The sequence below is a fragment of the Miscanthus floridulus genome, chromosome 8, assembly GCF_019320115.1.
Source record: "Miscanthus floridulus cultivar M001 chromosome 8, ASM1932011v1, whole genome shotgun sequence".
Taxonomy (NCBI): domain Eukaryota; kingdom Viridiplantae; phylum Streptophyta; class Magnoliopsida; order Poales; family Poaceae; genus Miscanthus; species Miscanthus floridulus.
The window spans coordinates 214206171-214350349 of record NC_089587.1 but is presented as its reverse complement, the minus strand read 5'-3'; the positions used below and the strand labels follow the sequence as shown (position 1 = coordinate 214350349).

The 144179-nt window shown below is 42.7% G+C and overlaps 6 protein-coding genes and 1 long non-coding RNA gene across 8 annotated transcripts; 3 read left to right on the top strand and 4 right to left on the bottom strand.

The window, feature by feature from the left end:
• Positions 1 to 8344: 8344 nt before the first annotated feature.
• LOC136478117 (mitogen-activated protein kinase kinase kinase 1-like) lies at positions 8345 to 17687 on the top strand. Its single transcript, XM_066476449.1, has 9 exons — positions 8345 to 9477; positions 10191 to 10275; positions 10404 to 10466; positions 10691 to 10848; positions 10938 to 11013; positions 11104 to 11163; positions 11531 to 11635; positions 16755 to 16976; positions 17101 to 17687. Exons 1-8 carry the CDS (start codon positions 8633 to 8635, stop codon positions 16932 to 16934), a joined length of 1572 nt encoding a protein of 523 aa, XP_066332546.1. The 5' UTR covers positions 8345 to 8632; the 3' UTR covers positions 16935 to 16976; positions 17101 to 17687.
• LOC136478118 (uncharacterized) lies at positions 11829 to 16735 on the bottom strand. The gene is made up of 2 exons (XR_010764180.1): positions 13674 to 16735; positions 11829 to 13640 (listed from the first exon to the last, which is right to left on the bottom strand). It is a non-coding gene; the product is annotated as an uncharacterized lncRNA (long non-coding RNA).
• A 61165-nt stretch (positions 17688 to 78852) lies between the features above and the next one.
• LOC136474902 (pentatricopeptide repeat-containing protein At1g05750, chloroplastic-like) lies at positions 78853 to 80624 on the bottom strand. The gene has a single exon (XM_066472475.1). It carries the CDS (start codon positions 80610 to 80612, stop codon positions 79122 to 79124), a length of 1491 nt encoding a protein of 496 aa, XP_066328572.1. The 5' UTR covers positions 80613 to 80624; the 3' UTR covers positions 78853 to 79121.
• Positions 80625 to 81804: 1180 nt separating this feature from the next.
• On the bottom strand, positions 81805 to 86179 carry LOC136474901 (protein CPR-5-like). The gene is made up of 5 exons (XM_066472474.1): positions 85776 to 86179; positions 84767 to 84823; positions 84647 to 84682; positions 83861 to 84565; positions 81805 to 83774 (listed from the first exon to the last, which is right to left on the bottom strand). The coding sequence occupies exons 1-5, from the start codon at positions 86013 to 86015 to the stop codon at positions 83520 to 83522; spliced, it is 1293 nt and encodes a 430-aa protein (XP_066328571.1). The 5' UTR covers positions 86016 to 86179; the 3' UTR covers positions 81805 to 83519.
• Positions 86180 to 94778: 8599 nt separating this feature from the next.
• On the top strand, positions 94779 to 97221 carry LOC136474900 (probable WRKY transcription factor 9). Its single transcript, XM_066472473.1, has 5 exons — positions 94779 to 95223; positions 95428 to 95574; positions 95795 to 96184; positions 96288 to 96401; positions 96562 to 97221. Exons 1-5 carry the CDS (start codon positions 94807 to 94809, stop codon positions 97219 to 97221), a joined length of 1728 nt encoding a protein of 575 aa, XP_066328570.1. The 5' UTR covers positions 94779 to 94806.
• Positions 97222 to 111567: 14346 nt separating this feature from the next.
• LOC136474899 (uncharacterized) lies at positions 111568 to 114654 on the top strand. Of its 2 annotated transcripts, none has more exons than XM_066472471.1 (2): positions 111568 to 111713; positions 113381 to 114654. In XM_066472471.1, the coding sequence occupies exon 2, from the start codon at positions 113393 to 113395 to the stop codon at positions 114425 to 114427; it is 1035 nt and encodes a 344-aa protein (XP_066328568.1). In that variant the 5' UTR covers positions 111568 to 111713; positions 113381 to 113392; the 3' UTR covers positions 114428 to 114654. The 2 variants fall into 2 exon arrangements, with proteins under 2 accessions (XP_066328568.1, XP_066328569.1); XM_066472472.1 differs by lacking the exon at positions 111568 to 111713 and adding an exon at positions 111735 to 112950.
• Positions 114655 to 115653: 999 nt separating this feature from the next.
• Positions 115654 to 132253, bottom strand: LOC136474898 (separase-like). Its single transcript, XM_066472470.1, has 27 exons — positions 131477 to 132253; positions 131214 to 131391; positions 131012 to 131116; positions 129857 to 129991; positions 129407 to 129759; positions 129139 to 129253; positions 128754 to 128879; positions 128382 to 128663; positions 128186 to 128302; positions 127872 to 128093; positions 127683 to 127793; positions 127400 to 127546; positions 126944 to 127303; positions 126772 to 126861; positions 126359 to 126601; positions 126084 to 126207; positions 125116 to 125958; positions 122620 to 122863; positions 122409 to 122511; positions 121562 to 121756; positions 121425 to 121480; positions 121111 to 121337; positions 120769 to 121009; positions 120263 to 120656; positions 119619 to 119852; positions 117878 to 117965; positions 115654 to 116705 (listed from the first exon to the last, which is right to left on the bottom strand). The coding sequence occupies exons 1-27, from the start codon at positions 132196 to 132198 to the stop codon at positions 116149 to 116151; spliced, it is 6612 nt and encodes a 2203-aa protein (XP_066328567.1). The 5' UTR covers positions 132199 to 132253; the 3' UTR covers positions 115654 to 116148.
• Positions 132254 to 144179: the final 11926 nt, after the last annotated feature.

The following is a 144179-nucleotide window of genomic DNA, read 5'->3' as shown; positions in this document are numbered from 1 at the left end:
CCTCGTCTATCCCACGGCCAAAACGCAGGTCAAAGGCCCGGCCCGATTCTCACAGGGCAACGGTGCCCCTGTGTCAGGCTGGGGCAGGGGTTCGAGGGTTTTCTCGGTCTGTGTGAAAATGTCTTCTCTCTTACAGCAATGCTTGGGGGTGGCTTACCCCCGCAGGTCGAGTTTTTTTTAGTTTCTCAAGAGAAACTACAGAATCACTACCATACGGTTTCACGTGTAGGGATTCACAGGAGAAACATTTCTCTATTTGTACATAGAAGTGCGAAACCGTGAAAAGTTTGTTTCACTGGATTTGATTCTTGCCTCCTTCTCCGCGCTAGCAAATGATTTTTTTCAATAAATTATTTTTTGAGTGCAAAAGTTAAAATGAATTGTATTTAAGTTGTTCTTTGTCCACAAAAAGTTCCTAATTTGTTAAATCATATTTTTATTTATATGATTTTTATATAAAAAACTTTTATTTGAGAATCAGAATCCAGCCTAACAGCCAAATGATTTTATAAAGTGATTTGATTCATCAATCCGAAACGTTTCTTAAGAGAATCCGGGTTCGAAACGTTAACGTTCCCTTAGTCAACATGGTTAGTCTTGTTTGCATCCTGCTGTTAGCGTAGCCCACTCTTCAGTACACCTGCTCTGCGGTTAAGTATATTTTGCACTATTATAATAATGGTAAAATACCTTCCCAATGCAGAGATATTAAATGTGCAAACATTTTACTTGACCTAAATGGAACAGTGAAGATCGGAGATTTTGGACTTGGAAAGCAGGTTATTTTTTCCTCTTTTTGTTCATTCAAATAGCCTTTTTTTACTTGATTAGTTGAGAATGTGAGAGTTTAACCAATTTAATCTAATCTAATGCTAGATCAAAATGTGGAAGCAAAAAATATCCTGCGCAGGAAGTGTGTATTGGATGGCTCCTGAGGTATATGAAGTTATGAACTCATTCCACTCTCCAGCAGTTTTGAATGCTAGTTTTTTTTTTGAACGAATGCATGCTAGTATCTTGACTGCAAGAATGAAACTATTCAAAGGCAGGCTGTGTTTTCCTTCGTGCAGATTAGCAAAACATCGAATCTGTACTTGGACCATGGCTGGCCATCTGTTGCTGAACTTATATGGGTCGATGCTGACCACTTGACAAAATTCAGGTCATACGCGGGGCTCCGTACGGGCGTTCTGCTGATATCTGGACTTCTGGAGCCTTGGGTGCACAGTGCACTGTCCTGGAGATGCTCATCCGAAAACCTCCCTATCCTGATGAGAACTAGGTTAGTGACCTCACAAACTGCGTTCACATGATTCAGTCAGGGCGCGTTTGCGACCCTGGCCTGGAGGCCCGGCTGCACCCGTGGTTTGCAACTTGCCATGTTTGTGGTCGTGGCCCGCGAGCGAGCCTGGCTTCCCAGAGGCCAGAGCCAAAAACGCCCTCTCCGCCTGGCCCTCTGAAAACGACCAAAACCCTCGTTTCTTTGGAGCCGAGCTCGTGGCGGCGCACGCAGGCGATTTTGGGCGGCGGCGGGGTGGCTCGCGCGGGCTCTGGCGGGAAGGGGAAACTTCTTCGCGCGCGTCCCCGCTCCCCGCTCCCGCTTTGGCCGCCGCGCGCGAAGCGAAATGGCGGCGATTTCGCCGGCCTTTATATACGGGTTCCCACTCTCCACTCTCTCCTTCCACTCCGTGCTTGCTCTTCCACCTCCCTCGTGAGAGACCGGCGGTGAGTGGTGGTGCGTGGCGGCGGCGGCGACCTCCGGCTGGTTGTGGGTTCAGTCACCGGCGCCGAGGTTCTTCGCCGCGTCCCCGCTCCGGCTGCTGCTGGGACTCCGTAGCCGCGGTGTTCCTCTTCTTCTCCGTCCGCATCTGCTTCGTCTTCTTCCCAATCTGCATCCTCTACTTCCAGATCTGTCTCCTCTCCGTTGTTTGGACCCCAAGCCAAGGTGAAATCGACCCCCAATCTTCTTTTTTGTGGTGCTTCTTGAAGTTCTTAGGGTTTCTTGTTCGTTGCTGTTCATGATCTGTTAGGGTTTCATACTTGTTATAACTGCTTCATGCTCCTATTAGGGTTACTTGTACCTTGCTGTTCTTGATCTGTTGGGATCATGATCTGTTAGGGTTGTTGATCTGTTTCAGATTAGTATTGTACCTTGCTGTTCATAACTATTTGATGCAGTTGTTAGTGTTACTTATACCTTGCTATTCTTGATCTGTTAGGGATGTTGATCTGTTTCTGATTACTATTGCTCTGAGTTTTTTGTTCCATCATTGGTCGATGATGTTGTCCAAATTTAGCACTGGGAGGCATCACATACAAGATGCAGCTGTGCTTTTGTTCATATGCATTCATTTCACATTCATGTTGATGCCTAGCAGGGTACATTAAGCTGAAATCATGTTACATTTTTACATGCTTGTAGATGGATCTGTCTTTGAGCCATGACATGCTATGTAGGAAGGCAGCTGCCTTGACTGTTGTTATGGTTTCCTTTGTATCCACTAGGCTGAAAAGGAAAACCCCTGAACCTGAAGCCCCACTGCCTGATCCTATAGCACTGGTCCTGATTAGGGATAAAAATGAACAGCACAGACAGAGAACACTGAGAATGATATACAACTCCACTGATTCAGAGTGTATTTCTATGATTAGGATGAAGAGAGCTGCTTTTTTTAAGTTAGTGAGAACTTTTAGAAAGAGGAGTCTTGTCACTGATAGGGAGGGGGTGTCAGTAGAAGAGCAGGTTGCCATGTTTTTACATGTTGTAGGGCACAATCAAAGATTTAGGGTTATCCACCAGTCCTTTAGGAGGTCCCTCCAAACTGTCCACAAGCACTTCCATCAGGTGTTGTATGCTGTGGGTGAGCTTAGGAATGAAATGATAAAGCCAGCTAGCACTACCACTCACCCAAAGATTCTTGGAAGCCATACATGGAATCCATATTTTAAGGTAATTGTATACCCTGGGTTCATTAGTTACATTAGACCTGTTGCAATGACTGACCCATGCTTTTTAGGATGTCATTGACTTTATAGATGGCACTCATTTCCTAGCAAGGGTTCCTAGGCGCATGCAACAAGCTTTCAGGGGTAGGAAAAAGGATCCCACCCAAAATATGATGGTAGCTGTGAATTGTGATCTAAAATTCACTTATGTCCTGGCTGGCTGGGAAGGCTCTGCCTATGATGCAACTGTTTTGGCAGATGCTATAGCCAGAGAAGATGGCCTGAGTGTGCCAGAAGGTAATTGCACACCAAAACTAATTACATATTCCATGGCAGAACCAGGCTGACAGTGTTGGTGCCAAGGTTGATGGTCCTTCTTTGACCCACACCACAGTTCTAGTGAATAGGGAGGGGATAGCAAGGCCACTGAACTGCTTCCTACCTCCTTAGCTGCTGGCCCAAAGAGGAAAAGAGGGAACTTTTCTAAGGAGGAGATGCTCATGTTGACTAACATGTTAGATGTTGTGAACAATATGGCCAATGCTCTTAGGGAGACTGGACCTGCCCATGTTGATGCTAATCTATATCTTGCTGTGATGGAGATGTCTGGCTTCAGTGAGGAGGCACTTATTGTTGCCTACACCTTCCTCCTGGACAACAAGGTCCAAGGTAGGGGCTTTGTGAACATGAGTGATGCCCATAGAGCCCTTTGGCTTAGGACCTTTCTGGCCAAAAACTACTATGTGTAGTTCCACTACACATGAAGGGCTAGAAGGCCAGGAAGGGGTTGACTGTAGAGATGTATAGTTCCTCCACCCCCCTCACCCACTCTCTCTTCTTTTGACAACAGGAACTTTTGTGCAGTCTGCTTGTTCTTTTGACACCTGACCTTAATGGTGTAGTTTGCCTAGGAGGGTGGCTAACAATAGGCAAGGATTTGGGAACATTTGAGCCCTTGGCTGTTGGGCTGAACTTGGTATTGTAAGAAACTTATTTGTAGCCTCTGTTGGCTACTTTTTATTTAATAACTAGTTGCCTATTTGTGTTGTTTATGTCCTGTGGTAACTGTGGGATTTAAAGGCCTATGATGCATAAAACAAACATGAGGTGGCTACCTTATTCTTATTTTGATGGTTTTGTTGTTGTGCTTTGTTCTTTATTTGGCTATCCTTCTATTCTACACTTATGCTCAGTTGTACTCCATAGCAATAACATCCTCTTTTGATGGCTGATGACAGTGAGTGCAACTGATCAAAAGGTCTGTATGGTAGTGAGTGCAACTGTTGTTTATTTACCTCTTTATTTGGTTCTTATAATTCTTGGTAGCCACCAATGACTAAACAAGGAAAAAAACCACCAAACTACTAAGCTGAAACTAATTTTTTTATCAAGTAGCCGATGATGTTCACCATCATTCAAACTGAATGGTCGACTGAGGCATGTCATTCAGACCACTTACATGTTCTACATTTGGTTGGTTTCAGAGAATGCCTCCTTGCTATGTGGTATTTGAAGGGAAGAAACCTGTGATTTATTTTACATAATATGAGTGTGCTAAGCAAGTGCTTAGGGAAGAAGGGGCTATCTATTAGAAGTACAACAACTATGATGATGCTCTTAAATATTTTAATGCAAGGGTACCTCAAGAACTCTTGCTGTTACCAATTGATGCTCCTCATGGGGATGCATCAGCATCCCATGAACTGGTGACAGCTCAAGGTTCTGAAATCTATCCTCATTCACCTGAGCTGCAAGGCTGTTGTAAAAATACTGTCATCTTGATCTTGTTTATGGTTGTAGTTGGTTTGTCACTAAAGCTGTTCATGTGCCACAGTTGTTGTTTTAATTAGGCCGATGATGATACAATAGGATAACTGCATTAGCTGGCTACATACCACTTTGATCCATATACTCTCTTTTCTGTTAACTTGTTGTCCTTCTTGGCTTGCCAAACTACTTAATTCTGCTACTGTTCTTAATTTGCTTATTTGATTATGCAATGTAGCCGGCAATGTATGTGTTGATTAAATGGAATTAGTCTGAGGCCTATATCTTTTGTACATTTTCATTCAAAGTGTTTACTTCTCTATTGATCATGCTGTTCTTCCTTCTCTTTAGGCCAGGCCGAGCACAGCAGCTGGCAAACACAATCTGTGCTCGGCAGTTGGTGGCAGTTGGCGTTTGAGCCCGACTGAGTAATGGGTCACAAACACCAGCTCGCCTGGGTCAGGCTGAATCGGTACAAGTGCGCAAACAAGCTGCGTTGCAGCAGTTGGGGCAGGCCTGCCCACGCCTGATCCGTTTGGGCTGGCTAGGCCGTGCTGGTACAGGTGCGCAAACGCGCCCTCAGTGTTCTCTGAGCATGCCTACACTGCTACACATTCCTGTAACTGCTCCACTACCAACGAGTAAAAGTAAGAGGGTGTTTAGTTCAAGCTACTAAACTTTAGTAGCTACTAAATGGTTTAGTCACTTTTAGTAACTACAGAGTTAGGGGGTGTTTGGATCCAGCTACTAAAATTTAGGATATGTATCAAGAGGACGTTACATGGGGTGTTCGGATACTAATAAAAAAACAAATTACATAATCCGTCAGTACTCCACGAGACGATTTTTTAAGCCTAATTAATCCGTCATTAGCACATGTTTACTGTAGCAAAACATTGTCAAATCATGGACTAATTAGGCTTAAAAGATTTGTCTCGTAAATTAGTCGCAAACTATGTAATTACTTTCATAATTAGTCTATATTTAATACTCTATGCATGTGTCAAACATCCGATGGGACAACGACTAAAATTTACGAGGGGCAATCAAACACCCCCTAAAGTTTTTTTTAGTAGCTTTTAGTCATAGTGTTTGGTTAAAAAGTTACTAAAGTAACTAAAAGCTACTAAATTTAGTAGGTGCTAGACGAACGAAACATGCCCTAATAGGTATCGGTTTTCTACCAAATCGGTCTCGTGGTCAGCTTCCTCCGGTCCCAGGCTCACTGTCCGTCTGTCCCTGATGACTCGCGAGTTCATACACAAGTGCCTCCGGGTGGACCCTGACGACCGGCCCTCGGCGGACGAACTGCTGGGGCATCCGTTCGTGGCACTGCCGGACTCGGAACAGCATGTTCCCTGATCGAAGCTGTCACGTTCAGAGTGACTGAAATGATCAGCGCTGGAATTCGGTTCCTTCACGACGGTGCCATTGTGAAAGTTCAGAACAGTCGGAGCACCGTCAGGTGAAGGGACACTACTGTTGCGCTGGAATGCTGGATTCAGGCGTGAAGCTGCTTGTGGTTAGCTGCACGTGTACTTTGTACATGTCCTGCTTTAGAGCATCTTGAAGACTACCCAATATTTTTTTTCTAAAAACATGGAGTATTACAACTCTAAAAAAATATTGTAAGAAATAAAGAAAGCCCTCTCCAATAGTTTCTAATAACTCACTCTTAAAATATAAAAGATAATTTTATTTCAGAAATCCTATGCTATTTCTAAATTATCTTAATCATTTTTATATATTATTTCTCTCTTGTATATTTACATCAGGAACCATTTCATACTCTTTATTCTTTCCATGTCCTTTCACCTTTTAGATTAGCCGACAAACACGCGTGACTCGAAAGCGCGTAACTTTACGCGGAACAAGGTGACTTTTTCCAAGTTCTAAAAGATTAGGAGGATTGATTAGAAGTTGTTGGAGAGGGGTTTTTTCTTATCTTGCTCAAAACAAGGATTAGGAAGGGACTTAAAAACTCTTGCATATGCTCTTATAAAGGGCTTGTTTGTTCCATAGTTCCTGAGACTAAACTTTAGTCTCTACCCTGTTTGGATCCATAGACTAATGGCTATTAAAGGTGATGAGCAAAGACCAAAACACCCCTATTAATGGCAGCGGGGTGAGGAACCGGGCAATAATGAGGGGTATGAGCTGTCTTTTTATGCCTTTATCTCTTTTAATCACCATGTTTAGCTTTTTATTAGGGACTAAAAGAAACAAAGGTCTTGTTTAGATTGCAAGTTTTTTCACTCTCTCTCCATTACATCAAATCTTTGAATATATGCATAGAGTATTAAATGTAGATAAAAAAAATAACTAATTACATAGTTTGATTGTAAATTACGAGACGCATCTTTTGAGCCTAGTTAGGTCATGATTGGACAATAATTATCAAATACAAACGAAAGTGCTACAGTGTCAAATACTGATTGCTAACCCCAACCTAAACGAGGCTAAAAGTGGGATGAATAAACTTTAGTCATATGGAACCAAACCGGATGTATACGGACGGCGACACCTGACTGGGCAAGTGAGCATCCATCATTGACTATTTTTTGTTGCGTTTGACGGTACACCGTACACATCCATGTTTGACGGTACACCGTATACACATCCATGTTTGACCATGACTTGGTGGAGCGATCAACGACGCTACCGTTCTGACCTCCAACTTATCCCCAATTCGCAGCCTTAATCGTCGACGACTAGTTGCTTCGCCGATGTGGAGCGCAGACCCGAGACGGACGCTAACCGGCAAGTCCAGCGGCTCGGGCGCTCGGCGACTGCAGTCCAAACGACCAGGTGCGCTGGCTGCGCACATCCTCGACCGCAGGAGGGCTGAACAAAATACTTGTGGCCGGCTCTCGTCACGACTCGGTTCGTTTTAACTTTTTTTACGAGTTAAGCTAAAAATTTAGCTCACTATTTTAACGAGTCAGCTCGAGCTAGCTCACATGCTAAAATGAGCTGAGACTTATCAGTCCACGACCATAAATTCAGAAGACGATGATGCTGATCTAGAAGTGTACACCTATTTTATTGATATGTAATCTTTATTTTCAGCTGCTTCGTATAAATTTTAATTTTATAATTATTGTGATACTTAAATGTTGATTTTATGGATTATTTTTCAGGGACATTGAATCTGTGGATTTTCCTAAGTTTGTGGTGACAAGCAACTAGTTAGTATGCTGAAACTACATGATCATGGATGGACCAGCTATGTTGCATGGTTAATACTTTTGATGAACCTAATATATATTAATTATATATAGTTACATAATAGTAGACGTCACCTTTAAAAATTAATATAACATAAATATTATAAACATGTGTATCCTATTTTTTTTATAACTCGTTAGCTAAACGAGTCAGCTCGAGCTCAGTAACCAGCTGAGCCGAGCTACACCTCCGACTTGTAATATTAACGAGCCAATGGGAGTCAGCTCGGAGCTTGACCGAGCGGAGCCGCTGGCTCGATATCCAGACCTACTCCTCAGTCCTGAGTCCTGACGCGTAGGCCATGTCAACGTGTGATGTGACCGCGACCCCCTGCCTGCCCCGCCCGGCGGCCGCATCCCGGTCGTCCGCTTGCCCCGTCCCGCCGCTCGCGACGCGATACGCCGTGACAAAAAAAAACACGCGCGCAAGGCGCCGACCCGGTCGCTTTCGGCTCTTGCTATTCCCAACGCAGCGACCACACTTGCGCCGGGTCAAGAGCGCGCGCGCACGGCAAACGGCATCGGCGCCTCCCAGGTCGCGGAGAAGCAGGCCGCAAACCCCCTCCCTCCCTCATCGTCAAACCCCACTCGCAACCGGCAACCGCGGACGCGTTCCGCCTCGCGCCTGTGCCCTCCCTCCTTGCCCTGCTCCCCACGCAAGGGCCACCGCGCGCTGGAGCGCATCCCATCCCATGGCGGCGCCGCAGCGTCCCAGGCCGCGCCAGCGGCCGCAGCTCTCGCGCATCAACGCGATGAAGCACTCCTCGTACCCGGCCGAGGACGACGGCGCCGACGACCTCGTGCCGGTCGACCTCGGCCCGGAGTTCGCGTCGCAGACCAGCTTCCGCATCCGCCGTGGGGGCGCGGAGGTCGCCGACCTCTTCCGGAATCTCGGCCTCAAGGGCCCCGAGGACTTCACCATCCCGCCGGCCGTCTACGCCGCCGCCATGGCGCACATCCCCAACGCTTCCCGCAGCCGCCGCCAGTCGCTTGAGGCGCCGCCGCTGCTGCCGGGTGCGGGCGCCGAGGGGATGGCGCCAGCACCACAGGGGCCGCCAGATGTTTCTGGACGGGACGCCGCGGTCGCAGCGAGACTGGATGCAGCCGTCGAGGGTGAGCAAGCTGTGTTGGCCGCCAAAGTAGTCCAACCGGAGGCTGCTGAAGTTTCTGCACGATCGTCCAAGGGGTCTGGAACCGAGTCGAGCAACAGAGCTGTCCAATCGGAGACAGGGGAATCTTCCAGACGAGTGATTGCCGCCGTGGTGAAGGAGAGGACTGCAGACGGAGTGAAGGGAAAGGGCGGTGTGGTCAAGGTGGATCAGCTACGAGTGGAGAGAACAAAAGCGGTGGTTGTCGAGGCGCCAAGAGAGACTACCGCTGCCGTGGTTCAAGCTGTAGCGGAGTCCCCTTCTCGGAGCACCGAGTATTTGATCTCGCCGTCGCCAATCAGACGGTTTAAGAGAACTATCACGTCTTGGCTCAAGGGACAGCATCTCGGCAGTGGATCTTTTGGTTCAGTGTACGAGGCGATTAGCGAGTAAGTTTGGATCTTCCTACTTCATGATAATTACTATCATATTTGCATTATTGTGTTTTTGTTTGCGTCATAATTAACTAGGACAGAGAGAACAATGGAAGCACAGCTACAGTTTTGCTCTGCGGAATATAAATAGTATTGCTGAAACTGTGTTTATGTTCTGGTATATCAGCTATCAAGTTTTAGCGTGCATAATTGGGATCTTATGGTCAGTTTTCACATATATTGCAATGGATGTAATACTTCTCATTTTAGGCGTGCTTAACTATTGCCTGACTTTCAAAAGAATATACTGGACATCAGTTTTCAGTTGACCCTAAGTCAAGTCTTATTCGTTGGATTTTAGTCTATCTTGGAATCTTTGTTTGAGGGAATAAAATCTCCTGGTGTTTCATGCAGAGTCCTGTGTCCCATCTGAGTTTTCACTTCATTAGGATTCTCTGTGCCAAAAACAATATTTAGTTATATATAATAATTATAAGATTGGCATGCATATATCGATCTTTTCACAGGTTGTCTGTGATGCCATTTCTTGATGTTGGCTAGCATTATATGAGATCAATTTATCATTTTCATAGGAACTCCAGAGTTCACAAATTTTCTATTATCAAATGCAGCTATTTGGTGGGAAAACATTCAGACAGTTTCGATGAACACATACATCCTGTGCAACACAATATTTCAGAGACTGACTTCTAACATGTATTTTACAGTGATGGCTTTTTCTTTGCTGTCAAGGAAGTATCATTAATGGACCAAGGACTCAATGCAAAACAACGCATTCTTCAGCTTGAACATGTGAGTTATGAATTATGCATGCTTGAAAATTATGCTGATTACGCTGCTTCAACCATGTTTCTCAATCATCCAATTATTTTTCTTGACTTCCACTGATAATAGGTAATTATTTTGTTTCACTGTTTCAGGAGATATCTCTCTTGAGTCGTTTGGAGCATGAAAATATAGTTCAGTATTTTGGAACAGATAAGGTACTAAACTCATTTCTATAGTCATGAAATTCATTTCTAGAATAAAACTATGATAAGCATACATTTATTTTCTATATTAAAATTTTCTCTATGTGGTGATTGCTTTGTTGTGCTCCGTTTTGTGCTCTCCTTTTGTTCATATTACATGCTATCTTCAAGTATATGGCAGCTGTCCATCATGAACGTTTTTTTAATGTTAAATTTATGGGACAAATTCTTTGCAGGAAGGTGGGAAACTATATATTTTTCTTGAACTTATTACTCAAGGATCTTTGGCAGCTTTATATCAAAAATACCGTTTGCAAGATTCACAAGTCTCAGCATATACAAGGCAGATTCTGAACGGTTTGCACTATCTACATCAGCGGAATGTTCTGCATAGGTGAGTTAGGATTGAATCAGAATGATATATCAATTTGATTTTCTACTTTATATCTGGATATTGAACATGCTCACCCCCTATGTTACTAGAGATATAAAATGTGCCAATATCCTAGTTGATGCAAGCGGATTGGTTAAATTGGCAGATTTTGGACTTGCAAAGGAGGTATTCACGACGACATTCTAAACACCGTAAGATTCATCTAAGTTCTACATCTACATGTTGTGCTGACTCTTTCTAATTTGCATTTGCAAGATGTCAATTTTGAACCAAGCAAAATCTAGCAAGGGAACTGTCTACTGGATGGCCCCTGAGGTTAGTATGTGCAGTTGTGGTTCTGCACTGTTTCTATCTCAGTGATCTTACAGTACCATGTTGAATTCTTAAAATAATCCAGAATATAATTCTAAGTATCTCAAGTGGTTTCAACATTAATGATGTGCCTTTCCGTAGTTCAGTTACTTGACAATGGCAAGTTTGATACTTAGGAGCCAGCTTTTGAAAATCAAGCCAGCTAGTTGTAATTGTGACTGAAAAACTTGTAAGCACTGTGACAAACAAAAGTGTGATATGACTTCAAGCTGTTACTTTACTTTGTCACAAAAGTGACTGATAAAATTTGGTCTTGCCAGTTGCGACCCAATATTGTGGGCATTTCCTGATGGCATATTTTCATTATTAGGTTGCTAAGGCTAAGCCACATGGACCTCCAGCGGACATATGGAGTCTTGGCTGCACAGTTTTGGAGATGCTGACAGGCAAAGTGCCATACCCTGATATGGAATGGGTGAGTGATTGTGCCTCCTCAATTTTCTGCTGCAGCAGTAACAAACTTGTATATACAACGTAATTTAAAGTTTAAACTTTGAATACAAGAAGAAAGAAAGAAGATCCGTGTGGCTACCTTTCCTGACTGATAGATTTGTTGTTTATCTATCTATGTTTGTTTGTGCAAATGTCATTTGGTGTTGTTATGGAAATATCTGGAAGTCTCACTCTTTCTGTTTTCTAAGTAGTACACATATAAATATACATCAATATGGGCCTCTTGGGCCTGAACCAATACATACAACCCATATACAGCTCAACACTCCCCCTCAAGATGGGCGATAAATATCAATCATGCCCATCTTGTTACAAGCTGATATACATTCTTTAACTCCTAACCCTTTTGTTAAACAATCTGCTACTTGCTCACCCGAAGCTATATGACTCAATTTGAGTGTTCCATTGTCGAGTTTCTCCTTGATGAAAAAGCGATCAATCTCCACATGCTTGGTTCTGTCATGCTGAACTGGATTATTAGCAATATTAATCACTGATCTATTATCACACCAAAGCTTCATGGGACCTTTCCCTAGCTTCAACTCGGACAAGAAGTTCGTCACCCATAACATCTCACTTAGACACACAGACATGGCTCTATATTCTGCCTCTGCCGTTGATCGAGACACCACCGGCTGCTTTTTGCTCCTCCATGATACTAGATTTCCTCCAACAAAGGTGCAATAGCCAGACGTCGACCTCCTGTCATCTAGACAGCTTGCCCAATCCGCATCACAATAGCCTTCCACATTTAGGTGATTATTTTTCTTGAACCATAATCCTTTCCCAGGACTACTCTTCAAATACCTCAAGATTCTATAGACTGCATCCATATGTCCACTCCTAGGATCATGCATATACCTGCTTACCACACTTACTGCATATGTTATATCGGGCCTTGTATGGCATAAATAAATCAAGCGTCCCACAAGTCTTTGATATTTCTCTTTATCTATTGGCTGTCCAGATTGAGCATACAACTTGTGGTTTTGCTCGATAGGTGTAGAAGCAGGGCGACATCCAAGCATACCTGTATCATTTAGCAAATTAAGAACATACTTTCGTTGTGAAAGGACAATTCCTCTAGGAGATCTTGCTATCTCAATGCCTAGAAAGTATCGAAGTTGACCCAAATCCTTGACCTCAAACTCTTTGCTTAGGTTTTCCTTAAGTCGAGCTATTTCCAAAGTGTCATCACCGGTAATAACAATATCATCAACATACACTGCAAGAATAGTAATACGATTTCCAGAGTGACGATAAAACAGGGTGTGATCACCATTACATTGCCTGTAGCCCATACCACACATTGCACGCCTGAATCGATCAAACCATGCCCTTGGCGACTGTTTTAGACCACACAAAGATTTCTTCGGTCTTAGTACTTTTCCTTTGGTTTGTGCGGTAGCAAACCCAGGTGGGATTTCCATATAAACTTCGTCATGAAGATCTCCATGCAAAAATGCATTCTTGACATCCAATTGGTACAATGGCCAATCAAAATTAGCTGCACAAGAGATTAGTGTCCTCACCGTGCTCATCTTTGCAACCGGCGCAAATGTCTCGTCGTAGTCAATTCCATAAGTTTGGCTATATCCTTTTGCCACCAGTTGTGCCTTATACCTCTCTATCTTACCATCAGGATTTTGCTTCACTGTTGTAAACCCATTTGTAGCTAACTATCTTCTTTCCCATAGGAGAGGGTACAAGTTCCCATGTCTTGTTCTTCTCAAGTGCTGCTAACTCCTCGAGCATGGCATTACGCCACTTAGGATCTAGTTTTGCTTCTTTCCAATCTTTAGGGATTTTTGTGGATTGTAATGATGCAATAAATGCTCTATATGTGGGAGACAATGATTCATATGAGACATAATTACTTATATCATGCTGAAACCCATATCTTGTTGGAGGTTTTCCATCCTTGCTTCCTTTCTTAAAGCAATAGGCAGGTTAATAGAAGGTTCGACCTCTTCTCCCCCTGTTTCTGTAGACCGTTCGACCTCTTCTCCCCCTGTTTCTGTAGACCGATCAACCTCAGTACCAGTAACATCAACACCAACATCTAAACACTCTGGTTGCTCCTCTTGCTGCTCTACCAATTGTGGTTGCTCAACTTGCTGGTGTACTGGCTGCACTTCAACTGTATTCTTTCTTCTAGTATAAACTCGAAGAGTCCCTTGTTCTTGCCTTGCATGTATATTTATATTGTCCGTATTTTCTTGCCTCTCATTTACTTGGGCATTACCCACATTGTATGGAATCAATCCTGTGATAGTTCCTGATCCCCTTGATTGATTTTCTTCCTTGTCTTGTGGCACATCTATGTCATCCTCCCCCTCTTGACCATCCTCACTACTTTGACCATTAAGCTCAAACAAGGAACTCAAATCAGTCTTCTCCCCATAATAGGGTTCAGATTCTCAAAATGTCACGTCCATACTTACAAATAGTCGTCTTTCAGTGGGACACCAACAAGTATATCCCTTTCTACTTGATGAGTACCCCACAAATATACACTTAACTGCTCGAGGATCTAACTTTCCCACCGAAGGCCTATGATCCTTGACAAAGCAAGTGCATCCAAATACCTTTGGTGGAACAATAAACTCATTCTTTCCTTGCAACATTTCAAAAGGAGTTTTCCAACCAAGCAATCTTGAAGGCATACGATTAATCAAATATACTGCCGTCATCACTGCCTCACTCCATAGGAACTTCGGCACATTCATGATAAACATAAGTGAACGTGCAACCTCCAAGATATGACAGTTTTTTCTTTCAGCTACTCCATTTTGTGGAGGTGTATCAGGACACGTGGTTTGGTGCAATATTCCCTTGGTTGATAGAAAATTGACAAACTCATTGTTCACATATTCTGTTCCATTGTCTGTCCTCAATACTTTAACTTGAGCATCATATTGATTCCCAATAAATGAACAGAAATCCCGAAAACATTTAAGTACTTCACTCTTGTGCTTCATGAGATATATCCAAGTCACCCGCGAATAACAATCAATAAAAGTAACAAAGTACCTCATTCCACTAACTGAGGTGATCGGGCATGTCCACACATCAGAGTGCACAAGCATAAATGGAGATAAGCTCCTTAAACCCCTGCTTACATATGTCGATCTTGTATGCTTTCCATATTCACATGCATCACACACAAGCTTTCTCCTGTCCACCTTCCTCATCATCTCTGGGAACACTTTTACCATAGTATCAAATGATAAATGGCCTAATCGACAATGTTGGAGCATCACTTTATAGCTTCATCTTCATTCGTACTTGCTGTCAGTGCAGCGCCCAAGAACTTGTCATCTTTCTTTCGGTCTAGGAACCATAGCCCACCGTACCTGATGCCAATTCCAAGTTCTTTTCCAGTCTTCTTGTCCTCAATGATGCAATTTTCCCGATCAAAAGAAACCCGACAGTCCATTTGATCAACTCAAGCACTTAATGATAGTAGGTTAACTGAAAAGGAGGGGACATGCAAAACCGATGACAGTGTAATTGATGGAGAGCATTTTACTGAACCAACACCTTTAATAGGTTGGCATGTTCCATCAGCTGTTTGAATAGTCTCACTATGTGTGGATGGATATGCACTATATGATTCAAACTCACTAGATGCACCCGTGACAAGTCTAGATGCACCTGAATCAAGTATCCAATTTGCATATGTACCTTTGTCAGGACGAGCGAGATTGATGAGATTGCCGAGCATAGTTGCCTTTTTATTTTCCTTTGGAAACTCGCTCTCCCTTGAGCTTCCTTGCAATTGTTCCATCTTCTCCTTCCCATTTGACTCTTCTGTAGCTGACATTAGTTCAGAAGTCCTCGCCAAAAATAATTGAGCCAGCTTCACAAGTTCCTTAACGGTGAGGATTTCAGCCAACTTCTCAAACATCTGCTCAATCCTTCCACTTTCTGCCATTACTTAGTTGCTGCTATCACCACACTTCACCTCCTCTTCCTCAAGCACTCAAACCTCCACTAGCTAGCAGCAGCTCTACTACAGAAGCTCGATTTTGGAGCACAACTACAATATGCTCCAACACAGCTGCTCTCTTTCTTCCCAGAAATCAGGAAGAAATATCAAATCCACAGGACGACAACAATTTCTTGCTTATTCTCCCTCACGGTGCTCTCCTCTATTTTCTCCAAATCAGAAGGAAGCACCAAATCCACCCAGGATTACCTTCAATTGCAGTCTGCCGCTGCCAAGCAGTAAACCGTCACCAAATTTCTCTCCTATTAGCAAATCCAGCGCCTTTCTTCAGTCCCTGCTCCAATCCTCCTCCTTTACTGCTCCCAATCAATACACAACCGCAGTGCCTCCCTGTCTACTCTCGAGCAAGCAAGCCACCACCAGAACCACCACTCTTTATCTCCCTTCAATCCACAGCTCGAGCTTCCCTTCTTTCTGATGCAGAGCACTCGAAAATCACAGACTTGCGGCAGCTCTTTCTGCGCAGCAGCCCACTCCACCTCGAACTGCAGGAGTTGCTCCCAATACTCACCGATGTCTTCCTCCTTGCAGCACCACCGCTCGATTTGGAAGCTCCTCTCGCCGATTCCAATCAGCTCCGCCACGGCCCTTCTTGCCTGCTCACGCACACGCCGTTCCCTCAGAGAACAGGCGCCTGCGCCTCCTCTCGGGCTTGAGCTCGCGCGGTGGCCGCCTCCTCCACCTGAGCAGCTTGCTTCTCTGCCTCTTTCACGCCTCTCCGCCAGCCACCGTCACGCCGACGAGGTAGAGCAGGTGGTCGCTTCCGCCATCCCCCAGGACAGCTCCGACACCACGTTGTTATGGAAATATCGGGAAGTCTCACTCTTTCTGTTTTCTAAGTACACATATAAATATACATCAATATGGGCCTCTTGGGCCTGAACCAATACATACAACCCATATACAGCTCAACATATGGTACAGTGGACCAAAAATAGCAGTAGTCTTGGTCAAGATGATTCCATTATTTTTATGAGAAATATCATAAATGCGCACACACAAGTAGCACTCTCTTGATTGAAAGCTATACTTTCATGGTGAATGATATCATATTTCTCTTGTTTTGTAGACACATGCTTTGCTTAAAATTGGTAGGGGAATACCACCAGAAATTCCTAATACATTATCAGAAGATGCGCGTGATTTCATAAAGAAGTGTGTCCAAGCAAATCCAAATGACCGGCCATCTGCCGCCCAGCTATTTGAGCACCCATTTGTGCAGAGACCGCTGCAACAATATGGCGCCTGATGTCCTCATTGATTGCTAACATATTTGATTGTACATAAGCTGGTAAGTCTTCTGGTAAGTCTTCCAGCCTCCTATTAAACAAACAGCTGATCACCTCCATTTTATCACTCAAGAAAATATTTAGCTGAACTTGCCTGTGCTAATGATTTTTTTTTTCATTTTATAGATTTAACTTACATGTGTGAGCTGTTGCTATAATGAGGATGACCCCTGGCCTGAATTCGGAGAATGATCCCTCAATCTGAAGGCATTACTTGCTCAATGTGCCATTTTCATGCTTTGTAGTTTAGGGGGGAGGTCATCCCTTGCTCACTGTACCATTTTCATGCTTTGTAGTTTAGGGAAAGGTCTAAAATTGCTTTCAATCTGCAGCCCGTTCGCTTGGTCGTAAACGATCATGGATTAAGCCAGAATAATATTTTTCTCTCACACCAAACCAACCAGCAGTAATAATCCACGACCGTTTCAGCCAAAACGAACAGGCTGCTGGTAAGCACATCCAAACACTTAGAAGCAACAATGTGTGCTCAAATGTGGGCAATTTGCGTTCGTTTCAAGTGGTTCTTTTCGTGCTTGTCCCGCTCTTTATACCATGCTCTAACGACTATTTCAGATTACGTGTGCCTGGATATCCGTCTGATCTAGTGTTTACTAGTGCTTGACATTTTGGCCAGACGGGAAATCACTCTAATGTCAAAAATGTTGCGTGAAAGATGTTTATGCTGGCGGTATAATACAGCGGTTGGTCAATGCTCTAACATTTCGTGTTCTGTTTTTAGCCACGTGCATGTACACGTCAAATTCCATTTTTGTTGATGTTAACAGAGCACCTAGAATGCTAGTGTCTGTACTCTTTAGCCGATCATATATGCCTAAGCTCCACATAAAAGCAACATGGTTGTCTGTGTTATCGATCTCATCAAATTGTGATCAAACATACTGAAATCAACTGATCTACCCGCTGTATACGCTGAATCCCTGCATAATGCTAGTCTGTACTCTTTAGCCGATCATATATGCCTAAGCTCCACATAAAAGCAACATGGTTGTCTGTGTTATCGATCTCATCAAATTGTGATCAAACATACTGAAATCAACTGATCTACCCGCTGTATACGCTGAATCCCTGCATTATGACTCAGTGGTGATGGGCAATAACCATGTCCTGGTAGTAGTAACAGGCCAACAGCTGCATGCACTAGCAAGCTACAAAGACAATACAGATACATATCTAGATTTTTTTTTATTTTTAACATATTTTTAAACTATTTTTAATTCTAACATTGTTTTTTTAATGTAACACTTTTGGCCGCGCCTATTTCCATAACGCGACGAAACAACTCTTCCGCGCCATGCATGGAGGCGCGGCAGGGGTGCGTACGTAGCAACGTCCCGCCCCGCTGGTCGCTGACGTGGCAGGCCTTGCCGCGCCACCGATCAGGGCGCGGCTGTGACACGCCACCCGTCAGGGCGCGGCAGAGCCAAATAGAGGCCCACGGCCTAGTTCATTTCCTCCCTCTCTGTTTCACTCCGCGCCGCACAACAGCCGCCTCTGTGCCGCCCAGCCCCCGCCGCCGCGCCTCCCAGCCCGCACCGCCGCGCCATTGCCTCCTGGCTCCCCCACGGCCGTCCGCCGAATTTCCCTCCCTTGCCAGCCCCCTCCCTACCTTCCCCGAAGCTCCTCCTGGGCCTTGTCAAGGTAATGAAGCTCCTCTTCGGCCTACACGGTGGATCGAAGGATTTGAATGAGTAGTTAGGGTATGGAGAAAAATATGAGTTCGTTAGAACGTTGGATTGAAGGATTAGGATTAGGATTGTCAATGTTAAGGTTAATTGGTTAGTTAGAATTATGATTACCATGTATTCTAAGGTCAATTTTTATATGAATTTTGCTTGTTTGAGTTTGCATCTCAACTTTTATATGTGAATAAATATATGAACACACTATTGATGTATCAAATTTTATTTTTTACTGACCAAAGTATAGTTTTTATATAGTTTTCTTGTTTGCATCTAAGATAGAGTTTGCACCAAAGTGTAGGTTATATTTTATTTGTTGTAATGCAAATAGTTCTCATTGACATTAATTTATGATGTTTTGATTTTTGTTTGTTAAATTGCAACCGTTTTGTTAGATACAAGAAATGTATCGGGAGGAGTTTTGGTGAAAACGGGGTCGTCCTCGAGAATTATACCCCGACACGTCTAGCAAAGGTGCCCCCGTCCCTCCTGACCTCCCTGTCCCTAACTGTGACTGTGGTTTCTCAACCGACGTATTTCAATCGAGACATCCAGACATAGCGGCGCGTTGCTTCTACACATGTAGTTGTTTTAATGTAAGTAATTGTTTCCACTATCTGTTTTAATGTAAGTAGGCTACTAATATTTTATTGGAATCTTGTTGTGTAGGCCCATGAGAGGTGCTTTTTCTTTCAATGGATCAACGGTGCAGACAAGTTTGACCCTAGGTACCTCCTTTTCGATGATTGGTGTAGAGGGAGACATCCACATGAGCACTTCCAGCGGTGGGTTCCACCCCCTACCCCCCCCCCCCCCCCGCCAATGACGGCTAAGGAGAAGCACCTAGCCATAGTTAGACGACTCAAGAAACCTCCTCTGTGTGAATACGGAGATCGAGCTGTGATAAACCCTAAGAATACGTTGGAGTTTGTTTGTCCGAATAAACACGAAGTAAGTGGAAAGTGTATCTGTTTAAATATTTATCTCTATATGTGTGCATGTACTAATGTATTCTCTTGTAGCGTTATGGATTTGCGAAGTGTCGTTTCAATGAGTGGCTCTATGGTCCTAAGAATCAATGGTCGGAGCCACCAAAGGCAAAGGAAAAGAAGAAAGAAAGGTTAATTTACAAAGCACCTCCAATCAAGTGCGAATGTGGTGTTAAATCCAACTATGGGCTAGTCCCTTCAGAGCTTGGAATAGGCCATTATTACGGCCATATGGTTGACTATGATGAGGTTGGTTATTTTTGTGTTAAACATGAAATCATATTTTATTTCTTTTGCTAAGACATATATGATATAATTTTTGTTTGAACAGAGCACTAGGAAATGTAGGTGGGAATGTTATGATGGTCAAGCTAAGTTCTTGGATGAACTGAAGGGGAGGCAAGTAATTGCATGGAAGAGGGGATATAGACTTGACTATGTCAACCTATTCGTTAAACATCATAAAACAAGATGCGTGAGTTTGCTAGACAGCGCGGTATTCATAACCCGATCGATGTTGGGCTTGACATATGGGGATTGGAGAGACGGAGGGCGTTAGAGGAGAGGGCAAGGAAGGAGGCAAGGGAGGAGAAAAGAGTAGATGTAGGTCTTGAACGACCATGTTGTTGCATTGTGTGCCAGTGAGTCATTGGAAGCCTTTTTATTTTCGTTGCCTGCTTGTAAATGTAATATAATCGTGTTGCTAACTTGTTACATTTCATACATGAAGGGATTGGATGTAGCGAGGACCATGCCGTAGAGGTGGCCCGTGCAAGATTTGAGGAAAAGAAGTTACATGAGCACAGAACGTGAGCTAGTCGCACTATTTAATCTCCGATTGTGTTGTCTGATGAGGGAGACGAGGATGAGGACGACACTGCTAGGTTGAGCGATCTCATCGCTCTAGCTGAGGCTGGCTTGTAGATGGAGGAGGCTGAGGACAATAGTGGCAGACTGGGTGACCTCATCGCTCTAGAAGAGGCGGGCTTGCAGGCGGAGGAGGATGACGACGCGTTCTTCACTCGGGCCGCAGATGAAGCGGAGGCCGCTTACTATAGGCGATAGACAGATCAAGGCAATGCAGGTGAGCCTAGCCATATGAGCCAGACAGAGGAGAACATGTTCTTGACTCAGGCCACAGAGGTCGCAGGTGAAGTGGATGCAGCTTACTATAGGCGACATGCAGATCAAGACAATGCAGGTGAGCCTAGCCACAACAACAAGGTTGTGGTAGAAGACTGGTACTTAGACGACAAGTTTCTTACTCGGTATGTTTTAGTCTAAGGATTGGTACAGGTGTGGTAGAGGATTGGTATAGGTGTGCTAGTTCAATGCTTTAGATTTGGTATTTGTATTGTAGTAGAACTTTCTTGGTGCTGTATTATGTTTCATTTGAACTATTTATGTATTGTACCCATGTAACAAACATTGTTTAATTTTTGTAACAGACATTGTGTTATCTTATAAAACTTTCACCACAAAAAATGGTATTACAATGCTGTAATTTGCATGTATTTGTTATGTTCTCGGTATATAATGCTTTTGCTTTTGTCATTGTCACACATTCGGGTATTACTTTTGAGTCTTAGTTTGGTGCCCATCTTGTCCAAACATTATCTAGAAGACTGTTCTCAGCATTGTGATCTTTCAAAACCCCCTAAATTATATGCATCAAAATCTTACTGCTGCTGATGTGCTCAGAAGAGAGTCTGGCCAGTGCCCAGCATGGGTTTTCTGCGCCACTGTCCATGGCGCGGCTAGGCTAACGCGCCATCTGCCATGGCGCAGCAAGGCTGATGCGCCCCCAGCCATGGCATGGTGGTCAAAGTAGCAACAAATAGAACAAGGCACTTCTGTTATGTTCTCACATGAGCCAAGTTATTTTATCGTGTCGGTTTAACGAATAGGTCAGCAGGAAGGTTAAGTGCATGAGACAATCAATACACAACTTCAGCAATACTAACTTGTACACGTCCCAAGTTCATCGTAAGTTCGATAATACCTCTATTCGACATAAGTTCAGCAAGTCATAACTGCGACACAAGATCATCAATACATAAGTTTGACATTACTTGACATACTACATGTTCCATCAGTATATGGGTGTCTGAGTACAAGTGCATCATATCATCCTAAAGAACTCCTACAACCTAGGAGTATATGGGTACCGCGGACGTCATTGCCTCTTCGGACGTGAAGGCGGCACGTTAGGGGTGAACCCAACGTCGGTACGATCTTGCTGGTGGTACACCCGGTGGTACTACTGAGTGTAACTAGGACCCTACAATTACAATATAGGCATCGTTACTTACAATGTTCAAGTAATTGTGACGTATATGGCGAATAGTTGTTTCAAGTACCTATTTGTCGAACTGTGTAGGAAATGGTGCATCACCAAGCTAAGACATCCCAATCTCATCGTAGTCCTCCTCCTTATCCTCATCCTCATCCTCCTCAACGTCGTGCTCCATAGGACCCTTGCTTGCATTGCTGGGAGTACGAACATAAGAGGTCCCACCAGCCGCCGTGTCGGAGGAACCTGCTCGTGTCGGCATAGTGCTCGAGCGTAAGGAACTAGACAAGTCCGGGTCATAGGGCATCTCCCACAGAGTATCCACGCAACTGAGCTTCTGTGCTAGCTTCTTGCAAATCCTCCTCACTTTCTACAAAAAAACAAAACACGGATGAATGAGTCATGGAAACCATTTAACCACTGTCATGGCTTTGAGAATAGAACATACATCGACGAAGACGTGTAGAATGTTGTGCGGCTCCTCTCTGGTCTCATGAAGTCGCATGACTACTTCGTTGGATAGACTTGTCAACTGTGATGCCTGCATACACAAGCAAGCTAAGTTTGTATCACTACAATTCATAGGAACGCCGACGTGTAGTTGTATTGAAATTCAAATTTCTTACCACGTATCTCTGTAGCGGGGCTCTTTGAAGCTGTGTCTCCATCCTTGTCGCCTCGTCGGACGCATCAGTGATGTCATTCTCATCTTCGTCCTCATCAATTGGCTTATTAGTGTAGGGGGCCTGCATATGTGTGCGGGTACTCCTATGCAACCATTGGAGGTAGCGGTCAAAGTTGCGTTGGTTGTGCGGTGGTATCTAGGCGATCAGGACCCTTTGCCGAATGTCCTAGTCGTGGATGAACATGGCGTGCATCACGGCCCAATTCTTCTCCTTGTACCTGTTCCTTCGATCGTACCTACAAGTTTAATGTAAGTTAGTGGTTGTATGTATGCACATGACTACTAAATTATTATGTTTTAGTTGTCGCACCCGTGCAATTTTCTGTTGGTTGTGTACAGCGATGGTGGGTATGGCTACAATCTTCTGAACTGCCTATACACCCTTATAGGGTAGTGCATCTCGACCATGTAGAAGAAAATTAGTGCCCCGTTAAAAAGCCACTCGTCCGACTCTTCCTCAGTGCGAGGACTCAGGTACCCCTCTAGCTCGAATCTGGACCAAGGACACCAATTCACCTAAAAGTTAGGTAACTATAGTTATGTTTTTGGAATAATAAAAAAGCAACAACACCGACTAGCAGTATCAAAGTGGTCGTTACCTGGTACTGTGTCAGGACGTCTAGCATGTCCGAGTACTGCCTGTACCACTGCTTCGGGTTCCCTCTAACTACCTTCACTTCTTGCCAGATGTACATAGTAGTCGGTCCTACGTCCACGTGATTCCATGCCTGCATTGAATAGGATAGTTAGTCACAAGTGTGGCATCAAGTTTGAGGAAAATAAAAATTTGATGCACTTACAGGTAAACCGTGAACAACGGACCTCCCGACTGGCCATCGCTCCCAACACCAAACCTGTAGTAGGTGGGAACAACCTCCTAGGTTGGCACCTCCTGTACTGCATCGGCAGGCAACACAGAGTTGATGATAGATCCATGCTAGGATCGCGCTGCCCCAGCTGTACGCTCCTATATTCTCCCATGGTTGGCTCAGTATGTTGAGGAAGGCCTAGCTGATGGTGTTACCCAATGCGTTGGGGAATAGGAAGGTGCCTAAGAAGTGCCATAGCCACACCCTAGCATACCTCTTGATCTCCTGCTCTGGAGCGTTTGGGTGCAGCGATGCCCTGAAGTTTTCTGTTATCCAGACCGAACTAACACCGGATGTTTTCCTAAAATATTTTGCAAACATTAAATTAGAGCTGACACCATATGTTACATGAGAGCTGAGGGAACAAAAACACACATTAAATTAGACAAAGACAATACGCATCATAAAAGTTATGTACTACACCCTCCATCTAAATAGCAAAATAATTTGCAGAATATGTGCTGGTGTCAAAATGGTAAATGTTTGGAACATAGAAATTCTTACTTTGCTCTCTTAGCATCCTCGTCCTCAAGTGATCTTCTGCCACAGAACTGCTCCACCAAGTCCATCCAGTGATCGTTATTAAGGATCCTAGTCACTGGAAGACCCCCCAACCGCAGACACAGTATGATCTTCATGTCCTGCATCGTGATAGTCATCTCACCGCATGAAAGGTGGAAGGTGTGGGTCTCTGACCTCTGAAAGCATCTAGGCCCCTAGTTGGGTTTCGGTAATTAATGACAATACGAGATTACTATGACTAACATGTGTTTTTTGCAGAGACAATTAAATTAGGTCATGGTAATAGCAATTGATTGTACAATCATGGTTTGTCATGCCCCTACGATGGAAATCATTTTGGTTTTCAAAGGATGGAAGACAAGTTTAAGGACGGACTAGTTCTAAGTGTCGTTTAGTGTTGAAGAGACACTTAAAGTAGTTTATGACTTTGTTTTTCCTTTGGCCGTACTATTAAGGGGGGTACAAACTAGTAGCTTGACCTAGGTGAGTCTAGTGGGTTAGGTGTGGTGCACACTTATCAAATCTAGCACTAGGTAGCTCCTAAGTAGCCCTAAGATCAATTGGAGCAAACTTCATTCATATATGATTTTGAGTTGGAAGTGAATGAAGGGTCAAATGTTGACCGGACGCTGGTCCCGGTGTGACCGGACGTTGGTAGTAGAGTCTGGTTAGTTCATTTGATCAAGTGAAGTTGTCTAGATGCGACTGGACGCTGAGTGAAATGTGATCGGGCACTGGGTGCTAGAGTCTGGTCAACTCTAGTAAGGTTCCAGAGAGGGAGAATCCTGATCGAACGCGTCCGGTCAGTGCTGACCGGACATTGCTCAGGTTCCGGTTACTGACCGGACACTGAACAAGCAATGTGACTGGACACTAGGTGCCAGAGTTCGGTCAACATCAGTAAGGGTCTAGAGAGTAGTTTTCATGATCGGACGTGTCCGGTCAGTGCTGATCGAACGCATGTCAGAGTCCGGTCACAACTTAACGGCTCTATGGCAGGGAGAATTGATCGGAACGTCCGGTCACCTTGATTGGAGCTTTCGATCACCCCGCAGAGTGTTGACTCAGGCACATAACGGCTCATTTTGAATGGGGGGGGGGTATAAATACTTCCTCTATTCATTCAAGGGGGCACTCTTGCCCATTTCAATAGCTAAGAAACACCCTTGAGAGTGCCAAGGAGAGCAAGAGCCTAGTGAGGTGATTAAGATTTGAGAATCCAAGATTAAGGCCTCATTAGTGAAAACAGAGTAGCAAGTGTGTATCCACCCTTCTCATTAGGCTTATTGTGGTCAAGTAAGAGTTCTTGCTTGTTACTCTTAGTGATCGCCATCACCTAGATGGCTTGGTAGTGATTGAGAGTTTGGTGATCATTCGACGGAGCTTGTGGATGACCCAACTCAAGTTGTGAGCGGTTGTGGGTGATTCACAGCGATAGAGTGTTGAAGAATCAACCCATAGAGAGCACTTGATCCTTGCGCAGATCAAGGGAGAGCTACACCTTTGCATGGGTGCTCCAACGAGGACTAGTGGGGAGTCCTGCACCGTCACATCTCATCTACGCCATCGTGTGCCTCGCGCCACCTCATCCTCCCACGCCTGCTCTGCTCTCCCATACTAGCGCCGCTCACCCATGCCATCCCGCAGTAGTGCCGTCGTGCCTACATTCATCCATGCCACCGTGCCCTAGCACCGCCATGCTCACACATCAGCTTCTCATCACGCACTACTAGCGCTGCATTCCCTGCAATAGCACCACATTGCGTCATCGATGCCCTAACTACCATCCACCACGCTTACATTAGATTGATCGACCATCGTCGGAACCCTAACCCTAATTGTTGATTCGATGGTGCCCGTGATTTGTTCCTCTTCTCTTTGGTCATCGATTCGACAGGTAGCAAGCCCTCGCTTCTAATTTCATATCTATTGCTTGCTTCTTAGGGTTTCGTATCTCTAGATGTATATTGAAATTATTCATATATCCGATCTATTCTATCGTGCTGTGAGTCAGTGGGTTTGAGGTTACTTTGGCAGTTGATAGTTAACTTAGGGCCAAGCTCGCGAGTACGTGTTGACACCGTTTTTTACACGTGTTAAAATGTTTAGAGTGGACTAATCGGCAAGGGGAAAGTTACTGTATACTTTGATAGCCGATGAAAGCCAGCTTGTAAAGATGGTTGCCGATAGCTGGTGATGCCGATGAAGGGAGGCTTAAAGACTTCTGCCGATGAAACAGGGAGTATGCCGATGAAGGGAGATTTAAAGACTGCTGCCGATGAAACAAGGAGTATGCTGATGAGGGAAGACTTGAAGACTATTGTCGATGAAATAGGGGGTATGCCGATGGGAAGAAGGACAGTGAGATTTCCATCGTAATTAAGGCGGACAGGGAAATAGATAGGAGTTGATTTCCTTTTCTATATTTGTTAGAGTATGATTCATGTAAGAGTCACGTGTTTCCTTAGATATGGGCTTGGTGTCCTAGTTGTGTTTGGTTGTGTCTCTTTAGATCAGGGTATAAATATGGAGTGAGGGGCAATGTAAAGATATATCAATCAATATCAAAACCAATTTTTACTCCTATTTGCATCTACTTACTTTTCGGCGACTTCGTCAATTTGCATTATTTTCTCTTTACGAGTTCTCATTGATTTGGCGAGCTGCATCGCTTCAGTGCGACCTTCGGTGATCCTTGAGTTCCGTGTGAGTACCTCTTAGCCGTGACTTCTGGGCGTATCACTGTTGTCAGGACCAAAGTGCTCGTATCTTCATCCTTGTCGATTAATAGGTCAAATCGACTGGCACGCCTTGGATACAGATTCGGGTATTAGCCCTTTGTGTTTGCAGATCCACTTTTGCATCAACACATCTTTTGGCACGCCCGGTGGGACCAATCAATCCGGTCAATATGTTCAATTCTGAGATCGATGCGGGGAACATTATCGCGGTATCAGAAGAAGATCTTAAGGAAGAACAGAGGTAGGCTATGGAAAAGGCCGTAGAAGAATACAGGCAGCTTTGTCTAAAATCATTTAGCCTGAACAAGAGTGGACAAGTCATCCAGAAGCAAGATTTGCCATTGCCTCGGCAGGTTACCTTTGACTCCAATCCTGGTAAACTTCAAGAGATGGTTAATTCTGCAGTAAATCATGCTTTGATTAATCATTCCAATGTGTTGTCCAATACTGTTCATAATGCTATGGTTCGAACTCTCAAAGAAGGACAAGCGTCACCGCATTATGTTGGGCCTGCCTATCACCAACCAGAGCCAGCATCTGTCAATACTCCATCGGCTCCCTCGGCCGTTGTGGGTACAAAAGTTACTTCTCCAGTATCGGTAGGCTTACCTAATATTCAATCTACACCGATACGATCAGATCCGGTACTACCAGGAGGACGAATTCAGCTTAGTACGGATCTATCGGCATCAGCTATGTCAGGCCCTGTGTCTCGGAATAGCCAGATTCCTACTAATTGGTGGGGATATGGTATGCCTCCGGAGTCATCTGCTTTCAATCCTGGATTACCTCAAGTGTTTGACGCAGTAGGTAAAGCTCCTATACCATCGGCTATTTCGCTGATGGCCCAAGTGCCTCAATATGCCACAACAACTACTGTGCAACCAACTCCAGGGGGTTTCCAAATGCCTTTGGTTCAAACGCCTAGTTCAAATCCATCGGCAAGCTTACTGCCGATACAGCAGAAAGCCCCTGTTATGAGTCAAACTGGGGTTCAGTTTATGCCTCAAGCTGGTTATAATTATCCAACAATGTCAGCAAATTACCAGCCATCGGTGAGTTTTGTACCGATGGGTTCTAATAATGGTTGGTCAGGACAGTTACCTGTTTAACACACAGTTCAGCAAAATCAACAGATTGCAGGGATTCAACAAGGTTATATACAAGCTGGTGTTCAGAATCAAGCATCGGCAGCTCAGCCGATGAATCCTTTCCAACAGGTTAATGGACCACAAGTAACGGCAAATATGCCGATTGCTAGAGATCGTGGGCCACAAAGATATGTGGAAGGATATCAGCAGGTACCTCCTGTAGAAATTCAGCCAGTTCGTCAGCAGGAAGCTGATGCTTTTTGGGCCGATAGGATAGCAGAAATTATGAAGGATCAGTTTGAGATAAAGCCCAAGGTCAATACTTATTCTTATCGGACTCCATATCCTCCTGCATATGATTTAATTCCTCTCCCAAATCGGTACAAGGTACCAGATTTCACTAAATTCTTCGGGCAGGATAATACATCAACAATGGAACACGTCAATCGCTTCATTATTCAATGTGGGGAGGCAGCTAGCAGAGATGAATGAAGAGTTTGATTATTTTCATCATCTTTGTCTAGATCGGCGTTTACGTGGTTTATTTCATTACCACCAAATTCTATTATTACCTGGGCTGATCTAGAAAAACAATTTCATAAGTATTTCTTTGCTGGAATCCATGAGAAGAAGCTTACCGATTTAGTAAGATTGAGACAGCGCAATGATGAATCGGTAGAGAGCTTTGTGCAAAGATTACGAGATGTAAAAAATAAGTGCTATAGTCTGGTGCTGGATGATCGGCAGCTTGCCGATCTGGCTTTCCAAGGGTTATTGCCACATCTTAAAGACAGGTATGCTTCTCAGGAATTTGAAAGCCTCAGTCATCTTGTGCAAAGGATCTCCGATCAAGATACTAGGGTTTTTAAACCTAAAAAGAATTGGAGTAAAAAGGTATCATTTGTTGAAGAAGTAGGAGATTTTGATTCTGATGAAGAACCAGTTATCGGCTTAGCTGAGTGGGTTAAGAATAAAAAGCTGATATCTTGTCCCTTTGGTCAAAAAGAGCCAGAAAAGTTTACCTTTGATATCACCAAGGCTGACAAAATATTTGATCTTCTGCTTCAAGAGGGCCAAATTAAGCTGTCACCTAATCATGTGATCCCATCAGCAGAAGAGTTGAAGAAGATCTTGTACTGCAAATGGCACAATGCAACTTCACACAGTACAAATGAGTGCAAGGTGTTCAGGCAACAGTTACAATCGGCTATTGAATCTGGGAGAATTAAGTTTGGTACTTCTAATGCCCAAAGGCCGATAAAAATTGATCAACACCCCTTTCCAGCAAATACGTTGGAGGCTAAAGGGAAGACCAAGGTATTGACGTCCGAGGCTGCTGAGAAAAACGCATCAGTGGATCCCCAACATCGGATAACTACCAATGATGCAAGAAGTAAGGGGTTACTGGGAGAAAGCAGTAGTTCCAAAAAACCTCCTCGACCTGGCATTGTGATTACTCATCGAAGGCAGCAGGAGGGTTGGCGTCAGCGTAATGATCGATATCGACAACAGCAAGAAGAAAAATGTCGGGAAGAATGGCATCGGCATAAAGATCATTGGAAGTGCCCATTTTTTATCCATTGCTGGGAGGAAGGTATTAAATTGCCAACTATTGAAAATTGCCCTGAGTGCAATGGTTATTATGGGGTCAATCAGTCAGAAAGAAGATTTCAACCTGGCAATCGGGGTTTATTTATCAATGAGCCGATTAGAAGCAGAGCATCAGTACATGATCGGCTGGGGGGCAGACTTAGTGTACATGAAAGGCTTGGTAAACGCGCTGGATGTTTTCCAAGGAATCAAGAGGAGCTTGAGGAAATGGCAAATGCAAGAGTTCCCGATGAGGAAATATTCTACAGGGACCCTAATATACGCCGTGTGGAATCGACTAGGACCTGTTATCAGCCGGTTTGGAAAACCAAGTTTCCTTGATGATGCCCGGAGGGTCTAACAAAAACACAGAGAAGGAGGATGCAACGTGAGCGTCAGGAGGATTTATACCAAGAGGAAAATTCCTCCAATGAGAAGTCCGGTCATCAGCAGTGGCAGGTAAAACACAAAAATAAGGGTCCATCGGCAGATGTTAATATGGTATTCATATTGCCGATGGAATTTTTGGCACTATCTGATAATGAGGAAGAAGTTGTTCTCTCTGATCAAGTAGCTCAGTTGACACTAGATCCAATGATGGCTGTTTTTGAGAAACCTACCGATGACGAGAGACAGCATCTTAAGGCTTTGTTTGTGAAGGGCAGAGTTGATGGGCAGCCTGTGTCTAAGGTACTTATTGATGGAGGGACTGTGATTAATATTATGCCTTATGTGTTGTATCGGAAACTTGGTAAGGGAGATCAAGACTTGACCAAAACCGATATGATGCTGAAAGATTTTGAAGGCAATGTATCGCCGGCTAAATGGGCAGTATGCGTTGAATTGACCATCGGCAGCAAAACCTTACCGACGACGTTCTTTGTTATTAACGGCAAGGGTGCATATAATCTGCTTCTAGGGAGAGATTGGATTCATGCTAATTGTTGTGTTCCTTCTACAATGCATCAATGCCTCGTACAGTGGATTGGGGATAAGATTGAGGTTGTCCCTGGTGATTCTTCTTATATCATCGCATCGGCAGAATCAGATACTTATGAGCGAACTAAATGCATATCAGGAGAAGTTTGGGAAAAAGAGTTCCTTAGAGTTGCCGATTATGAAATTCCACCGATCCAAGCAGTCGGTTCTGAAGAAGAATTTTAATAGATAGGTTTGCCGATGATGGAAAATTAGGTCAAGGGTTCACATCGGCAGATGATTTAGTAGAAGTAGATATCAGTAATGGCGATAGGCCAAGACCTACTTTTATTAGTGCTAAGTTAGATTCCAAGTGTAAGCAGCAAATAATTGATGTGTTAAAGGAGTATAAAGATTATTTTGCTTGGGATTATACTGAGATGCCTGGATTAGACCGATTGGTAGTTGAACATCGGTTACCTATCAAATCTGGATTTCGGCCACATCAGCAGCCAGCGCACCGATGCAACCCTAATATACTTCCTGATATTAAGGCCGAGATAACTAAATTAATTGAGGCAAAGTTTATTCGGCAGTGTCGATATGCAGAGTGGATCTCTAACGTGGTTCCTGTTTATAAGAAAAATGGAAAACTTCGTATTTGTATTGACTTCAGGAATCTCAACAAAGCCACACCGATGGATGGCTATCCAATGCCGATTGCTGATTTATTGATTGATGCTGCAGCCGGACATCAGATTATCAGCTTTATGGATGGTAATGCAGGCTACAATCAAATATTCATGGCTGAAGAAGATATTCCCAAGACTACTTTCAGATGTCCAGGTCATGTAGGGTTGTTTGAGTGGGTAGTCATGACGTTTGGCTTGAAAAATGCCGGTGCTACTTATCAGAGAGCTATGAACTTTATTTTTCATGAATACATCGGCATATTAGTGGAGATCTACATTGATGATGTGGTGATTAAATCTGGAGATATCACAAAACATCTAGCCGATCTGCGAAAGATACTGGAGTGTACAAGGAAGCATGGATTGAAGATGAATCCTAATAAATGTGCATTTGACGTATCGGCAGGTCAATTCTTGGGTTTTATGGTGCATCAGCGGGGCATCGAAATCAGTAGGAAGTCTATTGATGCAATTAACAAGGTGGTTGCTCCTGCCAATAAGACTGAATTGCAATCTTTGATCGGTAAAATTAATTTTATTAGAAGATTCATATCTAATTTGTCGGGTAAGATCAAGGCTTTCAGTCCATTACTTAAATTAAAAGCCGATCAGGAATTTGTATGGGGAGCTGAGCAGCAGTTAGCCCTCGATGAAATTAAGAAATATTTAACAAATCCTCCAGTGCTAGTTCCACCTCAACACGGGAAGCCTTTCAGGTTATATTTATCAACTGATGATACGGTTATCGGTTCAGCTCTTATTCAAGAATTTGAAGGGAAAGAACGTGTTATTTATTATTTGAGCAGAAGACTAGTGGATGCTGAGACGAGGTATTCGGCCATCGAAAAATTATGTCTATGTTTATACTTTTCGTGTGTCAAATTAAGGCATTATTTGTTATCTGCCGAATGTACGGTCATATGCAAAGACAATGTAGTCAAGTATATGCTGTCGATGCCGATATTAAGTGGTAGAATCAGCAAGTGGATTTTAGCATTATCAGAATTTGAACTACGTTACGAATCAACTAAGGCAGTTAAAGGGCAAGTGATGGCTGATTTGGTCACTCAGCATTATGATTCAGTGGACTCTTTGGAAGTTGCTCCCTGGGCACTTTTCTTCGATGGGTCCACATGTGGTGAAGGAGCAGGTATCGGCATTGTGTTAATTTCACCTCAAGGAAGGAAGCATGAGTTTTCATTGCCGATTGTTGCTACGTCGACGAATAATCAGGCTGAATACCAAGCCTTGGTAAAAGGTTTAGAATTACTGAAGGAGATACGTGCCGATGCTGTTGAAATCTTTGGTGATTCTATGCTAGTTATAAATCAATTGGCTGGACTTTATGAATGCCGAAGTGAAGCTTTGATTTCGTATTATGAAAAATGTGTGCAATTATTGAAAGGATTTAGGGATTTTCATCTTGAACATATCCCTCGATTGCATAATGAGGAAGCTAATCGACTAGCTCAGCATGCTTCAGGGTATCAACTTATTCAGGAAGTGCTAACATCGGCAGTTAATACCGATGACTGGAGAAAGGAGATTGTCGATTATTTAAAGGATCCATATAAAAAGGTTGAAAGACGTATAAGGTTCCAAGCTACCAAGTATGTGCTCCTCGATGATGAATTATATTATCGAACTATAGATGGAGTTTTGCTCAGATGTGTTGGTAGTGATGAATCGAAAACTTTGATGGGTGAAATTCATGAAGGAGTGTGTGGTGCGCATCAGTCGGCTTTCAAGATGAAGTGGATGATCAGAAGGAATGGATACTATTGGCCGACTATTCTTGAAGATTGTTTTAAATATTTTAAAGGATGTCAGGGATGTCAAAAGTTTGGTAATATTCAAAGAGCGCCTGCATCGGCTATGAACCCTATAATCAAACCGTGGCCGTTCCGGGGATGGGCTATTGATCTCATTGGTCAGATTTATCCACCATCGAGTAAGGGACATAAATTTATTCTGGTTGCTACCGATTATTTCATAAAATGGGTTGAGGCAATTCCTTTGAAAAAGGTGACATCGGTTAATATGATTGATTTTGTGAAAGAGCATATTGTTTACCGATTTGGTATTCCTCAGACTATCACTACCGATCAGGGCACTATGTTTACATCAGGAGAATTTGATGAGTTTGCTGTAGGTATGGGAATTAAAGTTTTAAATTCTTCTCCATATTATGCTCAAGCTAATGGTCAAGCTGAGGCTTCTAACAAAGGGATCATCAAACTCATTAAGCGCAAAATTGAAGAAAATCCTAGGAGGTGGCATACAGTATTAAACGAAGCCTTGTGGTCATATCGGATGTCATATCATGGTGCAACCAAAATAACGCCTTATCAGTTAGTATATGGACACGATGCAGTATTGCCTTGGGAAATTAAAGTTGGCTCTATGCGAATACATTCTCAAGATCAGCTGACAGCCGATGATTATAATACTCTTATGAAGGATGAGTTGGAAGATGTGGCGGGTCATCGGTTAAGGGCTTTAGTTAGTATCGAAGAAAATAAGAAAAGAGTAGCCAGATGGTATGACAAGAAGGTGAAGATAAAGGAGTTTGCCGATGGAGATCTGGTCTGGAAACTGGTTTTACCGATTGGGACTAAAAGTTTAAAGGTTGGAAAGTGGTCTCCTAATTGGGAAGGTCCATATCGGATAAATCAGTTTGTTCCTAGTAACACATATATTCTAGAAACTCTCGAAGGGGTTGTGTTTCCTAGAGCATTAAATGGAAAATATTTAAAGAAATATTATCCTAGTATCTGGATGGATGCATAAAAGTATAAGTGCCGATAACAGTCGTATCGGCTAGAATTATGCAAGGATGTCAATGTCTTATAAAGTGCCGATACAATAAACAAGATTACAAGTTCAACAAGGATTGGATAGCTAATATCGCATGCAGGCGAATCTGCTCGGCTTCCTCTATTTCTTTGATATCGTCATCGGCAGTACCCTCCACGGGCTTGAGTTTTTTCTTCATGGCCAAAGCTTTGCGAGCCTGGATATCTCTTTCTTGCTGAAGGGTTTTGATGGCATTGGGTAGCTGGCTTTCTTCTTATTGAGCATGAGTTAAAGCTGCCTCGATTTCCTTCAATTCAGCCAATAGAGCCATTTTCCTTGCTGATAAATCCAAAATTTTCCGCTTAAGTTCAGCACCCGAAGTCTGCAAGTTGCTGATGCCCTTGTGCTTCTCATCGGCAATTTGTTTCAGTTGTAGCATCTCTTCCTTGAGTTGAGCCTGAGCTGCTCTATCGGCAATACGTTGGGCAGCCCGCTGATATTGTAGTTGGCGACTCTCTAAATGGGCTGCTGGGAAGAGTACTTCTTCAACATCGGTAGGGACCTGGCCACGGATTGTTTTGAAAATTGCCTTTGCGGGGTCCAAGTCATCTACAAGTTGGGCGGTATCCTACTGTAGCAAGTTCAGGAGAGCTTCCAACCTGGACTTAGTTTCTGCCGATATTGTTCCCAGTACAAGGGAAGAACTTGTTTCCTCTCCATCATCGTCAGAGATGTCAATAGCAAAGGAGAATAGGCTGTTTGGGGAGTCTTGTTCCTGAGGAAAAGAAAAGGAGATCGGTTAAGGATAAGTATGAATATTGTAAATCAGCTAGGTTAATCGGTTTACCTGTTTCAAGGCAATTTCCTGTGCTTGACTGGAAGAAACAACCTGGAGTGTGTCGTGTGAGGGATCGGCTGAGCTTGCCGATGGGATGTCCTCTGTGACTTCATCAGTGGTTGGTTCTTGAGGTATGATGACCGATGACATTGGGGCAGATGTAGGGATCGGCATGGACCTTTATCGTTTTGGCTGTGCCTCGGCATCTGTTAGAGCTTTGCGCTTTGCTTGGGCATCGACAACGATTGGCTAGGGGGCATCGGTACTTGTTGGTTGTGAAGCTTGGACGTCTGGTACGCTTGCCGATGTATCCAATTGTTGCTGCAAAACAAGTGTAAGGTATGATATTTAACGGATAAAATGAAAAGTCAAGAGAATACCTCTGAAGGTTTGTCAAAAGAAGTGGTGCTTGATGTCGGAGGAATTGCTGATGATGATCCAGTGGCAGCTCTTACCCCCTGGTGATTAATGTTAATACAGTTTATAATCGGTATAAGTAGAAATAAACAAGGTTGTTACCTTGAATGCCTTGACCAAGGTTGTGGCAGCAGCTGATGGAGTGGCTCTAGCTGTAGCCAATCTAGACTTAGAGGTGATGGTCTTGGTACGGATCTTCTGGTGGGTCAAAGCAGTTAAGGTGGGGGCATTGTAGCCGATCGGTGATATCGAGGAAATAGGCTAAAGATCGAAGGGTTTCCCACTTTTGCTCACCGATGGTGCTGGGTTGTTAACCTGTCATGAGAGAGTCAGTTACTGATATATGTAGGGAAAAAGCAAAAAGGAGTTAAAAGAAACTTACTGCGTCGTCAGGGATGGCATATTCAGGGTCGATCATGTGCCAATATGTGTGAGCAAAAGTTGCAAACAGTTGTTCCTTCCACTCTCGCCACCATTGCTTGTATGACTCGGTGATGAAGGATACTGGCATCCAGGTGGATATATCAACATCTGTGATATCGGCATCGGGGGAGAGTTGTACCACCTTGTTCCAATCTGTTCCACAGGTGATTGTTTCCCTGGGTTTAATCACATCGGCAAAGCAAAGTTTGATTGGCAGTTGCCCAAAAGCCAATTGACGGGATACTGCCGATGGGTTGTAAAATTCATATGAAATGTTGGTGTTTTTTCCGCTACCAAATGTATTCACTAGAATTGCCCTGGGAGTAATGATGGCCATCATGAGTTCCTTATCCTGATTCAGGGTGTCATCGGCAAAGTTGAAAAGAAGGGAAAATCTGTTGTCCTCGTCAATATAAGGTACCCAGGCTCTATGATCACAAGAGAGACCATTGTAGAAGTTTTGGAAGAATCTGTCGATCTGGTCTTCATTGGCCTCTGTTCCGGGAAGGACAATTATGGCTTCACCAAAATTAAGGGGTGAGCGTGTTGCCGATTCATCATCCCCAAGCACATGGTCTTCAGCAATTTCTCGTGGGAATTGTTGGGCAAAAAAGTCCCATTGCAAGCGTTTGTGCATATGGGCATTCAGCCACATGTTGATAAACCACCACGGGCCTCCTAGGTTGCCGATGGGTTCACCAAGCAGAAGTTTCTGAGACACTTGATGAAGAAGATGATAAGTGGAGCTCAGAAGGTATCGGCCAAGAGGAAACCTTACGCCATTAGCCAAAAGTTCAGCTGCGGGGAGGAAGGCGTTGGTTGGTCCTACTGATCGACCACAGAAAATAAATTTTTCTAACCACATATTCAAGAATGTGGCATGTTCCCTCTGGTTAAGTGTCCCAGTCTTTTGGTATTCTTGAATGTATCCTATCCAACCGCCGATGTTGCGGGTATTCACCCTATATTCAGATTTTCTACCATAAATGGAGCCTTCATCGGCAGTTGAAATATCCAAGCCAGTGAGCATGTGAACATCGGCAAGTGTAGGAGTAGCTGGGCCATGTCCAAACATAAAAGTGTTTGTTGTGTCTGACCAGAAGTAAGCAACTGCAATCATCATCGATTCATTCTTCTGCATATCGGCAATAGATTGCCTAATGCATTGGTCTAATTTCCGTTCTGCCCAGTATACTTGCATCGATCTATTAACCCTCAAGTACCAATCTTTCCACCCTTTGGTGGTTTTGAGCCAAGATCGGAATGTGTCTTTCCATAAATTCAGAGAGAAATTTTGGGCTCTAAAGGGGATTCTGTTAACTTCTGCATTAATCAGATCGGTTGGATCTGGGTTGCCCATTGGTCCTAGGCATTGGACATGCAGCTGATCGGTTGGAATAACTAGTTTGTTGCGCAGTTCCTAAAGTTTAAAGGATCCGGAGATCAAAAGAAAGGAAAAATCACCAACTGTATAGACTTGCAAAAACTAGGGGAATCAAAGTAAAAGGTAATGGAAGTAAAGCGAACCACGGGGACGTCGAAGTTAATTGCCATTATCTTGAGGAAGATGAGGGCCCGAGCTGGAGACTTGAGGTAACGCTGGAGAAGGGTTCTTGTTGGTTGAGGTCGTGCAGTGGTTCATCGGAGTCGCCGCCGGAGAGAGAAAATGTCAAATAATGGAGTCTGAGGATAGAATACAAGTGTTCCGGAGGAATCTATTTATAAGCCGCTTGGAGTAGGGGTATTTCGGACTTATCTCTATGCCGCGCGCATGTAGGTTGAAGTGGTTCAGATGGATATGGTAACTATTTGCACGATGATCAGGGGATTGTACAGATGGGTTGATGGCAAGTAATCATGACTTAGAAGAGATATCGGTGCAGGATATTTTAATTCTGAAAATGACAGCATTATCATGTTAAGATCTTGCCGATGGGTTATTGTTTCAGTATCTTAACCATAATCAAGGCAAGAGTGGTTGGCGATTGTGCGATATTTACTGAAGTGCGTGAATCAGGATTAGATTTGATTGGATTTGATAACAGATCAGGTTTTGGCTTGGAGAATAAGTTACGGTAATCTGGAGTAAATTTCGGAGCATTAATGGTTTTATACTCCGAAATTGGGGGGCATGTGTTGACACCGTTTTTTACACGTGTTAAAATGTTCGGAGTGGACTAATCGGCAAGGGGAAAGTTACTGTATACTTTGATAGCCGATGAAAGCCAGCTTGTAAAGATGGTTGCCGATAGCTGGTGATGCCGATGAAGGGAGGCTTGAAGACTTCTGCCAATGAAATAGGGAGTATGCCGATGAAGGGAGATTTGAAGACTGCTGCTAATGAAACAAGGAGTATGCTGATGAGGGAAGACTTGAAGACTATTGCCGATGAAATAGGGGGTATGCCGATGGGAAGAAGGACAGTGAGATTTCCATCGTAATTAAGGCGGACAGGGAAATAGATAGGAGTTGATTTCCTTTTCTATATTTGTTAGAGTATGATTCATGTAAGAGTCACGTGTTTCCTTAGATATGGGCTTGGTGTCCTAGTTGTGTTTGGTTGTGTCTCTTTAGATCAGGGTATAAATATGGAGTGAGGGGCAATGTAAAGATATATCAATCAATATCAAAACCAATTTTTACTCCTATTTGCATCTACTTACTTTTCGGCGACTTCGTCAATTTGCATTATTTTCTCTTTACGAGTTCTCATTGATTCGGCGAGCTGCATCGCTTCAGTGCGACCTTCGGCGATCCTCGAGTTCCGCGTGAGTACCTCTTAGCCGTGACTTCCGGGCGTATCACTGTTGTCAGGACCAAAGTGCTCGTATCTTCATCCTTGTCGATTAACAGGTCAAATCGACTGGCACGCCTTGGATACAGATTCGGGTATTAGCCCTTTGTGTTTGCAGATCCACTTTTGCATCAACAGTACGGATTGAGGCCAAGCCTCGGAAGTGACGGTTGGCAGTTGTTTCTTGTCAATGGTAGTTGCTCTTTTCTGGTCCAGCAATGGCATCAAGCTCAAAATGTTGATGCTCCACAACCTCCCCCTCAAGTGGTTGATAGAAGAAACTCACCTCTACTACAAGCTCATCCACAAGATCTCATCATAGGGAGTCCATCAAAGGGTGTAATGACTCGATTTCAAAGACTTGCTTCTTTTATTGAACATCACTCTTTTATCTCTTGTGTTGAACCTAAGAATGTAGAAGAAGCTCTTCAAGATTCTGATTGGATAAATGCCATGCATGAAGAGTTGAACAACTTCGCCCATTATGAAGTTTGGACTCTTGAAGAGCGACCACAAGGTGCAAGAGTCATTGGAACAAAGTGGGTGTTCCGCAACAAGCAAGATGATCAAGGCATTGTTGTGAGGAACAAGGCAAGACTAGTTGCAAAGGGGTTCTCTCAAGTTGAAGGGTTGGATTTTGGAGAGACCTTTGCCCTGATTGCAAGACTTGAAGCCATTCGTATCCTCCTTGCATATGCATCGCATCATGAAATGAAATTATATCAAATGGATGTTAAAAGTGCATTTTAAATGGGTTTATTAATGAACTAGTCTATGTTGATCAACCTCTCGGGTTTGAAGGCCCTAGATATCCTAATCATGTTTATAGGTTGTTCAAGGCGCTATATGGGCTTATGCAAGCCCCAAAAGCTTGGTATGAGCGCCTTTGGGATTTCCTCATTGAGAAGGTCTTCGCCATTGGGAAGGTCGACACCACACTATTCATCAAGAAGCTTGATGGATAGATCTTCATTTGTCAAGTATATGTTGATGATATCATCTTTGGATCATCAAATGAAGATTCTTGCAAAGAGTTTGGTGAATTGATGTCGAAGGAGTTCGAGATGTCTATGATTGGAGAGCTTACATTCTTTCTTGGTTTTCACGCCAAGCAAATGAGAGAAGGGATTTTCATCTCTCAAGAAAAGTATACCAAGGATCTTCTCAAGAGGTTCAATATGGATGAATGTAAGCCAATCAAGACACCAATGCCATCTAATAGACATCTCGACCTAGATGAGAGAGGTAAAATAGTTGATCAAACTCTCTACCGCTCTATGATTGGTAGCTTGTAATACTTAACCGCATCTAGGCCCGACATCATGTTTAGTGTGTGTATGTGTGCTAGATTTTAAGTTAATCCTAAGGAAACTCATTTGATTGTCGTTAAAAGAATCCTTAGGTACCTTAAGCACACACCAAGCATTGGCCTTTGCTATCCCAAAGGAGCTAGATTTGAATTAGTTGGCTATTCCAATTCGGATTATGCCGGTTGCAAAGTTGATAGGAAAATCACATCCGGAGGGTGCCATTTGCTTGGTAGATCACTTATGTCTTGGTCCTCTAAGAAGCAAAATAGTGTGGCTTTGTCCACCACTGAAGCAGAATACATTGCCACGGGTGCTTGTTGTGCACAAATACTTTACATGAAGCAAACTTTGCTAGACTAAGGTGTAGTTCTAGAAAAGGTACCACTTTTGTGTGACAATGAGAATGCAGTAAAGCTTGCTAATAATCCAGTTCAACACTCTTGCACCAAGCACATAGATATCCACCATTACTTTCTTAGAGACCATGTTGCTAAGAATGATATTTTACTAGAAGGTGTAAAGACTGAGGATCAATTGGTGGATATCTTCACTAAACCGCTAGATGAGGCTACATTTTGTCGGTTGAGGAATGAGCTCAATGTGCTTGATTTTAGTAACTTCACTAGAAAATAAGCTTGTGTTGTCCCTTGCATTATATTATAATATACAACATGTTTACTTCTTGGTAATGCATTTAGGGCTTGTCTAACATGGTTAAGATAACCGCCGAAAAGCGTGTGAAGAAGCTTAGCCTTGGATCAAACTTGACAAGCAACTAGAATACTTTCAAGTATTGCATTGCATATGCATGAATATTGTTTTGTCGTTTCTCTTCAATCACCCTTTTATGGCCTAATTTCTTAAAAAGAATTATAGCCTAAGGCAAAATAATTTGAAAATTTTGAGGGTTTGAGAGAGGTCACTCACATCAGTCCCAGTTGGTGTTTATTTAGGTCTTATTGAAGTTGGGACTTGATTGGGAACAGGCAGTGCGAAGGAACTTTGAAGATTTGCTAAAAAAGAGTGACCAAGCGCTGCACCGGACTCTGAAGTCCAGCGTCCGGTCAGTTCATAGGAGGCAAACCATTGCTACAAAGAAGTGATCGGACACTAAAATAGTTCTTTCCCTGCGTCTGGTCATATGACATCCCTATGTCCGATCAAGCGAAGAAGAAGATCTAAGGATCGACTAGACTCTGACTGCGTCCGGTCAGTGGTGATCGGACGCATTCGGTCGTGACTTGGGAGGTTTTGGACCTCTCTGTTGTCAACCGGACTCTAGGTGGCAGCATCCAGTCATTCCCACCGGAGCGTTCGGTCAGTAGAAGTCATGCAGATCTAAAACTCTATTTCGTTTTCTTTCCTTATCCATCACGGGGACCACCATATATCCATGCATCGTGCCACAGGTTGACCTAATCCCACATCCACCGACCTGCGCTGACTTCGCCACTCCTGCACCGTCGCATCTCGTCTATGCCGTCATGTGCCTCATGCCGCCACATCGTCCCGCGCCTGCTCTGCTCTCCCATACCAGCGCCGCTCACCTGCACCATCCCATAGCAGCGCCACCATGCCATGCCGACCTCACCTACGCCCACAATCACACCACAGCACCGCCGTGCCCTCATTCATCTATGCCGCCATGCCCTAGTGCCACCGTGCTCGCACATTAGCTGCTCCACTGCGCACTGCCAGCGCCACCTTCCCTGGAACAGCACCGCATTGCATCATTGATGCCCTAACTGCCATCCACCACACTTACATTGGATTGATCAACCATCATCGGAACCCTAACCCTAATTGTTGATTCAGTGGCGCCCGTGATCCGTTCCTCTTCTCTTCGGTCGTTGATTCAATAGGTAGCAAGCCCTTGCTTCTAATTTTGTATCTATTGCTTGCTTCATAGGGTTTCATATCTCTAGATGTATATTGAAATTATTTATATATCTGATCTATTCTATCGTACAGCGAGTCAGTGGGTTTCTGGTTACTTTGGTTGTTGACAGTTAACTTGGGGCCAAGCTCGTAAATATGGATCGAGGCCAAGCCTCGGAAGTGATAGTTGGTAGTTGTTTCTTATTAGTAGTAGTTGCTCTTTTCAGGTCTAGCAATGGCACGTGTCAAGAATGCTGGAGGTGGTCCAGATGATGAGGATCCAAGGCCTCCACCTCACTTGCCTACTGAGGTGAAAGGCAAGGGGACAAATAAGACTACATCAAGGAAGCAGAAGTTTGCAGATGCTGATACAGCGAGAGCAGCAGCAGTAGCAGCCGCCACAGAGCGTGTAGAGAGAGGAGGTGCTCAGAGTGGTGTTGTCTTTGCAGATTAGCTTTCACTAGCACAGAGGGCAGCCATTAAGCAGGTTGAGCATCATCATGGTAGTCCAGCTAGGACTATCATGCTTGAGGGATGGCATGTTGTTTTGGAGGAGACTCAGCCTCAGGGGGAGCCACAATAGCAGACACAGCCACCAGTGCAGTCAGAGGGTGCTGAGCAGACTCAGGAGGGAGAGCAGATAGAGGAGATAGAGCAGGCACCTCAGCCACAGTTATGCTGCTTTAGTCATACCCATACCCAGGTGACACTAAGCCTAGAGACATAGAGGAGGGGTTCTCGTATGCCTCCTAGACCACAGGGTCCACCTTTAGTGACTCACCTAGACTTGAGAGACGCCACAGCCAAGCAAGTGCAGCAGCTAAGGTTTGTTCAGTTCGAGGACTGGTTTCCACCAAGGAGGGACGAGCATGCTTCAGAGGGTTTCTATACACCACTATAGGAGGATTTCTATAATACTTATTTGAACAGTGGTGTGGCTTTCATATCTCAGAGAGTATGCTCTATTGAGGCCATTTTAGTAGCAGCTGGAGAGCAGATCCACCCTCACTTCTCTTACTTGCCACGGCTAACAGACTTACTTGGATGGATAGGCAGATATGTTGCATCTTGGGTCCATGAGTTCTATGCTACCCTTTGGATTGACCTAGCTCATAGGTTCATACACTTTGCGTTCAGAGGCCGTGCCTATAGGCTGATGAGCTTTAGGGTCAGAGAGATCCTCAGGTTACAGGAGTCACCCATCCGCCTTCATGAGGTTTGCTATGGTCATACAGAGCCTCCTAGATGCCCTCATGGTGGTCTTGTGCCTCCCACAGATCTCATCCAACCTTGCTTCATATAGCCATTCGCGCGAGGGGTCGAGCAGGACACCCAGAGATCTTACTCCCATAGCTAGACTACTTGATGCTATCATGAGGAGGACCCTGCTACCGAGGATGGGATATCACGAGGGATTGACTCACATTTAGTTGTGGCTACTGAACTCCCTGATCCAGCAGACCATATTTGATATATGGGATCTCATTCTTTCTAAGATAGAGGATACACTTGTAGAGGGATTTAGAGGTCATAGGCAGTTGCCATATGCTCACTGGATCACTTTTCTGATTCACAGGGTAGTCATAGTGAGGCCTCCTGAGATATTGGTAGAGTATTCAGGAGCTTAAAAGTGCATCTAGCCCTTTAGTGGGTTTTGGATGATTGAATGGCAACGTGATTAAAGGACTAACCCATTTGCTAAGTGTGGACATGTAATAGGTTATCTCACAGGTACTTAATGAAAGCCAAAATGATGTGTTGTATAAACAATCTAGTTCAAGCACAAGACAACAATGCAAATGGAATTCATGCGAAGGCTTATTTATTGTGAGATTTCCGTGTACTATGTGAAAGCAAGCTTGTAAGAATTAATTAATGAGACATAAGGGATTGCATATGGAATGGTCTCATATTTGAAGCTTGCTAAATTGAAATAAAAAGGATAACAATACATGAATGGATGATTCAACATAAGATGTGACTTGATGGCTTGAGATGGTGAAGATAGCAAGGAAAGGCTTCAAGATACTAAGCAAGGGTGAAGGGCAAACGACGGCTTGGTGGCCGAAGAACCTAGCTAGGGTGAAGAAGAAAGTACTTGCATTTAGTTGAGGTACTAATCAAGCTATGATGTCCATGTTTATGTGGAGGATCAAATCACTATTGGAGTGTTTGATGGAAGTGACTTGATACATTTGGGATTATTCAAATTTAATGAATGGAATCAAGTCACATACTCAAGATGGCTATGCTCAAGTGAAAAGATCAATATCAACATGTTATCACCCTTACTTGATGAAGATTGAAAGGGATGGCATCAATTCAAAAGAGATCAACTCAAGTGGTATAAATTCATTTTTCCTTTGATCTTGAGTTTGATAGGTATGCCGTACTATTAAGAGGGATGTATCATGTTGATAGATAATGTTTCATAAGTGCTCAAGCCAACCCATGTGAGTTTTGAGTATTTGACCGATAAAAGAGCTAACTTTATTTTTGCTAGTCTGGCAATACCAGACGGATACTGGACGTGTCTAGTATTTACCCAGCAGTGGTAAAATTGTTGTTCTCAGGTTGGTTCATCGGGAGTTCTGACGTAAGTCAGGAGTTCTGACGGTCGGGAATGCCGGCAAGGGTCGGGAGTTCCAATGTCTCGCACTTCAACTGACTTGGAGGGTTCGTTGTCCTGGTCATACCGGACATGTCTGGTATGCACGACCAAAGGCCAACGGCTAGTTTTCAAAAGCCTTGAGGGTCAGGAGTTCTGACGGTCAGAAGTTCTGGCATGTGTCGGGAGTTCCAACACCTCACATACCTTAACTCAGTTACATGATTTTCAAATTTGCTGAGGGTGGGGAGTTCCGATGAGAGTCGGGAGTTCCGATGGTCAGGAGTTTCGGTATTCATCGGGAGTTCCAGCACCTCACATTGTCATTGTAACTTAGTTACCATTGGGGCAGTGTAAGTCGTACCGGACGTGTCTGGTATGCATACAGGACGTGTCCGGTATGCATACAGGACGTGTCCGGTATGGCAACGGCTATAAAACGGCTAGTTTTTCCAAGGGGGCTATAAATACCCCATGATGCTGCTGATTCTGCTGATACACACACACATTTTTGAGCCTTGCCAACTCTCCCAACCCTCTCTTAGTGAGTGATTGATCAAATTTGCCAAATCAAATTGTGGGTTGAGTGAAATTCAAAAAGAGAGCAATCCAACCACATGAGCACTTGTGCATATTGTCAATCTCATGATTCACATTTGTTACTCTTGGACTCTTCGGTCCTAGATGGTTAGGCGTCGCTGAAGAGCACCCGAGAGATTATGGTGTGCCTTGAAAAGTTTATGACAGTCGATTCCACCACCTTGGAATCAACTAGTGGAAGGAGGAAAAGGAGTTGGAAAAGACTCCGGCTAGAGTGACCTTCGTGGTATCCTCTAGGGCTAACCTTCGCTGGGTCGCTCGTAGCCCCCTCAATGGAGAGTAGGACTCAAACGAGTCCGAACTTCGGTAAAACAAATATTGTGTCTCAATTCACATTTCATTTGATATTTGTATTGTTCTAGCTCTTGCGCAAGTTCTCTGTGTATATTATCATCTCCAGTAGATACCTGCAGTTTGGTTTGAAGATAGAAATCGAAGGGAGCAAGTTTGGGGCTATTCTACAGAAATCGTGTATACCGGACACGTCCGGTATTCATACCGGACACGTCCGGTATTCATACCGGACACGTCCAGTATTGATCACTGTGCCAGGCTCTTCTGTAGAACACGTGCATACCAGACACGTCCGGTATACCTACCGGACACGTCTGATATTTCCTGCCTGTGCTGAATATATTCATTCTCTGTTCTAACTTTGTGTTGTAGGGTTGTAGCTTCTAGATATATTCTTTATACCTTGTATACTCTGTGGCTAACTTGTGAGGGGTGGTACTACTCTTTATTTAGAGTTTCCATTTTGAAAACTCCCTTTACTAATCATTTTTGCATTTAAAGGTGTTAATTTTTAGAAATGCCTATTCACCCCCCATCTAGGCGGCATCCTAGGTCCTTTCAATTGGTATCAGAGTGAGCTTCTCACCTAAAGCTTCATCGTCGTGAGAAAAGGATGTCGACGCCTATCGAGTTGGAGCCGGTGCCTCTCCAAAATGATGGTTCAAACTTTCTACCTTGGTCAATACACATACTCAATGCTTTTAGAGACATTAGTCCTCTTGTTGAGCATATTGTGGATGCAAGCATACCTCTTTCTATAGTTGATTGGAGCAACTACAAAAATTTGTCAAAAGAGGAAGAGATATGCATGCAACTCAATGCTCAAGCTATTAATATTATTTTGAGTACATTGAGTGTAGAGGTTCAAGATAAGGCAATCTTCAATGGACAACCACCTCCAGAGAGTGCTAATCTCATTTGAACTAGACTTTTTGATTTATATGGAAAATCCAAATGTGATGATGCACTTGAGATCGAGTCAATGGAAAGTATGTCCATTGTGTCATCATACAGTGATGAAGCCTCATAAGACCTCAAGAGAGCCAAGCCAGAGCAAGAAGTGCAAGCATCGCATGACCTGCTGTCTGCCTGCATGTACCGGACGTGTCTGGTATGCCTACCAGACGTGTCCGGTATAGCCGAGGCAGCAGACCAGCAAGCAGCTGTTTGCAACGATGCTTAAGCCCGAGGGCGACCAAGTGATGAGTCAACCTCAGTATCTCATGATACTCATCACTTGTGTCTCATGGCCAAGAAAAGCAAGAAAAAGAGTAACAAGAAAGATCAAGAAAAGGAGAAAGCACAAGTAGATGATCAAGATGAGAGTGATGTTGAAGTTGAAGACAACTACAACCTTGATCATCTCAACCGTAAAGACAAGTTCATCATCATGAATATAGTTGAAAAGAATGATGAGCTTGAAGAAGAGATTGAGAAGCAAGAGCAATCACTTCAAAAGCAAGAATTGTTTCTCATCTCCAAGATGGAAGAACTAAAGGCTCTAAGTGAAAGGTATGAAAAATTGTCAATTGAGCATGCTTTAGTTACTAAATCCTCTTCTAGTGTTTCACAACTAGAGAAGGAAAACTTGGAGCTCAAGGCAAGGCTAGATGAACTATCAGCAAGTATAATGTGCTACAAGCAAACTATGTTCATCTTAAGTGCTCTCATGATGAAGTAGTAGAATCAAGCATTATCCTTGAGGTGGCTCATGAGGTTATGATCACATCGGTAAAATTTTCTCAACCTCTCACACATTCACTCACTAGTACACCATCTCAATTAAATATTTCTTGTACTAATGAATGTGCTCCTCAAGCAAGCCAATCTTCGATTGAGCTAAATCTCATAGAAAACATAGAGCTCAAAGAAGAGGTGGAAAGATTAAAGAAAGATGTGATTCGGTTGAAGGATAAGGAGAAAGCACAACCTTCTCAAGATAACCGTGATAACATGGTGAAGAAGCTTGAGAAGGGTTCAAACCTTGCTTTTTCCAAAGCCCAACAAAAGAATCACATCTCAAGCAAGGCCAACACAACCAAGAGCAAGAAACATGGAAAAAAGGATGTGCTATGGTTGTGGATTGTATGAACATGAGTGGGCTATGTGTCCACACAAGAGTTGGGCCGACAAGTGTGAAGCGGCCGAACAAAAGGAATCTAACAAGTTGGCCAACCAAAAGAAAAGTGATGGACAAAGCACTTGTCTCATGAGCAAGAAATCAGGGCATCCCACCAAGAAATGCCAAATGTACAAAGAGGCAAGAAAGAAAGCCCAAGTTGCAACAAGAAGATGCTATGGATGCAATCAGATAGGCCACAAGGTTGATAGATGTCCATACAAGCAAAGCAAGCATAGAGCAAACAAAGGCCGCATATGCTATGCTTGTAGAAGAAAGGGGCATCTAAGCTATGAATGCCCAAATGGTAACGCTCCTAAGCCAAACACATATGTTTATAATGATAAGCTTAGGAAGACCACAAATGGGGTTAGCACTAGCAAGGTGATGTGTTCACCACAAACTAGTGCTAAAGCCATTTGGGTGCCTAAGCACTTGTTGACTAACTCAAAAGGACCCAACAAGAGTTGGGTACCAAAGTGTGCTTAGGTTAATGATGTAGGTACTTGGTGATGAGATGAAGGTCTCAGGGTGATTGAGCAAGCAATTTGACAATATTCACTCAATCTATCAACCAATTCTTATCATAATCCCTTATATGGTTGACCCGAAGATAATTCAATGAACATATCATATATTTCATCCTCACCATTGGTAACAAGTACCTAAACCTTTTAGGATAGTCACTTTGTTCATTTCGTGTTCTATAGTTCACAAATAGGTACATTTGTGAAATAATGAAAGTGGCTAATTAGATTCAATTAAAAAGAATTTTACTTTGCCATATGATGCTTTTAACGGCTCTCTAGTAAACCAATTCATTTGTTGAGGTGCAAGTTTACAATAAATACTAGAGCTAAATGAAGAATTACAAGCAGTGAATTAATTGGTTCTGTCCTGAACCTATCGGACGTGTCCGGTATTACTATCGGACGTGTCCGGTATGGTCAGGGACAGACAGAAAGTGTTTCTGTTCTGCGTATTCCAGACGTGTCCGGTATACCTACCAGACGTGTCCGGTATTGTAGGAACCAGAACACAAATAGGATTACAACTAAGTCTTTGATCATATATTTTCATATATCCTCAATTTACTCAGAAGCTTGTGGTTTACAAAATCTAAGTGGATTGTGAGCATCTCTTATACTCAAATTTAATTATGGCAAATTATTTGGTTGTGGTTCAAAATAGAAAATTAACTCCCAAATTCTTAATAGAATGAAGTGCTAGATAAAAGTCATTCAAAGCACTTATTTAGGGGGAGCCCAGTTTCTATTTTGTAACTTTGTGGACTAACAAATTTATCTAGCATTCTTTGTAGTCCTTTGGATGAAAATGTATCTAGCATGATTATTTGGCAATTAAGGACAACATAAAGATCATCATGCTATGTATCTTCTCAATGGTATTCTTGTGGGCTCAAGGCAAAGGTATGTATTTACATACATGCATTGTAAGTGCATCTAAGGCCCTTTATTTGTTAGAATATGCATTTGTGTGACATAGGAGAAATGTTTTTCAAAACCCCTAACTAGCATGAGTAGGAAGTGTGAATTTGAAAAACTATTTGAATCTTGGTCTTTGTGACCTAGCCTTGTCATGTGATGATTATATCTCTCCTTGATTGTTTGATTGGCTAATCACACATAGCATGGCTTTCTTAAAGTCCACAATCTACTATGTCTCACTCTATCTCTCTCAAGCAAGCGAAATCTATATATGCCAAATGTTTGGAAAAGAGAAATGACACTCATGGCATTTGGATAAGAAATGTATTTACACCTTATTTGGATCAAGGACATACATGTTTTTGGATCAAGAAATAACAGAGAAAGGGATTGGAAGAGAGAAAATATCTTATGGAACAACTTGGGCCAGCCTGCGTATACCGGACGTGTCCGGTATGAGCGGGGATATAAAACCGAGCGTACCTCTTCGGCCTAGTTCCGAGGGCCCAGTCTTTCTTTTCATCCCTTTGCCTAGCAGCACCGCCGCTCTCCCCGCACTCGCCCTCACCGTCGGCCATGCCTCCTCGCCCTTGCTCTTCCTTGCCTCCTTGCCACGAGCCATCTATCCTTCAGCTCTCCCTCATCCACTACCGCAGGAATAGGGTGTTGGCCCTCTGCTGGACCCATTGCCGCCCCATTGTCGTCTTTGTTCACACCAAGCAAGGAGAAGAGGAGAAGGAAGAAGGGGAGAAGGAAGAAGGATTGGAGTACACCTGCAGCAAGGATCAAGGATCATCACCATGGATTTGAAATCGATTTTGTGTTCTTCTTTCTAGGTATTTCAACTCCTAGAACCTGTCTGATCTACTCTTTAGTGCCTCAATTATAAATTCATTTGGTCAAGATGCTGCATTGGATGTCTAGAAGGCATGGTTAAAATTTGGATTGAATTGAAGATGAGATTGAAGAGGGGCCCCTGTTAGGGTTGCTGGGCACTCATACCGGACATGTCTAATACATGCCAGCAGTGCAGGTTCAGCTGCAGCCTCAACTCAATACTCGTTGATTATTGGTTATATATATATGATTGTTTGTCTATATTAATTTTGCAAACCTTGACCACGGATGGGATAGGTGATTGCGAGATTTTGGATAAATAATTGTATAAATATAGACAATGATTTAAGAAATGTTGCTTGGACATGTATCTAAGATTCTTTGCAAATCTTGTTGGATACAGGGCAGCTGACATGAGTGGAAGACATGAGCCTAGATCTAAGCACAGGCATGATCTAGCACTAGAGAAGTATAAGAAGGCAAGACAGGAAATGCATCTAGGATTCGAGCCGATTAGTAGGAGGTCCACCAGGGCAGCCTCTAGTGAAGCACCTCAGTATGCAGAGGGGTTAGGGAGCTCTTCTTCTGACACTAACACTGATGAGTTTAGAGTGGAGTCCAGAGAAGATAGAAAGAGGAAGAGCACTAATAGAGGCTCAGAAGGTGACAGCTCAGATGAGGAGCAGGAGATTGAGGAGGAGCAGGCAGTACCTCTAGCTCAGCACCAGCCTGGTTAGGGTATGCATTATGGTCTTCTTGAGACACATCTGCCTAATGTGCCATCCTATGTCTCCAGAGTTGACTATAGGGAAAAGGGCATGACCAGGAGAGCCAGAGATGAGAGAAGAGTAGATCCGAGAGGCTTACCTAAGGTTTAGTATGATCACCACTTCTAGACAGCTTTTCACTTAGACTTCTACACTAGTGTGATTCTCACCAGGAACCCAGTGATTGCCATATCTGAGTGGATAGACTAGCAGTATGTTAGAGAGTTGAAGAAGGCCTTAGTTGATCATGCTATTGCCATTTGCCAGCGCACAGGAGTTTATGAGATCATGGAGTTCCAGCATGACTAGAACATAGAGGTGGTAGCTTAGTTCTATGCCACCCTATATGTTGAGGAGGATGAGAGGCGGATGCACTAGATGCTTGAGGGCCAGTGGTACAGTGTAGATTATGACGTATTTGCCGCTCAGCTTGGCTTCTCAGAGGATGACCTCCAGAGAGACAGGATTCACACCGAGCAAGTGTTACTCCCTAAGCAGCTTGCCTATATGTATCCACCAGGTGGTGAGAGAGGAGCAGTGGGAAAGGTTCTAGGTCTTCACCCTACCTATAGATACCTGGATATGATGTTCAGGAAGACTATTGACTGCAAGGGTGGAGATAAGGGCAACATTGCTGATTATTCTAGGAACATACTCCATAGGATGGCACCTGATGCTTGGCCCTTCAATGTGTTTGACTTTATTTGGTCCAAGATCAGGAGTGTGGGAGAGAGGCCCCTCAAGGGCTGTGGTTTTGCTCCTTATATCATGTATATGATTGAGCAGGTGACAGGGCACACATTCGAGTATGATAAGATTCACAAGGCCCTAAAGATTGTTGTAGACTTGCCTAAGACAGGGTTACCTCTAGTAGGTCTAGGAGGAGCAGCAGGTACAGCTGAGGCAGATGCACCTGAGAGTGGTGCAGCAGCAGGAGCTTCACCTCCACCACGTGCTCCTTCATGTTCTACTTCACTCCATGGCAGTCCTCCCTCGCCTATCCGTAGGCTTTTTAGCTCCATATTTGGGATGTGCCAGAACATCCAGACCAGGCAGCAGAAGGAGAGGGAGGCTAGGAGGAAGGATACTTGAACCTTGAAGCAAATTGCTTCTAGGCTTGAGCTTGATCCTCCTAGGTCTCCACTATCAGATGAGGCAGCTAGTGAGCCTGAGACTGAGGAGTAGCAGCAGGCCAAATACGATAGAGAGTATGTTGAGTTCCTTCAGAGACAGTAGCAGCAGGCACCTGAGCACCCTGACACTACCACTTCAGGCTCGTGTGCCTACTCACTCTTAGCCACATCCAGTACTATAGACGACTATGCTTTAGATTGGTGGAGTGACCTCACAGGTGGTGGCGGCTACTACGGGTCTAGTGGCTATGACCCATCTGGTGCGGGTGGTTCTCGTCTAGCCGGTGTTACACGCTCAGATGACGAGGATGCTGGTAGAGATGAAGATGATGATGAGTGATCTCAGCTTTCAGTGACAGCTTGTAGCCCCTTTGTCCTTAGTATGTCATTGTTGGACCTTTATGGTGATAGATGACAAAGGGGGAGAGAGACTGATTAAAGCTTCAGGATAGTTTCATTTACTTATCTTTGTACCTAAAGATATGCACTGTAGGCTGTAGTTTCTTGTTTTTAAGCTTCATTGATGTATCTTGGATTTGAGATAGATTGTATCATGTGAGAGATGAGACTTACTTATGCTTTATCTATGTATCTCTTGAGACATGATCTTTATTTATATATTAATGGCTTGTGGACTTGAGAAAATTTGTAATGAGTGCTATGTGTGACAGACATGTGTTGTATTTATTCTCATAAGGATTATGCATGCTAGAATGAAAATATTTGATGTGATGCCTTTATATTTATTCTTGTGTGATATATCTTGTCATATGCATCATGGTTTCACTTTGTCACAAACACATACACCCCACGGATGCAATGATTTAGGGGGAGTCTCCTATATGTTTTAGTATGTGCAATTGACATTTGAGGTCATTTTGTGAATTCTAATCTTAAGCACATATTAAGGGGGAGCCTCTCATAAATCATTGAACCCAAAAGTTTAAATATTTATATTCTTTTATAAGCTTTAATCAAGTTGTTATCAATCACCAAAAAGGGGGAGATTGAAAGTGCATCTAGCCCTTTAGTGGGTTTTGGATGATTGAATGACAACATAATTAAAGGACTAACCCATTTGCTAAGTGTGGACAGGTAATAGGTTATCTCACAGGTACTTAATGAAAGCAAAAATGATGTGTTGTTGTATAAATAATCTAGTTCAAGCACAAGACAACAATACAAATGGAATTCATGCGAAGGCTTATTTATTGTGGGATTTCTGTGTACTATGTGAAAACAAGCTTATAAGAATTAATTAATGTAACACCTCGGGTGTTAGCCTTGCATAACTTGACTTGCATAGCATGAGCATGATCATAAAGCATTCATCTATAAGCTTTGACACTTGAAACATTGGATTGAAACATCTGCAACGTTTGCTTATTATCGCATGTTTCTTAAACATATGCAACTTTTCTCGTTATTTCATGTCTCCATGTGTCTATGCATATGATCATGAGTGGACACATGTACTTGGTGGATGTGAGTCACACAAACATGTAGCAACACCTAGGGTAGCAAATAGGACCTTGTTCATGGTTACATTTCATGAACCAACACTTAAGCTTTCTTGTGATTACACTAACTAGCCCTATGAGTGACTACTACATGAAATGATTGAATGACCTTGCAAATTGCTTAAACATGTTTAGAGTATCTTTATGAACAACTTTGATATTCATGGTTAGGGGTAAAAAGGTCATTAAGCCATGCTTTGATGTGTATCATCATGTAAATGTGACATGTTTGACCAAGTTTGAACTAGGTGTTAGAGACCTTGCATGGAGGAGATCACTAAAGCAAAGTTGTAGTATTTGACAAAAGGAACAACTTTTATTTTTGGGTCACTGACTGATTCAGCTCCTAGCATGTGTGAAATTGGATCACAAGAATCAGAAAAATCAACATTTGCAACACTTAGCAAATTTTTGCTAAGTCATGAACCTTGACTGACTGACAGCCGATGTTTGGGATGATTTTACTTCGTTTCTGTTGCGAATTAGAACGAGTTCTTTGAACAAGATTTGTAGCTGGTACTTTGGGCTTCAACTTTGGTTTAGGAAGTTTTGGCTAGAAGTCCATGGATTTGAAGAATTCTTTGCTGCAAATCACGCTGTCAGGCTGCTCCTCGCGCGACTGAACCAACTACATTGCTTAGCTCGATGGCCAACCGACGTCAGGCATCGCGTGCCGCGTGGACGCGATGAAGGCCGTGCGTCGCTGTTGCTCTGATCTGTCGGGCAGCGCCAGGCCTGAGCTGGCCATTATCACCCCACGTGCGCCTGCTCCATTCCCACTCCCTCACGCCAGCTCTCTCCCTCTCTAGCGCCCTCCCTTGCTCTCGCCGTGGAACTAGGCAACGTCGTCGAGCTCCCACAGCACCGCCATCGCCATAGCCTACGTAGGCTCGCGACGAGCCATCCATTCATCACCACAGCACCACCACCAGCTCCCCAGCAACCATTGCCTCCACCCGCGCTCGCTGACCGCACTTGGTAAGCAACAGCGCCGTGTGCTAGCTCGTCGGAGCATCCCCGCTGCGCCTGTCACAGTGGCTGGGGCACCTCCCTCCACCGTCGGCCGTGCAACCGTGTGCGTTAGGTTCGCCTGAGCCCATGGAAGCTCGTCCACGCCTTTTAGTGCTTCGCCATGGCCTCCACCAGTGTACCGCCATTGTCCCGCCTCGCCGATCCGCCATGGCTGCCGCCGTCGTCACTGGCGTCAACGATAGGGCCGGCCAAGTGGTGCGATAGATGCGCTAGGTCGAGTAGGTTACTGGGTGATGATGTCACCACCGGCGGACTCGCCGTCGACGAGCCATGGCCACGCGAGCTTGCTCAGCGCCGTCGGCTCTATTTTGGTTTCACTAACAGGCGGGCCCTGCTGACCAGCGGGTCCCACCGGTCAGCGACTCCATGTATTAAAGCTAGTTCATTTTGAATGCAGATTTCATATGTTTTGTAATTTTTGTATCTTCAGTTTGGTAGCTTCAAAAATTGTGAAATAAATTTGTTAGTATTCCTTAGGAAGTGTAGTATTTAGAAAAAATATGTTCTTGACATTTACAGTAGAAATTTGTGGAGATTTAAAAAGAGATTTGAAATGTGCTTTTGAATGCATTCAAATTTGTTTATTTTATATCTAGAGTTCCTATGCTCCAAAAATTATGAAATTTTTGTGGTAAGCTAGTCTTTGCATATATGAGCTCTGGTAAAAATTTGAAGATGAGTGCACGTGTAGATTTGTAGTTATAGATTTTTCTTTTATAATTAGGAGATCCTTGTGTAAATTTTTATAAATTATTTAGGAATCCAATACTCATGAAATTTGTTGGAGGTTATCCTAGTAGTATATGGATGCTAAGAAAAATAGGAAATCTATTGCTTGACACTTCTCAATAGGGTTTTCTAATTATGCTATTTCAAGCATTGCTGCCTTGTTATTTTTGTATAGGATGTTCTACTTGGCAAAATGACATGAAATTTTTATAGTAGTCCTTTGATAGCATTATTAAGGCACTGTAAATGTTTGAGAATTTATGAAGTACATCTAGTATATGTTTATTATTTAACCTAAATATCTCAGTAAAATAATAAAGGCATTTAAATAAATAGTTTGGGCTTCACCATTATATTATCTTAAATGTATTTGGTATGCTTAAACTGTTGGTAGATTTTATGTTGTCAAATTTTGACTGATTACATGAAGTAGAAGTATTGTTACTTTGTATTACATATTGAACTGTTGGTAGAATTTGATAAGCTTTCCATAAAGTCTAGGATCACTGGATTTGGATTAGTAGAACTCCAGTTATGAGTGAAACAAGTAGTTGTTATTTTGTGGTATAATCGATGCATTATGGAAGTAGATAATTAAATAATCGAGAAAAGATATGCACCTACTCAATAAACATGATGCACTTGTTAACATATATGCATTCGTAATACTTATGTCATACTCATGCATCTAGGATCGGAGGAAGAGATAACGTTGCTGGAATTCGAAGAAGCAAAGGAAGAGGACCAGCAGGAGAATCCACAAGCCGTAGCTCCCGAAGGCGTGGAGCAGAATCCTGATGAGCTTCCGGAGTGTCCTGACCATCGCCCTACTTCCTTTCTATGAGGCAAGCCCCAGAGCATTCTAAGTCTCCTAGTATTTTACAAATGTTTACTTAAGTACTTATGATTGATGCATTAGGTTATAAGAGTTGAATGGAACCACTTGATGCATATAAATTCCTTGTCCGGATATTAAACCTTTAACCGGTATAGGTCTAGGATCGAATAAATGCTTAGCCATGCTTAGACCGGTAGAAGTCGGGTGATGTCCTGTCACCTACGAGATATAGGTGGATACCGAAGCACGGTTGGCTATATTTGCTATCATGGAACAGAACCATGGGGTAAAAGAAAATCGAGACCGGACGGGAAGTCGATAGAGAAGCAACAAGACATGGAGGTCTTGGGTGTGGATCTATCCCCGTCTATGTCGATTAAGGACTATACCGTTGTTGGCGCTTCTAACAAGATTGAACGCATGCCTCTCACTTAGCTGGCCGGATAACTCGTTCTAACCGCAAAGCCGAGTAATTCAACTTTGGCTAGGAACCATTCTATTGTGCGCTCCTTCCGGGGAACGATCAGACTGAGCCCAAGGGCAGGCTTGGCCTAAGCATCCTGGCATCTGGTGTTCCAGATTGTGCGGCGTGGTACGGACCCGCAAAATGTGTACCTGAGTTGTACCAAAGGTGACCTAAGGCTATCATGGCTGGTAGACCTGGGTTTGTGTTAGGAATAAATTCCCAGCTGGTTGAAATCGATTCGAATCGCCATCTCTCCCGGATAGTGAGAAACTTGGCTAGTCCCAACATTGTAGTAACTGTGTTATGAAACATGATGGTTTGAATGAATATGGAATTACAATACCTGCTATGGTTACTATTGTTTGCTTCTAAATGATATACCACATGTTTGGCACAGGATAGTTGCTAATCTAGAAATGGATAGTTATAATTAACTTGATAAAGGAATCGTAATTATAACAATGAGTCATTTGCCTTTATGCAAAATGTTATCAAGTTACGTCCACTTATACAGTCTTGCATAATCCTTAGAGTCATTTATTTCTGGTCCATGACGGGTAAGTCTAGCTGAGTACCTTCTTGTACTCAGGGTTTATTTTCCCATTATTGCAGATGGCACTGTGTATCATGGTTATTGCAAGAGTTGCTTCTATCCCACCGTGGATGAGGAGTAAGCCTTGGGCAGGCTTCTTTATTTATTCCTATCCTTGCTTTTGTGGACCGTGATCCTACTTGGCACTGTATCAAACTATATTGGAAACTTTATTTTCAAACTTATTTGCTTCCGCTTTATCTATCAAACTCGGTTTGTAATAACTTTTATTCGTACTCTGATGATGAAATGTATCTGTGAACTTTATATAATATGTGGCATGTATGTTGAATCCTGTACGATCTTGGTTGTTGTAAATCATTTATCGAGACCCATCGTGGTACTCGACGGACTACCGGGTTTATAGGGGTTCAAGTATGATAGTGCGACCGCTTGCGGGCTGCCATTGTACTTGTACTCTTATAAATTGGTCGGTTCTGCGATAGCTGGTATCAGAGTAAGATTCAACGTTAATTGTCACAAGTGTATTTAAAACAAAAGTTTTTGTTTTCCAAAAACCTTTCTCAAGCAACTAATAGTTATATAATAGGTATTTGAAATCTAAAGTGTGCCAATGATCACTTTCCTTATGCCCAAATTAAGGACTATTAGGTGGCTATTTAAGTACTAATATGGGGGTTTTTACTTCATCGTCCATACGGCATGCTATAGTATGGATGCCATTCACTTGAGTGGTAATGTATGGATCAAATGCCTCTACGCCAAGGTAAGATGATGAGTGTAGGACCGCAAGAGGTAAGCGTGCGGTTGGGGAGAGTTAGCTTTGGTACGGCTATGTATGCATGCTTTCATGTGTATATGGTACATATTTAATTATGGGTTTAAATTATTGTCGGGTAGCTTGATACGGAAGTATATGTATGGGCATACATATATGAAAGTATTTACAATTACATTCTACATATTTCATTATGGGTTTAGGGCTGAAATGGAATTTTATGCAGGTACACTAACAATGAACCATGTAGCTTGACTAGTCACGATATTTATGAGAGAACGAATGTATGCCACCGTGTCTACCGATTAGAAACAAATTTTTCCTAAGTTTGTGAGGACATACGGAACGAGCATGCATCATGATAATTACCATTCACATAACTACATTGTTCCTCCCCTTATAAAATTCTTACTCGGTTAAGTAACTCTTGTCCATTATGGCATTGTCTCACCAAGTGGTACATGTTAATGGTGCAGATGGCACGCACAAAGCAGACTGCTCGCAAGTCCATCGGAGGCAGAGCTCCCAGCCGTTAGCTTGCTCCACGTACCCATCAATGTCACACGTTTCTTAGAGAGTTTGGGATGCCTACGCTCTTGTGGAGAGTGCTTAGCTATGTAGGCTATCCTGACAGAATGGAACCCCACTACTTCTGGGCGAATGAGCAGTTGGGGGAGGGTCTCTTAGTTACTGTGGAGGCTATTGTTCATCCCCGAGGTGACGATTCTGAGTGGCTAGGTTGGTGTTATGAGTCAATTGGTAGGACTGCTGAAGAAGCAGCTGGCAGGGCAGCCTTTGGAATCATGAGGGATATCATGGATCGTTTTCCTTAGGAGCTGGTAGCCGCTTTGATTGGAGTCTTTCCGAGGGGCAACCCCTCCACTGACTCATGGCAGCAGGCAAGAGAAAGATCTTTAGAGATTGGTGCAGCAGAAGGGCAGAACAGTGATAACCCTTCCATGAGCGCCATGTTCGCAATGATGAGAGTGTTAGATGGAGTAGAAGGTAGTCTTAGACGTGTATCTGGTGCTCTTGGTCATGCTCGCAAGGACCGACGTCAGCTTCAGAGGGAGCACGACACCAAGATTGAGAGACTCAATGTAGAAATAGCTCGGTTAACTCACCAAAGGAATGCAGCCTGGTCTAGGGAAGATGATTTGAGAGCTCGACAGTTCGAGCTGGGGCAGCAGCTGGCCAATGCGGAAGAATACAATGATAACCTACATGAGGAGGTTCATCTGCTGAATAATTAGCTCCACCCTTATGTCCCACCTGGAGCCGCAGAGATGGATCTATAAGAGGACAAGGAAGAAGAAGAAGTGGAGCCTGAAGAAGAAGTGGAGCCTGAGGAAGGAGATGATCCTATGTCTGACCTTGATAGTGATCATGATGGGGATTAGATCGCTTAGTACTTAGTGGAAGGGCCAATGTATCACCTTCATTCATGTAATGGACCTATAGCTCGAATTTGGCATTAGTAACCTGACTATCATGTAATGTTGATTAATCGCACGTTTGGTTGAACATTAATGCAATTCCAGTCCTTTGTCGGTAATCACGATTTAAATTTGCATGCGTTATGAGCGCGATAAGTGGTCAAATTGGGGATGTCATCTTGCAAGAATGAATTGTTATGCCTCTGTTTTTATTGTGATTTTGATAATTTTCTCCAGTAATTTTAGTTTGGCATGAGTACATAATTCATCTGCAATCTCTTGACATCAACCAATAATCGCTTATTGTTACAACTTCACAGGATGACGCGCACCCGTGCTGGAGCTAATGGCAGCTAGGATGGCAACCATGATGACTTGCCACCCCCACTGCCGCCGTCTGCTCAGGAGTTCTTTACCTAGTTCCTGGGGAGCCAAAGGACAATAGAGGAAGCTTTGCGCCTCATTGCGCAAAACACTGCTCGGGGCCACCCACATCAACTAGGGGCCGAGCCAAATCAACATAGTACATTCAAGGAGTTTCTGGACACGAAGCCTCCAATCTTCAAGGTGGCTGAGGAACCACTGCAGGCTGACGAGTGGCTAAATACCATTGAGTAGAAATTTCATCTATTAAGGGTCACCGAGCATCTGAAAGCTTAGTATGCTTCTCATCAATTGCAAGGACCAGCAGGGATCTGGTGGACACATTTCCTGTCATCTTTGCCTGCTAACGCACGAGTGACCTAGGAATAGTTCAAGCTGGCTTTTAGGGGACACCATATTCCCCTGGGCCTGATGCGCATGAAAGCGACCGAATTTATGAGGCTCACTCAAGGAACAAAGTCACTCACAGAATATATGCATGCATTCAACAACTTGTCCAGATATGCTCCAAGTTTTGTGGATACTAAAGAGAAAAAGATAGAGAGTTTCAAGCGAGGTCTGGGTACTAAACTGATGAAGACTATGACAAATTCTAGGTGTGCCACGTACAATGAGTTTATTAGTGATGCCTTGACCCAAGAAAACCACAACAACATGCATGCAATTGCTAAGGGTCGCAAGAGGGCATATGAGGCCGGTGCATCCGGATCTTTCCAGTCAAAAGTGCCTATCATAGCTAGGCCACAATTCCATCCACCTGTACCCAAGTTTAGGCCTCCACCACCAAAAGCTCAGAATAATAGGCCATAGAAACCATTCCATAAGGTGTTCACTATTGCCTTACCAAAAGGAAATGGCAGTCAGGACAGCTCCACCGAATTCAGAAGTAATCAACCATGTTTCAACTGCAACCAACTGGGTCATTGGTCCAAGGAATGCCCCCACCCAAGAAGAATGGCAACCAGAATCAGAACAATCAGAGGCAGGCAAATGCCAGGGCACGTCAGGGACACATGCATTATACCGCTGTTGAAGAAGTGCCCGCCGGAGAAGTTGTCACGGCTGGTATGTTTCTCGTCAACAAGCATCCCGCTGTTGTTTTATTTGATTCAGGAGCTTCTCATTCATTTATGAGTCAAGCATTTGCATCTAGACATGATCAAGAAATAATTGAAGTAAGTAAAGGGGGTTATAACATAAGTTCAGCAGGGGGTACTGTTACTACCAAAAAGATAGTAAAAAATGTACTCATCTCTATACAAGGGAGGGAGTACACAACGGATTTGATAATATTGCCCGGGTTATCGATAAGTGTAATCTTTGGCATGAATTGGATGAGGGATCATAGTGTTCTTATTGACACTAGCACCCGCACTATTATGTTGAGGGAACCCACGGGAGGGAATGCTTTTCTAGTACAACTCTCCCGTAATTTTGAACCCCAACATTTAGCCTGTGCTATCCAAACCACCACAATATGTGATATCCCTGTGGTTTGTGAGTTTCTGGATGTATTTCCAGAAGAATTACCAGGTCTACCACCGGATAGGGACGTGGAATTTAAGATCGAGTTAGTGCCAGGTACGGCACCCATATCAAGAAGGCCCTATAGAATGCCACCCAATGAGTTAGTGGAACTTAAGGTTCAATTGTAAGATCTATTGGACAAGGGTCTTATCCAACCTAGCTCATCTCCATGGGGATGTCCAGCCTTGTTTATGAAAAAGAAGGATAAGTCACTGAAAATGTGTGTAGATTACAGACCACTCAATGCTGTGACCATCAAGAACAAATATCTGTTGCCCCACATCGACATCTTGTTCAATCAGCTAGCGAAGGCAAAGGTATTCTCCAAAATTGACTTGAGATCAGGTTACCATCAGATAAAGATCAGACCGGAGGATATACCTAAAACTGCTTTCTCTACTAGGTACGGCCTATACGAGTATTTGGTTGTGTCTTTTGGACTAACAAATGCTCCAGCCTACTTCATGTACCTAATGAACTCGGTATTCATGCCCGAACTCGACAAGTTCGTGGTCATGTTTATCGATGATATATTGATTTATTCAGAAAATGAGTCAGATCATGAAGAGCATCTGAGGATTGTCCTATCCAGATTGAGGGAGCATAAGCTATATGCCAAGTTCAGCAAATGTGAATTTTGGTTGAGCAAAGTACCTTTCTTAGGTCACATTTTATCAAGAGATGGAATCTCAGTAGACCCATCAAAAGTACAAGAGGTAATGGATTGGAAAGCCCCAACTTCGGTTCATGAAGTTCGGAGTTTTCTAGGGTTAGCAGGATACTATCGTCGGTTTATTCCAGATTTCTCAAAGATAGCTAAGCCTATGACCAGACTACTTCAGAAAGATGAGAAGTACAATTGGACACCAGAATGTGAAGCAACTTTTCACACCCTCAGAACTTTGTTGACTACAGCACCTGTGCTAGCACAACTAGACATTGAAAAGCCTTTCGATGTATTTTGTGATGCATTAGGCATAGGTTTGGGATGTGTGCTTATGCAAGAAGGGAGAGTTATTGCATATGCTTCTCGATAATTGAGAAAACATGAAGTCAACTACCCTACACATGATTTGGAACTTGCAGCCATTGTTCATGCATTAAAGATATGGAGACATTACTTTTTGGGTAATGTATGTCATATCTATACTGACCACAAAAGTCTCAAGTATATCTTTACCCAGCTAGAACTGAATATGAGACAATGAAGATGGTTAGAATTGATTAAGGACTATAATTTAGAAGTGCATTACCATCCGGGTAAAGCTAATGTAGTAGCAGATGCACTCAGTCGAAAGTCCCATTGCAACACTGTGGAAGCATTGTTGGAAGATGGATTCAACTTGTTACATCCTGCTGTACTACACAATATCACGATTAGTTGTTCACTTGAGAGCAAAATCATAGAGCTGCAGCAGATAGATGTAGGAATAAGTCACATCAAGAGAAAAATGCAAGAGCAAGAAACCAAACATTTTAGGTTGGATGAAGGAGGTGTATTATGGTTTGAGGACCGACTTGTGGTACCTAAAGACCGTGAGCTGAGGAATCAAATTTTAGATGAAGCTCACTCGTCCAAATTGTCTATCCATCTAGGTAGTAGTAAGATGTATCAAGATTTGAAAGCCTGTTTTTGGTGGACTAAGATGAAGAAAGAGATCACAGCCTATGTTGCTAGGTGTGATAACTGCAGTAGAGTAAAAGCTGTCCATATGAAACTGCTGGATTACTTCAGCCATTACCTATTCCAGGATGGAAATGGGAGGAAATCAGCATGGACTTTATCACAGGCCTTCCAATGACGCCACAAGGTCACGATTCAATATGGGTTATTGTTGATCGTCTCACCAAGTCAGCACACTTTATACCTGTGAACACACGGTATATAGTTGGAAAATACGCTGAGATATATGTTTCCCAAATCATGAGACTGCATGGAGTACCCAGGACTATAATCTCAGATCGAGGACCACAGTTCATAGCTCGTTTCTGGGAGCACTTACACCAGGCTTTGGGAACCAAGCTAATCAGAAGTTTGGCATACCATCCGCAAACTTTAGGACAGACAGAGCGAGTGAACCAAATCCTAGAAGATTTACTTAGAACTTATGTTATATCTTCAAAGGGTTCATGGGAGACATGGTTACCTTTAGCTGAGTTCTCCTATAACAACAGTTATCAAGCGAGTATCAAAATGGCTCCATTTGAAGCCTTGTATGGCAGAAAATGTAGAACTCCATTGAACTAGATTGAGCCTGGTGAAAGGAGATACTTTGGTATTGACTTTGTCAATGAAGCCGAAGAGCAAGTACGTATCATCCAACAACATATGAAGGCAGCTCAATCGAGGCAGAAGAGCTATGCCGATAGAAGAAGAAGACCACTGACTTTTAAAGTGGGTGACTATGTATACTTGAAAGTATCACCCATGAAAGGTGTGAAGAGATTTGGGATGAAAAAGAAGCTTTCACCAAGATATATAGGGCCATACAAAATTTTGGAACGAAAAGGAAATGTTGTGTATAAGTTACAACTTCCACCAGAGATGAGTGCAATATTTGAGGTGTTCCATGTTTCTTAGTTGAAGAAATGTCTTCGAGTACCTGAAGAAGCTATTGCACCCACCAATGTGCAGCTTCAATCGGATTTAACCTATGAAGAAAAGCCAATTCGAGTATTAGAGGAGATGGAGAGAGTGACAAGGAGTAAGATTATTAAGTTCTATAAGGTGGTATGGAACAATCATAGTGAACAAGATGCTACGTGGGAGAGAGAAGATTATTTACGAGAAGTTTATCCCACCTTTTTCCAAGAATGGTAGGTCTTGCAAATCTCGGGACGAGATTTTTATAAGGGGGAGGGGCTACAACACCTCAGGTGTTAGCCTTACATAACTTGACTTGTATAGCATGAGCATGATCATAAAGCATTCATCTATAAGCTTTGACACTTGAAACATTGGATTGAAACATCTGCAACGTTTGCTTATTATCGCATGTTTCTTAAACATATGCAACTTTTCTCGTTATTTCATGTCTCCATGTGTCTATGCATATGATCATGAGTGGACACATGTACTTGGTGGATGTGAGTCACACAAACATGTAGCAACACCTAGGGTAGCAAATAGGACCTTGTTCATGGTTACATTTCATGAACCAACACTTAAGCTTTCTTGTGATTACACTAACTAGCCCTATGAGTGACTACTACATGAAATGATTGAATGACCTTGCAAATTGCTTAAACATGTTTAGAGTATCTTTATGAACAACTTTGATATTCATGGTTAGGGGTAAAAAGGTCATTAAGCCATGCTTTGATGTGTATCATCATGTAAATGTGACATGTTTGACCAAGTTTGAACTAGGTGTTAGAGACCTTGCATGGAGGAGATCACTAAAGCAAAGTTGTAGTATTTGACAAAAGGAACAACTTTTATTTTTGGGTCACTGACTGATTCAGCTCCTAGCATGTGTGAAATTGGATCACAAGAATCAGAAAAATCAACATTTGCAACACTTAGCAAATTTTTGCTAAGTCATGAACCTTGACTGACTGACAGCCGATGTTTGGGATGATTTTACTTCGTTTCTGTTGCGAATTAGAACGAGTTCTTTGAACAAGATTTGTAGCTGGTACTTCGGGCTTCAACTTTGGTTTAGGAAGTTTTGGCTAGAAGTCCATGGATTTGGAGAATTCTTTGCTGCAAATCATGCTGTCAGGCTGCTCCTCGCGCGACTGAACCAACTGCATTGCTCAGCTCGATGGCCGACCGGCGTCAGGCGTCGTGCGCCGCGTGGACGCGATGAAGGCCGCGCATCACCGTTGCTCTGATCCGTCGGGCAGCGCCAGGCCTGAGCTGGCCATTATCACCCTGCGTGCGCCCGCTCCATTCCCACTCCCTCACGCCAGCTCTCTCCCTCTCCAGCGCCCTCCCTTGCTCTCGCCGCGGAACCAGGCAACGTCGCCGAGCTCCCACAGCACCGTCATCGCCATAGCCTGCGTAGGCTCGCGACGAGCCGTCCATTCATCACCGCAGCAGCACCACCAGCTCCCTAGCAACCACTGCCTCCACCCGCACTCGCTGACTGCACTTGGTAAGCAATAGCGCCATGCGCTAGCTCACCGGAGCATCCCCGCCGCGCCCGTCACAGTGGCTGGGGCACCTCCCTCCACCGTCGGCCGTGCAACCGTGTGCGTTAGGTTCGCCTGAGCCCATGGAAGCTCGTCCATGCCTTTTAGTGCTTCGCCATGGCCTCCACCGGTGTACCGCCATTGTCCCGCCTCGCCGATCCGCCATGGCTGCCGCCGTCGTCACTGGCGTCGACGATAGGGCCGGCCAAGTGGTGCGATAGATGTGCTAGGTCGAGTAGGTTACTGGGTGATGATGTCACCACCGGTGGACTCGCCGTCGACGAGCCATGGCCACGCGAGCTTGCTCAGCGCCGCCGGCTCTATTTTGGTTTCACTGACAGGCGGGCCCTGCTGACCAGCGGGTCCCATCGGTCAGCGACTCCATGTATTAAAGCTAGTTCATTTTGAATGCAGATTTCATATGTTTTGTAATTTTTGTATCTTTAGTTTGGTAGCTTCAAAATTGTGAAATAAATTTGTTAGTGTTCCTTAGGAAGTGTAGTATTTAGGAAAAATATGTTCTTGACATTTACAGTAGAAATTTTTGGAGATTTAAAAAGAGATTTGAAATGTGCTTTTGAATGCATTCAAATTTATTTATTTTATATCTAGAGTTCCTGTGCTCCAAAAATTATGAAATTTTTGTGGTAAGCTAGTCTTAGCATATATGAGCTCTGGTAAAAATTTGAAGATGAGTGCATGTGTAGATTTGTAGTTATAGATTTTTCTTTTATAATTAGGAGATCCTTGTGTAAATTTTTATAAATTATTTAGGAATCCAATACTCATAAAATTTGTTGGAGGTTATCCTAGTAGTATATGGATGCTAAGAAAAATAGGAAATTTGTTGCTTGACACTTTTCAATAGGGTTTTCTAATTATGCTATTTCAAGCATTACTGCCTTGTCATTTTTGTATAGGATGTTCTACTTGGCAAAATGACATGAAATTTTTATAGTAGTCCTTTGATAGCATTAGTAAGGCATTATAAATGTTTGAGAATTTATGAAGTACATCTGGTATATGTTTATTATTTAACCTAAATATCTCAGTAAAATAATAAAGGCATTTAAATAAATAGTTTGGGCTTCACCATTATATTATCTTAAATGTATTTGTTATGCTTAAACTGTTGGTAGATTTTATGTTGTCAAATTTTGACTGATTACATGAAGTAGAAGTATTGTTACTTTGTATTACATATTGAATAGTTTTTGGATAGATTCGAGAGTTTAATGAGTTGCATGTTGAAAATGATGTGTACTATAAAAATGGTTAATAACAAAGTTGTAGAGAATTTGATAAGCTTTCCAGAAAGTCTAGGATCACTGGATTTGGATTAGTAGAACTCCAGTTATGAGTGAAACAAGTAGTTGTTATTTTGTGGTATAATCGATGCATTATGGAAGTAGATAATTAAATAATCGAGAAAAGATATGCACCTACTCAATAAACATGATGCGCTTGTTAACATATATGCATTCGTAATACTTATGTCATATTCATGCATCTAGGATCGGAGGAAGAGATAACATTGCTGGAATTCGAAGAAGCAGAGGAAGGGGACCAGCAGGAGAATCCGCAAGCCGCAGCTCCCGAAGGCGTGGAGCAGAATCCTGACGAGCTTCCGGAGTGTCCTGACCATCTTCCTACTTCCTTTCTACGAGGCAAGCCCCGGAACATTCTAAGTCTCCCAGTATTTTACAAATGTTTACTTAAGTACTTATGATTGATGCATTAGGTTATAAGAGTTGAATGGAACCACTTAATGCATATAAATTCCTTGTCCAGATATTAAACCTTTAACCGGTATAGGTCCAGGATCGAATAAATGTTTAGCCATGCTTAGACCGGTAGAAGTCAGGTGATGTCCTGTCACCTACGAGATATAGGTGGATACCGGAGCACGGTTGGCTATATTTGCTATCGTGGAACAGAACCATGGGGTAAAAGAAAATCAAGACCGGATGGGAAGTCGATAGAGAAGCAACAAGAGATGGAGGTCTTGGGTGTGGATCTATCCCCGTCTGTGTTGATTAAGGAACGTACCATTATCGGCGCTTCTGATAAGATTGAACGCATGCATCTCACTTAGCTGGCCGGATAACTCATTCCGACCGTGAAGCCGAGTAATTCAACTCAGGCCAGGAACCGTTCTATTGTGCGCTCCTTCCGGGGAACGATCAGACTAAGCCCAAGGGCAGGCTTGGCCTGAGCATCCTGGCTTCTGGTGTTCTAGATTGTGCGGCACGGTACGGACCCGCGAAATGTGTACCTGAGTTGTACCAAAGGTGACCTAAGGCTATCATGGCTAGTAGACCTAGGTTTGTGTTAGGAATAAATTCCCAGCTGGTTGAAATTGATTCGAATCGCCGTCTCTCCCGGATAGTGAGAAACTTGGCTAGTCCCAACATCATAGTAACTGTGTTATGAAATATGATGGTTCAAATGAATATGGAATTACAATACCTCCTATGGTTACTATTGTATGCTTCTAAATGATATACCACATGTTTGGCACAGGATAGTTGCTAATCTAGAAATGGATAGTTATAATTAACTTGATAAAGGAATCATAATTATAACAATGAGTCATTTGCCTTTATGCAAAATGTTATCGAGTTACGTCCACTTATACAGCCTTGCATAATCCTTGGAGTCATTTATTTCTGGTTCATGACGGGTAAGTCTAGCTGAGTACCATCTCGTACTCAGGGTTTATTTTCCCATTGTTGCAGATGGCACTGTGTATCATGGTTATTGCAAGAGTTGCTTCTATCCCACCGTGGATGAGGAGTAAGCCTTGGGCAGGCTTCTTTATTAATTCCTATCCTTGCTTTTGTGGACCGTGATCCTACTTGGCACTGTATCAAACTATGTTGAAAACTTTATTTTCGAACTTATTTGCTTCCGCTTTATCTATCAAACTCGGTTTGTAATAACTTTTATTCGTACTCTGATGATGAAATATATCTATGAACTTTATGTAATATGTGGCATGTATGTTGAATCATGTATGATCTTGGTTGTTGTAAATCGTTTATCGAGACCCGTCGTGGTACTCGATGGACTACCGGGTTTATAGGGGTTCAAGTATGACAGTGCGACCGCTTGCGGGCTGTCATTGTACTTATACTCTTATAAATTGGTCGGTTCTATGACAATTAATGAGACATAAGGGATTGCATATGGAATGGTCTCGTATTTGAAGCTTGCTAAATTGAAATAAAAAGGATAACAAAACATGAATGGATGATTCAACACAAGATATGACTTGATGGCTTGAGATGGTGAAGATAGCAAGGAAAGGCTTCGAGATACTAAGCAAGGGTGAAGGGCAAGCGACGGCTTGGTGGCCGAAGAACCTAGCTAGGGTGAAGAAGGAAGTACTTGCATTTAGTTGAGGTACTAATCAAGCTATGATGTCCATATTTATGTAGAGGATCAAATCACTATTGGAGTGTTTGATGGAAGTGACTTGATACATTTGGGATTATTCAAATTTACTCAATGGAATCAAGTCCAATGCTCAAGATGGCTATGCTTAAGTGAAAAGATCAATATCAACATGTTAGCACCCTTACTTGATGAAGATTGAAAGGGACGGCATCAATTCAAAAGAGATCAACTCAAGTGGTATAAATTCATTTTTCCTTTGATCTTGAGTTTGATAGGTATGTCGTACTATTAAGAGGGATGCATCATGTTGATAGATAATGTTTCATAAGTGCTCAAGCCAACCCATGTGAGTTTTGAAAATTTGAGCGACAAAAGAGCTAACTTTATTTTTGCTGGTCTGGCAATACTGGACGTGTTCGGTATTTACCCAGCAGTGGTAAAATTGTTGTTCTCGGGTTGGTTCATCGGGAGTTCCGATGTAAGTCGGGAGTGCCGGCAAGGGTTGGGAGTTTCGACGTCTCGCACTTTAACTGACTTAGAGGGTTCGTTGTCCTAGTCATACCAGACGTGTCCGGTATGCACGACTAGAGGCCAACGGCTAGTTTTTAAAAGCCTTGAGGGTCGGAAGTTCCGACGGTCGGAAGTTCCGGCATGTGTCGGGAGTTCCAACACCTCACATACTTTACCTCAGTTACATGGTTTTCAAATTTGCTGAGGGTCATGAGTTCCGACGAGAGTCAGGAGTTCCGATGGTCGGTAGTTCCGATATTCATTGGGAGTTCCAGCACCTCACATTGTCACTGTAACTTAGTTACCGTTGGGGCAGTGTAAGTCGTACCAGAGGTGTCTGGTATGGCAACAGCTATAAAACAGCTAGTTTTTCCAAGGGGGCTATAAATACCCCTAAGCCTCCACCTTTGGAGGCTGCTGATGCTGCTGATACACACACACATGTTTTTGAGCCTTGCCAACTCTCCCAACCCTCTTTTAGTAAGTGATTGATCAAATTTTCCAAATCAAATTGTGGGTTGAGTGAAATTCAAAAAGAGAGCAATCCAACCACTTGAGCACTTGTGCATATTGTCAATCTCGTGATTGGCATTTGTTACTCTTGGACTCTTTAGTCCTAGATGGTTAGGCATCACCGGAGAGCACCCAAGAGATTGTGGTGTGACTCAAAAAGTTTGTAACGGCCAATTCCGCTGCCTCGGAATCAACTAGTGGAAGGAGGAAAAGGAGTTGGAAAAGACTTTGGCTAGAGTGACCTTCATAGTATCTGCTAGGGCTAACCTTCGCTGGGTCGCCCGTAGCCCCCTCAATGGAGAGTAGGACTCAAACAAGTCCGAACTTCGGTAAAACAAATATCGTGTCTCAATTCGTATTTCATTTGATATTTGTATTGCTCTAGCTCTTGCGTAGGTTCTCTATGTATATTATCATCTCTAGTAGATACCTGTAGTTCGGTTTGAAGATAGAAATCGAAGGGAGCAAGTTTGGGGTTGTTCTGTAGAAATCATGTATACCGGACACGTCTAGTATTGATCACTGTGCCAGGCTGTTCTGTAGAACACGTGCATAATGGACACGTCCGGTATACCTACCGGACACGTCCGGTATTTCCTGCCTGTGCTGAATATATTCATTCTCTGTTCTAACTTTGTGTTGTAGGGTTGTAGCTTCTAGATATATTCTTTGTACCTTGTATACTCTATGGCTAACTTGTGAGGGGTGGTACTACTCTTTATTTGGAGTTTCCATTTTGGAAACTCCCTTTACTAATCATTTCCGCATTTAAAGATGTTAATTTTCAGAAACGCCTATTCACCCCCCTCTAGGCAGAATCCTAGGTCCTTTTAGAGCTACTATAGAGTTTCTAGCTTATAACATGACTCAGATGCTCTACCATAGTGCAACGAGGACACCTAGCCAGCCACGCCATCGCCTAGAGGTGTCAGATCCTATAGCCTAGTAGGATGAGATCATCATGGGTGTAGCAGCTATAGAGGAGGAGGAGCTAGATGCTCAGCAGGAGGGTATGGTCGAGAGCGACCCCAGCGATAGTTCAGATGATGACTACCAAGATATCCCTCGGATGCCTCCATGATGACATGACGGTGAGGCCAGTGGCTCCAGCTCAACTCCACCATAGCCACCATAGACAGACCCCACTCTACTTGCTATTCTTGAGCGGATGAGGTAGGATCAGGCTCGCCAGGCCTAGAAGACCACAATTGCATTTGCACAGGTTTAGGCCAGACATGACAAGTTCCAGCGTCAATAGCAGGCCATGCAACAGTAGTAGTTCCTCATTCAGCAGCAGTTACTTGGTTTCATGCAGCATGTCGTTACTGTTATTGGAGCTCCACCACCATAGCTTACACCTCAGCTCGGCTAGCCTGCCACCACTACAATGACTCTAGGTTTTTAGCCTAGTGGGCTTCAGAGTTAGGGACAGACAGCTACATAGTTTGCTTCACCTATAGAGCAGATGTCCCAGTGGTTTGCTTCACTAGTGCCAGCCTAGGGTCCTTCCTTCACACCTCTTGTTACGGGCTTCACACTGGCTTAGAGTTCATCGTTGCTTGTGACAGACACCCCAGTCTGTTGGAGCCTCGGTGCTACATTTAGTGAGTTGACAGGGCAACCTACACCGCCAGAGCTATGTGTCCCTAGACCTTTCACCGTTGCTCTAGTTACTAGGACTATAGAGATGCTCCCATCACCAGTTGCATCATCAGAGCCACCTGCTATAGTCATACCTACAGAGTCACAGGTCGCACTAGTTCCAGAGCAGATCCAAACTGCTTCAACGTCACTTCCAGTGATAGAGGGTCAGACTGCTCAGAGCTCAGGATTAGATGATGATGCTACCTAGTTTCATATCGCTCACCATGTCTCAGCGCCTGACTCATCCGCTGCTGCCCCACCGACCGACCCTTAGGTTTTGGTATTTGACGCCAAAGGGGGAGAGAGATCGAGTATGATAGACTTAGGGGAAGTGATATATCTAGGGGTAACTTATCTATTACATTTGGCTTTTTATGTGTGATATATTATTATGCATTCATGTTTACTTTCATGCATTGAACTACATACGTGTGATCGTGATATTTATGTGATAGTGATATTCATGTGATATTTATGTGATATGTGACATGTGTGCTCTCTACTTTGATCTTTATATATGTCATGTCACTTGGTTATGCTCATTTGCTTTACTTCCGTATTTTACTCTGATGCAAATGAGCTTTATTTATTGTACTCATGCTTATTTCATATCTATTGAGTACATCATGTTGGCTTGTGTCATATAATCTTGCCTAACTCTTTTGTTCTTATTGTCAAAAGCTTATATGAACCAAGCATGTTGAAAACCTCATCTCTTTTACATACTCGAGGTTGTATTATCATCAATCACCAAAAAGGGGGAGATTAAAAGCATCTAGGCCCCTAGTTGGATTTCAGTGATTAATGATAATACAAGATTACTATGACTAACGTGTGTTTTGTAGAGGCAATTAAGTTAGGTCATGGTAATGACAATTGATTAGGCAATCATGGTTGCCATGCTCCTACGATGGAAATCATTTCAGTTTTCAAAGGATGGAAGACAAGGTTAAGGACGGACTAGTTCTAAGTGTTGTTTGGTGTTGAAGAGACACTCAGAGTAGTTTAGGACTTTATTTTTCCTTTGGCCATACTATTAAGGGAGGTATGAACTAGTAGCTTGACCTAGGTGAGTCTAGTGGGTTAGGTGTGGTGCACACTTATCAAATCTAGCACTAGATAGCTCCTAAGTAGCCCTAAGATCAATTGGAGCAAACTTCATGCACATATGATTTCAAGTTGGAAGTGAATGAAGGGTCAAATATTGACCGGACACTAGTCTTGGTGTGATCGAACGCTGGCAGTAGAGTCTGATCAATTTATTTGATCAAGTGAAGTCATTTGGATGCGACCGGACGCTAAGTGAAATGTGACCGAACGCTGGGTGCCAGAGTCTGGTCAACTCCAGTAAGGTTCCAGAGAGAGAATCCTGATCGGATGCATCCGGTTAGTGCTGACCGGACGCTGGTCAGGTTTCGGTTACTGACCGGACGCTGAACAAGCAATGTGATCGGACGCTGGGTGCCAGAGTCTGGTCAACATTAGTAAGGGTCCAGAGAGCAATTTTCATGATCAGACGTGTCCGGTTAGTGCTGACCGGACGTAGGTCAAAAGTCTGGTCACAACTTAACGACTCTTTGGCGGGGAGAACTAACCAGAGCATCCGGTCACCTTGACTGGAGCATCCGGTCACCCCGCAGAGTGTTGACTCAGGCACATAACAGTTTGTTTTGAATGAGGGGGTATAAATACTTCCTCTATTCATTCAAGGGGGGCACTCTTGCCCATTTCAACAGTTAAGAAACACCCTTGAGAGTGCCAAGGAGAGCAAGAGCCAAGTGAGGTGATTGAGATTTGAGAATCCAAGATTAAGGCCTCATTAGTGAAAAGAGAGTAGCAAGTGTGCATCCACCCTTCTCATTAGGCTTATTATGGTCAAGTGAGAGTTCTTGCTTGTTACTCTTGGTGATCGCCGTCACCTAGACGGCTTGGTGGTGATTGGGAGTTTAGTGATCATCCGACGGAGCTTGTGGATGACCCAACTCAAGTTGTGAGTGGTTGTGGGTGATTCACCATGATGGAGTGTCGAAGAATTAACCCATAGGGAGCACTTGATCCTTGCACGGATCAAGGGGGAGCTACATCCTTGCGTGGGTGCTCCAACGAGGACTAGTGGAGAGTGGCGACTCTCCGATACCTCAGCAAAACATCACCGCATTTCTTCTACTCTCTTTACTTTAAGCATTTACATTTTAACCATTCAATTCTTGTCTTTACATTCTTAGAATTACCATGCTAGAGTAGGATTGGAACATAGGGTGCTAAACTTTTGTGTGGTAGATCAATAGAATCACTTTCTAGGCACAAGGGATGAAGTGGGCTAAGTGTAGGGTTTATTTATTACAAAGAATTTTAGAATTAGCCCAATTCACCCCCTCTTTGGTATCTTGATCCTTTCAGCCTCCACCTGTTGGTTTTTAATTCAATATAAGAAGTTTTTTTAATTCAAACAATGAGACAAATCAATGCTTTGAACTGGTGCTCTGTACATACACAACATAGAGCCTTTACCTTGTCACATACCTCCTTCTTCCTCTGACACCACCAGAAATTAATAGCAAAGTGTCTCACGCATCATCTGTGCACTAGAGGTGGGAACCCATCTATATGCTCAGCTGTAGCATTAAGAAGCCCTGGGTGACAGTCCGAGATCAAACATATAGTGCGAGATGGACCAAGCACTTATACACGTAGAAGCCGCATGAACCATGACCATGATTCATTGTTCTCTCCCTCTGCCAAAGCAAAAGCCATGGGTACTATATGGTCCTCAGGATCAACAGCAGCAGCCATCATCAAGGTACCCCTATACTTTCCTATCAGGAAAGTGCCATCAACAAGTACGACTAGCCAACAAAACTGGAATGCATGTTCCGTTTGCGTGAACGACCAGAACACACGATAGAGGACATGCCTCAATGGGTCCCGAAAATACATCCCTCCGGTGTCCACAAACCATTTCAAACCAGGGTTATAGTAATGCATTGCACATAAGAGCAGGCACCCTGCTGTACGCTTCCTCCCAACTACCCCAATGAATTGCCAGAGGAATTTGTTTAGCACACCAAGCCTTTTTGTACTTCACATCATACTTAACGAATCCAGATATGGACCGTTGTAACAAAGACATCGAAATGTCATTATTGTCATCAACGAGCCCTAATATATGATGGGTAAGGTAACATGCAGTAAGCTGCTGATGATTTTCCTTCCCCCTATTTGTTAGGCAAGTGTGAGGTTCGACCACTTTACTTATACTCCACTTGCCATCACTCTGTCTCTTTCGTGCATTTAACCTCCACATACAACCATTTTTGCATTTATGTGGTACCTCAATTCCTGGTCCGAATGAGTGACGTTGTATGGCCTATGGTGATACACAACATAGTCTTAAAGGAAGAGCTTCTTCTCTGACATTGTATTGAATATCATTTCCTTACTAAGGATTTCTTTCTCATGGTCATACAATGATTTTCTACACATCTGGAGACCGATGTCATAAACTATCATATCTGTCATGCTGACATCCCTATAGTTTAGAACGCCCCTGAAAGGTATGTTCATCGACCTTAGTTGCTCAAGCTCAGTCGTGTATAAGGTGGTGGTAGAACATACCGCTGCGCTTCGCTAATTCTGCCCCATGCATCATAGGGGGTATCATTTGCTGGCAAATCTATGACTAGTCTACCTTGAGCCTGGATAGCATGCAAAATCTTAGTTGGTACTGGTAATGGCATACCATGAACAGGTACTGGCATGGCATCAACCGGTGTGGGCATAACATGTCTATCTCCCTGGTCATCATCTAAATCGTCTGAATCACTGCTAACTACATCATCGATCCTGTCCTCCTGCTCCTCCTCTTCCAGTTTGAACTCTTTCACATCGAAGTCATTGCTTATATAGCCTACTTGACTTGAATGAAACTGCTCCTGCGTCAACTGATCATCCAAATCCATGATACCCTGAGTTGCTTCCCCTTCGACCTCCAATTCTTGCTCATTACCTCCAACACCGTCAATGGACGATCCGTCCAAGACACCCTACATCCTATACCCATTCTCCACCATCACCTCAACCATGGGCACATTAGAACCTTGGAGCACCCTATTATAGTGGGACCAGTGAGTAGGGTCGTGTAAGGGCATCAGGACATAGTGTGCCCTAGTCTTTCCAGTATCAAACCTCCCCTTCAGTGTGAAATCACCACCAAACTTTGCATTTAAACGGGCATAAAGCTTGTTGAAGCTATGAAGTTCATCAAACCATTCTAATTCTTCTTCCATATCCTCAAACATACCATCTTCTCTCCTAACACTTACTCCATAGAAAACTCTAACACAACAATCCACCTACAAAAGCGTTTCAGAAACTTCATCAGGTCATCGAAATCATCATACGTACTAACTAACTGACTACACCTATACTAACTAATCTAATATTAATACCTATACCAATAATTCTAACTAACTATACTAACTACACTAAACACACTAATATTAATACCTATACTTACTATACTAAGTAACTTTACTCACTATACATATCTAGCTAACTTCAAAACTATACATAACCTATATTTACTAACTTCACTAAATATCTTTGCTAACTAATTGTATAAATCTCTATCCAATCAAACTAAATTTGAATCCTAACCTTATCAAAAAAATTGTTAGAGATGCAGAAGAGCATTACCTCGACAAAGATTATGGGTCACCACAATCCACCAATGGCAAGGAGATGGCAGTCGGCGGCAATGGCCGGCCGGCAGTGGCCAACTTCTGGAGGGCGGTGGCAATCCCCCTTCTGGAGGACGATGATGGGCAGCGCAGCAATGTCCTTCACGCCTTGAGACATTGCGGAGAGATGGAAGGGCAGCGACGAGGATGGGCGACGTGCGGCAGTGGGGAGATGGAGGGGCGACGGCGGCAGTAAGGGAGGCAACGAGACAGGGGGAGACGGAGATGGAGTCAGGAGGACTTCAACATGGCGACGGGCGCGGTGGCCGGGGTCGCGGCGGGTGGGAGCGCTAGGCGTGGCACGGCGGGTGCGGGTGCACTGGGCGAGGCGTGGCGGGCGGGGCGGCCGCGGGCTCGCCGGCCGGGCGCTGCATGGTAGCAATGCGGCGTGGTGTGGTGGCGCGGCGTGGTGGGCGGGCGGGCGGGTGCGGCGTGGCGCAACGTGGTAGCGCAGAGGCGGGCGCAGGGCGGCTCAGGGCGTAGGGCGGCTCGGGCCGAGTGAGACAGAGAGAGAAAGGGAAGCGACGCCTGGTACAAGGGGCTGTTGCGCCGTGATGCGTGACGCGGCAGCCCCGTGCTGTGATGTGTGGCGCGGTGGGCCCACCGCGTCGTGACGGGTGGCGCGTCAGACCTGCCACGTCAGCGGTTACCGCAGCCGTTGACTGCCCTGCTGTGCTTCCATGCATGACGCGGCAGCGTGAACTAGTCGCGCCGTGCAAACAGGCGCGTCCAAAAGTGTTAGTTTTAACAAAAAAAATAAACAATGTCAGTTTTAAAAATATTTTAAAAATATTTTAAAAAAAATCCATATCTACACAGATGTTTCGTCTTTGATTTTTTTATTTTTAACCTTTTTTTAAAACAAATTCCAAATCTAACACGATTACTTTTTTATTTTCAAATCTAACACTTTTAGTCGCGCCAAAGTCCGTGGCGCGGCCAAAACACGCTGTTGCGCCATATGCATCGGCGCGGCACGATCTGCCATGTCGGACAGCGAGGTGCACGTGAAAATTCTTACCACGCCACTGTAGCACGCGCCATCAAAATGGCGCGGTAAGCCACAATATTAGAAAAATTTTATCTTTTTTATATGATCTCGGATGAAGATGATCTTTATATAAAAATTATATCTCTCAACGAGATCTACAACTTTCTAGTTTTAAGGTTTTTCATTTGAGGTCGTTAAGATGCTCAAAAATTAAATAATATTTTAGCAGTATATTGATCGCATACGAGCGCTGTCGTCTTGGAAAAATCATATCGTTCTTATATGGTTTCAAATGGAGATACTTTATAAATGAAAGTTGTAGCCCTCAATGGGGTCTACAAATTTATAGTTTTGAGTTTTTGCATTTGAGATTATTAAGATACTCAAGAAAAATAATATAAAGTTTCAGCATCATATTAATCGCGTACATGCACTTGTCGTCTTGAAAAAATCATATATTTTCTATATGGTGTCAAATGGAGATACTTTCTATATAAAAGTTATAGCTCTCGGTGAGATCTACAAATTTATAGTTTTGGGTTTTTTCATTTAAGATTATTAAGATGCTCAAAAAAATAATATAAAGTTTCAGCATCGTATTAATTGCATATAAGCCCTTGTCGTCTTAGAAAAATCATATATATCTTATATGGTGTCAAATGGAGATATTTTCTATATAAAAGTTATAGCTCTTGGTGGGATCTACAAATTTATATTTTTTGGGTTTTTTACATTTTAGATCTTTAAGATGCTTAAAAAATAATATAAAGTTTCAGCATCATATTAATCGTGTACAAGCACTTGTCATCTTGGAAAAATCATATCTTTGTTATATGGTGTCAAATTGAGATACTTTTACATAAAAGTTGTAGCTTTTGATGAGATCTACAACTTTATATATAGTTTTAAGTTTTTTCATTTGAGGTCATTATCTTGGACGCGCGACGTGACTAGACATGTTTAAAACAACTTGAACCAGTGTTAAATTTCCCACGCGGCAATGCCGCGGTATGTGACAAGCTCGAGTTCATAATCCAAATTCTAACCAAAGAAATTTAGATCAAATTCCCCTATAAATTATTGAGCTTTCTGGGGCAGACTTGAGTCTGTTCACCACCTGAAAGTTCGATAAGATCTATAATTTTATAGTTTGATGTTTTTATTTGAGGTCACTCAGATGCTAAACAATAATATGAAGTTTAGCAGTATATTAATTGTGTACTTGAGCTTAACGTCTCATAAAAATCTTTTCTGGTGCGTGCCATACATGCTTGACCATTAGTTAAAGAGAAAAGTACTCCTTTTTAGGTACAAGAAAATATGTCGAGAGAATACGGTTACACTAAGCGATAAAAGGAATATGAAGTTTATTAGATCTCGCAAATTTTACAATTAACGATGTCTATTGTTGCGTAACTTTTTTTCCACCATCTTCGCATAAAACTTTTATGTGAAACGATGACAAAAGTGTAGTGAGATAGTAATAGTGGGTGACTAAACTATCTACTATCAGCCTAACAAATCAATCATCTTCATCCTTTTTTTTTTGTAGTACTTGAATTCCCGAGTCAACTTTTGATTAGTAATCAGTCACATTGCGCGCCGAAGATAATGACCTCAAATGCAAAACTCAAAACTATAAATTTGTAGACCTCATCGAGGGCTATAACTTTTATATAGAAAGTATCTTAATTTGACGCCATATAAGAAAGATATGATTTTTCCAAGACGACAAGCGCTTGTATGCGATTAATACGATGCTGAAACTTTATATTATTATTTTTTAAGCATTTTAATGATCTCAAATGCAAAAACCCAAAACTATAAATTTATAGATCCCATCAAGAGCTATAATTTTCAAATAGAAAATTTTTCCATTTGACACCACGACAAGTGCATTCACGCGATTAATATGATGCCGAAACTTTATATTATTTTTCTTGAGCATCTTAATGATCTCAAATGCAAAAACTCAAAACTATAAATTTGTAAATCCCATCTAGGGCTACAACTTTCATAGAGAAAGTAACTTCATTTGAGACCATGTAAGAACGATATGATTTTTTCAAAGACGACAAAGCGCTTGTACGCGATTAATATACTACTGAAACTTTATTTAATTTTTTTAGTATCTTAAGGACCTCAAATGAAAAAACTTAAAACCAGAAAGTTGTAGATCTCGTCGAGAGCTATAATTTTCATATAAAGATCATATTCATCCGATATTGTATGAAAAAAGATACAATTTTTCTAAGATTGCGCCTTGCCGGACCAGTATGTATGGCGTGGCGCTACAGTGTTGTCACGCGGCAATGATTTCCACATGAAAATCGCTGCCCGACGCAGCAGATCGTGCCGCGCCGATGCATATGGCGCGGCAGCGTGTTTTGGCGCGCCACGGACTTTGGCGCGGCCAAAAGTGTTAGATTTGTAAATTTGTTTTAGAAAAAGGTTAAAAATAAAAATAAAAATCTCGTTTGTTGGACCAGCAAAAAACCACATTTACAGAGAGGGCAATCCACAGGCACAGGCAAAACTTTGAACCCTGTGGTGCTGCCTTGAAGTATTGCATCTTCCATATTCTTGCAGTCCCAGCAGCTCAATCCCCATCCAAGCTGCTGCTTCCATGATCATCACAAACATACATTGCCATCTCGTGCCTCAGTAGCCCAAGCATCTGGCCGATCTCCTCGGCCTGCGGATGGGACCGATCGCTCGACACGAACTCGTGCACGTCGCCATCGATCTCCACGGTGCTGTGCCCCGGCTGTTTCTTCACCCCGCGCGCTTTCATCAGGCTTCGGACCTTCCCCGCGCCGTCCCACTTCCCGACGGCCGCGTAGATGTTGGAAAGCAGCACGTAGTTGGCGTCGCCCCCGGGGTCTAGCTCGAAGAGGTGCTGCATCAGCTGCTCGGCCATGTCCAGGTCGCCGTGCATCCGGCAGCCCGCGAGGAGTGCCCCGAGCACCACCTCGTTGGGTCGCAGCGGCATCGTCTCCACCACGTGCATCGCCTCGTCCAATCGCCCGGCACGGCCGAGCAGGTCGACCACGCACCCGTAGTGCTCCATCCGCGCAGCGACACCGTACTCTGTCGTCATGAGGTCGTAGTACCTCAGGCCGTGCTCAGTGAGACCGGCATGGCTGCAAGCCGTGAGGACGCCGGTGAGCGTCACCGCGTCCGGCTTGAACCCCTGCCTCCGCATCTCCTCGAAGAGCTCGATCGCGTCCGTGCATCGGCCATTGGCTGCGAACCCGACGATCATCGAGTTCCAGGAGACCACCGTCCGCTTCCTAATGGAGCGGAACACCTGCGCTGCGAGGTTCACCTGTCCGCACCGCGCGTACATGTGGATCGGCGAGTTGGCAACGCGGACATTGCGCTCCAATCCCTGCCTGAGCACGAGCCGGTGCACCCACATCCCGAGCCCGAGCGCGCCTACCTCCGCGCATGTAGATACGACGGCGATCAACGTGATGTAGTCCGGCTTGACGCCGTCCAGCAGCATGGCGCGGAAGCAGTCGATGGCCTCGTCATGGCGCCCGTTCTTGACGAACCCGTCGATGAGCGCCGTCCATGAGACCTTGTCCGGGCCGGGCATCCCGTCGAACACCTCGAACGCCGCGTCCACGAGGCCGTTCCGCATAAGCCCGGAGATCATAGTGTTGTAGGTGACGACGGAGCGGACAGGCATTGTGTCGAACAGCTGGAGCGCGAGGTGCGGGAGGCGGGACGCGAGGTAGAACCGCTCGAGGCAGGTGCAGAGGAGGAGGTGGGAGGGGAATAGCTTGAGCGCGCGGGCGTGGAGGGTGAGGGCGAGGGGGCGGGCTAGCGGCGAGGATGGGGAGCCGGCGCAGGCGGAGAGGACGGTAAGCAGCGTGACGTCGTTCGGAGCCGGCGCAGCGGGGGAGGAGAGCATAGCGCAGAGAGACGCAGCCGCCGCATGCAGGTCACCCTGTCGCGCCTCGCGCGCCATGGTGGACGTCCAGGAGACAACGTCCCGCGGCGCATGGCGGGGTGCGCGTTGGGATTCTTTGGTGGAGCGCGGAGGTGGGGGAAGGGCGAGAAACGGAGCCGCGGCCACAGCCATGTTTCTGCTTAGTTTTTTCCTCGAGCACCGCCTGAGCCAACGCGGGAGACCCCCGTGTCATCCAGTTCAAGATTTCCATCCATGACGTGACTTTTAAAAAAAAAAATCATTTTCAAAATTCAAGACAAACTTGCACATGCCATTTCATATGGCCAGTTTAATAAGCATCTATAAAGCCATTATAGGCCACAATAAAAATAATTTGACCACACTCAGTTTTTAACTCCACTTATTCTGAATGAGAGCATTGCACAAACAAAAGCAAGTTCTGTTGAGAACTGATACATATAATTGATGCTGCAGCAACTCTTTACAGATCTATATCACCGTACATCACTGCTGTACACATAACAAATCCAAATAATGTGTACAAATAAATACAAATGATACATTGAGCTTCTGAGCCCCTTTACAACATACATGCATCTGAAGAACTATGTGCAAGCAAAACTTTCATGTGGGAGTCGATTCCCACTGAAGAAAAGAACACTAATGGGATGAGGAGACCACCTAGACCATGGAGAAGGGAAGGCAAATCATCAGATTCCAATCACTGTTGAAAATGTCCGTGCACAAAAGAGCCACAAAAGATATGCAATGAAACTGCAGAGACTAATTATATTTATAAGCTTCCTGGTAACAATAAATTACATAGGCGATATGTAGCGTCTTGCTCTTGATATCGGTAGTGGTGCACATAACTACAGAACCTGGCCCATCTGATTCGATAGTGGTGCACATAACTACAGAACCTGGCCCATCTGATATTTCACAAGGAGAGATTTTCTTGTCATTCCAATAACTCTGTTTACATATCTTCGGTCCGAGGATGAAAGGAAGCCAAACAAAATAGCTTTCCTCCTTTGCTACACTGAAATCCAATTCATATATGGTCCGAATGGACAACAGTGGCTAAAACTGAAAAAGCCTTTAGACCTTCGCAAAAAGGGTTTGAGCTTACACCGATAACCACAACCAATCTCTCAATAATCAATCCTCAATGTTACTTCCACTGAATCTGGACTTCAAATGTTGAACTGCTAGATCTTTCCAGTTTGACAGAGATGCAAATGGCAGCAAACCAGCCAAGCATGGCAGAATAAGTGACACCAAAACATAAAATGTGTATCGGCGGGCCCAATATGGTAAATGAACAGCCTTGGTCCTGTGAGTCACAGAAATAGGACCATAGAGCATGCGATGTAAAAGAGATGGCCAAATGTTTCCAAGTAAATGAATGGAGCAAAGGGCCTCCCAGTATATAAGCCATACATTTCCATCCCCGCCCAGTGTGTCGACACAATAACAACAAAGTCTTTAAGTCCCAAACAAGTTGGGGTAGGCTAGAATTGAAACCCAGCAGAAGCAATCAAGGTTCAGGCACGTGAATAGCTATTTTCCAAACACTTCTATGTAAGACTAAGTCTTTGGGTATATTCTATCCTTTCAAGTCTCCTTTTATTACCTCTATCCAAGTCAACTTCGGTCTTCCTCTGCCTCTCTTCACGTTATTGTCCTGACTTAAGATTCCACTACGCACCGGTGCCTCTGGAGGTCTCCGTTGGACATGTCCAAACCATCTCAACCGGTGTTGGACAAGCTTTTCTTTAATTGGTGTTACCCCTAATCTATCACGTATATCATCGTTCCGAACTCGATCCCTTCTTGTATGACCACAAATCTAACGCAACATACGCATTTCCGCGACACTTATCTGTTGAACACGTCGTCTTTTCGTAGGCCAACATTCTGCACCATACAACATAACATAGCAGGTCTAATCGCCATCCTATAAAACTTGCCTTTTAACTTCTATGGTACTCTTTTATCACATAGGACACCAGATGCTTGGCGCCACTTCATCCACCCTGCTTTGATTCTATGACTAACATCTTCATCAATATCCCCGTCTCTTTGTAGCATTGATCCTAAATATCGAAATGTATCCTTACTAGGCACTACTTGACATTCCAAACTAATATATTCCTCCTCCCGAGTAGTAGTGCCGAAGTTACATCTCATATACTCAGTTTTAGTTCTACTGAGTCTAAAACCTTTGGACTTCAAAGTCTCCTGCCATAACTCCAGTTTCTGATTCACTCATATCCGGATTTCATCAACTAGCGCTACATCGTCCGCAAAAAGCATACACCAAGGGATATTCCCTTGTATGTCCCTTGTTGTGACCTCATCCATCACTAAGGCAAACAGATAAGGGCTCAAAGCTGACCCTTAATGTAGTCATATCCTAATCGAGAAGTCATCCGTATCTCCATCACTTGTTCGAATACTAGCCACAACATTGTTGTACATGTCCTTAATGAGCCCGACGTACTTCGTGGGACTTTATGTTTGTCCAAAGCCCACCACATAACATTCCTTAGTATTTTATCATAAGCCTTCTCCAAGTCAATAAAACCATGTGTAGGTCTTTTTTTTCTCCCTATACCGCTCCATAACTTGTCTTATTAAGAAAATGGCTTCTATGGTTGACCTTCCAGGTATGAAACCAAATTGGTTCATAAAGACCCGCTATATTGCTCTCAAGCGATGCTCGATAACTCTCTCCGATAGCTTCATAGTATGGCTCATCAACTTAATTCCCCGGTAATTAGTACAACTTTGAATACCCCCTTTATTCTTGTAGATCGGTACCAATATACTTCTCCTCCACTCGTCAGGCATCTTGTTCGATCGAAAAATATGGTTGAACAGCTTGGTTAGCCATATTATAACTATGTCCCCGAGGCATCTCCACACCTCGATTGGGATACCATCCGGTCCCATCGTCTTACTTCTTTTCATCCTTTTCAACATCTCTCTGACCTTAGATTCTTGGATTCTCCGTACAAAGCACCTATTGGTGTCATCAAAAGGTCATCCAACTGAAAGGTTGTGTCCGTATTCTCACCATTGAACTCCCAATAACCACAAACAACGGCTTCCAAAATAACCACAAAGAACTCCCAATATCATAACATTGAATGTTAATGGCATGTTTGGTCCAGTCATTGTAGAACGCTGGAATATCAACCAACCAATTAATAGGAGCATCAAAATTCCAAAGAATATCCTTGTTGCTGCTATCACATGGCATTTGAAAAGCAACAAACCAGAGTTGAATGCTGACACTGAACTTGGCATCCACCAAGATGTATACTCCTGCAAGAAAAGGGAGCACATGATATGAGCTTCTCAACAATGACACTGGAAACAGCTAATTTGTATCGGAAAAATGTGGTACATACCCTTGAAATTGCTGCACAGGCTGAAGTAGCAGCAGTTATACGCTGGTACGAGTAAATACATGTTCCATATCCAAAACAGACAGACATGAGTACCACTGCAGTAAGAAGCATATCTATAAGTTTCCTGAAAAGTTCTGCATGTTTTGTATCCTCCATTTCAGTCTTGAATTTCTTCTCTTTGAAAGAGGCTTTCTGAAATCCCATCCGAACTTTGATCTTCTCTAACATGTGTGAATCGGAGCTCAGAGCTAACTGAGATCGGCTCAATTGCAATTTTCTCATAGTAAGTCCTATTACAAGCTCCTTGAGCTCATTTGAACGAGCTTGCTCATTCAGAGATCTCTCAAATACACTAAGGATGTGCTGATCAATTTCTGGATTAGATCTGCTACGAGTAAGGTGAACCAGCTGATGATTGACGCCCGTATGAAGAACAATCTGATTATTCATGGAACTCGGGGGCATGTCAGCCTGGACATCATGTATCTGACTTTGTGAATCAGCACCACCCAACTTTATTTCAGGTAATGAATCAGCACCACCCAACTTGATTTCATCAGGTACAGAATTACCATCTTTGTAAGAACATTGCGCCATATCTTGCTCATAGACAGGTGTTTCATTGATAAGGTGAATGGTTCTCAGTGTACTACCAAAAGCTTTCTCAAAGTTACTCATGAAACTCTGAAATTTGTCACCATAAATCTACACCACAAAAAAAAGAGCTATAAGAAGCTTATGGGAAGTGGAAACAGAGTAGTCAAAAAGAAACCGGCCTGCTCATACATTTGTTAAGGACTCCTTCACTGCCGAGGTACACATCTGCATCCAGAATTGGTGTGAGACATCCATGGTTTTGTTCCAAACAGCAATCATTTACGAGAAGACTGAAGACAGCATATGTACCTTTGAGAGGACATCAGGTCCTAATCTTCCTTCAGAACCACTGCATCTATTTAGAACCTGTAAGAGAAGGAGGTGTTAGTTTTTGAATCTGATTGGTGTTTCCCCATGTAGATCCACCTAAAATCATTTCACTAATTGCACAATTTGAGTTACTGATAGAATGTACTTCCTCCTATTAGGCCAAAAATATAAGTAGCAAACATTCCAGCACGCACTATCAATTAGAATATTAGGATGAGATGCTCATACCTTTACACCTTGATATAAACAAGCATGCAGTGCTTAAGATTCAAACTCATAGAAGTTATTTTTAAAAACAAAAATAACAGTTAACAACAGAACATAAGTCAAACAGGACCATAATCAAGATAAGCATTAAAAATCAAAGTATGTCGTCCCCAGCCCTTTAGCTATGTGGTGCATTCATATGGCAAGTTCTGAACTGAACAGCCAAAAATAATCTTTCATGAGCCAGCAAGAATAGTAGGATCTGATTCATCCAAAGTTCCTTTACTTTTTTTTACAGAGGTAACCTGGCTTTTTATAGAAAGTATATACAAGTATACAGTTCCTATACTTTTCCCCCAATCGGAACTGAACAGTTCAAAATTCTTACACATTCTGTCCATTTGAATTGAGGCTTCAAACAGCATTATCCCAAGTTCGACAGAACTCATCAATTTTGCACTGAATAAAATAGAAATCTTCAGTGGCTCCGCTTGAGCAGCACCTCATGTTTGGTAGAACATTATGCAGTCACAAACTCAATTAAAGATCAGAGCAGCTGGGTCTTGAGATACTGTGACACAATGGAAGCGCCACTGGGAGAGCCAAATAACCACAATATGTAGTAACCAACTACATATTCTTGCGAACGCTCGCACAAAATTCTAACCATGCAAACATAGCAGGGCAAGCTGGATCGCACGAAGGGCGTAAAGATTGAATCTTTGGGTCGCCGCTGCCTAGGCAAGAAGAGAAGGAAAGAGGCAAGACACATCCCGCTCACCTGGGCAAGCACCGCGGCGAAGGACATCCCGAAAGGCAGCGCGAGATCCTGCACATCGCCGCCACCGGCTCTCTCCCCTCCCTTAACGGCCACCACCCGCCGCCGCCGCCGCCGCAGGTGCACCCCCTTCCGTAGCCAGGAGCGCCCGGACGCCGAGCCGCCGTAAGACGAGGCCGACGACGCCGACGAGGACGCCCCGCCGGCCTCCAGCGAGGCGGCGGCGATATGGGCCCCGTCCATACGGGAAGGGGGGCCCGTGGGGAAGAGAGGGGCTAGGGTTTATTGACTGAAGCTGTGCAATTCTGCCCTGGACTCTGCGTGGAAGTGAGTGAAGTAAGGAAGGAAATCTTCGCCCTGGCCGTTTGTGAGTTCGTCGTGCTCGTCTCGGCTCTTAACGGGAGGAGAGGTCCGGCTATGAAACGAACTGGAGATGGGGACGCGAGAGCGAGACGGCGTCGTAATGACGCCGAGTTAGCCGTTGAAGCAACCGCGGAAGGAAACTCCGGTGAACTCGCGCGTGTAAAACAGAACACCTTCTTGTGTCATAAAAGTTCGTTCGGACGTGGATTAGTCGTTGCTTTCGGGCGGTTCTGTTTGAATTTATCGAATAATCTACAGTATTTGTATGAGACAATAAAATAGCTTCAGTCGACTTATTAGCTGTTTTTAATACCAGCTGAATAGCCCTTGCTTGTGTATTTTTTTTTACCGTTGCTTATTAAAATCTCTTTTTTTTTTGTTAAAAACAGTGAAAAAACATTTTAATCCTTAGCAATCTTAAACTGGTGAAAGGTTGTACATGCCACGTTGTTTCCTGTAAACATACAACATGCATCGATGAAGTTTAAAGGGTTAATTGAAATTTCAAGCTTCTCACATCAGATCGGAAGACACGAAGTTTCGGAGTCAGTTAGCAGAAACTGCTCCCAAGCACTGGTAAATTGGGTTGGCCTCACTGGCACACTACTTTGGGCCTTGTCAACGATTTTCCGGCCCGCGTTTCACGTCAAACGGACAGACGGCCGACAGTACACGCAAGGCATCACATCGCATGCCCGTTTCCGCTCACGAGGCTGCTTAGCTCCTACTGGGCCCGCGTTGGGCCGTAGAGTGGCACCGCCGCGCCGGCCCACCCCTCCCGTTCTCTGTGCTCGCGAGCGCCAGTCGGTCGGCGACCAAACCCATTCTGATGAGCGGAGCAGCCAGCAGCAGCAGTGTCGTTGTCGACTCTGACAGGTTCACGTCAAACCTCCTTTTTCAGATATTTGGACCTAGGAAGCGAGCAGGAGGACCAGATCACCTCCTGGACCTACAAGGCAGAGGGATCATGCTGTATCCAGCTTGAAGGTTGCACATTTCCAAATTCCCGTGGCTGATTGATTTGTTGGAAACATTGGGCGCCACAGCGTGTTGCAACTTGCAAGTTTTTTCTCTGGTTACTGCTGCGAAATCGGCAACGGACTTCGGACAGACGGCAACAACGAGGCTGGGACTGGGAGGGAGAACAACTACTTGTGCCCCCTTTGCTTTCGGAACTTGGAAACGGCGACCTGTTCACCGAATGCCCGTATGCAAGAGCTCTCCGGTGGAACAAAGCTGGAACCTGGAGTACGGCCAGTTGGACCAAACACACAACAATCCTTAGCTGGTACTCAGACATGGTGAGATTTTGATCATATGACTAATAATTTGGACACAAAAGCATGCACGGTCTACCTCTTGCCTAAAACCACTGTGAAGTGTCTTGATAAAATCAGAAGAACCTTTTTTTGGCAAGGGGGTGGAACAAAAAAGAAATATCGTCTTGTTAAATGGAAGATTATTTGTAAAAGTAAAAAGAAAGGTGGACTGGGGATTAAGGATTTGAGGAATATGGATATTAGTTTGTTGTGTAAATAGTCGTGGAAACTAGAAAAGGAAGAAGGCTTATGGCAACAAATCATTAAGTTCAAATATCTGAAAAACCTAACAATTCAGGAAGTGAAACACAAGCTTAATGACTCCCCTATGTGGTATGATTTGCTCAAGATCAAAAACATTTATCTCCAAGGGAGAGGTTTGTCTATAGGTAATGGAAGCTTAACTAGGTTTTGGTTTGATCCCTGGCTATATAATGAGCCTTTATATGTGACTGCTCCTATTCTTTTTGAGTTATGTGAAAACAAAAATATCACTGTGGCACATGCTTTAGGGGGAGTCCCGATTACCTTTAGAAGATGGTTGTATGAGGAATTGAGAATGGCCTGGGAGGCCATATGGAGAGATGCTTCTAATTTTCATCTAAGTTTGTATGGCTATTAGGGAAAAAAGGAACTTTCACTGTTAAATCAGTTTACAACGCTCTTAGTAGCTCATCAACTGGGGTCTACCACAGAAAGATTTGGAAAGGTAAGATTCCAGAGAAAATTAAGATCTTTTTATGGCTAATGTCTAATGGGGCTATTCTGACAAAAGACAATTTGGTTAAAAAGAAGTGGCAAGGTGATCCTAGTTGTGTTTTCTGTGACCAGGGAGAAACCATTTCACATCTTTTTTTCCAATGCCCTGTGGCTAGGGTGATTTGGATGGTTGTGGCTAAATGCTTTGGCGCTTCAAACATTCCTACCAATCTCCAACAGTGTTGGGTATGGTGTGAAAAGTGGTTGCCATTTGGGGAAAAGTATCACCCGTGGGGGATAGCTGCCATTTGTTGGGCAATTTGGAAATGTAGAAATAGAGCTGTTTTGACAAAAAAAAATTCATTAATAGTCCGCTTGAGATTGTGTGTCACGCCTGCGCACTTATGAAATACTGGGCAGGCCTGTTTGCAGAGCTCGATCAAGAACAGCTGGTGGAAGGCGCTAACACAATGCTGAGGGTCGCCAAGGAAATCCTCGCTGCACAAACCGCAAGACAAGTGAACCAACTGCTGCTGCAAGACAGTGAAAGCTCAGAGCATGATGAGGACCCGAACATGGAGAATTAGGGGGTTGGTTCTGTGTTGGCCGAGTGTCTGTGTGTGAAATAGGGTTTTGGCCTGGAAACTTTGGTCCATCTGGACGGTGATCTGGGTGTTTCTTTATCTTTAGCTGTTCGCTTTGCCTCTCAAGTTAACTCTGTTAAGGTTCTGTTTGGGTAAGTTGGTAGCTTTTGGTAAGTGGTAGTAGTCTTTTATTCTGGTTTCAGGCCTAGTGCATCGATTCTGGGATCTCCCTGCGTGGTGATCCGCAGTATCTCAGTTCTGTCTTCTGTTTCCCTGCCTTATCTGTAAACTTGCTGAATGCTGTGTATTTCCGTTCATCGTAATGGAAATGGGTAGTTCCCGAGTGGAAAAAAAAAGCATGCACGGTTGGATTTTCAAGAGACGGGGAAAAGAACGTGGGCAGACTTTTTTGTGGATCTTCAGAACTCGGTTACCTTCTGCAGCCGTGCAGGGGCCATGCTAGAATCATATATAGTACTATGTACTCCTGATGCTTGCTTCTGATCGATCTGCTGAGGCTATCATACATTACACACGTAAATTAGCAGCCCGGTTTCAGCAACGCGTCCGGATTGGCCCGATGCGCCATTAGCTAGGGGCTAGGGCCCACTAGCTCCTCTCTGTCTCATCAGACGCCAAACAAAGGATGGCATGGCAGTCGGCAGAGCGGAGTGGCACACTATCATGAGAGTCTACTCAAACGGAGTGCACGCAAGAGGCCAGGCGGTTGCTATCCTAATTCCTATGCCTCCGCGTAGCTAGCTAGAGAATAGAGATAGAGATAGCAATGCAAGTTGTTACCAGGTGAGGCACGAGTGACCAGTCAGTCAGTGATCAGCCAGTCCTCTGTCGCTGCACCTTGGGGCCGGCCATTTTAATTCCCATTCCCCCGTAGCCGTAGGCAAGCGTGGCTACGAGGCGGGCGGTAGTGTGTCTCTTGGACGGGGTTAACTAATCTGTTGTAGGCTAAACAAGGGTCAAACCCACCCACAGCAGCAGCTCGATGCTCGCCTCGATCGGATCGAGCCTGCTGTACGTTTACCTCGCACGTCTACACATGCTGCATCTCCTTCCCATCCTTCTCACTACTCAGCTCGCGAGGACCGACGACCAGCAGCCCTAGCCCCTAGCCATTCGATCACGGATCGGAGCGAAGAAGCCAGATCCCAGTCCATCGGCGTTGAAGCTCGTTCATGGCGTGAAAAAAAAAATCGTTAACCGACGACGGATTATACACTGATCGATCACAAGGCCCACCAGTTGCAATTAGATGCAGTGCAGGCCGGAGGATCAAGGGTTTTTTATTTGATCCAGAAGCGCAAGTTTTTTTATTTAATAATTCATTCGGCCAATGACGACCCGTAGACGTTCCATGCTGCTGCCGAGTCTGAGAGATGGTCAATTAGATACAGATACAGATGCAGCACAGCAGTCGGAGAGATGCTGCTGAACTTTCTTTCCCCGGCTCTCCCGCTCTGCACGTGAGTGTTCGTGAGGGCTGCCGCTGCATATAGACCATAGAGTATTCGGCGATGACCGTGGCGGGCAGCAGCAGCCAGCAGGGCATGCATCAGGCACTTGATACAGCAGAGAGTTCAAGTTGAACCTTGTTTTGTTTACACGCACGCACGCATCGGGTGCCGTGCTCCATTATAGTACGGCTATTGATCATTTGCCCATGTCAAGATCCATGGATAATGTGACGCGATGGAACAATGGAGGGGTGAATGGGTGATACGTGTCGCGTCACCAACACGTTACATATACTCTAGGAGGATAGGGTGTTTCAATCACCAGTGGTTTGTTTCACTATTTATTACATTATCACTGATGCTACTAGTTAGTGTGATCGTGAACCTAGCTAAGTTACGTGCAGTCTTGACACGGATCTGGTAACGTGCGTGACTTGCATTTGTGTAGGTACCCCATGTTGACAATTAACTTAACACACGCTATATATGCTGAAGATTATGACTCCCTTATCTCTCCATGGAAATTCAGAACCAAAGGATCGGAATTCGGAAATGGTCAGAATTCACTCCTAAATCCTCCTCGTGGCAAATATCGCGATCCAGCACTGGTCTCTCGTGGAACGATCAACGTGCAAACTCGACAAAACCAGCAGATTGATGGCGAAAGCTTAATATTCCATGTCCGTCTCTCTGCTTGAATATTTTACCACGCATGCATTCTCACCGTCAAAAACGTGAAATAATAATAACGGTCATATATACGACTTGTGCGTACGCATATGCATCGTATATGTAGCATACTAAGCGAAAAACAAATCCTTTTTTTAAGAAAGACATAATAAGCCAGTAGTTCTCGGGATTCATAAAGTCATTACAAAAATCTCGTTGTAGACAGACATGTTATCTACCCAAATCAGGTTGAAAATTGAATTTCGAATATAATGAACCTAACAGGCTGGGCTATACTCATAAGAAAAAACAAATTGATTATTTAATGAACCGGAAAAGATGATGGCGCTGATTAATACATACAATCGATCGACGGATCCAGAATAATCCGGCTTGCCAAAAGACGGCCACGTGAAACGACCCATGGAAACTTCCAAGCAAAGATGCCACGGCAGACACACTAGCTGTAGCTATAGCTTAACGCGAGCAGAGGTCGTCGCCCCGCCGTGATCGCCAAAAAATTGGAAAATCGTCCGTTAAGATAAACATCCCAACGCACTAGCATGTCATGTGTACCGAGGTAAACACTGTTACTATAGAAATGATTTTGTCAATAACCGTCTCTAAAAGTAGTGAATGATTTAGCACGCCACGATTCTTTGGAGGCTGCTGCAAAACTTAACCACCTCTATAAATATTCTCTATTTAATAGAGGTGGCGAGAAAGCCTAACAACCTCTAAAAGTATCATTTCTAGTGACGTTTGAAAATTTGACCAGTCAAAAAAATATGTGCAACACAGTACAATACATATTTTTTTTAAATCAAGAGTTGCAGATCTCGAAAGTACTTGGCAATTTGTCCCCCCTTTAAAAATGTGCAACATAGTGAAATTTATAACCTTTTGCAAATCAAGTCAGATGAAGAAAAAGTTATATCAGTAGTTGATAGTGTTTTCATTTGAAATCATTTAGGCCCGACAATTATGTTTTAAGTTTTCAAATTTGTTTTTTATTTCTGAAATTGATCGTGGATAGAGAAATGACCTATATCAAAGTTGTTTACTCGACGAGATCTAAAAGTTTCCAACTTAAACTTTTTTCATTTTAATTCATTTCGGGTCTCAAATATTCATTTCAATATTCGCTTAAGTGAATACAGAAGGATTAGGTTATGAGTTCGATCCTCCCTGTGGCCGCATGTGCATGTATTTCACGCAAATCCGTGAGGGTTACTTGGCGGGCTTCTTCGAGAGTCAAAAATTTGTTATTTTTGGCTTGATATTCAAATTCTATGAAATGGTTTCCTAGAGGCATCTGGATTTAAGCCCGCCTCTAGAAATCGATTTTTACAGGTAGCTAGGTTTTAATCAACCTTTAGAAATCAATTTTTAGATACAATGAAATAACAATCTCTAGAAATCGTTGATTTCTAAAGACACGCATGTGCAGGTAGGGGAAGCAGCCGTATCTGAAAACCCATTATAACCGTCTCTAAAAAAAGCTTTTCTATCATAGTTCACAAAATTACGAAGAATTATAATTTTTCGAACAAAAAGACCAAAATGTTGAAATAATTAACAAGCCTATGTATGGATGTACGTACTCTAGATCACTTTGCTATGCTATGACCCAAACTTTTCTATCTTTGAACTACATCTACAAGTTCAAATAAGACGCACTATCAAAACATATATTAATAAAACTATTTAATACTATAGATGTTGATATATATTTTTCAATAGATTTGATTAAAATTAGAGAAATGTGGCTTAGGTTAAAACTAAAGTGAAATATAATTTAGAATGGAGGGAGTAGCTAGGAGATGTTTCTGAATATATAGATGACATCAGATTCCCCTGCAATTAGGGTTTTCAATTTCGGTATCCCTCAAAATTACCAAAATTTTAGTGAAATTTTCACCAATTTTTTAGAGACTTAAGAAGAAATATTATTCAAAATTTTTGGATCTAAACAAAATATTAGAAGATTTATGACTACATATCCATTGAATAGAAGAATATGCAACATAAACAATAGAAAATATAGGTATAGAGTTATACATTTACAATAAAGCATATGCATCAGTGTAATACAAAATTTTGGATTTTTCTTTCAGCTACATTGAAATTACTGAAATTCATGAAATTTCACAGAAATTTTGAACCATGTGGGCAGTTACTCCTACTTAAAAGGAGAATAGTCCAAGCAGACAATGCTCCACATATATTTTCTTTAAATATAATTAATCCTACAATAGCTCCATCTCGAAGCTTTGTTGATTTCGTACGGGGCTTCTCCTCTCCTGAAGAGCTGGCATTTTTTCCAAACTAGCTACAAAAACTAAAGGTTTATATATTTGTACAAGTCAGAGATGTTGCAGTAAGCTTTTATCCTAATTAGCTGCGTGATTGTCTATACATGACTGCATGGGTAATATATTTATGCTTCTAGCTAGGGCTAACAATATAAGAGCCTTGAGATCTATTCCAAATCCAAGGTCCACAAGGAACAAGGGTTAGCCAGTTTTTGGTTCCAACAACCAGTTGACCTGAATCATCATGAGGAAGCATATAACTATATAATAAAGTGAATAAAAGAAAAGAGAAACATGATCAGATCGAAGGTGTAGTATATTACGGAAGAGAGCATAGTTGAGCAGAAAACTAGCTAGCTAGTGCACAAAAACGCCCCGTGAAATTCTGTGTGGCCCAAGCAAGTTGACTCAAGATTCTGTATGTACGGCGCCAACTTGGCCTGCCTTGTGTTCAGTTGGTAGTACTGAGATTAGAAGGAGAGGGGCACTGAAATGGCTACTGCATTGTTAGGATGCAGACGATGGCATGCCATGGGTCAACACATTGCAGAGGTCTGAGTAACAGAGACATCGAAGCAAGTGTATAAAATCTGTGGATCACAAAGCCTTAGGAAAACAAAATGGCCACGCCTTAATTAGCTACTTTTCTTTCTCCAAACCATCATTTGCTAGGTTTACATAGACGCAACACAGTCGTGGGCATTTCTTAATACACTGCAATCACCATATTTTCTTATTTCAGAAGACAGAAGGCATCCAAGTAGTATTTTCATCAAACGCATGCATGTTGCATTTCTTTGTCCTGTTGATGAAGTCTCTACAGCTATATATCTTCTCCATCAAATCATTAACATTGTTTGAACCACTGGGATACTAAACTAATGTGACATTATATGATAAGTCAATAGTTCGAATATAGCAGTTCGTTCTATGATATATACTAGAACATTGAAAGTTGACATATGTGGATGTCATGCTTTTTGTTATAAAATCTGTGCTACATATATATACTAGCCCACAATTTGATCTGTCCTGTCCTAAGATCAATGGGGGAAATTAAGGTGGGTGATGATAGCAACGTCAGCCCCTGATCAGAGAAATTCCAAAGAGTTGACCTGGGCTCCATACAATACCAATCCTTGGCGTTGGAAGCGCTCCTCGCATCACATGACGGAGCACCCCACTTGACTGGGTATTCTTGTCATTTGGATCACACCACCGTGCGCTAACACACCCTTCAAATTAATCGTCTATCGCCATTGCTCATACATCGTCTCATTGACTTGTGAAAACCAGGTACCCTCTGTGTGTCTCTGACATGTGTGCCCCCCAAATAGATAAATGTTGCTTGGTAGGTTGTGTATGCAGCCATGCATGTACCAAAGTAGGCTGGCTATTTGTTGAATAGGAAATGACATGAGATAATAGGTTTGATGAGAGAGGAGTCTCCCTTCTCATTGCCTCTTTAATACGTCTTAGACAACCCGGACATTGACTTAGATGCCTCGGGAGAAGCAGCATTGGGATTTAAGACCGTTCCTCCTTATATTAGCTGTACAGACTGCAGAGAGACAAAGGTACACAATTAAGCTAACTAGATAGAGGTCAAGAGCATGTCATCCAAGAAGAAGAGAGCCGCGATAGATCTCTCCCTAGAGGCGGAGAGGAGTGATGAAGACCACAGTGGCGGCGGCAGAGGCAAAGGCGATCGCCGCCGGGACAAGGATGATGGTGAGGTGGACAAGAAAGAAGAACGGTTCAAGGAGCAAGGAGAGGCGCCGAAAGAGGAAACCGGCGAGGAGAAGGTGGTAGTTGAAGTGGTTGTAGACCAAGGAGGAGACGGCACCAAGGAGATCAAATATAGGCCTCAAGAAGGAGAGGAGATGGAGGACGACAAGCAATCGGCAGCGGACGCCCACGGCGACGGTGAGAGCCATGGGGGCGAAACTCGTGCGCAGGACAAGAACGTGGTAGAGGCCGCCGGCAACGGCGACGGGGACGATAGCTACAGCACCATGGTGCAAGACGAGGTAAAGCACATATACTAGCTTACAGAGTTACAGTCAATCTGCAAATTAAAGGGCTGTGCTAGCGTGGCTGCTAGCTAGATGTACTATAGTGTAGTTATTTTTCGATAGGTGGCGCAAGTGTTGCTAATTAACCTTTGCAGATAAGCAGCGAGTGTTCATCTTGTTTAATTCCCCCTGTAATGACATGCGTGTGTATGTCTTCAGGTGAGCGCGATGCAGGAGGAGATGGAGAAGATGAAGGAGGAGAACCGGATGCTCCGGCGAGCCGTCGACCGGACCGTGCGTGACTACCACGAGCTGCAGAAGAAGGTAGAAGCCTGCTATCAGCAGCAACAGGCAGATGAGCCTAAGGTAATAGAGGAGTAGCTAATAATCCTACGCTAATCAATTAATCTCTTATCTAGCTAGCTAGGGTGTTATCCAATTGTAGCCTACTATTCTACTCCATGTTACCATCTAGCTAGCTAGCGCCAATCTCGTGCCGCTTTTAAAATTCTTCCACGTGACACCATAATTACCATGTCAATTGGATCCGTGGTTTGATTTGATTTCTAATTCGATGCGCGCGCAGGAGCCCGAGGTGTTCCTTTCCCTCGGCGCTACCGCCGCCGGGACTGGCGGCGGCTTCCCGGAGCCGAAGCGCAAGGAACGGCAAGCAGCGCGGCGGCCGTCTGTGGGGAGCGATGACACCGACGACGACGCCAAGGAGGATCTTGGGCTATCCCTGAGCCTGAGAGCGTCGTCGTCGTACGAGGATGAGAAGCTGGAGGCGGGGCATGCACACGACTTGGAAGGTACCGACGGCAAGGCGAAGGGCTACGCGCTGCTGGAGAGTAGCAAGCTCGGGGTACCGGCGGCCGCCGGTGGCGACCTTGCCGCGGCCGGGATCACGAGCCAGAGCGTCAACCCGGCCAACCGCAAAACTAGGGTTTCCGTGCGCGTCCGATGCCAAGGCCCCACTGTAAGACGCATGCAGCTGCATCTCACTGATCGAGTTCTTGTGCATGATTTCACGGCCAAGTTGATGATGAGACGAGTGATCCCGTTCGAGTGCGTGCATGCAGATGAACGACGGGTGCCAGTGGAGAAAGTACGGGCAGAAGGTCGCCAAGGGCAACCCGTGCCCGCGAGCTTACTACCGGTGCACCGTCGCGCCGGGATGCCCGGTGCGCAAGCAGGTAACCAAATATTTGCCTTGCCACTTCAGCGCATGCGTTGCAGTCCCTGCCACTAAATTTCGTCGCACCGGCCGGCTGCTTCGAATTATGTGTACGTGTGCATCACTGCATCAGTGCATGGAGTGAGCGATTCGTGATAAATGGTGTGCGCGATTTGCAGGTGCAGCGATGCCTAGAAGACATGTCGATCCTGGTGACGACGTACGAGGGTACGCACAACCACCCGCTCCCCGTCGGCGCCACCGCCATGGCCTCCACCACCTCCGCCGCGGCCACATTCATGCTGCTCTCCAGCACGAGCTCCTCCTCCTCCATCTCCGAGGCTGGCGGCGGCTCAGCGGCGCCTCCCTACCTCAGCCCCCCGTACCTGCTCAACTCCACATCCCACCACTCCGCCGCTTCGCCGCTGCTCAGCGCACCACCGTCGTCAATGCCCAGCGCCCCTGGCGCGGCCACTGGCGTGCAGCATCTCAACATGTTCGGGCATTCGTCGTCCATGCTAGCTCAGCAGGCGCCACATTTCAGCAGCAAGTACCCGTGGTCATCGGACCCTTCGCAGGGCATCGGTGGTGGTGGTCTGCCAGCAGGGAGCAAGAGGCCGTTTTGGAGCACCGGCGGCGACGAGAAGATGACAGCGACATTGCCGGACAATGTCGGCGCAGTCATGGCAGACCCAAGTAAGTTCTCCGTGGCGATCGCTGCCGCGATCAACAGCTATATGGGGAAGGACGGGCAGGTGGTGGGCGGCAAGGACGGGGAGAGTAGCAGCAGCAAGAGTAGTAACAAGTGGGGGGTGGTCGAATCACTTCCACCTCCATGACTAGTAAGCAGTAGTGTAAGACACCACTGAGAGACTACTAGGTAATTGTGGAAAAGTTAAGGGGTGTGTTTCTTCATTATTTGTTGTGTGTAGCAGGGGGCAGGCAAACACAAATTGGAGGGAATTTTTGGGCCATTGGTTGTAATCATTTTTCAGGTTTTCTACATTGAAACAAATCAACTGCAATTGTTGTTAACCGTAAACTGTATCTACTGTTTTATCACGCTCACTCAAAGGCAACATGTGAAATAATTTTTCAATATGCACGTAGAACTTGGCGTCATAAATTATGAGGTATGCATAAATAATGTATAGTATAACTAGAGTTCTCTCAAAACAGCAATGTTGAACTGGTTTTGCTTATTTCACCAAAAAGCAAATAAGTCATGATATATATGTACTAGATATACAGCCTAAGGATTCTAAATACATATATGTGTTTTCTTTAAAAAATAGTATTTCCATTCAAACCTAGTTTATTCACTACGTGTACCTTGAATTAAGTTGAACAAAAACAATTACCTTGCGCTAGCTCCAACAATATAAGCCTTATTATTTAGGAGAAAAGTCTTCAAAACAAGATTCTGACCTTTAATTTCTCTAAGAATATTGTTATGCCAATTTCAAAACAAGCACACTCTAGCATGGAATCCTGATTTTCACACTCAAGATCGCTCTTGTACACAAACGGGCACTAACACCTAAACTAGAAAAGTAAGTAATGCAAGACATAAAGAAGACAAATAGACAAATGTATTTATTCTGTGGTATTGGTTGCCAAAACACAACACCTTGTCCATGTTGGAGCTCCACCGAGGTACTCCCGGACACCATGTCTCTTCCAGTCATGATGTTTGCTTTTGACCACTACAAGAGATATGACCTTCTACGGCGATTTTCTCGTGATGACAGTTAAATTTGTCGCTAAGTCATTCTGCTTTACGACGTTTTTCAGTGGGCTCATGACTTTACGACAAAAATTATATGTGCGTTGCTAAGATCTTGTAGAAGTCGTCGTAAACAGAAGGATTTCCATTTTATGAGGAACTATAGTTCTTCATGACATGCCAACAAACAATCGTCTTATTATTTAAATTTTAACTTACTAAGCTCAACTCCACGTACCATATGTTGAATTCAAAATTTTGAACTGTCCAAACTACCTCAGATGAAAAAAAAAGAAAACCAATGTTCTAGATCTCGATGTGACCAACAATGTTGTAGTTGATGACTTTTTAATTTCAAATTATTTTTGGTCCTAAAATTATATATGAAGTTCTTATATTTTGAAATTTAAATTTTTTAATTTACCTCAAATGGAAAACAAATAGAAGCAAGGTTATAGATCTTAATTAGATATATAACTTTGTAATCCATGACTTTTTTGTTATAAAATATTTAGGGCATGTTTGGAACAAAGGAATGCAAAATAGAGGAATGAGAAAAACACAGGAAAGAGATATAGGCATCCTAGCAAAACAGAGGAAAGGAAAAACATAGGAATATGATGTGAAAGAGTGTTTGGAATGTGGAAAATCAAAATGCGGGAAAAAACAGCTGAGGAGCAGTACTTAGCACAAACAAAGAATCAAACTACAAAGTAGTACTAGTCACCTGGCTCTTTTCTGATGGTAATGCACCCCATCCGTGTGTTTAATGGTGTGCTCACCTCGAACTTCGTAAAGGAAGCAAAAACCAGAGATCGGACTAGAGTTTTGTTTTCCTATGAAATCGTGAAGGAGGCACAGTGTTCCGGAGGAAATGAAAGATTATTTTCCTTCATTCCAAACGCGCTACTCGTTTCCTTTTCCAGCGTTTTCATTTCCTTTGATATTCCTACAAAAATCCTTTGATCCAAACAGGCCCTTATAGTTCCAAAAGTCTATTGAAAGTTGTCACTCAGATTTTTTTTATAATACCCATCTCCAGGTATTTCAACCGGCGCCAATTTTTTTCCTCCCTTTTCCCGCTGATGTTTTTCCCTCCCATGGCGCCAAAATTTCCTCTGCGCGCTCTCGCCACATCAAATCCGCCAACCCTAACAATAACAAAAAATAAAATAAAAACCACATACTTTGGCCACCGTCAGTTCTCTCAGTTCTCACTTTGCCGCCGTCCTCCCATCGACGCCTCCCCAAATTCCATCGAAGCCCCCATCGCCGAGCTCCTCTAGTCCAAAGCCGAGCTTCGCCAGTGCCATGACCGATCTCCTCCCAATGGGGCGACCGCCGCGGGGAACACAAACACCACACACCCCTATTCTTACTGAAGTGGGTCGGAGCCATGGCGACATACACCGACGGCTGAGGCAGCCAGCCAGCCCCCTGCTCTTCCTCGAGTTCGTGTGTCGGCAGATCCACCTACGGCAACGGCAGGTCAGCAGTCATCCCGGCCCCTTCCCTCTCCTCCCCTCCCCTTTGCCTCGAATCTAACAAGTGAGGGTCGAATCCATGTAGGGTCATCCACATCCACGGTCACCCTTGGAGAAGGATGTTGAATCTCTGTCTCCAGTGGAAGCCTTTCTTCTTCCTCTGCAGGATCCGACAGACTGTTGATCCGGCGTGGTGGAGCACTGGTGCTTGTGACCATGTGATTTGTTAGGTTTTGTTTAGTTCCCATTACTTCCTTGCTCATGTAATCACTCACCTGAACTGATTTTTACTCAATAGTAATCGTCTTTCAACTTTCGGGGATTTTTGATAGGGTGGCATTAGGTTGGATCTTTTGGTGTGACACAAAACGGCAGGCTAGATGGAGTTTCTTCTATGGATTTGATCCATGGTGCTTTATTCACTTCCGAGTTAGTTCTTCCTCATCTTTCTGATACACGTGTTGTCTATTTTTTGTCTGTGTGTATACATAGTCCAAATTTAATAGAAATGTGGTATTTGGTTCATAGCGGTAACTGACCTTTTATGCAGCAAAGATCTCTTGTGTGACTATTGTTAAAAAGTAAAAATGACTGCTGATATTATCAAGGAAAAATCTCTTGTGCTTCGATCTTTTATGCAGGAAAAAAGAGAGTAGATTCCACACTAACCTGTGCAGTTTTTACTCTGAACATTAGTTTAGTTGCTCCATGTCTATTAGTGAGGTGTGGCTTAGTTTTTAAGTCACTTGTAGATTTACTTTCCTGGGCCACAGGAGAAATAACTTAGTGAAAAAATGAAGCATGACTTGTCCATTAGTTGCATTGACATGCTGTGTATGAAAATATATATTTTTTTAAAAAAAGAGTTTGATTGCTTCTATTTTACATTTGTCGTGGACCATATCTATTGTTGTTTCCATTACTGCTACTGTCTATTGGTTACTTATGTCCATTAGTTCCATTCATGTTTATTTGCACAAGAGAAAATGATCTTTCTACTATTTGGAAAATACGAGTGCATCAATATAGAAAATTTTGGCAATTTGGTATTTCCTTTCAATATAGAAAATTTTAGATACTGAGATGAATCATTTGGGTTAGAAGTCTACGTGAGAAATAATATGTTGTGACAACTGGCATACTGTCTACAGACGGCAGTCCATTGTAAGTGACAAACTTATTCTTTGCTTTCCCGGTCTATATCCTCATGCATGCACATGCACTACAAGAAATTCTTCTTTTTATGACAAAATCCCTCATGACGAGGCCTGTTTTCGTCATATAATGTAACATAATATGACGAAAAGTTATGTGTCGTCATAAAATTATGAGACCCAAAAGTATTTATGACAACATCGTTTCTTGTGTCACATAAAGGTAGCAAGTTTCGTCACAAATTGTCAAGCGGCAGGAGTCGGTTGACGGTTGTGAATTTTTGACGATTTAGACAGTTTTTATATGACGACAGTAGACCATCACTGAATGTTTTATCAAATATGACGACCCCCAATGTCATAAAATACCCCAGTATGAGGTGGAGCCTTGACCCATGACAGTTGGGCTCGGAGCTTGGCCTAGGCCCATGTAAAAAATGTAGAGGGGGCCCAGGTGGAAGGAGGCAGGCCGAGCCTAAAATAGAAGGCCCAAGAGATGTCTTTTTCTTTTTCTTTCTTTTTTTTAATTTATAAATCACTTGTTCATCATGAACAAGAACGATTTCTCTTTTTAATTTCTGGTTAAAACTTGTAACTAGTCTTTCTCCCACATATTAACTCCAAATGTGATGATTTTTCCTAAATTTTTCTAAAATCATTATCTATCAAGTTAATGTATTGATTTTGGTCATCTTTTCTTGTGACAAAGTTTGACCAATTCAAATTTTAAATTTAAAAAAAATAACGACTTCAAACTAGATTTTGAAACCCGAAATGATTTCAAATGAAAAAGTCATAAACATAAAGGCTGTATAATTCATCAAGATCTACACTTTTTATTTTGGTCATTTGTTCATCCGATAAAGTTATAGTAACGTTGTTCACAAATTTTACACATCTCTCTCATAGTTTATGAAACTATAAGAGAGATCTGTAAAATTTGTGAACAACGTTACTATCATTTTGTCGAATGAACAAATGACCAAAATGAAGTTTGTAGATCTCAATGAGCTTTACAATCTTCTTGTTGATGACTTTTTCATTTGAAATTACTTAGTACTCTAAAATTATGTTCAAAATTCTAATATTTTGAAATTTAAAATTCAAACTGTTCAAACAAAGTCATATGAAAAAATAACCAAAACAAAGAAGGTAGATCTTGATGAGTTGTACAAACTTGGTATTCATAACTTTTCTAGTTGAGACCATCTAGGGTTTCGAAAACTGGTTTGGGGCTGTCAAAATTTAAAAATCCAAAATTTGAATCGTTCAAACTTTGTCAAATGTAAAGTTGACCAAAACAACAAATGTAGATCTTGATGAGATTAACAAACTTGGTATTCATGAATTTTCTATTTGAAACTATTTAGAGCTTCAAAAACTGGTGTCAAAGTGTCATTTTTTAAAATTTAAAATTTGACTTGTCAAACTTTGTCAAACGAGACACTAAATGACCTCAGATGAAAAACTTTTGAATACAAAGGTGTTGGAACTCATCAATATCTACAATTGTTATATAGGTCATTTTTTCATTTGAGAAAGTGTTAGTAAACACTAGTCACAAAATCATGAATCTCACATAGAGTTTATGAAACTATTGTCAATTTAGAACTAAACTTTCCTAACACTTTCTCAAATGCAAAAATAACCTATATAACAATTGTATATCTTGATGAGTTATACAAACTTGGTATTCATGACTTTTCTAGTTGAGACCATCTAGGGTTTCGAAAACTGGTTTGGAGCAGTCAAATTTTAAAAATCCAAAATTTGAATCATTCAAACTTTATCAAATAAAAAGTTGACCAAAACAACAAATGTAGATCTTGATGAGCTTAACAAACTTGGTATTCATGACTTTTCTATTTGAAACCATTTAGAGTTTCAAAAACTAGTGTCAAAGTGTCATTTTTTTTAAATTTAAAATTTGACTTGGTCAAACTTTGTCAAACGAGACACTAAATGACCTCAGATGAAAAATTTTTGAATACAAAGGTGTTAGAACTCATCAATATCTACAATTGTTATATAGGTTATTTTTCCATTTGAGAAAGTGTTAGTAAACACTAGTCACAAAATCATGAATCTCACATAGAGTTTATGAAACTATAGGAGAGACTTGTCAATTTAGAACTAAACTTTCCTAACACTTTCTCAAATGCAAAAATGACCCATATAACAATTGTAGATCTTGATGAGTTGTACAAACTTGGTATTCATGACTTTTCTAGTTGAGACCATCTAGGGTTTCGAAAACTGGTTTGGAGCGGTCAAAATTTAAAAATCCAAAATTTGAATGGTTCAAACTTTGTCAAATGAAAAGTTGACCAAAACAACAAATGTAGATCTTGATGAGCTTAACAAACTTGGTATTCATGAATTTTCTATTTGAAACTATTTAGAGCTTCAAAAACTGGTGTCAAAGTGTCATTTTTTTTAAATTTAAAATTTGATTTGGTCAAACTTTGTCAAACGAGACACTAAATGACCTCAGATGAAAAACTTTTGAATACAAAGGTGTTGGAACTCATCAAGATCTACAATTGTTATATATGGTTGCTTCATCTGATAAATTAGTATAATTTGTCCAAATATTATGATCACTATATGAATCTTCTCTTAAACAGTTAATCCTGCAAGATTATTTTCTAAAAAATTTCACATCTGATTGACTCTTTTTTTCCTATGAGAATTAAATCAGCTGTCATTAAAATTTAGCTACATATTATTTCCTTTAAATTGTAATACATTGCCAGATGAATTATGCATCTAGGAAAAAAACTGGTACTAACAGTGATGATTTTGTATGGATAAGTATATGACTGCAGTTCTATAATGCTTAAGATAATGGATATCTGTGGCCTGCGGCGGTGTGCATACGAAGAAACCCTCAGAGGCAAGCTGGTTCTAGACAAGGTGATGATTAGTTGTGTCGTCTACTCCCTTGACTGCATCGCACAGGTGCATTCACAGGTCAATTTCCATGGCCACTCTACCACAGTTGCTCGTCATGCCCTGTTGCAGCGTTAGTGTCACTACTGTCTCTAGCGTTCATTTGGTTGCTGCTGCTTATGCTTCCATTGGCACAAAGGTAGCACAATCTTTAACTTCACATAACTACTATCACAGTTTAGTCCTTGGGCTATTGGAGAAAGGATAGGGGCTGGCCTAACTTTAGTTTGCTCTATTTTTTTGGGTGACTCCTCTGCTTGCTTCTGCAGTTTTTTTCTGACTTTCCTATGCCATCAACTTGGAGACCAATTGGATGATTTCTTTTATCCTTTACTTGATTGTATATTTTCTTATCTCGTGACGCAAGATGAATCATATTTACTCATTCATTTTTCCATGTCCAGCGGTTGTCCTACTCAATCTAATATCTCTTGCAGTCCTGCTCCATGAAAAGTGTCATTTTAGTGAAGTAATTTTTCTAACCAATATAGGGAAACCATTTAGGTGAACTTTGCAAGGAACAATAGAAAGAAAGAAATGATTCTAGAATGAATCAAGCAAGTGGTGTCACCGTGACTTTCTATCTTTGCATTATTTAGTTGGGTGTAACTTTGCAGCTTCAAAGATTTCCCTACTGAGTACTTCTATTATGTCAATCACAATTGCCTACTGCTGTCCATTGTCCCTGTACTTGCATTTATCTTCTTGTTTTAATATAAATTGTGTGGTTTTAATGGTTACTTTATGGATCTAGTTATTTTCTCAAATTTCATTACATCTGTTATTTTACATTTTCCTTCATTTGTCTTGCTGCTTTACTACAAATTTGTGTGGTAATAGATGTGTATATTGATTTAGGTCTATTCCCAAATTCTATTACAGCTGGAATTAGCTCGTAAGTCACCAAGTCTGCTAAATTTGTGTGGTAACAGATGTCTAGTGTCATGTTGAATATTGTTGGTTTTTTCTGCTTATAATGACAGGCTCTGCTTGTTATGTAGAAATGCAAATAAATTGATTGATAATACCATTGAAGGATATGCTGCTTTGGCCATGATAATTTGCCTCTTGCTCGAATGATGCAAAGAATTGTTTCTTTACAATATAATAGTATTGTGTGTTTCTGCAACTTATTGCTTAGCCAAACAGGATAAAAAGTCGTATGACATACCTGCATGTTTTGATCTATCCTGTGATTTATTTAGTGAAATTTGCTAACCAATATTCACTTAAATTTTTTTTATCTAGATCATTCAAACACAATTGAATATGCCAACAATTGGAAAGTGTGATTCTTTTAGTTAGCATTTGCATAGTACATTTTTCCTCTTCATTGTTTCTTTTCAGATAACAGATAGGGTCATGGGCGTTGTTTGCTGGGCTGTTGGCTGGAACTTGGCGCTAGCTGTTGGCTACTGGCTGGAACTTGTTTGGTGCAAGAACTTGACTCTAGGTGCTGGCTAGAACTTGACGCTAGCTGCTAGAATTTGTTTAGTTGGCTGGATCATTTTGTGTTCATGTTTTTGTTGTAATTTTGTATGGAAACATGTATTCTGGAACATGCGCCTTTGTATGGTCGTTATGATATTATGGAATTGGTTATATGGTTTATTATTGTTTCAATTGGGTCAGCCCATAATATGGGCCTGGGCTGGAAATGTTGGGCTCACAATATTTGATGTTACCCTATTGTCATAATAACCTGTCCTCCCACGTACCATTTGTGACGGTTCGTACATTATGTGATGCGTTGACTAAACAATATGTGACAATTATAGTCATCATAAAAGGTAACAATAGGTGACGATAGAACGTTACCGTCACAAAAGGTCTTGACATTTTGTGACGGTGGCCCATAAAATCGTCACGAGGTACATTATGTGACGGTCGTTATATGACGACCGGCGTGACGCTGCTTTTTCGTCATAAAGTACTTTTTATGACAATTTCTGTACTTTACATGATAGTTCCGGTTTGTCATACAAGCCCTGATTTTTTGTAGTGATGGCAAATGACTACTAACTTTAACTTGTCTATATTTGGTCTCACTATTTGCAAACATGTTCAAGCAAGTATCTAATCTAATTTAATTCAATTTCAGGACAGAAAATTGGTAGCTGTGGGCACCTTGCAGCAAGTGTTTATGTTGGGGCAGTTACAACCTAACACAGGTCATTATAGGATCAATTTTGCATAAGTATTTCTCCATTGCATCTTTGAAATTTTCTCTACAGAGCTTCAAGGACTACTAAATAAAACAGCTATACATTGCTGCACCTCTATCCCACATAGTTGTAATTCACCTGGCAGTATTTCATTCTTGTGTTACTTAGGATTTTAATCTTCGGTGATGGGCTGACGATGAACTGTTATGCGAGAATGAAGTAGGATCTTTGCACCTTCAAGAAAGGAGTGAAAAGTATGAAAAGGTACATGTCAGATTAGCTACTCCGCTAAGCTATCTTTAATGTGTAGTTCCCAACCAATTTGATACAGGCTGTGATAATGTACCCTTGTAACATTATCAATCTGTTCCTTTTAATACCTCTGATTTAGGTTTGTGTTATATGTAAAATATATTAATGTAGAGGCCTTAAATGCAGAGTGCAAAAGTTGGTCTGTGTAGATCATTAGGTGTGATAGTACGAGGCAGACTCACAGTTGTTTCACAGATATGCCTTATGCTTTCATGCCTTTAGTTTTCCTTAGTTGATAATACCTTAAGTAGGTCTTGGATTTGTATGTGAATGGTCCAGTCAACTCTAAAGCAATTGGTTGTTTAGAAAGTGTTGCTCCTGTTGGGATTATGGGATACTTTTTTTGTTAGGATTCCAGATTTTGTGCATTTATATTCAGAAAATTTGTCTAATAGACGCCACTGAACTATTATTTTTTAGAATCTGAATATTTTTACACCATGGATGGCACTTCCAGCTAGCTATTCGTTGTAAAAGAATCTAAATATTATTGTAGACTGAATTTTTATGATAATGCAAACTCAAGCTGTTGTCCTAACCTGAGATGAATATGCTCTTTACTATTACTACTACTTAGCTACCCTTGTGCAACCCATTTTAGCTACTCATCCAAACTATTTTTTTGTCATGTTAGGCTCAAATGAAAGCTATCATGGCTCAGTTTGACCATATGGGGAATAATCAAAGACTCTTGTAGAAGTCGTTGCTCATGTTTTGCCATTAAATAAATTTCTTCGAAATGTTGGCCTCAAGTCAATGGCCTCCAAGAGAACACTACTGCTGCAGCAACATGTGTACAAGAGTTGGTGCAACACTTAGATAAATTTCATGGCGATTATTTTGCTACTTGTTGGACCTAGTACTTAGTTATTGACTGATATGTGAGGTTCATGTATTTTTGGTTGAGTTTGACATGAGAATTACTTGGACATGCAACTATTAATGGATCTGATTTGCTAAGTGGTGTAATGAATGTGGCCATTTTCAATTTGCTTGTTGGCTATAAACTGATTTTGTTTGCTGCAATATATATAGTCGGCTACAATATATTGAATTACCATGTTATATGACTAATATTTTATGACATTTTATTATCCTACGTGACACCTGCATAGACATCCATGGTCAATGGTTCATGATGTTTTCTTTGCTTAGTAACGACGATAATTGAGCGTCGTAAATCAACGACGCAAGTATGATCGTCGCAAAAGTTACGATGATAATATCAGTTTTGTCACAGAACACCTTTAGCTAGTGACGAATGCATTTTCGCCGCACGTGTGTCGCAAACTATGAAACATGACAAAATTTATAGTTTCTACGACATTAATGTAGCGTCGTAGAAGGTCCTATCTCTTGTAGTGGACCAAAGGCAATGGATTCACGTAGTCTCCCTAAGCCACCTGACTATTCTAGATTTCCAATCTCAGTGTTGGACTAGACCCAATCACCCAACCAAAGATAATGTTGTGAGTCACCAAATCTCACAATGGACACACCTACCATCCGATACGATCACAGTGTTGGATCACAAACAAAATGATCTGTGAGTCACTAAGTCTCACTTCCAACCTCCACCTGGACTCTGAGAGAGGGGGCTCCTTGTCTCCTGCATCGATACGGCACCACTCCATATCACCCTTGGAGGATCGCCGCCATTAAGGCCACCGCCTTCATTAGAAGATCACATATATATGATCTCAAGTGCCCTAGCTTGCAAACTTCAGCTCTCATGTCTGCCTCACATCTATGAAAGTGGGATCACTCTCATATGTGTGTGTCTCATGCCAACACATGGCCCTAACACACTACATATCACACTTGATCATAACATTTCTCTTTCCTTAAGCTCCATAGTCCTCTCCACTAAACTCATGGTAAAAGGCAACACAAAGACCCCTAAGGGGATATTTATATCCCAAACCTTAGGAGAGAGTTGTTGGCAAACAAGGCCAAAAGTGCTCCAATAGGCACCTAAAAATAGCTTGACCTGATAGTCCACATGCATTGGAGAGACAAGCTGGTGCATTCATTTGCATAGTACACGTACAATGGATAGTTCTGACACACCCAAAGGCTAGCAAATGTCATTGTCTGGTGCCCATAATGCACTCATGGCCAAACTATCCCTTAAGATCATTTGCACGATCAACTTCAACCGTCAACATCTTTGTGCCAGTTGTTCGGTGCTCACATAAACACTTGGCTAAACCATCCGGTCAGTTCATTCCAACAATGCCAGCAAAACTTGGCTTGTCACTATGAACCCAATTGTCTGGTGCAAACATTCCTCACCAGCCATACTATTTGTTGCTTTAACTTCAATAGTACTCTTCGAACCAAAGTATTGACTAGACTACTGCACCTTTGTTTGGTGTTCGCTTTTCCATTGTGCTAGACCGTTAGTTGTGTGCACTTTCTTTTGGTTTCACCTTTAACTCTTCAAACGAACTACGATTGAGGCGAAACTTGTTCCTTTGGATTCCTTGCATTGTACCATAACCAAGCTCCCTAAACCATGTGTTCTTCAAGATTGTACCACCATGCACGCTGAATCACTTGATCGATCTTTGCACAACACTTGAATCCCCATATTGGCAACCCTAACTCTCTTGAAAGGTCTTCAGTTGCAATACTTGACTCCTCCACAATCCACTTAACCTTGAGTTTGCAATTGCTTCACTTGACTTCTTAATTAATCTCTTTCTTCAATCTTGAGTTATTTTGGTCATCTCATCAACAACTATTGGGGATGTCTTCATCTGGCCCAGCTTTAACACTTGATCCTCTAATCCATACACTAGCCACCCCCCACATGCCAAGTTGTCCTCAACTTGCTTCTTCATCAATGCTTGAGGACACTTCGTCATCTTCATGCCTTGTGACCTAAGACTAACATATGTTTCTCCAAAACACTCATGTTAATCACAAAAGAAAAATTGTCACTAACCGCCGAAACCACCTACCTAAGGGCCTAGAAGCTCACGGTTACAAGGTCACAATGGTGCCCTTAATTGACTTTACATATATATATTTCCAAGTCACTTGCAACGAGATCTCCATGATATCTGGGAATGTTTACCTATGCCTTGTGTATCAAGTCACTAGAGATACCCTGAGTATTGCCCGTAATATGTTTTTCACCCTTGCCCACCCTATGTACAAGGGGCCTGATATGTGTGTTGTGGTGATACCCAAGGTTGATGTCCTCCACACGGTACAATGGCTAAGCCATGATGTTTGGTGCCAGGCCTTCCTTGCCCTAATTGGCTCCGACTTGGGTGTGTTGTAGGTGCTCAAAATTCCTTGATTTTCTCGAGTCTCCAAAGTGGTACACTTTTGTCGTGTCTTTTACCTAATTTTGCAAAATGCTAAAAAATAACAAGGTGTTGCAAATCGTTAATTGGTTCACAATTAAAATCAATGGTTAACTTATAAATGAAGTTTAAATATTAGGAGAAACGTGTAGTTGTAAATGGTGCCAATATCGCCTCATTAGTTCACGTCATCTCAGGTGCTGGCCACCCCACCTATTTGGGTGTGGATGCCTCAAGTTGTCTAGCATGGATGAACTAGAGAGAAACGAAAGACAGGAAGAAGCATTGTTGTTGTCACAGTACCCGTGTGCATAGGATTAGAACAGTTGTCGTTAGTGGCTAGGGCCTAGGGTTTTGTGCGGGTGGGGGAATGCATGCTGACTAAGACTCTAAGGAGAGAGCTAGCCACCAACTAGGATAAGTAGGATGAATACTAGCTTGTATTGGGTTGGTTGTTTTGCTTAATGGGACTCCCATAGTATATCATGGTAATCTTGGTTATTTTGGTGGACTAGAAACGAAACCCCCTCGGTTATTTTTGTTAGTAATAAGGTAAGAATGATTTTGGTCATTGGGTATTTTTTTTGTTCGGTCATTATTGTCTTGTAGGAGTGTAACGAGCAAATTGAGAACTTTTTTAGCTACGGTAACCATGAACTTCATAGCTCTCATGTGCTTACGGTCTTGTGAAATGGACATAGGCTCACATGCGTAGCACGATTCCATATCAGTCATGGGCAGCATAACCCATGGCTCTGCATATATGCCTAGCTGCCTAATAAAATCCTAATAGCAGCTATATGTAGCCGTGAGCCATGTGATCTTATTAGATAATTAGACATATATATAGGGTGTGAGCCATGCATAATATGAAATCATAGACCAGCAAAGTTTTTGATTTGTGTGTGTGTGTGACTGTGTGTGTATAGGAAAAGAATTCTCAAAGAAAAAATAAGTAGAATGAGTTGAATTTTGGGGATCGGACCACGCACGGAATGGAATTAGAGGAAGCGCTGGCAGGGAAAGACCACACGCGAGGTCATGTGATCTGCCACTAAGACCCTCTTTCCATTCCTAACCCTTAGATTCCCAGCCCCAACCAACTAATCAACGCCGTGCGGCTGGGGAGGTTCAATTAATGTTTTTTTTATAGGAGAGGTTCATGATTTGTTCGGCTGGCTGGCTGGGCTGAGCCCGGCTGGCCAGTTTACTCATAGAAACACTATTCATGTCCAGACAGAACAGTATTTTTCTCTCATAATAATTAATCGAAACAGTATTTTGATTTATTTTTCAGTCATGCCGAACAGCCTAAAGTGTTTTAGTTTCGGTGCGGTGCGGCGCGGAGTGGCTGTGACGCTGATGCGCTTGCAAATTCTCTCGTCCGGAGTCATCGTGCATGCCTGTGCGCCATGCATTTCATTGGCCGGGTCCATCTAGAGATGAGCAAGCCGAATCCAACCTTATCCGCCCCCACTCGATTTGATCCCAACGCACATTTCGTCACGCTTCTTGCAAGAATTTCGCAGCTCTCCATCCACCGTCCTTCGTTCCATCTCCCATTCTCCCAGAAATCACTGTGGCCAAGTGGAATTGGGGACCCAAAATTTTAGGCCGGCCCCGGCGAAAACCAGAGGACGGAATATTCTGCAGACTGCAGACGAGGAGCAGCCCCGGCGGCGTACGTACACCTGTGCGGTAAACGCCGCGAGTCCCGACTCGAGACTCCGGCGGTTCCGTCACCCACCAGACACCAGCCCACTACCGGCCCCCGGCGCTCGATACATGGGCGCAGTCCACAGTCCGGGCCCCGCGACGCAGTAAGCCATCGGTCCATGGACCGCTCCCACGCGGATCTCGCCCCCTCCCCCCGACGAGCGTAACCGCGACGCGAAGTACCCGCCACACCCACACCGCAACTGTTCGGCGTCCACGAGACGTGGCCCCCACTCTGCAGGCTCTCTAGCCATGTGGGTCCCAGGCTGAAATCTTTTCGTTTTCTCTCTCCTATTTTTTTTATTTCTCTCTCCTGAATCCTGATGAGCAGCGAGGAAATCTGCGCCCTTTAACTCGCGTCGCCTCCTTCCCTTTCTTTCCTCTGTTGCGCCCGTCCATCGTCTGCGTCTCTCACTCCGCCCGTCCGTCCGCCCGTCGTCACCAGCCTCCTCCCTCGCGCCCACCGCCGGGATCCGGCGCCCCGTCTGCGCCCGCCTCTGTCTAGGTACGGGCCCTGCTTCTGATCTGGGCGCCTCTGGTTTGCCTGCCTGCCATACCATGCTTGCGATGAATTCGGCGGTTCGGTTTGGTACTGGGGTCCTGCTGGAATGTTGGGATAAGGCTCTTCGTTTGGGATCCTGGCCGTGGGTGGGCAGGAACTGGCTTGCCTTCGGTGAAATTTGGGTGTTCCCCTTGTGATTCGGGCGCTGTTTCGTTGGTTGCTTGTGTTGTGTCACACACTTGAGGGACGGCCTGCGCCTTGCGCCAAACTTGAGTTCCCGAATTTTCCTGGTGGAATTGGGAACAGTCGGGCTAGGGATCTTGCATGGGCGCACCAGAATTGATCCTTTCCGTGGAAATTTTGCCGCTCCAGTCGAAGTTTAGGCGCTTGTGGTTATGAATTAGTATCTAGTTTTAGGCTTTATCCTGATGAAGATAGCCAAGCAGTTCTGATCTAATAAAGCATTATCTTGGCCTGTTTATTCTTCATACAATTTATCATTTGCGTGTAGTTTAGGACACCTGTGCCTCAGGAAGCAATGAAGATCCATTTCGTTGCTGTGTCAATTGCTAATCTCACATGTGTACACACGATTCCTTGCCTAAGGCCCAGGCAAAGAGCTGACGCTTAGTTCTTAGTACATTGTTGAGTGGATAAGTAAGGTGATTTTAATTAGGAAAAGGTGTATCCTTTCGCAACAAGATTGGCTTCAGACTGGTTGATTTTGGACCAAACTGTGGCAAAGGGAATCCTTTGCCAAGGCCCATCCATGTGCTAGTGCTAGCGATCTGTACTGGACAAGGGAGGACCAAGAGGAAAAGTGTAGAAGCTAGCTTTGCTTCAAATTCTTTCCTTGCACTGGTAACTTAGCATTTCTCAAAAGGGTGGAATCATTGGCTCAAGTGCAGAATCATTTGATTCCTTTAATTAAGAAGTCATCTGTTGTTGTTTTCCCTTCTAATCTGACAGATCTGAGATCAGGCATGAGGTGCTCCATGTGAGACTTTATTTAATTGGCAATGTAGATCACATCTAACATGCTCCATTGATATGATTATTTAATGCCTTTGGTTGATCCACCTGCTTCCTTCTTTTTCTGCCTGCCCGGCCAGTTCTGGATCCCATAAAGTCTATATATAACCTCTCCTGCCTTGCTTTTATTCTCCATTCTGGACTGAAGTTCCATCAGCTTCTCCAAGGAGAGCGAAAGGTCTTGTAGGGGCAAAGCTTCATTTTGCTGGTAATTTGGTACTTGGTGTCTCATATCCTTGCCCTTCCCAGGGAGAGTCAATTTATTTTGTTTACATCATGAGAATCTGGTGGAAATGATCTCATTTCAATACTTATTTTGTAAAACTGGAACCTAAGTAAATCTTCTTTGGTTATGTCTTGCAATATGCAGCTAGATTTACTTACATAAGAAAATGTGTTCCAGTTGACAACTTGTGAATGCATTAGATATATATACATACACATGTGTATTTAGTCCTCGCGTGGTGGCGCAATGGTGTCACAGGCATTTTCTGTGCATACTCTTTAAGGGTTGCTTTTTTCTGTTGCTTGCCATATCTTGAATGATGTATGTTAAGGAATCTGTGGCATGATCTTACATGACATTTCATAAATTTACTCTTCCCCGCAAAGAATGTAACCATGCCCATTTATGACAGATTTCTGAGAAAATGGCAAGAAGTGCGAGAGCTAGGAGGCATGTGGCTCGTCAGCTCAAGTCCACCCATCCCATTCCTTCATACCGATGGAAGGCAAAGGCGATGAAAAAATCCAACCGGAAGCAAGCGTTGCCAGCCTTGCAAAAGATGGACTGGGAAGATGCCAATTGCTCTGTGTGCATGGAATACCCACATAACGCTGTGCTCATCCTCTGTTCATCCCACGATAAGGGCTGTCGTCCTTACATGTGTGGAACTAGCTACCGCCACTCTAATTGCTTGGATCAGTTCAAGAAAGCCTACACCAAGGGGGCATTGCTTGAGGAAGTTCCTGCAAATAGCGTTGGCACTAATCTGGACTCAGCGCCATTGACTGCAGAAAAAACTGAGTCCATTGACCTTGCATGTCCATTGTGCCGTGGCAAGGTGAAAGGGTGGACAGTGGTAGAACCAGCTCGAAGCTACCTCAATGGAAAAAGGAGAACATGCATGCAGGATGGTTGCTCATTTGTGGGGACCTACAAGGAGCTCCGCAAGCATGTCAAGATGGAACACCCTCTTGCAAAGCCAAGGGAAGTTGATCCTGTCCTTGAGCAAAAATGGAGATTGCTCGAGATTGAAAGGGAGCGGCAAGATGCGCTCAGTACCATCACTGCAACAATGGGCAGAGCCGTTGTTCTTGGTGATTATGTGCTAGACTTGGAGGATGGAGTGGACTTGGAGGATGTTGACAGTGATGCTGATGTTGATGATGGCCGTGGGACAGAAAACACTCGTAGGATGCTACTATTTATTATGCGCCAAGTTGCTCAACATCATCAAAACCAAAGGCTTCAGAATGCGACCGGTGCATCTGACAATGCCGAGGACAATTATGTGGTGAGCAGTGGTGCCAATGGAACCACACCATACTCTTACCCCTTGGAAGGGGAGGATGAGAATGATATGGTTGTGGCCGGAGGCAGAAGCACTGATGTGCTCAGACCAGAGAGGAGGCGCCGTCGCCGGCGCAGGAACCGTGGAAGATTATTTTTAGGTGCTAATTGAGAGGACAGGTGGCCAGGTGGGGTTTAACCGCCATAGGAGTACATACAGAAATGCTTCCCTGGTGCCTGGCATTCATCAATTCCGGCCTCAATTTACTTGTTCATGATCATGTACCAAGTAGTTATGTTAACATCAGCTCATTGTTTGCCATCAATGTATGTTATCTCACATTCTTTGTTGAAAAGGAAAAACACCGCATCCATCTCTTGCGGTTTGTGTAGCCTCTATTTCTGTCTACTGATTTAGTTATGCATTTGTTGGAGGTCGTATTAGATTTGTCTTAGACTGTCTCCAATAAGGAGACCCAAACCCAAAATGGGTAGCGAGAGATCCAAAATCAGTCTCCAACAGACTATCTATACGGGAGATATATTTTGGATTGCTTGAGAGACATAACTCAAATATGAGTATCCTCTCTTCTCATTTGCAGAAAGGATTCTCTTTTGGGTTTTATTGTTGGAGAATATGTTGAATATGTATTAAACTTTTTACCTGTAGCGCTACCCAAAGGACGAATATGTCTTGTATTTTGGGTGTTGTTGGAGATAGCCTTAAGTGAAACATATCTAATTTGACAAGGTTTATAAAAAAGTATAGCAACGCCTACAACATATTAATTTTATATAATCTTCATAGTGCATTCTTATTATCATGTTTGACTTATGAAAATTCAAAACCACCAAACGGAGGACATACTAATTAATTACTGTACTGATAACATTCGACACAGTTGTGGTCGCTCCTCTTCCGTCGTCGTTCGTGTTTTAAATGGGGCCAACCCTAGTATTTAGTTTGTGATTTAGCCTGTGCTTACATAAAAAGCATGCATGTTCATGCACCTTGCCATTTTCGGATGAACTTCTCAAAAACAATTATGTGTGCCAACTCAGCAAGTCGCATAATTTTTTCTTTTTTTGAACGATCGGAATATGTTTTCTAATTAATCGGTTTCCACGTTACACAGGCAGTAGGCCTTCACAAATCAGCTTTGGCTGTATACTATCACCAAACCTGCACCGCTACCAAACTTCCAGTAGAATTTAGTATAGTACCGCTACCAAACTGAAGTAACAACAGCAACAGCAAAGCCGCCCCGTCCGTTCGGCTTATCCCATATTCGGCTTGTTTTTTCAGCCGAAACAATGTTTTTATCTCTCAACAATTCAGCCAGAACAGTATTTTTCAGCCAGTTTCAATCAAGATTCAGCGAACCGAACGGGGCCAAACCCAAACTGTAGAAGTAACATTATACAATTAAAATTAATAGCCTCAACATACACTCTCTAACTGATGTTCCAGTGACATAACATTACAGTTTTGTACAGCATAATTTTACAGAACATTTACTTCTATATACAGTAGCTAAGACAGCTCTGGAATACCATAGGTCCACGTCCACAGCAGGTCGTCCAGCATGACCACACATCCAAGTATTGGGTACAATACCCAGTGCAGAGAGCTCCCGCTCTGTGCGGGGTCTGGGGAAGGGTGTCAATGACAAGTCTGGGGAAGGGTGTCAGTGACAAGCCTTACCCTCGCCTGTGCAATGCGAGGAGACCGCGACTCGAACCCGGGACCTTCCGATCACAGGCGGTAAGACTCTACCGCTTGCACCAGACCCGCGCTTCTATTGGGTACAATACAACAGCATAAATTAGTCAGCACATTTGAGCTGGCGCACTTTCATGCCACCTCCATCAACACCAAAGATCATCACACTATCAATAGTGGCCGAGACTGCCACACTTTAGGTCATCACATCTCTTGGCAGAATCAGACTTCCTAATGATTGTAGGCACGCCGTAACACACAGGAGATGCGCCAATCAGAAATGGAAGCCTGCAAGCCTGCCTAGCTTCACTTAAATATGAAGCTATTCGCGTCTGCCTGCAGCTGCAGCACTTGGTACTATGATTTATTTTTTGTAGCTTCTTCCCTTGTGTGCCTTGTCTTGTTCTACCTTTGTCCTTGGAAGCAATACTCAGGGACTTAAATTTCTGTGTTAGCTGGCAACATTTTGAGCAATTGTTTTCATCTAGAATGTCGTCTTGCAACCATGAATTAAGCAAAGCTTTACTAAACCGATCAATATCCTTATCTGAAACATCCCAAAGATTTGCAATGATAGCAGGGGAACCAGCAAACAAATACGATAACGGGGCCCCTTGAGGAGCATAACTCCCTTTGCAATGAAGTGTTCCACTGCTACATCCCATAAGAAGAGCAGCTGCACAGTTATCGACCTTCTCAATTTCCTTCCCAGAAACATACTGAGTTCCTGCAGCAGTTTTCGGGTTAATTAGATCGCAGACTAGTTATCAACCAGCCATTGTTGTCATTGTCCACATTTACAATAAGGGGTATATGAACAATACAGACTTAGGAATTACTTGTGCTGATTCATATTAATTAATATTAATAGCTACATAAAAGATTGGTCCTCAATGACATTAGACACTTCAGAAAGTTCTTAGCTGTAGCACAAGCAGGATAGTTCCCAGTTATGTCATTGCCAGTATGCTAGTGCAGCCAGCATGTCATATAGCCCAAAACCACAAACTAAACAGTCTACTTTTGTTATGGACTGGGCCTGGGGGCCATGGGTTCAGCAGCTCAAGGCCAAGCAACAGCTACACATCAATGCAACAAATTAGATGTGTCCGACAAGGAAACATGTGAAGATTAGATTAGATTAGATTAGTATTGATTGGTCAGATAAGATCATTTAGTTGAATCTGTTAGCTCTGTTTCTTAGGAGCCAGCTTTTAAAAGAAAGGCATATGGCAAGCTCTAGGATTAAGGAAGAAGAAACCTAAAAGCAGTCAGAGTCAGAGCCTCCAGAGGGAGGGCGACTAGCAGTTTCTTCTTGCTATCCATCTACTGCTCCCTCCGTTCCAAATTATAAGACGTTTTGGCTTTTCTAGATACATTTCTTTTACCATGTATCTAGACATAGTGCATATCTAAGTGTGTAGCAAAAGTTATGTATCTAGAAATGCCAAGACGTCTTATAATTTGGAACAGAGGGAGTACTACCTTAGTCGATCCTTATCATGTTTACTCCATGGTGACGAAAGATTTTTGATAAAAGCTGGGATCAGGGCATTTAACCTAAAAGAACTTAACCTAGGGCTATGCTGGTACTAGTAGATTAGTGATGTGCCCTGCACTATCACACAGTCAAAAAAGAAACTAGCTGTGATGCATCAAGCTACAAATAGGGAGGAAAATAAATCAATTCTAAACAACTAATAAGAACCATCAGCTACACCTAGAACCAAGGGAATGAAACTTCAAATAACTACTACCAAGGCAAATGTCGAACAAAATATATATATATATATATATATATATATATATATATATATATATATATATATATATATATATATATACATATATATATATGTATATATATATATATATATATATTATATGTATAGGACATACCACTTCCATGCCCGAAGTACAGGAAAAGGTCATGATTTGTCAAGGCCAAGACCAGCTCGTCAGCCTTTGGAGAACTCCCAGCCATTCCCTACACACCATCATTACATTGTTCATAGTTATATACTTATATTTATTGCGTTGTTAATACTCTTTCCATTCCAAACAATAAGATGTTATGGCTTTTTTAGATACATAGTTTTTACTATGTATTAGACACTAAGTGCATACTGCATAGCAAAAGCTACATATCTACAAAAGCCAAAACATCTTATAATTTGGAATGGAGGGAGCAGTTATGATAGTGTAATGTGAATTTACCCTCTAACATGCAAATGAAAAGGAAGATGTGTCCTTTTTTTAGCGAAAACAGTAGGGGAAGCCCATATTGTGGAAAAATATTTATATAAGAAAAGCAAAAGCAAAAAAAATAAAGAGGTTTCTCTTGAGAAAACAACAGAACTAAAGGATGGCCCAGCAGACCCAGCCCACTCCAGGAGAGAGGAAACTGCATTATGCATCCTTAACAAGGACAATGAAAACACAACAACAACAACAACAACAAAGCCTTTAAGTCCCAAACAAGTTGGGGTAGGCTAGAGTTGAAACCCAGCAAAAACAATCAAGGTTCAGGCACGTGAATAGCTGTTTTCCAAGCACTCCTATCTAAGGCTAAGTCTTTGGGTATATTCCATCATTTCAAATCTCCTTTTATTGCCTCTACCCAAGTCAACTTCGGTCTTCATCTGCCTCTCTTCACGTTACTATTCTGGCTTAGGATTCCACTACGCAACGGAAGAGCCCTATGTGCTCGCTTCAATGTGGCTGCGACGTTTTTGTCAGGTGCAGGGTTTTTTTTGGTTGCCTCTCATCTAGGTACAGCTGTAGTATCTGTTCGTACACACGCACGCCCACTCAACACACGCCCACTACACACCACCCGTGTACAAACAAACCTACAACTACACTCAGATCTGAAGATCGCGTCCTTCTTGAGATCACCGAAATCCATTGATTCCGTAGGCGACGGGCACGTCACGATCCCATTGTGGCATCATGCGAGAGAGGCAGACACCTGGAAATTATTTTGCTTGCACGAGCAAGCGGTGCAGAACCGGGGTTCGAACCCCGGCCGGCCAGCTCCCACCACCGGAGCTCTGCCACTGCGCTACACGCGCGTCCGTGTCAGGTGCAGGTTTTTGGTTCTGTTACAAACTATTGTAATTTCATTGCTCTCAAGTAATGAAATTCGGCTCGTCCGTAGTGGAAAAAACCCCTCAATTTTAATGCAAACGGTTTGGATAGAAAACCCGATGGATTCTCCATTGATTCTAGCGGTGCATATAGGTGCAGGCAGCTTATACAGCTATAGAAAGAATCAGGGAGATCATTTCCACTAGTCTAGGGGCTAACTATTGCAAGATAGAATCAGTATACAAATATGTATTGTCTGTACGTGGAGTGCAGAATCATTCCCCAATTAAGGCTATAGTTAGCCAGGATATATTCTTAACAAAGTTAAATATAAACCACATACATATTTCAAAAGACACGTATACTACATCAACAAAACTTCTGCACACCATACACACATTTCATAAGACACGTATACTACATTTCAAATTTTTACTTTGAACAAAACTTTTTTTTTTCAAATTCTCATCTGAGCATCCAGTGAAATAAATTTTGACAAGAGATAATTAGTTTGGAGAAAGGATTAAGTTTTGGCAAGCCATGTGTTTACCTTCCACTCGTAGTTTCTGAATAACTGATCAAATTCTTCCTGTGTGCTGCTCAGGTCACCACTAGGATTCAACAGATAAAATGTATCGGAAGGATTTATGACAGGAAAAGGAGAAACTGTGCCATCTTTGTAGTGATTATGGGTTCGAGATAATGCTAAAAAGATGCTACCCATTGATGGCATGCGATAAATTTCTTGATTCCTTAGTACAGGCAAGTTTTCCCAAGGAAGCATCTGCAGTTAATAATTGAAGCAGGTGAGGTCACTGAAGATGTAGTAACGGTGCATGCTACATACATGGTTGTTACTGACATAAAAGTGCTAAATAAACAGCACAAAGAGTGCAAGACATCTATAATACAAAGGAAGCAATAAGTTAGCAATTGCCTAGCAGCACTAGGTGCTAATTTGACTGGGACATTTACAGTGCAAATTGTAGCCATTCAAACAGACCATCTCACAGCGTCTAGTGATCTACCAGATACCACCAAAGTAAACTGAATATAACAGCATTAGTCAAGTAACAATTCCATCCAGAGTTCTAGACTTTACAATCCAGATGAAAAGTATCAAGAAGACAACTGCTTGTAAAATTATTAAATCACATAGGAAATAGGTAACAGTCAAGCTATCTTGTTGCTCACCTGAACATTGATGTCAAGAACTAAAATAACTGGATGTCTATTGGCTGGCTGAGGCAGCTCATATACTGCATCTGTTATTAAACATTTGAGTGTCTTCAAAGATTCATCATCCATTTGGCAGGAAGAGAAAGCTCTAAGCCTATCTTCCCCACAGCACCCTCCCCTTCCAAAGTAACCTTTATACAAAATGAGTTGGAGGAAACATTCTTGTACTTCATCCACTGACACAGCACCACCAAGGATAGCCCTGATGAGCACTGGATTGGCTTCAAATTCGAATTTTGTATCCAGATCAGTGATAATACTTGATAAGGCAGCCTCAATGTGTTCATCAGATAATCGATGGCCCAACAGAAGGCATTTCCAGGGTCCAAACCAAGAATCTTCAATGTCTCTGTTCAAAAGAATGAAAATGATATCATGAAAAGAAACATTATCTTGTGTTGACACCACCAAATTCCAACAAATGAACCAATTTAAACTTTGATATGCATAGGTAATCTTACTTCAGTGTGTTAGCAAGGTAATTGTTGAGCTGCTTTCTATGCTCCCACCACCTGACATGATCTGCTTTTACATCATTTGTAGTAAAGGTTGCGCCAGAGAGGGACATAAAATTCTCCGCAAGTATATTTTTAAAAATTGGGGCCACATGGTCTGTAATTCCATAGCCCCAAGGGCACCGCCAGTTATCTGACACTCTGATTGGATTGCCCAAATCTTTGAAGGAATCTTCAAACTGCATTTCTGTTAAGCAAAGATAAGTAAATAAAAATATAAAAGATCCAAGATTAGGTTTAGCTATGGATCTGTATGGTGTATGCAATCACAATATGTAATCTACACACCTGAAATAGCATCAACTGGAAGAAGCAATGTAGTAGACATGCTTGCTGGCTCAAACCTTGAAAGCAACATCCAAGCAGGAAAGAAGGGAGGATGCCGAAGAAATTTCAAAAGGGCATTAACATAATCACCTCCAAGCATACTAATACACAGAACTGGTACATCAGGAAGTTTTTGGAAAAATTCTGTCATATGGTTCTCGATATGTTTTATGTCCACTGACGAAAACCTGATAAAGAAATTCAGATTTTAGTTTTACTACACATTTTCAAATGCAAAATTATCACGAGTTCAGCTGCTACATAAAGTTTTGAACCTGAGAAATTCTGAAACATCGTCATCCGTCTCATTTCTGAAATCTTCATGGGTGCCCTGAAAACGTGAGCAGATACAAATAAAAGATACAGAATAGGAACTGTTCTAATCCGGCTCTTAACTTGCTAAGGTACAAACCTTTGGAACTTTTTCCTCGGGCAATGCTTGTAAGCTAGCAAAGTAATGACAATTGAGATAAGTTCCTACAGAAAATTGATGAAAGTATGCGGCCCAATGATTCAGAGAATGAGATCCTTTATAAGAACCCAAAGGCGACTGAATTGAGGGATCTGCAGTTGATATCAAGAATATGCACGCAAGTAACTTGGAAACCTACAATGGGCAATTCAGATTTTAAGACCAAACCCCGGAGCAGTAAAGCAAGCATATAGCTAATGATTAAAGAAAATGATAACCTGACTGTTTAACAGACAATAGAATGAGTACATGTTCACTAAGCATTATGGGTCTGTTTGGCTGCTTGCATTAGCCTGTATCTAGGTTTGTGCAATGCAGTTTGCCAGTGTATGGTCGCGCGCAGAGGTTTTGATGCAGGCTTGTGTTGTGTTTGGTTGCCCTCAAAGAGGTTCTTATGCAGGCTTGTGTTTGGATGACCGCAGAGGTCCATATGCAGGCTTGCGCAGTGCTCAAAGCAGGTCCAATGCAGCATTAGGTAGTATGCCATACTTGGTTGTATTAGGTAATGCAGGTTTGCACAAGTCAATGGGGCACACAAAAATGAAATACTCTCACTGCCCCTGCCTCTACTAGAAACATGAGACCTCTACTAGAACATGGAGGTGGCTGCATGCAACACAATGCAAATAACCAAACACAGCTTGCTTGTGCAGGACAACAAAACACCAAAACATTGCGTTCATTTATGCTGGCTTGGTTTGTGCTGCACAAGGTCTAATGCAAGCAACCGATCACACCTATAGGTAGTCCACAAAACAATTGCACAAGATAACATGACTCAACAAACCTCCTGCACAAGTGAGGGACTCTCTCTGGATAGAACAAAAGCTTTAAGCAGCCAGGGAACAACGTCAGCCATTTTTACACTAAAGAAGCTGCAGCAGATGTCCCTGCAAAAAAGTATGATGAAATGAGCGACAATTTAGCAAGAATCATGAATTGCTACAACCAGAATGTCATATATGCATGTTGCGTAATGGGCACTTGATGAAACAAACCTTGATTGTTCAGAAAGGGAGATTTTTAGCAAGAAGAAGCTCATACTGCACAGTATTTCTGCACACTCTAAATGAAGAAAGTCGCCAATGCTCCCATCCATGATTAGTTCAATTAAATAAGGCCCATAAGTCCTACAGCAACCCTCTGGAAGGGATCTGAAGAACAAAAGTGATATGCACTTCCAATAGACACTATGAACTTCATGATCCTCATAATGGCCACTGTGAGATCCCAAAGCTCTAACTGCAAGAAAGGGGGAAAACGTAGCTGAACCAACAGATAGCTCGATTACAGGAATTTGATCAAACTTTTTAAGCAGGATCACATGCAAGTATCCAGCATAATAATAATAATAATAATAATAATAATAATAATAATAATAATAATAATAATAATAATCACATGGCCCAGCACATTTTGCAGCATCACAAGGTCCTCCATTGGTATTCATAACAAGACGGAAGGTTCTTACAACACAAGTGTAGATTAACATATATTTCCATTAGCTTGTGGGAATAATATAATAGCCCGCCGCTGCCTGTGAAGCAATGATACTACATACTCCCTCCATCCCAAAATAAGCGCACATCTCGCACTTCGAGGACTCAATCAATTTTAAGTTTGACCTAGTATATACAAAAATGTACAGATGTTTTATGATACTAAATAGACTTTAAATAACATGTGGTTATTTGAGAGAATAGAGGACCAGCTGCTTATCGCATTAACTATCTGAAATTCACACGATGTTGTAATGAATTAACCAAGATTTCCCCAGCAATATTTTATAGTTCTCTAATTGTTATTTACACCAATACCCTACTATTTTGGTGTTAAAGTTAAACCAAGTCACAATAGCATGCCAACCTGAAAACCCATGCTATTACAATATTCATGTGACTTTCATTGGTAAGCAACTTTTGTGCAAATCCAACATACTCCCTCCATTCCAATGTATAGGTCATTTTGGCTTTTCTAGATACAGGACTTTTCTTATGTATCTAGACATATTGTATATCTAGGTGCATAACAAAAGCTATGTACCTAGAAAAGCCAAAAAGACTTGTAATTTGGGACAGAGGTTGGTACCATTTAGGTTGACTTGGGTAGAGGCAATAAAATGAGACTTGAAAGGATGGAATATACCCAAAGACTTAGCCTTAGATAGGAGTGCTTGGAAGACAGCTATTCACGTGCCTGAACCTTGATTGCTTCTGATGGGTTTCAACTCTAGCCTACCCCAATTTGTTTGGGACTTAAAGACTTTGTTGTTGTTGTTGTTGTTGGTACCATTTAGCAGCAGCAGCAACAACAACAACAACATAGCCTTTCAGTCCTAAGCAAGTTGGGGTAGGCTAGAGTTGAAACCCACCAAGAGCCCCAAGTCACGGTTCAGGCACTTCAATAGCTGCTTTCCAAGTACTCCTATTCAAACATAGATCTCTAAGTATATCCCAAGCTTTCAAATCTCTTTTTATTTGCCTCCCCCATGTTAATTTCGGTCTTCCTCTACCTCTCCTCATATTATTAGCTTGGTTTAGGACTCCACAATGCGTTGGTGCCTCTGGAGGTCTCATTTGGACATGGCTAAACCACCTCAACCGATGTTGGACAAGCTTTTCTTCAATTGGTGCTACCTCTAGGCGATCACGTATATCATCGTTCCGAACTTGGTCCATTCTTGTGTGACCGCAAATCCATTGCAACATACGCATTTCTGCAACACAGTTGTTGAACATGTCGAATCTTTGTAGGCCAACATTCTGCTCCATACAACATAGCCGGTCTAATCGCCGTTCTATAGAACTTGCCTTTTAGCTTTTGTGGTACCCTCTTGTCACAGAGAATGGCAAAAGCTTGTCGCCACTTGATCCACCCTGCTTTGATTCTATGGCTAACGTCCGCATCAATATCTCCATCCCTCTCTAGCATTGATCCCAGATACCGAAAGATATCCTTCTTAGGCACTACTTGACCTTCCAAACTCACATCTCCCTCCTCCAACCAAAAACAGCTGATTTTTAACATTTTTCAGACAAACTAGTTAGATCTCCAGGGTACATTGTAAATTCATACTGCAGCTATTTTATTAACTATGATTTTAGTATAAAAAAGACTAATATTAACTGGCTGAACGCTGGGTGTTCAGAGATGTGGGAAAGTAAAGTCTTGGTCGCAAACACGTTGCAAAACTTGTTAAACTCGTAATTTTGTTGCTTCCCAGTAATGAAATTCGGTTTTACTGTTGTGGAAAAAATATTAACCAGAACCTGCTAATACGTAGTGAAATGTTAGCTATCAATTTTTCATCTTACTTGAATAAATGTGCAAAATATACAAATAAATCAATGAGTCTCAAGGTACACCCATACATTAAGTATAATAACTATTCTGCAAACATTTTATCCTACATAACTAATGTCAAGCCAATGATTGCATGTCTCGTCTTCAAGCCCAGAAACAGAACACAGAAAGATAAACTAAGAAGAAAGTACCTGTTTTTAATAGAAGTGGCACAAGGTAGCGGCGGCGAACACAGTCCAATCTCAGCTGCAAAAGACTCTGAATGCACTCCGAATTCAAGGATTTAACCAAAAGGCAGCTCCAACAACCAAACATATTGCATAAGTCATCTTTGCTGTGATTAATGCCATCAGGAAAACACTCTGCTTCACCAGAAACCAAAATATCTGCAGCCAATTCATCACTCCAAGATATGTTATTTTTACTATTTAGCTCAGTTAAAACCTTTTCAGTTTTCATATGTGCATTACGCTTACTAGAGCGAGTTCTAATCTTCACAACAGTCTCTATATTCTGTTCCTTGGCTAAACGTGATGAATTTCTGGATGGCCTCTTAGCTTTAGCATCTAATGGTGGACCAGCTTCAGCATTCCCTGATCTTTTTCTTCGAACTTGTATTGCCATGCAAACACTACATGGAGATAACAATTCGTCCTTTGAAGTTGCGGGTTCTTTCCGACAAGTATAAGCTTCATGTTTGATCGGTATTCTACAGTCTTGGCTGCACACAAGACAACCAGTTTGATGTCTACCATTGGACCCATTAAAATATTCCAAGTCAGTGCTGTTCAATTTCTCTATTGCACATCGGTACATGCCTAAAGCATTAGACAAATCAGCTGTCGACTGTTTCTGGGAAAAAAATTCAAATAGACTCCAAGACAGGTCACCAACTTGCACGTCAACTGATATCTCCAAATTTAACTTGCAGATTTTACATGAAATGATTTCATCATTTTTCACAAGAAGATCTCGGGCATGATTAAACTCACTCTCCGCTTCATCCCATAGCTGTCGCTTACGGTATAGTTGACCTGAACAAATTCCAAGGATTGTGAGATAGAAGGAACAGATGATCAAGAATTATGTTTTCCTAGAAACGGTGTAAAACTATACAGAAAACTGATAAACCATGGAAATAGAATATATATATATATACCTAGAAATGATGTAAAAACAATACAGAAAACTGAAAAACCATGGAAATTTGATATTTCTTTTCCTGTCCGTAAGAGAACTTCTGCTTCAGCACCATTGCCAATCAATTCGTACATCATAGCGACCTGTAAACATAATTTAGTGAGAATCATGCATAAAGAAGTCATTATACTGCTGCCCGTAGTTGTGGTAATATACAATTCCAGCCCCCATTCAATTGGTTCCAGTAGCATACTTCTCTGTATTAAATTACCTTATGCTACAGTATCACAATACCTGTAAGGTGCTCTCAAGGTAGTATCTAAGTACACTCCATGGAGTAAGGAAAGAATCTCTCATGCTGGCTGATCTGCTGGAATCTGGCCAAAACTCAACTACTGTTGGGCCACGCACTTCAAGAGAAAAGTCCTGCCCGCAAGGTTGGCTTTCCATATTCCCAGATATGCCCGATTTGAGTTTGAACTTCTTTTTTAGGAGCTTTTTACGCAAATTGAGGGCTTCTTTTCCGTATGAAAAGGCCTGTAAAAACAAAACATTTGATGTGCTTACTTACACAAAAGCTACAGTATTGCCCAACTACAAAATCTAGAAGCAGTTCATGTCATCATGTGAACTGAAGATTGTGCACCAATGTTTTGCAGGAATTAAACATCAAAGCTAAAGTGTTGAAAGCGAGAAAGCGTAGTTACCTGGAAAAGTTGTCCGCGTGAAAAAAGTCTTTCTGACAAGTCATAGTATAAACAGCTAGCTAGAAAGATTGATTGGTCATTAGATGTAACCTGCAAAATACAATACAATAATTTGAGAGAGAATAAGAGATCATGGTTACTAATTTGATGCAATGCAACTAACAGAACTTACTTCAGAAACCAGAGATGAGGCAGCTTTGCTGACGTCATCAAAACTGAGCTGCTTTCCAAAGGGGTGCTTACATGATTGAGGAATAAATAAGTCACTAGGCAACATCCTCTGAAGAAACATAGAGAGAGAAGGATTGTCTCCTTCGAAACCTTTTATCCAAAAATTAATATGGTGGCTATGTACATCAAGATGCTCTGCGGCAATAGAAAGAAATCGCTCATCCAGTGGGAGATAACAGCATGCATGACTAAGGCGCCCATTGGTCACCAGCAAGGACAACAACTTTTCAAGGGGTAATTTTTCTTGCTTCCATATCACTATCATAACCTTGCACAACTTAAACTGAAGCTCAAAACGGCCCTGAGATGGCAGAGTAAACATGCATGATTATGTTGCTAAAGGAAAGCAATTGCATCTCATCCAACTTAATAAACTGAAGATATATCATGGCCCTACCTTCATAGACAACAGATCAACCAAAAAACAAATAAGTGGTACAATAATTTGTGATGGAGGTTGCAAGACCATGTCAGGAGAAGAATGATCGAAAGTCCCCATCTTCAACCACAATTTAAGTGCTTTCTCAGCATTATCGAATATTACCTATGAAAATAACAATAATGACACTAAACATAATTAGATAAAGCATAACCATGTTATACTAAACATAAACATGAGTGTGCTCGTATCGCTTATATGAACACTATACACTAACATGGGTAGGGTTTGAAGCGGTTACCTCCCCACCAGGATTGTCTTCCTGAGCGCAATGTGCATACAAGCAGTATGCAATGGCCAATTGATTGTTTGCAGTAGTGCTGGCATCAGATGAATCCTCTGAGATCTTTTGCTGGTTAGATGAACAAACATTAATCTATAACTCCCTTTCTTTGTAAATAAGAAAAGGCAGTATGGGATCCAAACTCACCAGTAAAGATATGGCATCATGTAAAGACTCAAGGCAGCTTTTTATGTTTTCCACTCCAGATGCACGAAGTGCACCTGCCTTTCTTACAAGAACCCTTGATCTCTCCAAAAAATGCTCTTTCGAACAGTAAATTTTATGCAACAGAACATCTATGATCCTTATCTGCATTTTAGAGCAGAATTCTGTGCTTTGGGCTTCAGTTAATCCATATGCTAGTAGCTCCTGCAGAAAATTTTTTTTCCCAGAGTAGTTAGCCCCAACAACGGAAAACTACAGATACACCAAATTTAATCAAACAAAATAAAATATGGTACCTGCTCTACTATTAAGCCTATCAGCTTAATTGGCCATGGAGACCGATTTTTCAAAAGAGAGGGATAGAGAAGTGGAGCACCATCCACCTTATTATCCCCAAAATCTTTGTGTACGACCTATAATTTAAGAAACAGAATATAAGTTACACTAACATAATAAGTGTTTAAAAAAAGCAGAATTATTTTTAGTCAGTACCTTAACCCACGCCTTGATCAGTATAAAAGAACCTTTGAAATATTCAGAATTGTCGCAGTCAGACAACAATTCAGACAAGCTCTTCGCAACAATCCCAAGTGTTGTTTCTATTTCTGTGCCGCATCTACGTAGAGTGTCAACCATCTTTGCAATCCTTGCAAATGCATCCAAAATGATATCCATCAAAATGCTGTTTCCTTTTGGCCTTGAGGATAGTCCACAGTAAGAAAGCCTAACGTGCGCCCATATTGTTTGGCAGCACAGTTCTAAAGCCTTTGGTGCCTGAAGGAGAGACAGCAATATTCACTTCAATGGTAGCTCAGAAGGGGTTGTCCCAAAAAAATAGAAGAAAAGGAAACTTAGAAGGAATACCTCTTTAACATGTCCAGTGTTATGAAGTGTCACTCCAATGTTGCTAAGTGAAGGTATCAAGAATTTGAGCTCCTCAGGCGCTAACCATTTACTTGAAATGGCACGGACGATGAAACCCAAGCTCTTCTGGACTATGCAAGCAAAAGGTGTTAATGGACAATAAGGATGGTGATACAGAGCTAGAAACAGCAAGCGACTCAACGGCCATTTTCAACAACTAGCAACTGTATATAACCAAGCAGATTTACTGATCACTATATCTTAACAAAATATTAATTCTCGGCATAAATATTAACAGCATGATATAACCAGGGATTTTGTAATTGCACTAGGCGCAATGGCAATGTAGCAGTCTAACATAAACACAGGAAACACACTAGAATACCTGGACATCTTTCTTGGTAACAAAGGAAAATTTAATCGCGGATACAAGGACTGTCAGTAAGGTTCCATGTTGTTTATGCCGTCTCTCGTTGTCTCCTTGAGACATTTGCATACAGCTGTTACAGCACAAATGACAAAACATCTTGTGAATATATCTTCCTTGTCTGTTCCATAAACAATAAGGACATAACTTCTACAGTAAGCATGCATCAATAAAGGTTCTCGCATTTCACTAATTACAGTGCCAATACTTTATCTTATGGACCTACCTAAAAGACACGAAGTTGGAATCGACGAACTGATGCAATGCTGTCAAGACATAGTTCATGTTACCAGAATAATGGGTTGGTTTTCCTTCAGAGAAGTTCTTCCAAAGTGTATCCACTTGCTGTAATAATACCTTGCTAATAAACTCCAAAGAATCCAAGTATGTGACCAAAGATGTATTATCATGTGGCCATCGTGCTAATGTGCCAAGAGCTTTCTCTAAAGCATGTAGGTACTTTTGATCCTTGGGAATATCCACAGATAAATAGGGTGGTATTTCATTTTCTGCCTGCTGGGCATTCAAGTATAACCCAGTCGCATAAAGATGAAGCATTGATGCAGTAGGAGAGGAAACCTATACATCACATGAATTTACACAAATCAAAACAAATGTGCACCAACATGGTATCTTAATGGGAATTCAGCGCTTAAAAGATAATACAGCAATGTACCTCAGAGAAATAACCACTTTGTTTATAAAGTAGTTCTGATGCGCCAACAGATAAATCCCGTTTGGCAGAAAGAATGAACCGACAAAAATACGCCACAAATACCAGAAGCTCATTTACAGATTTCGGTAAATCATCCTGAAAATGGTTTACATTACATACAACAGGTAATAATGTCTTGACGATAAAAGACCCATTAGCCGTTATTTATATCTTGATGAACTTATTAGTGTGATAGGATCAAGAGCAGAGAACATTAAGTAGGTGGTGAGCTCAATACAACTAATAAATGGGATGCATAAGCACATCAGAAATCTACACCATATTACTCAGTTATATCTGTACACAATGACCTATCTCATCAGAAATTCGGAATCATAAAATATAACAAGATAAAGAAGGAAATCAAGATTACTTAAACAACACCCCTATAGTACATGAAGGCCAAATTAAGTCTCAACACTATAAAAAATAACTGATTAAGTACTAAATTCTAACACTAAGATCATGGTACTGTAATATGGTATAGTTGGAACAAAGTAATCCAACAACTATACATAGGAGTCTAATCCAATGTATACAAGATGGTGAAAAACAGGGCTCCTTAAGATTGTTTACAAGTTGAATCTATGCAGAAGCTCAACTAATATTTCAGAGTATTCCACAACATCTGCACATCTCTCCACTCGCACATCTCCAAAACTACAGAACCGTACTTATATTCAAAATTTTGAAACTAATGACCTACACATCTAGTTTAGCACAAGCAATGTATCATTTTTGTTTTTAAGTTTGGCAATTCATTGCATGTTCTTTTGGTGTTTGCCATTAATCACTGTAACTGTTGAATTTTAAGTGTCCATACAAATACATACCCTGCACAAAATTCGTTAATGTTATGAGCAAAAAAATATCATTTGCCCCGCATGTGCAAAAGCCAATCTATATTACTCCTGATTAATGACCGATTATATCTTCATGCCTAGTATTTGCTAGTTGTATAAGGAGGAGGTTTTTGTATATTTGCATAGACCTTTACGTGTATGTATTCAGCCCTAGAGCCCCTGTAATGAATAACAGTGCTACTCATAACAATTGAAAGGTGCACAGTAGAGAAATTACAACAGACTTCCAGTAGCATGAGTAGCAGGAGATTACCTTTACACGTACAACAGAATCAATGACAGTTTCAAGCACGTGGAGCAAAAGCTGTGTGCTCCCTCCCCAACTGAAGTCTACAGAAGAGCAAATCTTGCGAGCAATCTGCAGCCAGGAAAAACAGTATCAAAATTAACCAAACAATCCAAGGCTCCAATTTGCAGAACATCGATAAGGCAATCAATTTCATAATGACACATACTGCTGGCAAATGCTCGATCATGCCCTCTTTCACACACTCTTGCACTGTGTGCCAACAGAATCCACGAACTAGATCACTACTGAAAAATGAAGACTCAGAAACCAGAAAGAAAGTGCACCGGCTCATGCCATTCACAAGCAGCGGGAGATACTTCCTCCTGGCTTCATTAGTAAGAATACTGCACACAAAAACATAAATTCCTGATAAGCCCACTCAGTATCTCTCTTATTTGATGAATCCTAAAACAAAATTGGTAATCTCACCGAAGCCATGGTTTTAGCTGCTTGAAAAGGCTGAGAAGTCGTTCGTAAGGGGCAGGTTCCTTCACCTTGCCCTTGCTGGAACAATTGGCAAGGCAGGAAGTGAGCTCGACCGCAAGTACGGTGACTTCAGGATCCGTGCCAGCCTCCCCAGCGCTGCCAGGGTCCGGAAGGAGGACCGAATCAACGCTTGCAGCACCACGTCGCGACTTGGTGCTCGTGGTGGGTGGAGAGAGCGCGGAGCGGAGGGCGTCGAGGGTAGCGGCAGCCTCCGCATTGGCGCGTGCGAGGTGGCCGCGCGACTCGAGGCAGCAGACGAAGCGGCCGCGATGGAGCAACATGGAGTAGGGCTTCCCCGCGAGGCAGGGTGATATGGCCTGCAGGCAGTCCAAGAGGAGGCCGTAGATCTCAAACAGTTCGGCGGCGGCCTCGCCGCCCTTGTCGCCCGAGCCAGGACTCGCGCGGACGAGCGGCGGGAGGAGGTGGAGCGCGCGGCTGAGAAATGGGAGGAATCGCTTCGCGAGGGGGCGGAGGGTGGCCGCGTCGGGAGGCGGCGGCTGCTTGTTCTCCTTCGTCCCCCTCTTCTGCGGTGGATTGGGGTTAGGGTTTGAGCTGGGCAGGTAGGGGGTGAAGGGCTGTAGGTAGGCGGCGAAGCGAGAGTGGAGGCCGGCGTAGGAGGACGGGGACGAGAGGACAGCGACGAGGTCGGCGGCGGCGGCCTCCATTGCCGTCTAAGGTGGATGAGCGGAGAAGCCAAATTGGGAAAATTTGCTGTCGTACTTTGGGATCTCGGGGGTGGGAATGGGCGGGAAAAGGCGACTTATTTGGGAGCTGGGAGTGGGAGTGTGGGACTTGGAGGCTGGGACTGGGAGCGGCCTCTGCGGAATGTGCGGACTTCTCTTGCTCTCGCAACATTTCTACGTAAGAGGCGTGCTAGCAAGATTGACAATTGGGCTTTTTCGCTGGGCTCTTTTGAGGATTTAGTGGGCTCTTGTATGAATTGAGATCAAGCTTATAGGTTTGTTTTTTCTAATGTGATCTAATGGTTGAAGTGTTTTAGGTAACATTTGGTTTGGAGAAAGCTTAAAAAAACACTGGGTTTGGAGAAAAAATATGTGATTGATCCATTCCGGTTTCCTGTGGCCTTGGGCTGCCGCCAGTCGAGGCCTAGCACCGAGGACCCACCGGCTCCACCTGACACGGTCACCCTCGCACGTGGAAACGAAAAAGAATGTCGTCGGCAAGGGACGAGGCCATGAGGGTGTTCCTCCGATTTTTGGGACGAGTTTGTCTTAGATTTGGAGGGGAATACTCCCTCCGATCTAGTTTATAGAACCATAGTCTAATATGACATGGTTTTATTAAATTTAAATATGGTCATCATTTATTTTATATTATATTATTTTATTTATTTATGATTATAAAATTATTATTATTATTAGATAACTTATGAATTTAATAATATCAAATTTGTACTAAAATAATTATATTATTGACTAAAGTAGTGGTCAAAGACGATAAAGTGTAACCTTTAATATATGTGTGTGTCTATAAATCTACCGAAGCAAGTATTTATCTATGGGATGACTCTATCACAGGTGTATCTAAACCAAATAGTCCTGCCCCTAACCAAACCCTACCTCATATTTATTCACTAGATAGACTCAAACCTACCTAAAATCAGACCCCTAGCTTGGATTTGGGGCTCTCCTTACATTTATGAGTCCTATATTTTCGTTATCCAACTACAGCAGCAACCCCTAAATACTAGAATTATCAATAACACATCACTAGAAGGTTGTTTAAATGAGCACTTGGAATTTGATCTGGGCGAGGGGTGTTCGAGCATCTCTAAGAGTTTTTCTAAAGCTCACTCTCTAAATCATCATTTGAAAAGTCATTTGCATAAAAATCGTTTTCTATATCTTTTCACTCTCCAGCAGTTTTTATATCTTATTTGCACTCTATAGAATAATTCTCATTTTTTATCTTTGGCTGGCAAAAAATCCAGAATAGAGATAACTATATTTGGATAACCAATTAAAGGGTCAATTGAAGGATATTTTTTTATCAAAATCTCTATTCTTACCCATTAGGAAGGAATTAGCAAGTCTCTTGGAGTTACTCTTACGAAGGTCGTGGTCTAAGTGACATGGCAATGCCAAGCTAGTTGGTCAATGGTCATTAGGTAGTAGCGTGTGTTTAGTTGTCCTCAGTGCAACAAGTTTTTGGTCCCATTTTTTCCTTAAAAACTAGATCAATCTTTTTTTCTAATAAAAAAATACACCAAAGCTTTTATCGTCCTTTCGAAAAACTATGGCAATTCCAAGAGTCGACAAGGTAAATCGACATTCAAATATGTTGTGTGTGGCAGTCTCAATCGCCCCTATATAAACTTTCAAGTTGTTCGACTGATGGTTTTTGTGGCTAATAATTAAGCCGGCTGATGTTGTTTTGTTGTGAGAGAAAAACATTGTATCATGGCTGATAAGTTGAAACGAATAAGGTGTTTAACATTCCTCGACGATCTGTTTCTTCAATAGGCTAGTTTGGCGTTGCACAATCTCGTGTGTAAGCAGTCAGATAAAAAGACTGTAGATGCCTAGGCGTTCCATGGCCTGCCAAATTGTGGCCGAGAATTTTGTTGCACACATGTAGCGAGCCGAGAGACCAAATACAAAAACAACATTGCTATAGAGCACATATGTGTTTCTCCTCCTCCTGGTACACAAATTTTTTTGTGTCTCTGCCTCATGGGGTCATCTTGTCGGCGCCGCCCACTATGGTATAGTGCCTTCACTGTTTTGAATTGGGAATCGCGTCGGTTCATTTCCCCACTGCCCATCGCTCAGTCTTCTTCGCCAGTTCACTTAGTCTTCCCCAGGCGCTCTCGAGGCGATCTGGGAGGCGATTTTTGATCCAAAGGTTGTGTTGCGACGAACTCGTTCTTCTCAGTCGTGGACTCCTACCAAAGGTGTGTATTCGATTCTGTTCTTGTGGTGGTGGTGTAGAGTTCGTTGTTGTGTGCTATGTTGAGGGAAGGGGAGAGGTGTTCTTCCGCGTCGATTGTCTCATCGTCGGGGCGATTTGAGAGGCACCTTTGTGCTCCATCCCTCATCGTTTCTGTGCGTTGCCTCCCTCTCACTGATTCCGTTCCGCTTTGGTTTGGATCTGGGGTTTTTGGGTTGTGGGTGTCAATTTGGTTGCGGCGGTGGATGTGGTGAGGATTAGGTTGCAGCCTAATCCTCTCTACATCGCGCGGTGGCGCTAGCAGTTTCCTCGCCGCTGCTTTGCTTTTGCGCCGCACGTAGGCGGTGGGTGGGGCGGAGGTTGTCGAGTAGGCAGCGGGTGCAGCCGATGTTGTTTGCGGTAGGCAATGGGTGGGGCTGAGTTGTGGGTGGGGGCGCTTTCCTTGCGCTTCGCTTTCCATTGTGCCGTGGTGCCACTTGTAGGCAGTGGGTGGGGCGAAGCTTCTTCGTCCTGCATTCCGACAAGCTATGGGTGAGGTTGTCCTCCTTTTCATGTTGGTCAGGTGCTTGTGTCTATATCTCATTTTGATGCATTGCTTGTTCTTCTGCAAGATCTCATTTTGGTTGTTATTAGGTATCGTTTATTGAGGACCACATTTGCTGTCAGTGTTACCACGGTTTGTCTTTCTGTGTTGCTCTGAAATGTCTGAAAAATTCTTCAGAACTATAACATTGCTGCTCCATGTATGCTTCAGTAATCTAGGTCAGAGTAGTTGTTTGTAGAGCTTCACTTTTTGAGATGATTCAAAAGGTAGTTGTCATTATTTGTTTCGTCGCTCTAAAGGTAGAGGAAGGGCAGCAGGCTATTTGGTCAAAATGGAATTAGGATTGGTCAGGCCACTCCTAATTGATTAGAGTGGATATTAGAGTGATGGAGTAGGTTAAGTGCAGTGTGAACACTATCTGCATTTTATGTGTTGCTTCAGAAGTACTATACATTGGAGTGATTTTGGTTGTTGTGTCTTGGTGCAATATCATTTTTTCAATCTACAGTTTGTTTGGACTGGTTTTATCCTTCTGATTGATAGTTTCATTGCTATCTGGACAGTAGGAGATCATATCTTTGAACTGTGTGTTGCATATATTGTACAATAAAGCTATGTTTAGTATGCATCTCTTCATTGCACATTTACTAGCAGTAAATTGCATAGTTTGATTTCTGCAATTTTGTTGTTTAACATGTGCAATATCTGGTGTGTGTGTGTGTATATATATATATATATATATATCCCTCTAACCTGGCTAAGTGCTTGTTTGCTCCTGTCTTGTCCAAGGCGATTTCATTGGCGATGTCTCGATTGGTCCGGAAAACTCATGCTGCCTCGTCGTGCGCTGTTCAAGGTGTGTACTTGATCCCTTTTTGATCTGTATTTGGGTTGTTTAGTTTTTTTGTACTGCCCTGAAATGCCTCAAACATTATTCAGAAACTAAAATTATGAATATGAGGACATGGCGTCTGCTTGCTCTCTCTGATCTCCTAGTAGCAATGTTCTTCACCGAGCATTCATTTCTATGTTCCAGTTGGTCTAAGTTTGTCTTTTTGTGTTTAGTAATCTGTGAACTGGTATAAATTTAATTGTGAATATGTTGTTGCTTCAGCAGTCCTTCATAATTTTTTTTGAGCTGCACAATTTTCTTCACCTGCCTCTCATTATTACAGTGAGGTTGGAGTGGAGTCATCCAATGAGCTTGCATCTTTTTTTCAAACACTATATGATTGACCTTTATTATTTTTTGTTTTATAGCAATGGATGATGTCGAGTTACCTTCTGATGATGAATTTGCAAATGGTCAAAGTGAAGAAGAGTATGACAGCAACTCTGGCGAAGATAACAACTCTGCTTCTCTTGATATGGGTAAGGTAATAAGTTTTCTTGATTTTTTGTTGTTTATGTAGTTGTGTATTATAAAATGATATATCTTGTTCCCTTTTCAGGATCCAAATTTGTCAGAGGATAATGTTGATCCTGTTGATCTTGTGAATGTTTTCGAGCAAATAAAAGGAGTATGTTCTAAAACTTTTTTGTGCATACCAACTCTATCTGTTCTTATTCTTGTGTGCATATCAAGTGTATGTGTTCTTATTCTTGTGTAGGAGTTTTTACTTTTGATCAATGTCAGTTATTGTCTGTTAAAATAATTTAAGAGATGGAACTAGGCCATGTATCAGCTGGTTCAGTCATGACTTGCCACTAGTTTTTTGAGGCTACTACTAGTATTTAATGAGTGACGCCTTCATCTTTGTCAAAATATACAAACCTTCTTGAGTCAATTAATATATAATGATTTCTGAAGAATTAATGCTAGTCCTATGCTACTCTGTTACTTTCTCTGTGTCTTATGCATCTGCTTGACGTATCATTTATCGAGTTATTAATTTACTCTAATCAGTCCATGGCACTTTTTTTATGAACTAACTAATCAGCATCAGTAGCAGCAGTAGTAAGATGCATGGACTATTATCTGTTTACTTATGCATAGCTGTTTGTATTGAATTTTTAAATCTTTTTTATATTGTTATTTTCAATTTGCTCAGTATCTTAAGAGGAAAAAGAAGTTAGAATGCTCTAGAGATCAGAGGCATACTGGAAAGGAAAATTTAGTATCAAGTACCTTTTTTGACACCATGTTTAATGATTTTTTTTTTGTAACTAGAAACTTTTTTCTACCGGTTTTCAGAATATTAGAAATGATAAAGCCAGTGCCAAAGGAAAAGAAACTATAGGTGATAGTCCATCAACTTCAGCAAGCAGTAGGTGTAACAGCAAGTATTTCAGAGATAGTTAGAGAGTTGGATGAGTCTAAAAAGAAGATTATCAGAGATCATGGGTTTAGGATCTTGCTTGAATATGATGGTTGCTATGCACCTAAAGCATTTGCGCAATGGCTCGCCAATCAAGCTAATTTTAAACTGTGGTGATATAGTTATTGGAGGGAAAATCATCCCTTTTTCTGCATAGTCAGTCCACCTGTTCTTAAGGATTCTGATTGGTGGTGAAGACATCAACCAACATTATGATGATTCTGTAAAGTCCAGATTCCTTAAAGAAATCAAAGAGACTTCTCTTCCTGTCATGAAGACCTTTGGTGACAAGTTGTTACATGGGAATTTGTCCGATGATGACGTCTTCCGGTACTTCCTGGTTGTTGCTTTGTCCAGTTTCCTCTGCCCAAATTCAAGTACTCTTCCTAGCCCCAAGTACTTAGGAGCTTTGATTGATGTGAAAAGTGTAAATGGTTGGGACTGGTCAAAATTTGTTTTTGAATGGTTGTGGTCGTCAATTTCGACCTACAGGAAAAAGAAAAGACAAATAATCGGTGGCTGTTGGTACTTCTTTGTAGTAAGTCTTGTCACATTCCTCTTTTCTTTCCTACTCGTTCCTTTGTCATGTACATGTATTTTATTTGCTGATGTATTTGTAACTTGTTTGTAGGCTTATTATCTAGATTTTGTTAACTTTGGATCTCGTTAGCCTATCCCCCAAAATTTGCCAAGAATTCTTTGTTGGAAAGGTTCGATGATCAAAGATTACTCTTCATATGATTGTGTTTCTGGTGATAAGTATGGAAAGCGTCTGGTAAGTGTTTGAGGTCTTATGAGTGTTTTTGTTGTTTTTGGTCATCTTCAGCTTACTGAGTCCCTCGCTGACTGTAATATATGTTTTTTGTAGGTGAAATTTATTGAAGAAACATGTTATGCTGAATCATTGTTACCGGATGATGCTTGTGCTTCTTTTAGGAAGTCTCTGGATACTAATTGCTATTTCCTTTCTCCACAAGTAGGTGCCTTGTTTAGTATGTTGATGAGCATTGCCTAACTTGCTTTTTTTTTCTTACTGAATCTATGTTTAGTTGCTGATTCTTTTTGTATTGGGTATTGGGTTACATGATTGATATGGGTACTATGAATTTGATAGGATAAAGATGCCATGTGTGATATTTTCTAAGAGCATCATGCAGCAAATGGTTTTAGGAGCCCTGACAAACTTGTCATCTCAATGTTCAAGGAAATGTACGAGCGCCATGGTCGTGGAGTTCGTGATGATCCAACGCCTAGGAACTCTGATGGCAAAATCCCTTCTACAGCTAATGTTAGTGTCGACAGAATATCATCGGCAGTCCCTCGAGGGGTATCCCACGAAGATAGATTGATCGTCAAACAAGTGTGTGATCAAGAACAAGAAGGTAATAGAGACACACGAGTTAGACAGGTTCATACCGTCAGTATAATGTAATACCCTACTCTTGTGGTCTGTTTGTTTGTATTAGTTATCGTATGATATTGTGTGACTACAGATGTATATATCTTATCCGCTAGGGGACCCCTACCTCTTCTTATATAGTCTGGAGGGGTAGGGTTACAAAGAAAGTATCATATTTGGTACTATATAATATCTTGCGGTGCACGCCGAACAGCGCCATGCACGCCTTGATCTTGTAGGCTGGGCCACCTCTGACGGTGCGGCATATGGCTTGTCTTGTGGATACCGGGGGCCATACCCCCATAGCTAGTCCTTGAGCCTGACAGTAGGTGACGTAGTCACATGGTGCTAGAGTCAGAAAGTAGAAGACTAGCCGAGCAGGCAGCTAGTCCCCGAGCGTAGCCTCAAGATGAGAAAAGCGCACATTCACCGCAAGGTAAAGTGTGCCCACTTAGTTCCCGAGCCTGCTGGAAGATGAAGAATGAATCTTGTAGCAGGGTTAAAGAAAAAGAAGTTTGAAAGCTTGCTGACGTCGTCTAACATGCGCGTATCAAGACCCTAGACGTGCTGCCCAAGATCAGCACCCTGATCTGAATAGCATGGAGCAGCTTGATAGTACACCGATGAGACGTAGCAAGATCCGACCACCAAGGGAGTCCCCAGCGTAGCTGGCGAGGTCCGAGCATCAAGAAGTCCCCGACGTAGCTGGCGATGTCCGAGCACCGAGGAGTCCCCGGCGTAGCTGGTGACGTCTGAGCATCGAGGAGATCTCGGCGTAGCTCACGATGTCCGAGCACCGAGGAGTCCCCGACATAGCTGGCAATGTTCGAGCGTTGAGGAGTCCCCGGCGTAGCTGGCGACGTCCGAGCACCGAGGAGTCTCCGATGCAGCTGGCGATGTCCGAGCATCGAGGAGTCTCCGACGCAGCTGGCGACGTCCGAGCACCGAGGAGATCCCCACATAGCTGGCAATGTCCGAGCACTGAGGAGTCCCCAACGTAGTTGGCGATGTCCAAGCACCAAGGAGTCCCCGGCGTAGCTGATGATGCCCGAGCACCGAGGAGTCCCCGACGTAGGCGGCGATGTTCGAGCATCGAGTTGTCCTCGGCGAAGCTGGCGAGGTCCGAGCACCGACGTAGCAGGCGACGTTCGTGCGGTGAAGTGTGCTCACTTAGTCCTCGAGCACAAAGAATCCGAGCGTCGAGGAGTAACTGACGTAGCTAGAGATGAAGCACGAGCGACGGACAGTCTGGTCAACTAGTCTGTGGCGAAGTGAGCATTGAGTAGAAGCGACCGACGAACAGTCTGATTAACTGGTCAGCGATGAAGTCCATGAACCTAGTAGTCTGACCAGTTGATCGGTGGAGAAGTTCGAGTACCAGTTGATCCGATCACCTGGATGATAATCCTACAATACAAATATGTAGAACGGGTAGTACATGATGTAAAAATATATGAACTCCGGAGAAAAATCAGCAGTGGTGATGAAATAGCGTATGCAGCTCGACGATCAGTTGGTGTGAAGATGTATTTATATTTAATATAAATCGTCCGGCCAGTTAGTGTGTAGCTGAGTCTCCAGCCCTAGCTAGTCCGTTAACTATAACGCGGAGCGCGGAGCCCATGTGCGTGTAGGAAGAACAATGCGTCGCTAAGGAGCCGCTGTCGACCACCCATAACGCAGAGGGCACACGCTCGTGCACGTGTAGGGAGAAGCCAGAGACAGGGCCATCTCTGGGGACATCCGAGCGTCAACATGACTGTTCGAGGGTTCGGAAAATTGTTTGGAGAGCAAACATGGAGAAAATAACTCAGAGAAACATTATGGCGATATACGAAGATTGGAGAATATTTAGAAAAATATTAAAACGTGACTTAGCTTTAGACAGAATGTCTAGTCGGCGGCATATGGCGCTATCTAGTCGGTGTGTACGAAATTGCTCAGCCCTCGAGCTTTCTGAACTATCGTCATGGCGGTAGTCGTGGTTGTCACGGCGTCGTTCTTCGCGACGATCATCATTACAACATGACAGGTGATCAGAGTAAGTAGTTCGGGCGTCTCGCTTGGCGGCTCGCTTGTAGCCTATCAGCCGAAGTCTGAATGGCAATCCTAAAGGTTGGCATGGCGGCGCGTACGTGTGTACGTGTAAATTTCCAATAGCTGGCTTGCTTGCCGATAAAGAGATACGTATGTGTCTGGTCTGGGCCCCCATACATGCATGTCGAGTATGATATCAGGCGCTGATGTATACACATGCAAGAAGCCAAGAGTTGTCTGGCTTGCATGTTACGATTCAAAGCTGGACTCTCGTGCATGTCGAGTCAATTAGAATAGGATTCCCGTAGTCCCGTACAGGTGCAGTTCGGCGTGTTCGTCTAAACCAAGTGGGGCCGATCGGAGGATGAGATCCACGCCATCTTGTAGTTTGTTGTCCCGTGATTGGATCCAGAGAGCTGAGATGTCGCCCGTCGCCACTGTAGATGGAGCGATCGAGCTGAGGGATATCGAGCATGTTAGGCTATTGAAGCACGCTATCCACAGGAAGCCAGATTGCCACGAGCGGCATTGATCTTGAGATCCCATCTGATTCGCCATGGATCAGCACGCACTCCCCTACCTGGCACGTCAACTGTCGACAGAATATCGTCGGCAGTCCTCCGAGGGATATCCCATGAAGGTAGATTGATCGACAGAGAAGCGTGTGATCAAGAACAAAAAGGCAACAGAGACACACGAGTTAGACATGTTTAGACTGTCAGTATGACGTAATCCCCTACTCCTATAGTCTGTTGGTTTGTATTAGCTATCATATGATATTGCGTGACTACAGATGTCTGTATCTTATCCGCTAGGGGACCCCTTCCTCTCCTTATATAGTCTGGAGGGGTAGGGTTACAAGGAAATTATCATATTTGGTACTATACAATATCTTGCGGTGCACGTCGAGCAGCGCCGTGCACGCCTTGATCTTGTGGGCTGGGCCACCTCTGATGGTGTGGTCCATGTCTTGTCTTATGGATACCAAAGGCCATACCCCCACAGTTAGTGAGGAAGATTCTCAACCAATGTTTGATGATCATGTAGCCCTAATGCATGATGAAGATTATGAACCAATGGGTCAAGGAGCTAGAATTCCAATGCCTGTTGGTTCAACTACTAACATTATGGAAGATGTGGCTCCCACAATGCCGGCTGCTGCTATAGTCAATGAACAGGTTATGGATCCCATAATCCCTGGTCCTACTAACATTGTTGATGACGAAGTTTCTGTGACTGAGAGAGTTGATTCACATGGTACATATAATGCTTCTGCTAGTGAGAATTGTGCGGTTTCATAGGCAACCAAAGTTATTCCTTCCAATAACTCATCAGTTGAAGGTAGGTGAAGTGTTCTGTAACATTGTTTCAGTACAGCATTGAGTTTTCTATATTTTTGTTGATCATACTCTTATGATTGTTTTTATGGTGCAGATTCAGGCACAAGGAAGAGGAAGAGGAGAAACATTGCATCACAATCTCTCAGCATCGATGGCGTAGCTTCTAGGACTCAACATGGTCTGTCTCAATGTCTTGGCAAATCTCCTTTGAGCTGCAGAAAGGATGATGATGCTTAGGTATATTGTGATTTGTGTTTGCCCATTCCAAGTATTTTTCCTTGTCCTTCCATAGGAAAAATTATGTATTATGATTTGTGCTAAGACACATGTTGAGCTTTATTAATTATGATTTATGCCATCACACATATCTTATTTGTCCTTGTCCTTCCATAGAAAAGAATTGTCTCTTGTGATTTGTGCTAATAAATCTTAAACGTTTTTACTTATTTTTTGTGCCAATACACTCCTCTGATTTTTCCTTGTGTATTCAAAATTTTGTTATGATGATTTTGTTTCTTTGTATTTAATATTGATTACAGTTGTAATTGATTTCCCTTAATAATGTATTTTATGAAATTTAGGCAACTGGAGGTACGTTGGTATGATTCAGTGTAGTTCTTAGTATACTTCACTCTTGTTTTTTTCACTACTGTGCTATAATTGTTCACCATAGTGGTACTGCTATAATTGATTTTTTATTGAAATGAAAATTTTATGGATCTCTGTAGCAGAATTTCCAAATTGCTAGGAATCTTGCTATCCTTGCAACATTTGTGTTGTGTTTGACATGAATCCAATTTTATATTACTATCATAGGGTGTCGAAATACTTGATGTTTCTATCATCATTGCACGTGCTCCAGAGTATCAGCCACCCGTTACTGCCTCTGCTCCACCAATCGTATGATGTGCCTTGATTTTTTTGTAATGTTTAACTTGTTTGATGACTGTTTTTATTTGAGCTAAAGTGCCTTTTTCCTGCTATTGAAATAACTAGTGGAGTTGTTGGACTTATTGCATCTGTATGTCATTTTTAGGCAGGGGAAACAACTAGTGCAGTTGCTGGACCCTCAATGGATAAGATTGACAACATCCCAGATTTGTCCTACTCTTTAAAAATATGTGTATGAAATCTTTGATACAAACGAAACATATGTTTCGGCATGATTTTTGTGCAGGAGAAGAGCCCAGTAGAATAAACCCTAGTGGTTCTGCTAATCAGAGTGAGAATTATGCAAAATGAGCACATGAGACTGTATCTACACCATTAAAGGGAATTATAAGTTATACATCTCTTTGTCGTTTCCCCTTTTTGATCTACAACACTTATTGAAATCTGATAATTGTTTATTGTATCTGTTTTATTTCTAACTTGTCAATATATAGAGATGCTTAACACTATATCTTTTCTAAATATTTACATGAGCCTAGATAGATAGAGCATGAATTTAGCATGGCCCCTATGTCAGTCCTAATGATGAGTGTTAAGAACAACACCTAGGTATTTTGTCTTCTGTTTTAGCACACACATGTTTGGGTACTATAAGTGCTAACTTGAAATCATTTTTTTTGTTTTCTAGAGTTTAGGAAGCCTGTGATGCAAATTGTCTACCATGCATATATTGTTGGTGGGACTAAAGATGTAATAGTAAGTTGGTGGTTCTGTCTGTGTAGGTTCTAGTGCAGCCAATCTTTTTATAGACCCTTGAAGACTACTTGTCAGTTCTTCTATGACCAGAAGAAGGTGAGAAACAACTGCAATTTTGTGTTTGTTTGTTTGGTTTAGTTGTGATCACAATTTTGTTGTTCTGAATTATATATTCTTCTTGTATGCAAAACATAGAGGTATCGTCTTGAGGCACAGAGTGCAGTTCACCTATAGGTTAACCAAAAGAGTAATGGTGAGGTATGTAATGCCTGCCCACACCTCTTATTTGTCTTTGTCCTTGTCCTTTCATAGAAAAATATTGTTTGTCTTGATTTGTGCTAACACATATTTGATCCAGCCTCTTGTGATCTGCGTTCTGGAATTGGCCGGTGGACCAGGAGGAATCGACTATCCTTGTGCCAGGTGACATCATTAGTGTGAAGCTTAGGGA

Excerpts from the sequence above, each read along its gene's own strand:
- LOC136474902 (XM_066472475.1), bottom strand. The coding sequence starts at position 80,612 with ATGGCTGTGGCCGCGGCTCCGTTTCTCGCCCTTCCCCCACCTCCGCGC.
- LOC136474899 (XM_066472471.1), top strand. The coding sequence starts at position 113,393 with ATGGCAAGAAGTGCGAGAGCTAGGAGGCATGTGGCTCGTCAGCTCAAG.
- LOC136478117 (XM_066476449.1), top strand. The coding sequence starts at position 8,633 with ATGGCGGCGCCGCAGCGTCCCAGGCCGCGCCAGCGGCCGCAGCTCTCG. Across the intron at positions 9,478-10,190 it reads GTGTACGAGGCGATTAGCGA|TGATGGCTTTTTCTTTGCTG; the intron begins GTAAGTTTGGAT and ends TGTATTTTACAG. Across the intron at positions 10,276-10,403 it reads GCATTCTTCAGCTTGAACAT|GAGATATCTCTCTTGAGTCG; the intron begins GTGAGTTATGAA and ends TCACTGTTTCAG.
- LOC136474901 (XM_066472474.1), bottom strand. The coding sequence starts at position 86,015 with ATGGACGGGGCCCATATCGCCGCCGCCTCGCTGGAGGCCGGCGGGGCG. Across the intron at positions 84,683-84,766 it reads GACCTGATGTCCTCTCAAAG|ATGTGTACCTCGGCAGTGAA; the intron begins GTACATATGCTG and ends TTCTGGATGCAG. Across the intron at positions 83,775-83,860 it reads CCTGTGCAGCAATTTCAAGG|GAGTATACATCTTGGTGGAT; the intron begins GTATGTACCACA and ends CTTTTCTTGCAG.
- LOC136474898 (XM_066472470.1), bottom strand. The coding sequence starts at position 132,198 with ATGGAGGCCGCCGCCGCCGACCTCGTCGCTGTCCTCTCGTCCCCGTCC. Across the intron at positions 126,862-126,943 it reads CCTCATCTCTGGTTTCTGAA|GTTACATCTAATGACCAATC; the intron begins GTAAGTTCTGTT and ends TGTATTTTGCAG. Across the intron at positions 126,208-126,358 it reads ACCTTGAGAGCACCTTACAG|GTCGCTATGATGTACGAATT; the intron begins GTATTGTGATAC and ends TTATGTTTACAG.
- LOC136474900 (XM_066472473.1), top strand. The coding sequence starts at position 94,807 with ATGTCATCCAAGAAGAAGAGAGCCGCGATAGATCTCTCCCTAGAGGCG. Across the intron at positions 95,224-95,427 it reads GCACCATGGTGCAAGACGAG|GTGAGCGCGATGCAGGAGGA; the intron begins GTAAAGCACATA and ends GTATGTCTTCAG. Across the intron at positions 95,575-95,794 it reads AACAGGCAGATGAGCCTAAG|GAGCCCGAGGTGTTCCTTTC; the intron begins GTAATAGAGGAG and ends ATGCGCGCGCAG.